At 36.3% G+C, this 144179-nt stretch overlaps 1 protein-coding gene and 1 long non-coding RNA gene across 4 annotated transcripts; one reads left to right on the top strand and one right to left on the bottom strand.

The window, feature by feature from the left end:
- The first annotated feature begins 28649 nt into the window (after positions 1 to 28649).
- On the top strand, positions 28650 to 129795 carry LOC131051800 (uncharacterized). The gene is made up of 3 exons (XR_009107209.2): positions 28650 to 28771; positions 69036 to 69186; positions 129543 to 129795. It is a non-coding gene; the product is annotated as an uncharacterized LOC131051800 (long non-coding RNA).
- On the bottom strand, positions 31364 to 133011 carry LOC131051799 (putative uncharacterized protein YDL057W). 3 transcript variants are annotated; one of them, XM_057986408.2, is made up of 8 exons: positions 132759 to 133011; positions 110162 to 110280; positions 93015 to 93097; positions 86875 to 86996; positions 77332 to 77499; positions 59443 to 59536; positions 54974 to 55109; positions 31506 to 31726 (listed from the first exon to the last, which is right to left on the bottom strand). In XM_057986408.2, exons 1-7 carry the CDS (start codon positions 132946 to 132948, stop codon positions 54989 to 54991), a joined length of 897 nt encoding a protein of 298 aa, XP_057842391.1. In that variant the 5' UTR covers positions 132949 to 133011; the 3' UTR covers positions 31506 to 31726; positions 54974 to 54988. The 3 variants fall into 3 exon arrangements, with proteins under 3 accessions (XP_057842390.2, XP_057842391.1, XP_057842392.1); XM_057986407.2 differs by lacking the exon at positions 54974 to 55109 and having other exon boundaries at positions 31364 to 31726; positions 132759 to 133007; XM_057986409.2 differs by lacking the exons at positions 31506 to 31726; positions 54974 to 55109 and adding an exon at positions 48231 to 48363 and having other exon boundaries at positions 132759 to 133008.
- Positions 133012 to 144179: the final 11168 nt, after the last annotated feature.

The raw sequence follows: 144179 nt of genomic DNA, 5'->3' as shown, positions 1-144179 counted from the left end.
GACCCGAGACCCCATAGGAGACCGGGCCCAAAATAGGGCCAGGGACCAGGGCGCTGGGCGCTCTGGTCCCACCTCCCAGGACAACAGGGTGCAAAGGAGGTTCAGGCCAGGGTGCTTGAAAAATGCAGTTTTTGGTGTCAAAAACAGGTTTCGGGGTCTCCATTCAGGTTGTGTGTTGCGTCGCCATCGTGAAGACCGAAATGCAGTCGAAATTGCAAGTGTCACAATTTTAGGACGCTACAGGTTGTTAAGGTATAACATATACCGGTTGGCACCAATTGTTAATATGCACTGTTTTTTATTAATATAATTAGCAAAGGGGCACGGTCAAGTAATGTCTTGATCGGTCATGACCAATCAAGGCATTGCTTGATCATACCCAACTTTCTATATATATATCAAATGGCATTTGTGAGAAAGGACATCGAAATTCATAAATGCTCCTCTCACCTGCCATACAAAAGAAGATAGTCAGATTTATATTTTAAATCAGTAATATATAAAACAAGATAATATCAAATAGAATATAACTTGTATATTGAATGTAAATTGAACATCATTTACATGGTATCAGAGCTATAGTTAAATTGAACCTGAGGCTATTCAATTTTATGTAAAATTCAAATCAAACATATATTCAACATCACAATCCTATCAATGGCTAGCGCTATCAGATTTGAAGACAAACTCGGAGGAGGTGATGACTTCTCCGCATGGAAATTCAGAATTTAAATGATTCTAAAAGAAAATAAAGTCGAATCATTTGTAAAGATTGAAACTGAAGAACCTGAGACTGAACCTGACAAAGCAATTTGGAGAGAAGGAAATGATAAGGCTATCAAAATAATAGTTGATGGGGTAAGGAACAACATTATGCCCATTATAAGGAAACATGAAACAACCTTCAACATGTTCAAAGCACTTGAAGATGCTTTTGAGATATCTAATGCCAATAGAACCTTGGCTCTAAAAAGAGCAATAAATCACATAGTCATGATAAAAGGAGAATCAGTCAATGCCTACTTCATGTGAATATCTACCCTAAGGGATGAACTGGAAACCCTTGGATATGAGATCCAAAGAAAAGAATTAACCCTCATTGCTCTAGATGGGTTGCCTAGCATCTAGGAAACATTCATCTAAGGCATCAATGCAAGGGATAACTTCCCAAAATTCGATAGGCTAAAGGTTCACTATCTCCAAGAGGAATCAAGGAAATATAAGAAAGGGATCAAACAAAAGAATATAGATGAAGATCTTCAAGTTCTAAATACGAACTCAAACAAGAAAGGAAAGCATAAGAAATTCAGGAAGAGAAAAGGTCATCATGGCAAGAACTCCTTCAAGAATGACCTCTCTCAGATTTAGTGTTACAAATGTGACAAATTTGGGCACTATGTTGCCAAATGTCCAAAAAAATCCACATTTGCCAAAACAGGAAAATCCAAAAGGGAAGAGGACTCTGAGAAGTATGTACTCTATTCAGCACTCACAAATCAAGCTTCAAACAAAGTGAACTCCTGGGTGATCGACAGTGGCTCATCCAGATACATCACAAGATTCAAAGAAGTACTAGAAACCATGAAACAGGAGAATGATGAGGAAGTAACTATCGGAGATGATTGTACACACCCTGTCAAAGGAGTTGGAACCTGCACCATCAAAGTAAAATCGGGTGTATCATTACAACTTAGAGGAGTGTTATATGTTCCACACATCAAGAGAAATCTAGTCTCAATATCAGTACTGTAGGATAATGGATACAGAGTAACCTTCATGGACAACAAAGTATTGGTTTGGCCAAAGAACTCATCCATCAAGAAAGCTAAAACAATTGGTCAAAGACAAGGCTATTTGTATGAGCTATGTACAGAGCCCAACTTAGCCCTAATTCATGAGACTACAGATGCCAATGAAATCTAGCATAGAAGACTAGGCCACCTAAATTTTAGAGCTTTATCATCAATGGGAGACCTTGTCACAGGTCTACCCAAGTTAAACCAATATCATTTAGGGGAATACAGGTAAAAATACTAAGGGTGCTTTTCAGAATAGTACTAGGAAAACAACTAAAATTTTAGAGTTAATTCATTCTGATATATGTGGATCTATGTTCGTACCTTCATTGGGGGGATTTATGTATTATGTAATATTGTTGATGACTACTCTAGGAAAAATTGGATCTACTTTCTGAAAAGTAAAGAATCAGAAGAGATCCTTAATAGGTTTAAAGAATTTAAATCACTAACAGAGAACTACTTAGGAAATAAAATTAAAACCCTAAGAACTGACAATGGGGGGGAATACAAATCAGAATTATTTAAAGAGTTTTGAAAAAATTCAGGGATTAAGAGGGAGTTAACAATACCTTATAACCCTCAAAAAAATGGGATAGCTAAAAGGAAAAATAGGACAATCGTTGAAGCTACCAAAGCTATGATTCTTGATCAAAATATAAATATCAATCTTTAGGTAGAAGCAACTAGCACTGTTGTATATATTCAAAACAAATGTCCCCACTCTCATCTTGAAGATAAGACCCCTGAGGAATTCTTTACTAAATCAAAACCTGATATTATCCACCTTACGATATTTGGATGCCCTATCTATATTCATGTACCTAAGGAGAAAAGATTAAAACTAGAGCCTTCTCGAAAAAGGGGAATTTTTGTAGGATATAGTGAAACCTCCAAGGCTTATAGCATCTATATACCTGGTCAAAAGAATATTGAACTAAGCAGGGATGTGATCTTTGAAGAAGACTTAGCTTCCAAAAGAGCTCAAATCTCTCTAGACCCTAAATTCTATATCCCCACCCCTAGCATAGATAGAGATCCTACTCGTGAGCTTTAGAGGGAGAATCTTGAGGAAACTATAAGTGAAACTCAAAGTCCACCTAGAGAAAACCTCAAGAAAAGACCACTATGAGCCACCAACACTGTAGCAGAAGCTCAGAAGTTTGTTGCTCCTCCAGGAACCTTCAGGGAAAGCAAGAGGCCTAACAAATTCACTAGCTATGTTGCCCTTATGAATGATCTCTCTAAAGCCAAACCAAACAATGTATCGGAGGCTCTTGAACATCAAGTATGGAAGGATGCCATGTCTAAAGAATATCAGTCCATTATGAAAAATGATGTTTGGGAGATTGTTCCTAGGCCAACTAAGAAATCTATTGTTTCATCTAAATAGCTTTTTAAGATCAAACATGCTGCAGACAGGAGTATTGAAAAACACAAGGCTAGATTTGTAGCTAGAGGGTTCTCTCAAACAGAAGGAATAGATTATGAAGAAAATTTTGCACCTGTTGCTAAATATACATCAGTAAGAGTTGTATTAGCCATTCCAGCAGCTAAGGGGTGGAAGGTACACCAGATGGATGTTAAGACAACATTTCTAAATGGTGAGATCTCAGAAGAAGTCTACCTAGAGCAACCTGAAGGGTTTGAGATTTATGATGTAGAGTCTAATGTGTGCAGACTCAAGAAAGCTCTCTATGGGCTTAAAAGGCTCCCAGGGCCTGGTATGAAAGAATTGACACCTATCTCTCAAGACTAGGCTTCTCTAAAAATGATGTAGATCCTAATTTCTACTACAAAATAAATAAAGGTGATATGCTAATGTTGATTTTATATATTGATGACTTATTAATCATAAGAAATGATCATCTTATAGATCAATGCAAGAAAGATATATCCAAAAAAATTGATATGAAGGACTTAGGACTCCTTTATTACTTCCTAGGATTGGAAGTATGGAAAAATTCTAACAACATTATACTAAACCAAGGAAAGCATACCTTGGATATATTGAAGAGATTCAGAATGCTAAACTATAGGCCCATGACCTCTCCTATGGAAACCAATTTACATAAACTTAAATAAGTAGCAACAGAGTCACAAACCACTGACTCTACTCAATACAGACAGATGATTGGGTCCATGATGTACCTAGTGAATACAAGGCCAGATATTTGTTATGCAGTTAATGCCTTAAGTCAGTTCATGTGTGAACCTAAGAAGATACACCTGGTTGTAGTAAAGCACATCATGAGATACCTACAAGGTACTCTAAACCTTGGTCTCAAATATGAGAAAGTTGACATAAAACTACATGGATTTACAGATTCAGATTGGGCTGGAAGTGTAACTGACAGAAAAAGTACCTCAGGGTGTTGCTTTAGTCTGGGTTCAGCCATGATATCTTGGATCAGCAAGAAACAGTCCTTTGTAGCTCAAAGCTCCACCAAGGCAGAATAAATTACAACTTCTATGGCTGCTCGAGAGGCAATATGGCTTACAAATTTTCTTGTGGGGTTGTTTGGAGAACCTATGAAACCCACCATTATACACTGTGACAATCAGAGCTACATAAAACTTTCAGTTAACCCAGTGTTCCATGACAGATCCAAGCATATTGAGATCCCATATCACTATGTGTGAGATATGGTAGACAAAAATGTAATTCAATTAGAATATGTTTGTACAGGAGATCAAATGATAGATATTCTGACCAAACCTCTTTCCAGGGTGAAGGTTGGTCACTTCAGAAAAGGTTTAGGTATGATGGAAAGGTAATTTGCTTTGTAATCTGTATTTACATATCAATAAGATGTTTAATGTGTAAACTTCTTTGTCATGATAGGACATTTTGGATTTTTATCCCCTGAGTTCTTATCTAAGAGGTGACGATCTCTCAAGATAATGAACACTTGTATGGAGACATTATAAGGTGAAGATCTTATAATGTCCAAACCAGTTATCATGTTGGATCTCTAGTGTGTCATGGATGTGCCATGATTGTGTTGTGATAAAACATTTGTATAAAGTGTTAGTGCACATATCACAACTTGGATAAGATGAGAAGTTAATCCTTCTCATATGATTATCCTTAAGTATTGTGTGTTTAGGCAATACTGATATCACATGCTTAAGTGATATCTTGTCATCACAAGATTGACGTGATGGACATTTTTATCATGTTTTTAGTTGATATTCATATCATGTGACTAGGTGATATGATCTTCTAGAGTGTCAGATTGAGTAAAGAATGCTAACTATCATTTGAATTGTGATGCTTGAATATATTGTTTGCATTTATCTTACCTAGCTAAGAGGGAGTGTTAATGCATGATAGCTTCGGTAAGATAAATGATTGAATGAGAGATAAATGAAGTCTCTCATTCAATCATTTATCATATCGATAATTATGATGAAAACCTTCAAACAATTAATCCTTCATTTGATAACCATTCTTCAATTTGCATATAATTAATCTATTCAGTTCGATCAAATGCTTAATATCGATAATCATCCTATACCATTATTTATGTTCACCAATTACTAAATCACGCTAATGCATTTTGATTTTATCTCGGTTAACATAATTAATAGTAAGCAAATGATTAATTGAATTAACCAAACATCGATTAGTATCGGGTGTTAATATAAATTGACACCGATTGATATTGGGTGGCATGATAAAGAAGCACCAATTACCGTCGGGTTGTTAAGGTTAATCATACACTGATAGTTATCGGTTGTTAAGGTATAACATATACCGATTGGCAACAATTGTTAATACACACTATTTGTTATTAATATAATTAGCAAAGGGGCACGATCAAGTATGTCTTGATTGGTCATGGCCGATCAAGGCATTTATTGATCATACCCAACTTGCTATATATATATATATATATCAAATGACATTTGTGAGAAAGGACATCGAAATTCATAAATGCTCCTCTCACCTGCCATACAAAAGAAGATAGTTAGATTTATATTTTAAATCAGTAATACATAAAACAAGATAATATCAAATAGAATATAACTTGCATATTGAATGTAAATTTAACATCATTTACATGATGTAGATCACCGCCAAACCCAAAATCATTACGGGTTAAGAGAATTCTTTACCGGTCCTTAAACCCTGGCAAAACTTCATCAAAAATTCAAAAAATGCCTTCCAGTAGCCATCATAGGATGCGGTTCCGGTTACATACTTAAATCCATCATAAAAGCTTATGTATCAAACCACAAGTCACCAAACATTGCCAATCACTCGATTCCATCAAAACTTATCTGCTTTACCGGTTAAGGTTCTAATTTGCAGTCTTGCCGGTAAACTCTCTCAAACTGTCAAATTGTTGCTTCGGTAGACCAAATCACTTAGCCAACAAGTCAATCACTGAAAACCAAATTGTAAACATCATTAAGCATTAGTTGACCCAGGTTTCCATCAATGACAACACAAATAACTTATCATGTCATCTTTCCTCTACCGATACAGTCATCCATCATCATCTCATCCTCATCAGTTATGCCAAACATGTCAATAATAGAAATCATTGTATTTCCACTAGGATGGTTTGAAAGGTATCCATTCATAATATTTTACTTTTTGAAGTTGGATAATATTGGATTGAATGAGATTCTTCAAAGCTAATTCAATTGGTTCCCTTAGGAGTGCATATTTTTGTCTTGGATTATTATTAGTCTTTGGAGGACCATGTTGTGTGTTGGTTTAAAATATATTTTTTGATTGTTTGTGATTTTGAGACTGGTTTCTATTTGTTGTTTGCATATTTTATGTGAAAGGTCCTTTGAGACTAATAATAGGTTGAGCCTTGTTGACTATTTTCATGTCTGCTATGTCATCATTTGTTACATTTTTATTTTGTGACCAAAATTTGGATTTATCTTTTAATGTACTTGGGTTGTAGTTGGTTTCTTGAATAATTTTATAAGTTCTTTTGCAATAAGGTCCTTCTCAATGGTGATACCCTTATTAATGACTGTATCCAATATGTTGGAACACTGGACTTGGAGATAAAACATCATCTTTGGATTTAGGTTCTGTATGAAAATTTGAACCAACTGTTGTTTTTGGCACATGGCAATGACATTTACTTCCAAGATTTTTCCATCTCTATGGGAATGAAGTGAAAGATTCTCCATTTTTATGTTTGTATTACATTTAAGTCTATCATAGATGTCTCGTGTTTAATATTGTAGGAGAAATGTGTGATTAATTTCTTGGCTAGTTCATTCCAATTCCTTATGCCATGAAGTAAATAAGTGAACCATTCCATAGCTTGTCCTCCAAGACTACGTGGGAAGAGGCACATTAGATATGTATCATTATATGTAAGCTCACAACAAGCTATATAAAATTCCCTGATATGATCTCTCAGATATTCTTTCCCCTTATATTTGTCAAATTTGGGCATTTCAAAATTTTGAGGAAAGGGTGGCATGTATAAGCTCCTTTCGAGGGGTAAGGACATATGTCCTCCATTGTGTATATATTTTAAGTGCACTAACTTCCAGGTTTCTCATTTGTATGTCTGTTGGTGATGGTTTAGCATGGAAGGTGTTTGTTTGAGGATTGCAAGTTTGGTTTTGTGTAGGATCTGTGATTGGGTTTGTGTTTTGATAGTTTAGTATTTAGTTGAAAGGGTAGTAGTATTTTATCATGGGTTATGTCATTTGGTTAAAATTGGATACAAATTTTTGGTTTGGATTAGATGTGAGTGTGTATGTAAATTGTTGGTTAGGTAGTATGTTGTGCTGAGGAATGTATGTGTTTATAGAAAAGGCATTTCATTGATGAGGTGGAGGATGGTTCAAGTTTCGGTTTTGTCTAGTGACTGCATGAGTTTGGGTCATAGGTATGTGGGTGTTTTGTTGTGAGACTAGCAAGTTTTGGAATCAAAAATTTTGGTTCTAATGTTGAAATTCTTGATTTTATTCATTTTGTGGAACAATATTATATCCTTGGGTTGTAGGTTGAAATATTGCCCCAGGATGTTGGTTACTAGACATATTGCGTAATGGTTGGGACATGATGTACTCTTGAGGATCCATTTGTTGTTTTCACTAAGATTATTTTTCTATCGACATGCAAAAGTTTGGTAAACTAAAAGCAATATATGAACACTTAATCTAATGTTTTTGGCATTTTTTTTGGTTTTAAAGAATGCTTGAAAATGACACTATGCTAAATTCTATGTTTTTGGATTTTTTATTTTTTGGTTTTAAAGGATGTTAAATATTGCTTCTTTAATGGCAGACCAAATCGATTTCAAAGAAATTCTAGACCTCAAAAGGAAAATGTTCAAGATGATGGTCGATGAGAGTTAAACCTAAATTAGACTGATGAATTTTTGGCCCAACTATTGATAGGATGAAGAAATAATGTGAGGTTAAGACAAACAAGAAATAATTAAGGTCTAATCAAGATCAGATTGGTTTCCTATTTTTCAACATGTTGAGGTTGCTAGCTATGATGCTAGATAAATATTTGAATGCAAGTTTAATCTAGGGGTGCAAAAATCTAAGAATGGGAAAAGTACAATTATTAACAAAGGAATCGGGTAAATCTCGTGTCTCTGTCTCAAGGAAATTCACATATAAAGTACAAAATGTCTCGGTTGCACTATTCTTTTTATGTTTCTACAAATTTGGTGTTTGAAATGATTGTGGTATCTCAGTTTTCAAGCAAGAATGCACTCATAAAATAGTATAAAATAGAATGGTTGTGTTGACTCTTGACTTCAAGGAACAAGGCTAAGGCTAAAAAGGCCAATGGAATCACTAGTATAACACAAAAGAAAACACTCTTAAGAAAGTGTTGGATATTGGTTGATATGTTGTCATTGATGTCAACATATGTAGACATTGTTCATGAGGATATTGTTGGAAAGTTTTATGTGTATTTCAATGTTGCATTTTGATTGGATGAGTTGGTTTATCCTGTGTATTGCAGATGAGCTAATACAGTTTAAAGGGTTGCTAGTATGTTGTCTGTAGATCATTCATTCCCATTTACAGAGGTTTGCATGTTGATTTGATTGAGTTATGAGATCCGGTATTGAGGATGTTATGTAGTTGTTCGGTATTCTGGTTTGTGTTTTATATTGCTATGCATTTTCTATATCTTTGGTTGCGGATGTGTAGAATGCATTCTAGATGTTAATATGTGTCCTCGGTTAGTTTGGTTCATGATTTGGATATCCACAAGTGAATCTTTCAGGTTGATAGTCAGTTATGTTGATGTTATTGAGCTCCGGTAGAGAGACGATGATGATTTTGGGTATCCGAGTTATTGCAGTTGTTGTGATGCAATTCACATTGCGTATGAATTTCTTTAGATCATGCTTTATGCATATTGGTGGTCTACATTGATTATTGTGTGCGCTATTTAATATTTTCCTTATTTGGTGATGTTATTCATGTTATATGATGTTCTTGGTGGTTGTAGCGTGTTGCAGATGATCGAGGCATAATTGTTAGAGGTGTTTCTTGATGAACACAAATAATCACTGAGAGGGGGGTGAATCAGTGATAATTAAAGATTTAAAACTTTAAATCTGATTGTTCCAACGAAAATAAGAAAATAAATTAAAGCACTTACAAACAAGAGGCAAACACATAACACAAGGATATATAGGAAAACCCACGATGGGGAAAACCCTTAGTGAGAAGTGTTGTTGGAGTCTACTGCTCCAATCCAACCTCACAATGTAAAATTGATTACAATATGTTTTAGAGCACCAACCCCTATAGTTTATGAGCACCTACCCCTACTCTGAGCACCCACTCAAAGATTTACAATTATTCAATAAACAATTTGATACTATAGAGATCTTGTTACAAATGAGTTTTGTAATACCTTACTAATTTCCAGCTGTCTACTCACATAATGTTATGCACATTCTGCTACTGTGTTATGTTGCTGCTCTTATTTATCTTCTCTTATATACCTCTTCCCTTTTCTAGTTTTGTCTTCTTCACCTATTTTCTATATTTTATGCCTTGTCTACTCTGCCTTCTTAATCCTCTATTTTTTTTCTCTCTACATCAACCTTTGGCTACCACTTATCTTATTATTTACCTTCTCAGTATCGTGCTAGTAATATTTTTTGCGATGTTATTGACTTCTCAGGTGTCATGTTATTGACACTTGCAGAATACACTTTTATGCTACCTTCTTTTTCCACTCTTTGTTCTCACCTTATTTGTTTTTGTATAGCTTCTCTATCTACTCACTTCTCACTCTCTAGCACACAATATCTTCAACTATTCACAAAATTTGTTAGGATTGATGATAGTCCCAAAAATACTGAGAGGGGGGGGGTTGTGAATCAATATCTAACCGGTTAACAGAATCTTTAACCTTATTAAGTATTTTGCATTCCAAAATAGTGTACCGGTAAACAAGAATTAATGCAGTAAATAAGAACAGTAAAGACAACATAGAAAGCACACCATAACACAAGATGTTTAACGAGGAAACCCGGTGTGGGAAAAACCTTGGTGGGATTTGTGACCCACAATATTCATTCACTGGCCAATGAATGGATATTACCTACAAGAGGGGCCTGCACATGCAGGAAGGCTAACTGCTTAGAGCTCACTGCTCAATTACAAAAGGAAGTCTCACTGACTTACAAAATGGATTATGAGAATCCAATATAATGTACTGCTACAAAACAACATCTGCTATGCCAGGTTCAGTATCGGTTTAAGCTCATACAATAACCATAAACCCTTCTACAAAATCTGCCTTCATATTCACTCTACATATCTATCCTCTATCATGTATATCAAAATGATCTACAAGATCTCATACTTATATAAGAGTCTTATTACAATATGCCATGTCGGCTTACAAAAAGATATTACAATTAAATACAATAAACAAAACTTTATTCCTGTCAGTTGGGATGTCGGTAAACATTATTGTCCCTACCGATGAATTGTCTGTCGATGTAGAGTCTGTCGGTACCATAAGATTGCAAGGTTGCCATCAATGACAACACCTTCAATCACCTTCAATTCTCATTGGAGTGTGCAATGCCAACAAACTTCACTAAGAAGCAATCTACATCCAACTAGATTTTTCCCACCAAGGATGAATTAAAAAATTAATCTTCTTGACATCTGATAAATCCAATCTACTTGTTGATTTGATCCTCTGAACACTCTGTCCAGACAACTAGCCATCAATAATAAATGATCCCCTTGGAATCCTTCTTAAATCGGATTGTATCTCTGAGCATAGATTACTATATTTAGTAATCTTGGATTTTGTATCCCACTTGAAGATCTTCAAATCATTTTGAAGATACTCCACCTTCTACAGTGTATGTCAGTTCATCTCTGTTTGTAGCTGCCCATATTAAATTGCACATTCCTTCTATTCTCAACAATCTCAAATATCAAATTTTATCTTTTACACAATTCTCATTTCAAGAATATATTTTTAACTGCACCTCTGCCCAACATTTACTTATGTTTCTATGTGCTATCGAGATTGGAATATCTTATCTGATACATATGCTCTTGCTTCATCGACCAATCAAAAATATTTTATTGTCCAACTAACATTTACCTATCACTCGGCCACTTGGTGAATGGTGGGACCCATTAACAAAAACCTCATCTAACAAAGGGTCCATGTGTGGAAGAAAAGTCCACGTTGGATTCATAAGTTGTGTAAATGTGTTCCACATATCATATAACGTGTGAGTTATACGCATCGTGAATCAACAAGTCTTCCTTCATGCGAGCTGGCGGGATAATGTGCTTTCTACCAATTTCCTTATCTTGTGTCATTTTCTCTCAGGCCTTCTTACCATGTGGGCTAACAGGATCCATCTAATCCCTTTGGTATTTTAACCCCGCATGACCATCTCTCTCCAAGTTTGCATGGTGCGGGATAACAAGATGCCTTATTTACCTTTGTTTATTGTTATCCTACAAGGTTTCTTACATGTGAATAACATGTCGAGGGATAACGAGATGCACAGTTTGCTTCACTTAATTGTTATCCCGCAAGGTTATTTGACAGCAAATAACATGTCACGGAATAAGACGAGCTGCATAACCTGTATGATATTGACATCTTCATCACACTTTAGTGTTATCATGTAGGATCGCATTCCTCAATCGTTTCTGTCGCGAGATAGCGAAATAGCATAACCTATCATGTTATTGACTTCATCTGCCACACTGTGACGTTATCCTGCATGGTCACTATCTTCAATCATTCATGTTGCAAGATAGTAGGGGTCACATAACCATCATGTTATTGACATCCCTGTTGCATTTTCACAGCAACCTTTGGTCAATGTAGAGAGTTGACCCAAGATAGCAATAGTGATAGCGATAACCTGCATGTTATGCGCTCCACTTGTAACTTGTGTGTAGTTAACATGACATGTTATTGACACAACAACCATACTTTTTCTGAGTCAGAGCAACTCACCCAAAGCATTGCCAACTTAATTTCTTTAGTCTTTCTTGTTCAATAACACATCTCAATGTCTTTATCTCCTAGTGTGACTAAAACAATGTGTTATATGATGTTGCAGCAACACTTTTTCCAACCTAGGACAATACCATCTTTGTCAATCTGATCTCTCCACTGCATCTTCTCGGTTGTTGATATTAATGACAATCTAATTTCAACAATCTCCCCCTTTGGCATTGATGTCAACACACTTTCTTCTCTCCCCCTTTGACAACAATTGCAAAGGGTTGAAATGACAACACATGCAAACTTATTCTTGTCCCCTATGACCATCTCTACGTGCATAGATCTGGACTACTAGTTTCAAAACTCCCCCTAAGACAAGCATGAGGTTCAAGGACAAGATAGTAAAAACAATATACTTCCGCTGAACCAGAGACTACATAAAAATGGTTTAAGTGTTGAAGGAATGTGGAAAAACATCCAATTTTTGTCTCAAATATTCATAGTTGTCTTTTGGAAGTGTCTTAGTGAATATGTCAGCTACTTGTTCACCAATGCACACATATTCAACTTTTACCTCTTGTTTGCAACCTTTTCCCTGAGAAAATGATACTTGATGGCAATGTGCTTTGTCTTGAATTCATGACATGGTTATTTGATATATTTATAGCACTTGAATTGTCACACATGATAGGAATGGGGTTTGAAAATTCTACCTAAATTTCCTTGAATGTCTACTTCATCCATAACACTTGAGAGAAACATGTGGCAGCTGCAATGTATTTAGCTTCAGAAGTTGATAATGATACTGACTCTTGTTTCTTGTTGTGCCATGAAACCAATCTATCACCCAAGAAGAAAGCTCTACCACTAGTGCTCTTCCTATCATCTACACAACCTGCCCAATCACCATCAGTATAGGCTTGTAAAGTCAAGTCACCTTTCTCTAGATACCATAAGCCAAAATTGAGTATCCCCTGCAGATACTTGAATATCCTTCAAACTGCATTGGCATGTGATTGCTTAGGAGCTGATTGAAATCTTGCCACTATGCACATTGCTTGAACTATATCCAACATTGATGATGTTAGATATAAAAAACTCCCAATCATTGATCTATACAAAGTATGATCTACACTGGGTGACTCATCATCCTTGCTTATCTTGCATCCAGTCACTATGGGAGTAATAGTCAACTTGTTGTCCTCCATCTGAAATTTCTTTAACATATCTTTAGCATACTTGGTTTGAGATATAAATATACCCTTATCTAACTTTGAAATCTGCAAACCAAGGAAATAAGACAACTCTCCAAGTAAAGACATCTCAAACTCAAACTGCATTTGATCAGAAAATTCCTTACATAGGACATCTTTATTTCCTGAAAAAATAATATCATGTACATATACAACTACTATGATCATAGGATTACCATCTACCTTGATATACAGGTTGCTATCAGCACACCCCTTTTTAAATCTTTGTTGATGTAAGTACTTATCTAACCTAGAATACCATGCTCTAGGTGCCTACTTTAGGCCATACAAAGATTTTCTTGATTTGCATACAAAGTTCTCCTCTTCATATGTTGAAATCCTTCAGGTTGTCATATGTACATTTCTTTTTCAATATTTGCGTTCAAGAATGCAAATTTCACATCTGTTTGATATACTTTGTATCCTTTATAGGCTGAGAATGCTAAGAACATTTTTATAGCTTCAAGCCTTGCAACTGGTGCAAATGTTTCTTCAAAATCTATGCCCTCTACCTGAGCATATCCCTTGCCTTGTTCCTTACTAACTTTCCTTCTTCATTCATCTTGTTCCTGTAGACCCATTTGGTGCCAATAATATTCTTGTATGTTGGCCTAGGAACCAAATCCCAAGTTGTATTGTTCTCTATTTGCTACAATTCTTCTTCCATGGCCTTCATCCACTTCTCACTCCTGTTGGCCTCATCGTATGTCTTGGGTTCCATCTCTATCATAAGGTAGAAATTTACTTGTTCATTGTTTCTTGTTCTCCTTCTTGTTTGCACACCATCATTCTTGTTGCCTATAATCTGATCCTCAGGGTGATTTCTTTGAACATACTTATTTGGAGCTTTGCTTGGTGCTTCTTCCTCTTGTTCACTTTCAAATTATGCTTTTTCTTCCACATATGATTCCTCACTCTAATTTATGATATTTCACCTTTCTTTGAGCATATCCTCATCAACTCTAACATTCACACTCTCAACCACTCTCCTCAATCTTTTGTTGTAACATTTATAAGCCTTTCTATGAGTAGAGTACCCCAAGAAGATCGCGTCTTGATTTAAAGTTGCCTAATCCATCCTCATCTCTTTTGATAAAGCATTTGCTACCAAACACCTTGAAGTACTTGATTCAAGGTTTTCTATCATACCATAACACATAAGGTGTCATTCTAATTTTCACTCTTAGTTGTACTTTGTTTAATGTGTATACAACAGTATGTACTGCCTCTTTCCAATATACATAAGGCATATTTGCTTCATTTAACATTGTTCTTTCCATCTCTTTGGTTGTCCCGTTTTTCCTTTCCACAACACCATTTTGTTGTGATGTCCTAGGGGCAGAGTATTGTCTTCTTTTTCCATGTCTCTTTAGTCTTCAAATTCATTAGATGTGAACTCACCTCCATGGTATGATCTTAGATATTTCAGCTTGTAACCACTTTAATTTCCTTTTCAACCATATTCCTAAAGATTTTGAATCTTTCAAAGGCTTGAGACTTGTCTTGCTGGAAAGTGAGCCATGTCATTCTTGATAAGTCATCAATCAACATCATAGAGTATTTCTCACCATTTAGTGTTCTTGTCCTTGTAGGCCCACACAAATCAGTATGCACAAGCTCTAAAGGCCTTGTAGTTGAGTACTCCTTTGTCTTGAAACTTTCTTTAGTTTGTTTTCCTCTTTGATACTCATCACAAAAAGTGCTTTCTAGTTTGACAATTTAAGTTGTGTGCCTAACATATCCTCTCTTGCTCACCTTAACAAGATTATCAAAATTAATGTGACCAAGCCTTCTATGCCATATCCAACTTTCATCAACTTGTCCTATCATGCATTGCGACTCAAAGCATTCTTTCAAGTTGTACACATTCTTATCTGTCCTTTTGCCTTCAGCAACAAGTTTTCTTATGCTTTCCTTTCTGATTTTACATCCTCTTGAGTCAAAAGTGAACATGTATCCTTTGTCACACATTTGACTTACACTCAACAAATTGTGTTTTAGAACTTCCACATAATATACATCATGAGCTTTTAATTTTCCATCAATATTTAGTGCACCCTTGCCTTTTATCTTGATTGAAGAGTTGTCTCCAAACCTCACTGAGACACCATTCCAGTCTTTTAATTTGATAAATTTTTCTTATCACCAGTCATGTGATTGGAGCAACCACTGTCTACTACCCATAAGTTTTTCCTTTCAGCATGTAGGGCGGTTTGAATGATCAAACTTGACTCGGCTTTGTCCTTTTATTTTTCTACCCAAACTTGTTTTGATTCTTGCTTCTTCTTTAATATCACATTCTGATCTGATTCTATCTTTGGTTCCAAAGGTGACATTTTCTTCTTTTGTTTGGCAACTCTAAGCTTAAAATGTTTTGCAATGTGGCCCAAGTTTTAACAATAGTAGCATTTTACATTTACATTGAATGATGACTTTGAAAAGCTATAGGATTGAGATGCATTCATCCTACATTCATAACTCCCATGAACAACACCATTGCAGTGAAAGAAAATGGCATTTACATCTCTAAGAGAATCAAAAGGATTTCTACTTTCATAACTAGGAGGGGACCTCCACATAAGTCTACATTCTGCAATTCTATGACCATAATTATTGCATTTATAATAGTAGTCATGGAACTAAGCTACATATCAATCATTAGTGAAGTTATTTCTCATTGGTCTCCTTGGATCAGCATAACTCGGTCTTCTTGAGCTCTTCCTCATATCCTTGACTCTTGTGAAACCTCCATCATCCATCTTGTCTTTTCCTTTTGGATCAACATGACTATTCTTTGTAACAACAGCATGTGTTTTCTTCTCAATGGGCTTACTAACAACAAAAGTTTGTTCATTTTCATTCTTACTCAAAGTGACAAAATGTATCTCTTTATTTGTTGAGTCCTTACTAGTAGAATATTTACCAACATCAAATCCAACTCCTTCTATATCATTTGAGTGCTTTTGCTTGTTCAACATTTTGTCCAATGCATTAGTGTTGCCCTCATACTTGATTCTCACCCTGAGTTCATCTTTGCACTTTTCAAGTTCCTTTCTGAGATTCACAATTTCTTCCTCCATCTTTTGATACACCTCTTTTTTTTCTAAATCTAATTTTTTCAATTCATACATTCTTTTGGTTTCTTCCAACTGAGTAGTTATGGTAGCAAGATTTCTATTTGATTCTTCAATATTCTTCTTTAGTAAGTCATGCTCTTTTATGACAAACTTCTTGTATTTATTGAACTCTTTTCTTACTTTGTCAAGCTATTCAAGAGCACAAACCAATTATCCTTCAAGGTCAACCACAACATCTACATCTTCTTCCTCACTATCACCTAAATTTCCAGATTGATCACCACTATGTTTCTCAATAAGGTTCTCTTGAGCCATGAAGACACTAGTTTATTTTTCATCTTCACTGTATTCCTCAACTGACTCACTTTCATCATCAGATACATCACTATCAATTGAATAAATAAATTTCTTCTTCTTGGTTTATAAAACCTTTTACCCTTATCCTTGACACCTTCCACATTATAATCTTCCTTCTTCTTATAGGGACACTTAGCAGCAAAATATCCTATTTTGCCAAAGTCAAAGCATTTGAAAGGTAGCTTTCCTCTATACTTGCCTGATCTTTTCTTAAGCTTTCTAACAAAGTTAGCTTCAACAACATTTGATTCATTTTCTTCCCCATTGGTAGGTTGTTCTTTCCCTTTCTTTGTGGAAGTAAATGCAACCTCTCTTTTTGAAGATTCAATAACTATTGTCCTCATTTCATATGTTGATAAGGAACCAAATAATTCATCCATAAATAAGGTTTTTAAATCTTTAGCTTCCTCAATAGCAAAGACCTTTGTGTCATGCTTTGGATTGAGAGATCTGAGTACCTTTTTGACAATAACTTCATCTTTGACTTCCTCTCCAAGTCCTCTTATGGTATTAATAGTCTCATCTACCCTTTCCAAATAATCTGCAATCTTATCTTCTTCCTTCATTTTCAGACCTTCAAACTGAGCTCTAAGATTTTGGAGCTTAGCTTCCTTCACTTTGACATCTCCTTCATATATTTTTTGCAGCTTGTCCCAAGTTTCTTTGGCAAATTTGCAGTGCATAACTTTGATAAATGTTGTTTCAGATAAACCACTAAGAATAGCATTCTTTTCTTTGGTGTTGTATTCATATTCCTTCTTGGCATCTACATCGATAGGAGGAGTTGTTAGTACAGTGTATCCATTCACCACGGAAATCCAGGCATCAAATCCAAGGGAAGACAAGTAGGTCTCCATTCTTCTACTCTAGAAGGCATAGTTGGTTCCATCAAACTTTGGTGCATTAGCAAAGGAATCATTCCTAGCCATTGTGTTTACAAAGCAGGATCTACCCAAGCTAGAGAAAGCTTTTACTATAAGGGAACCTAGGGCTCTGATACCAATTGAAGAACACAAATGATCACTAAGAGGGGGGTGAATCATTGATAATCAAAAATTTAAAACTTTAAATATGATTGTGCCAACACAAATAAGAAAATAAATTAAAGCACTTGCAAACAAGAGGCAGGCACATAACACAAGGATATATAAGGAAAACCCATGATGGGGAAAAACCTCGGTGAGAAATACTGCAAGAGTCTACTGCTCCAATCCAGCCTCACAATGGAAAACTGATTACAATATGTTTTAGGACACCAACCCAAGGAGCACCAACCCCTAATTTTATGAGCACCTACTCAAAGGAGAACCTACCCCTGCTCTGAGTACCCACTTAGATATTTACAATGATTCAATAAATAATTTGATACTATAGAGATCTTGTTACAAATGAGTTTTGTAATACCAAGTACTAATTTCCAAATGCCTGCTCACAGAATATTATACACATTCTACTACTGTGTTATGTTGTTTCTCTTATTTCTCTTCTCTTTTATACCTCTTCCCTTTTCTGGTTTTGTCTTCTTCACCTCTTTTCTATATATTTTTGCCTTGTCTACTCTACCTTCTTAATCCTCTATTTTTTTCTCTCTACATCAACCTTTGACTGCCACTTACTTTCTCTTTTACCTTCTCAGTATTTTGCTAGAAATATTTTCTACGATGTTATTGATTGCTCAGGCATTGTATTATTGACATATACATAATACGCTTTTCTGCTACTTTCTTTTTCCACTCTTTGTTCTCACCTTCTCTATTTTTGCAAAGCTTCTCTATCTACTCACTTCCCACTCTCTAGCACACAATATCTTCAACTACTCACAAACTTCACTAAGAAGTAATCTACATCCAACTAGATTTTTCCCACCAAGGATGAATTAAAAAATTAATCTTCTCGACATCTAAGAAATCCAATCTGCTTGTTGATTTGATCCTTTGAACACTCTGTCCAGACAACTAGTCGTCAATAATAAATGATCCCCTTGGAATCCTTCTTAAATCGGATTGTATCTCTAAGCATAGATTGCTATATTTAGTAATCTTGGATTTTTGATCCCACTTGAAGATCTTCATATGATTATGGAGCTACTCCACCTTCTACAGTGTATGTCACTTTATCTCTATATGTAGTTGTCCATATTAAATTGCACATTCCTTCTATTCCCAACAATCTCATATATCAAATTTTATCTTATACACAATTCTCATTTCGAGAATATATTTTTAACTGCAACTCTGCCCAACATTTACTTATGTTTGTGTGTGCTTCTCAAACTGGAAAATCTTATCTGATACATATGCTCTTGCTTCATCGACCAATCAAAAAGATTTTATTGTCCACCTAACATTTACCTATCACTCGGCCACTTGGTGAATGGTGGGACCCATTAACAAAAACCTCATCTAACAAAGGGTCCACGTGTGGAAGAAAAGTCCACGTTAGATTCACAGGTTGTGCAAATGTGTTCCACAGATCATATAACACGTGATTTATACACGTCACTAATCATCAACTCTTCCTTCATGCGAGCTGGCGAGATAATGCACTTTCTACCGATTTCCTTATCCCACGTCATTTCCTCTCAAGCCTTCTTATCACACGAGCTAACATGATCCATCTATTCCCTTTGGTATTTATACCCTTCACAACCATCTCTCTCCAAGTTTACATGGCGTGGGATAACAGAGTGCCTTATTTGCCTTTGTGTATTGTTATCCCGCAAGGTTTATTACATGCGAATAACATGTCGCAGGATAACGGGATGCACAGGTTGCTTTGCTTAAGTGTTATCCCAAAAGGTTATCTGACAGCAAATAACATGTCGCGGGATAAGCCAGGTAGCATAACCTATGTGATATTGACATCACTGACACACTTTAGCATTACCCTGCAAGGTCACATTCCTCAACCATTTCTGTCATGAAATAGCAGAATAGCATAACTTGTCATGTTATTGACTTCATCTGCCACACTACAAAGTTATCCTGCATGGTCACTATCTTAAACTATTCATGTTGTGGGATAGCAGGGGTCACATAACCATCGTGTAATTGACATCCCTATCGCATTTTCACAGCAGCCTTTAGTCAATGTAGAGAGTTGATCCAAGATAGCGATAGTGATAACCTGTGTGTTATGTGCTCCACTAGTAACATGTGTGTAGTTAACATGATGTGTTATTGACACAACAACCATACTTTTTCTGAGTCAGAGCAGCTTGCCCAAAGCATTGCCAACTTAATTGTCTGGGCCTTTCTTGTTCAATAAGACATCTCAATGTTTGTATCTCCTAGTGTAATTAACACGATGTGTTATATGATGTTGCATCAACACTTTTTCCAACCTAGGACAATACCATCTCTGTCAATCTGATCTCTCCACTGCATCTTCTCAGCTGTTCACATCAATGACAATCTAATGCCGATATTTCTTATTTGTGGTATTGATTTGGGTCCAAACTATGTCTTAGCCAATATTATTTTGGTCTTCATGCATTTTTATAGCGTGTAATTTGTATTGAGGGTTTAGTTGACCTTGAAATAGAATTTGAAGGGTTTGTATAAATATATCTAATAATCATGTAAGATGTATGTCTGCAAGTATCTGCATTGTATATGCGAGTGAATGATCGAGTTGGATGTGCGAACAAGTGATTTGATCTTTCAAAAGTGTGGAGAAGAGAAGTGTTGCAAAGCAAATTGTGTGCTTAACTAAAACTGTACTCAAGCATATGGAGATGTTATTTACTTAGTTCATATGATCTTGATTATAGTCTAAATATGTTTGAAGTCAGTGAGACTTCATGTAAGGCAATGAGCCTTCCCTTAAGGTTGTAGCCTTTCTAGGTTTCTTATTTTGAGCAGTGAGCTCTAGGTAGTGTGCTTGAATGCATGTGCATTCTCATTGTAATATTCACGTTTACTCCTAACAGGGTATTATCTCATTGTGGGTATGTTCCCACCATGGTTTTTCCCTTAACCGGATTTTCCACATCAAAAATCTTGGTGTTATGTGTGTTATTGATGTGGTGTTGTTTCATGCTTTAACTGTTAATTATCATATCAATTTTGTGGTTTAAGTTGCAGTATATTTTGTGCAAATTGATTCACCCCCCCCCCCCCTCTCAATTTGTTGCATTGTTGGCAATAGAAAGTACAGCCTAATTATTTAAAAATGAGTGTATACTTAGTGTAGGTCCACAATTTAAGTATTAATACTCCAAGATTGGTGTGACACCTCTCTTTTCAGAACAAATAGCCAGAGGTCCAATAGCACTGTAAGGAAGTTAAGTTGTAGAACAACTTCCTACACTAACCTTGAGAGGAGGATAATGCAAAAAAATGTATAGATCATTACAACCATTACATAAACTTAACAAAAAAAAACATAATAACATTCACACCACAACACAATGATCTGTGTGGGGAAAACCCTTTTGAGAGAAAAACCCCACACTCCAAAAGTCGCCCAATATATTATTCAGCAATCAATAACATATTACAATATACTTGTAGAGAAAGCTATTTGTAGGAGTACCACTAATCAGAGATTCATAGGTAACTCAATAGCCATAAGACTCTTACACACAACCTCTATCTCATGCACCTCATATATAGGAGATAAAATACAAGAAACCGTCAAATGGTATTACCAAACCATGTGCTAAAACCACCCAATAAAGTATAGCCGACCTTATCTCCAATCTAGATGCCTTGTGACATGTCAAAACACACATCAACATGTGTCCCTCCCTTTTACAACTCATTTACGAGTCTGATGCATTTTATATTTCCCATTTCAGGAGTCCAAACTTCTGGAAGTCGTAACTTATGAGTCGTGTGTCCGATTGACGAACCATTTGAAACATCAAAAAGCTCGCAAAGTTCTCTATCACCTCGTAAATTGCTATGCCATTTACACCCACTTTTTAGGGCATTACAGAGGGTCTAAAGTCCTCAAAATTAGAATTTAAACCTTTCATCACACCCTCCAAAAATGGAAAAAACTTTAATATCTTCAAAAGTAGTTGTGGTCTTGCAACGAAACTTTACTGATATGATTATCTAGCCAACAAGAAGCTTTGGGGAGAATTTTGTACCATTTCATGCTCAAATAAAAACTTACTATAAATACTAACCTCGTGTAAATGCAAGGTTGAGACACCATTTTCCCAACAAGCACAAGTGTTCACTGTACCTCTCTCCTTGGAAAGCTAGAGAAGCCAAACTCAAGAATTTCTATGTCACCTCAATAAAGTACATCTAAGTAACTTTGAGATACAATCTACATGCTCTATACCACACTAAAGTAATAATTGATGGTTCCCAGGCCTCCAAAAACAAAGGTTAGTGGTGGACGAATCATTGTGAACACCAATCCATCTAGGACATGAGACCTAAGCACAAGTAGAGGACACTTCACCTTGTGTCCCAATTACTAGGGTCCCTAAGGATGGAATAGACATGATGATAATTGGATTGAGGTACAACTTTTGTTCTCCCTACTTTATATAGCCTACTAGAAAATGTACTTGAGGTCAAAGCAATGGGTGATGAGGTCCCAAAGAAAGCTTCTTTACTAAAAAAAATGTATTGTGTGTTTCTCTTACACCCAAGGTTGCACAAAAACGTGGTGGGAGAGGATACACACACAATAACTTGGGTTAAACAGAAATGTGCAAGCACACAAAACATAATAGAAAGTGATCTTTAACCTTAGAAATGAAATGTGAGCTATCTAACAAATGAAAACGCACAATTTTTTGATAAAGTATTTTTTCAATGTGCTACAACAAACATATAAGTAGTTTCAAGTCTTCTCCCATCGTTCACCAACATAGTTGCACAGATATATCAATATCATGAAACCTCTATCTAGTTGAACTATAATGCATGAAATAACAAAAAACCTCAAGTTTATACATTTTTCATTTCACTAGTCAATTGCGCTAGAGAATTTGGCAATTACATTACTTTAACTAGTGATCCAAAAACAACCAGAAAATGAAACAAGATAGAGACCTAGAAAGTAACAAAGATCTAACAACATTCAATGAGAAATAACAAAGATCTAACAACATGCAATGTTAATTAAAAAAGATCTAACATGATGCAATGAGAAATGGAAAAGGTCTAACAACATGCAATATGAATTAGCAAATATATAATGACATGCAATGAGAATTAACAAAGATCTAATAACATAAAATGAGAAATAGGAAAGGTCTAACAACATGTAATAAGAATTAACAAAATTCAATGAGAATGAGCAAAGATCTAACAATATGCAATGACGATTAATAAAGACAACCACATGCAATGAGAGTTAACACCATGCAATGAGAATTAACAAAGATCTAACAACATGCAATGTGAATTAACAAAGGTCTAACAACATGCAATGAGAAATCTAAAAACATGCAATGAGAATTAAAAATAATTGCTATATGAGAATTTAAAATATTTTAAAATCATAAAATTTCAATGTTATTTTAGTATCAAAAACTCCAAAATTCTTCACAAAATTTATCAGTATGAAGGATGTGTTTCATATCGGGTTCACTAGAAAATGAGGACAAAAATTAGAATCCTAGAATAAATCCTCAAAAAGGCAACCACAAACCTTAGATTTAAATGCTAAAATTTAATCCAGTGCAATGAAGAATGAAATAGCATGCAACCAATTATGACACTAAACACAACATTATACCCATACTGCATCCTTTCGAATCACCTACATTGTTCCTCTTCACTACACAAATTAGCATAAAAAAGATCAAAATAGCGATGGATGGTGGAGGTTTTTGAGTGTGGTCAACTTCGAAATCAGGAAGAAGGGTCAAATTTATAGAGGATTCGTCGTTGATCAATGGATGAGATTTAGATAAGGAATATCTACATATGAGATTTGAGGAGGGAAATTGCATGCTAAACCTGCCATTATGGAACTCCAGGAAAGAGGAGTTCAAATTAGCAAGTAAAGAGGGACAATTGAAGATGAATTTAACAAGTGAAGGGTGGCAAGTGAAGAAGAATTTAGCAAGTAAAGGGTGGAATATGACAACTAGTAAATGGTGATTGAAGATGAAATTAGTAAGTAGGAAATAAGTAAATGAAATTTATTTATTTGCAATCAAGAATGAGTAACTAAATAAATAATCTCATTTATTTAATTATAGTAGAAAAAAAATATTTAATTCTAGAAGAAATAGAAGAAAGAAAATGAATTTTAATTGTTTTGACAGGAAATAATGAAGAAGATTAATTAGATTAGGAAAGTTAAAATCATTAAATTATTTAGAAGAAGAGGGAAAATGAAATTCAAATTAGAAAGACAGAGTTAGCCTAATTAATAATAAAAATTAGTTAATTAGTTTATAAAAAAAATAGTAAAAATGTTATTGTGGGCATAGGACAATTTTGAGTGTTTAGAAGGGGAATTAGTTCTTTAATTAAGAATAATAAAATATTTCATGAATTTTATTAAAGAGATAAAATTAAAATTAAAAATAAAATAGATATTAAATTAAAAATGGAATTAAGAACAAAAATAGTGAGAACTTCACAAAGATATTAAAATAATATCCAATTTGAAAAACCCTTTCAATATAAATATAACATTAAAGAGAGGTCAAATGTCGTATTTTCCTAACAATTAAGTAGTAAATATGTTTGAAATTGACCTAAAAAAATTTATGCATCATTAGCAACCTCCTTCAAGAGGCTTTCAAGCAACCCAACCACTCTCTCTAACCTAATACTAACAAAAAGAGTTACATAAGAATTCAATTTATAGAATTTTAATTATTTTAGTTGATGATCAGTGCTTCCACGTGTATCATTCTCTTAAAGAAGCTGAATAAATATTTTATTCTTGTATTACTATATTTCAGAAATTTTTCCCAAGTTATTTATGATACTAGTAAAAAGGTAATTAGTGTAGTATTGTATCAAGAGATTGGAATCACATAGGAAGAAATTTAGTAATAAGAGGAAAAATATCCTTACTATGACCCATAATTTTAGGCATTTATTCAATACTAGTAAAGGTGGAGTTGATAGTTGTTGTTCGATCAATTCATGTTATACATTAACCATTAGCATTAAATTTTATCAATACAAGTAATATTGAATTGTAGACACATGACACAAGTAAACTATCTATAAAATTTAAATTTTTGTGGTCAAGCATAGATTTGGTGAAATAAATAATATTACAAGAACCTTGATCATGACATCAACATTATTATCCATAATGATAGTTAAACTAATCACCATGGATATAATTAAAGATTTATATGACATAGATCTAGATTTTGTAGATGCATCCCACACATGCATAGAACTAGGTACACTGCATGCAAAGACCCATATATGAATTCTTTTATGTAGGTACTTGTCTTGTAAATGAAAATTGGGTATTTTGGTCAATTCAATGAGAGATAATTTCATTCATGATATGTATAGTTACACTCCCGCATATGATTTTGACATAAATATGATGAAATCCTTGATGGAAGGGAGGTCTTATAGGATGAGTTTTGACTAAGATGTATACTTTTGATAATTAAATCATTTTAAATAGCAAAACTTGTAACGCATAATATGAGGTTGTACAAGTCACTACACACAAATCGTATTCCTTGGGAATAACATTCGATTCATGATATCTTTGGGTTATTTTGCACTTAGAGAAGTGATAATTCTATCTTAATATTTATCATGTTTTCAAATATAACATCTTTCAACGTTGTTCATAAGTTGAATGATGTGTCTAGGGTTGTCTATTTATTTATTAGGTAGGTATTAATATGACATAGGTTGATGTATAGTATCACTTTAGCTATAGATACAAAGTTCCTTAGTCATTTTTAGTACACTCTATTGAAATTTTGGGAACATAGATTAATTTTGGTTTTGCATAACATTTGTATTTAATAAATTTTCAAGATAATACTACTAATTAGAGTCATGGAGATGTCCTCAATTTTTTAATTGGAGAAAATTTGAAAAACCCTTATAGAGGGTCTCTTTCTACAAATGTTGAGTTTGCTTACAACAATTAAGTGAAAAGTTTTACTAGAGGGACATCATTCTAATTAGCTTATGGGACATCTCCAAAAGCTGTCACAAATCTATTAAAGATTGAAGTTGAGGGATTTATATAGAAAATCAAAATATTAATATGCAAATAATGAAATTTTGGGAAGAAAGTGATCCTACATTCAAATTGTACAAAAATAAGCATATAAATAAATAATTCTTACTCATACGAGGATTAAATCATGGTGCACTTGAGGAAAGAAATGTTCTCTAAAGTAATATATAATAAATTAAAACCCTTGAAAATTGGTCCTTGCGAAGTTTCACATTAGAAATCATAAAATATGCACGAAATCAAGCTATCTCAAGGAATGTATATCTCATTAATTATTAGTTCTCTCAATCTCAAGGAATGCACGTCTCATTAATTATTAGTTCTCCTTTAGTAGATAATCATTTTCGTGGGTATGTGAATTGTTTATTATTCATTGTAACTTGATATAATTATTAAATTTAATAATATACTATTAAATATTAAATATTCTTATTATACAATATTAAATCTATATAATATAGCAATATAATTATGTTAGATTATGATTAAACATATTAATAAAAATATAAAATAAAATAATTAAAAATCTATATAATTATTATTAATAATAAACTATTGGATTAGGATTATCTATTAATTATAAAAGATACTAAATATAATAAATAAATTATTTATATATTAAATATTACAATAAATATATAATATATATTAAAAATATATATTTATTATTTACTAAATAATATACAAATAATAAATATATATTAATGTACAACCTGAGTTGGTCTAATGGTGGAGAACTTGTGCTCTTGAAAGAGAGGTCACAAGTTCAAATCCCACAAAGCGGGTAAGGTATGTATGCCTCATCGGCTTCGGCTTCGGGCCCATTATCGATCAAATAAATATATATATATTTTAAACATATTTTAAACAAATATATGCATTATTTATTGAATTAATGTTATCTATTAATTATAAAAATATATAATATGATAAGTAATAGTATGTATGTATGTATGTATATGTGTGTGTGTGTATACATATATGTATGTATGTATGTATGTATGTATGTATAGTTTTGTGTGCACACGGTGGTTGGGAATGATAGGGGGAGGGCCCCTAAAATTTTATGGCCCTACAATAATCTATCTCCACTTTTGCTATCTTATGTAGGGTTGGATTAGTTTTTTTTGGTGTTCTCGTTGAAACACGCACATATATATATATATATATGTATATGTGTGTGTGTGTGTGTGTGTGTGTGTGTGTGTGTGTGTGTATCTATATATATATACATATATACATATATGTATACATATATACATACATATATGTATATATGTATGTATATATGTATACATATATGTATATATGTATGTATATATGTATATATATATGATATATATACATATATGTATATACTATACATATATACATATATGTATACATATATGTATATATATATATATATATGTGTGTGTGTGTGTGTGTGTGTGTGTGTGTGTGTGTGTGTGTGTGTGTGTGTGTGTGTGTGTGTGTATATATATATATATATATATATATATATATATACACACACACACACACACACACACACACACACACACATATATATATAGTGTGTGTGTGTACACGATGGTTGGGAACGATAGGGGGAGGGCCCCTAAAATTCTATGGCCCTACAATAATCTATCTCCACTTTTGCTATCTTACATGGGGTTGGATTAGTTTTTTTTGGTGTGCTCATTGAAACACGCAGGCATACTCCTACCAAGATTACATATCCAATCGTAGGTGCCTCTACATGAGCTTTGGATGAATAAATATGAACTAGTACCATAGGCGAAGTGACTAGTAGGTGTGGATTGATCATTCAATGAATGTGAAGGAAGAAGGCACAAATATGATCTTTTAGCTGATAGTTATCTAGATCATATGAAAGAAGATAATCACAAGCCCCCAATTCTATATATATGTGTGTGCGCGCACACATGCATATATATTAAAATACCATAATAAACTTACAGAATTATTATTAAAATAATAAATATTAGTTTAAGTTTATTATCAAATTTTTGGGATTATTCATCTAGATAGAAGTTATAAGTTATGAGTCAATTAGATCAAGGAAAATCATTTTTTGAATAATATTTTGTTAAAAAATTGCATTCATAATCAAGACAAATAATAATATAAAAAAATCTCGTTTGTGATTTATTAAATAAATTATTTTTTAATAATCGATTGTAAAAATTTCCTTGCCTATTATAATAATCATATGATAAAAACCAATAATAAATTAAATCTTAAGTGAATAAACCATTTTGGTTGTCTTAGATATATCATTATCATGACTGACACTGTGCTTCTTCTTTTTTCAAAGCTTGGTATGACTGACACCACGCTTTTGTAACTACATTTAGTCAAATTAATTCATTACCAAAAGAAAAACGAATAAATCTACCAAAATAATAAAACCATAATTTAAAGTCGAACATTCAAAACATCAACTCCAACATTAGACCGCGCCCTCTCACAAAATTTAAAATCTTGTACTTTATCCCTATCCGTTATTAAAAATTTCGGAAACTCCAAATGTTTTCGAAATGGCTGCAAATTGAATCCAATAGACTGAATTAATCTGCTTTTTTTTTCTAGTCTTCGCTTTTCCATCCGTTGCCTAACGGTAGGAGCGATTTTGAGAGGTGTATTTTACTGCAGCGAATTGTGAGTTGTTTGATTGCTTGTTTAATTTGTTTTGCTGTGAAGGGCTCAGTACAGAGCATTGTTTTTAGAATTGTTTTTAGCCGAAATTTTGGAATCGTCGCATTGATGAAGATGCCTTGCCATCATTTCTAACAGGTTTTCGTGTTTGTTTTGGAATTTTTTAGGATTTTAGGGTTGATTTAATTCTGTGCTGTTTTCTTTTATTCTGAATACAAGCAATCCCTTACCTCTATACAATTTCCTCTGCACGGTTTTTTTGGGTTTTTACAGTATGCAAGTATGAATATCTATCACTATTTTATTGTAAAATTGCCCAGAAAGTATTTAGAATTACACAGATGAGGGCATGGCTGAATGTAAGGGTCAATATTATCATTTTCAATACATTACTTTAGGTACCTGTCAATTTGCCTTTTTTCCCTGCAAAGTTTGTTTCATTTTTATATTGCAAGTATGAATTTCTGTCACCACTTCATTGTAAAATTGTTTTGAGAGTATTTAGAACTAAACAGATAAGGTCATCGCTGAATGTAAGGGTTAAGATTATCATTTTTAATGCTGTGATCTTAGGTATCTGTCCATTTCATGTAAACCTTATTAAGTTTATGGTTCTATGAAGGTGGATTGGCTAAATTTTTTTGGTAGGGGCTGCTGACTTCATTTAGATTTTTAAGTTCTTTTTTGTCAAGAAATTTTAAATGTGGCTTTTTACATATATTTTTTGATATAAAATATATCAATATATGCAAGTAGAAATTAGACTTAAAGAATATGTCATGCAAATTGCCATAAATACATAAATGGTCTTAAATTGGTGGGGGGAAATTTTCTGCCCCACTTCCCCTTGGGTGGAGGAAACTTTTAATCCCCCCTTCCAGGACCAATTTAAAGTTTATATATAACTACTATTTTATAGAGAGAAAAATCAGTTAATCATATTTTTCAATTCCGTGGAATTCTACTAGGAGTAAAACATAGGAGTCTAAGTCCCTTTCATAGGACCACATTATAAGTGTCGATTTTATATCGTTGGCTCACAAATTCTTTTATAAGATACTGTTGCCCATTTATTTATGGGCTAATTCCAATTTTGTAGTGGCATATGAAATTTTGAAAATTCTGGGCTGAAAATATGGTATGCATGTTACCTGCACTTAAGAAACATAAAGTTATGCATTGACAATTTTTCCTTGACCCATAAAGTCTTTTTTAGTGGCATTTAGTTTTTTTTAATATTCTAGCCTACAGTTTAAGTTGTAGTTTTTTCTTATTTCCAAATTACCCAACACTCAGAAAACATGGAGTAATGTGTTGACAATATTTGTAAAGTCCTCTTCTCTCTGCAAATGAGCTTCTGGTATGACATCATTAACAAATTAGGTCTATTGATAGTTATATTAGCAATTTTTAATCCAAGTGACACATATGCATGCAAAGTTTGCATATAAGAATTTGGTAAATACAAGTGCATAGAAAACCTCATTTGCAAATAGCATGTGGCAAGAATCCAAAAATATATCAACATTGTAGGATATCAAAAATGAGTGTGTGTAGAAGCAGAAGAAATTATAGAGCATATTAATGAAGTACACATGGAAGTAAGATGTCACTTGGAAAGGATGGGCAAATATAAGCACAAGTCTAATGAAAAAAGAAGTCATAAAGAGTTTATAATTAGAGTTAAAGTAATGGTTTATCTCAAAAGAGAACGATTTCCAGTTGAGACATTAACAAATTGAAGATGAAGAAGTTTCGTCCTTATAGGATTGTCAAAAGGTTTGATAAGAAATGCATATGAAGTGAAGCTCCCATGAAGTTTAAGGTTATCACTAGTATTCAATATTGCAGATTTACATCAACACCATGAAAGGAGAGATGAAAGATGACATCGCATAAACACAATGGAAGAATCACATACCACAACAAAGAATTAGATAGTGTGAGGAATATTTGGTGAAATGTAAGGGAAGGTCTATGAAAGTCTCATCTTGGATTCCTAAGGCTTAAGATAAACTGTTTTGGTTTTCTTTTGGCCACCAAACAGGCGACTCATTTATCAAATTACCCGAGCGTCTGATGTTGGGGCAGCATGAGTGGCATCACCTAAAAATATTTTTCTTTTATGTTGTTTATTATAGGTTTTCAATAACATTCCAGTCATCATCCATGCACTGCTACTATGCTTTGTATAGACTATTTTTAGTAATATTGGTAGTCCCATAGAGTTCTATCTTTCTAAGAACTCAGTTTCCCCTGAACTGACCCCTCCCTTTGTTCATCAGTTTGCCTTTGAACTCCTTTTTCATTTGAACTCCCTTTGCTATTTTTTTTAATTGAATTTCCAAATCCAATTAACCTATTTTTGTCACTTATGAATATTATTATAATTTTTTTTATTTTTTTTCCATCAGCCAAACTAAAGTATTTTTTAAGCACCTACATTTGACTGCTTAAATGCATGCTTAACAAAGACATCAATGTATTAAATTCTATGATAAAAAAAAAATGCTATTTGCAGTGACCAGTTGAATAAATCCCCACAAGGAAAGATCAAGTAAAGGTGGCAATAATTGTTCTTTACTAACATCTGAATTTCATAGCAACATATATTCTTCATTTATTAAAGATAAAAAATAAATTATAGGAGATATCATTTGATTATAAAATCAATAATCTTTCCCGTAAAAATCCAAATATTTGAGAAGAAAGCATTTGAAAGGAATGAAACATAGAATTCTCGAACAAGGCGCTGCTTGGTCTACATTGCCTTTGAAAGTATATCAAACAGCCTTTATGAAGTTCAGGACAACAGATGCCAAATCATTTCGATGGAAAGTATAACTATGATTGGCCTCATCTATAACATGAAGAGAGTGATTTGGAATAAGCTTATCAAATTCGAAGGCATCTGTAATAGGAATAATCTCATCCTTAGAGCCATGAATGGTCAAAACCCTGTAAAAAGTTAAATAATTCATCAAATTCTCCAAACAAGAAAACAACCTGTGCAAACACAGACTAATTCCATCAGTTATCTTGGGCAAATATTATATGAAAAAGACTCCAAAATTTCCAGGATCAACTTAATCAATATCTTTGGATATAACTTAAAGCTGGGAAAGCATTTCAAACAATGGAAGATATTCTTGAAACTTAGAACCCATATAAAGTTTTAATATGTGATGCACAATTGTAGCTGAATTTCAAACTCAATGCCAACCCAAATGGAAATCTTAAAATAATGTAGTATATAAAAAACATTAGTGATTTTTAGACCAAGTTTGCGAATCTCAGCTACAGAATCAGAGACTAACTCAGACACAAAATCCACAAATCCTCGCCAACTGTCAACACTGGTTTACATGTCATGTTATACATTATCTTACAGTACATTAACATTTTTTTTTTAAAATAGCATTTCTTCGTATTCATGTTAGATCATCTTCAAATTCCATAGCAACTTAATCTTAGGCTCCATTAGGTCAAAAACGGTGGCAACAGATTGAGAGGACTAACCCTATACAAAATCAATATTTCTCTTAGTTATTCTTGGTTTTCTCAACTTTGTTGCTACCTTGACATCAGCCACTCAATTGTTACCAGACTCTTGTTCCCATTCATTTGAAATTTTAAAATCTATAGCCTGCATCTATACTTTAAGATATTAAATGATCTAGAGTTTCTAGTATGCATCTCAGTTCTATTGTTTTCCTCAAAAAGAACATTCACAGCCAAGATCTCCTACATTTGAAAACTGAGTTTCAGCACTATATTCAATAATGATTTCAATCCTATTAAAGCAAAGTGTCTCTAGAAATTGCCTCTGCAAATTGAGCAAAGCATACTTCCACCCTATGTATGCTGATGAGCAACTATTGTTAGATCATATTGTGTACATACAAATTGGAGTATACAAGAACCAGTTAACCTAAACTAACCTATCCTGCTCACAATATATGCAACACTCCGATTAAGCGTTAGAGTTTATTAAAATATTAATGAAAATACCATATTCTCACCAATACCAACTCGTGTTGCACCAACTATGGTGGTTGTGCTCCAAGATGGTGATATGTGAATGCTCTTACCAAAAGAATAACATTGCATTCCAAGGCAAGATGAAAATGGCTTGGTTTGAGGGCAATTTATGAAGTTTTGGATGACGGACTGGATAGCTAGGATCAATTTGAGAGATCAAGAGCTCAAATTGGTTGAGGATTAGGAGGATGAGGACAAATGTCTCCACATGGTTGTTGGGATGAAGGGTTCCAAGATTAAATGTGAGTCACTATTGACGATTCCCTTGAAGAAAGTAGATGGATGAGATGAAAAAGGGTACTCTGGAATACCTTGAGTATGGGTTAAGTCCTTGACCCATATGACATGTTCCAAGGCCCATGTCACATGTACAAAGATTCATACCTTGTCTACAAAGGCCCATGCCTATGTACACTTTTGGAGGACGTGAATGATTTGAGGGGATCTAACCAAGGTTAGGAATGTGCAAGTGAGCGATTAGTGAGCTAATTGGTTTTAGTCCACTTATTGAACAGTGAATGGAAAGGGGTAATTAAATAAATACAAATATTTATTTAATTTTTGGAATGAGGATAGGGGACTTGGATAAATAAATATTTTGCAATTAAATAAATAGAGATATTTATTTAATTTTTGGAATGAGGATAGGGGGCTCCAATAAATAAATATTTTAGATTTATTTACCTAAAGTGGACTTTAGAATGTCATGTCCCCTCCTTGATCATTATATATAACCGAAATGAAATAATCATTTTTTATTAATACAATAATTATTAATGAGTGGTTTTTTGGAATCATTAAATTATTTATAAAATATTATTATTTAATTAATATTTATTATGATTACTGTTATTATTATTAATAATATTAATATTTGTAATTTAATTTATTAATATTAATAATTATTATTAATTTATGGGAAAAGACTTAATGTATTGCACAAAACATACACCCTATTAATCTTTAGTAACCAATCCAATATCATTGCCCACCATAAGAGTTGAGACCCACTTACGTCACCTAGGCAGGAGGATAGAGATAAAAATATGATGCTAAGAGTAAATGGACACCTAATATCATTGTTATGTAATAATAAGAATTGTTCCCAAAAGGATCGAAGAATGAAGAAATCGACCAAGTCAGAGATGAGTAATCAAAGTATTACAAATGCCAATATCCTTCGAAACCCAGGCATATATTTCCAAAAGATCGAATGAAGCATTTGTTGTACGTTGCACACACTCCTTGTCGTCGACAAGGTCCCCCCTTCCCTTTTTTGAGCCTTTCATCTTCGCCCTGTTGAGTTTCGCACAGAGTGTCTCACGTCCTTTCGAGCGAGCCCGCGACTGGTCTGTGAAGTGATGATGTTGAAAGAAGAGAAGCCAGTGATTCCATTAGGCTAGTCTAGCCCTCGGGCACGAATTCCAAGAGATTGTTCAAAATTGTGAAATCGCCTTGAATTAGCGTAAGATGATAGAGGTTGGCGAAGCCCGCCAAGCAAAGGACAGCACGTCTGAAGGTCACATGAGGACCCAAAGTTGCCTTTTTGCGTAAGAGTGATGAGATAGATTGCATGAGGTTTTGTTTTTACGGAGTTTACGAGATTTGAGTGAATAACGATTTTCGCCAGCAAGAGTAGAAAGAGGGGCGAATTTCTTTGCAAAATGCCAAGGTCGACAAAATCGCCCAAATGCCCAAGAGGGGCGAATTTCGGACTTTCAGGCCAAAATGAGAGAAAAGTTAAAAGTTGAAAAAATTGGCCTAAGGCCCGAAAATGCTAAAAATTGGCAAAATCGCCCAAAGGGCTGAATTTCGGACCCTGGGGTGAAAATTTCAAAAGTTTAAAAATTGGCAAAATCGCCCAGAGGGCCGAATTTCAGACCCTGGGGTGAAAATTTCAAAAAGTTTAAAAGTTGTCAAAATGCCAAAAGGGCTGAATTTCGGACCTTAAGGCCGAAATGCCAAAAAAAAAAAGTTTGCAAAAACCCCAAAAGGTCTGAAAAATGCTTTAAGTTTGCAAAAATGTTAAAAGGTCTGAAAAATGCTTTAAGTTGCCAAAAACATTAAAAGGTCCGAAAATGCCTTAGATTTGCAAAAACTCCAAAAGGTTCGAAATTTGCTTAAAATTAAGAGAGTATTTCTGGATTCAATTGTGTGAAAGATTTTTGCATCAACGTTTCGGATCACACTCTGTGATCCATCATCAGGATGAAGAGATCCATCATTTTTTACTCTCTTCATCCTGATGATGGATCACAGAGTGTGATCCGAAACGTTGATGCAAAAATCTTTCACACAATCGAACCCAGAAATACTCTCTTAATTATATGATGGATTGTGGAAATCTCTTAGAACTGATTTGCTTAAAAATCACTAAAATTGCCAAAATCGCCCAGAGGGCCGAATTTCAGACCCTGGGGTTAAAATTTCAAAAGTTTAAAAGGTCACCAAAATGCCTTATGGGCCGAATTTCGGACCCTAAGGGCAAAATGAGAAATTCGCAAAGTTGACAAAAGCTTCTAGAGGTCCGAAGTTTGTTCGAAATTGCCAAAGTGTTTAAAAAGTCCGAAGAAGATAAAAACGCCGAAATTCCCCAAGGTAAAAACGCAGTTTAAGTTTCAAAGGGCCTCCATATCACCGAAGTTCGCGGGAGAGCGGATCGAGTAGGGTTTAAAAGGTGGAGCCAATTTCGCGCGATTTGCATCAAAGTAAAACGCTGGCATAAACCCTTCCAAGCATCCAAGTTCAGATTGCCATTTCATCTAAGGTGAAAATCGCTTAGTCTAAAACCCAAAATTGCAAATTCTTTTCCAACCGCAGCCACGAAAATTTGAATTAGAAAGATAACCGTTGGAATTCAAAATTTGCAGAACTATCCATTCGTTTTTGCACAGCAAGTCGGGCAATTGCTCACCGTCCATTTTCACCAAGTAAGTATGCTTTGTCTCTCTTGATCGTCTAAAATATTTACAAATTGGATGCATGTCTGTGCAAAATTGATCCTGAAAATGCTTAAATATAAGCCTGCAGTCGAAAGCTTCATAAATATTTTGCTTTAAATCAATAAAGCTCTCAGCTAGCAATATTTCGCTGTTTCCAATCCAAATTTTGAATTAATCCTTGAATGCTAGCATATTCTCTATCTAACCCGCCTTACTTCTTTTATATCGCCTCGTAATCTGCGTTCGACTGTGTAGGATAAATGCCTAAATCGGCGACAGAGTCATCAAAGACGCCTGCTACAGCCGAGACATCGCGAGCATCTAAGCCAGATATTCCTTGCAAGGTCGAAAGGATGAAGTACCGGTATCAAAGAGGGGGATTGAGGGAGTCAAAAGTTCAGAGTGTCTAGGACAATGTCGATGATACTGACCTAGGCCATAGCGATACCCAAGATTTCAGGAGCCGAGTCTTCTCCCCTAATGCCTACGGCAGGCCTAGGCAGATGATGGAAAGTGGCATCGCCCAAGCTGCGAGATTTCCTCCAGCAGTGCAGAACTATGAGTTAGTGGTAGAGGTTGCCCGACATTATCAGCGAGGTTCCAGATTGGAGCTCCTCGAGAATATGACCCTCGCCAACTTCACTCCTGAGGCCATTGGCGACGCATTCGACATTCCCTTCTCGAACAATCCCACGGCCACGACTATAGATGAAGCGTAGGGGGTGTATGATATGAATCCCATCAGATGCAAAACACTGATCAACGAAGAGTGGTACAAGGAGAGAAGGCCTCCAAGCATCAGAATTGGGAAAAAGACCCCAAGAAGTGACTTTCACAATGAGCATGGGGATATGGTCACATTGCTCAGCAGGGTTATGGGACTTCCTAAATCCAACTACTTTGAGGAGTGGATGTTTTATTTCACAGAGCAAGTCTTTGCCGGGAAGTCCAAGTTTGACTGGGCCCAGATTATAAGCGACAACATCCACACTCAGCTAATTGAACTCGAAATAAAATACTTCAGTATGACCTCCTACTTGGTCTACATGTTTGCCAAGAACCAACCACTGTCCGGTTTAATAATGAAAGGAGAAATCGGGAATGGGCGTGGTCAGGTGAAGGTATATGATTGTTACCCACAGCTTCACTATCAGGATATAGCTCAGAGGGAAAAGAACAGCCCGACTTATGCAGTTGGCCAATATGAGCGCGTTAATGACGCCTTCACAATGCGCCTGGTCAAGCTTATGCAAGGAGGGTTACACATAAGGCTCTCAGAGCAAGCTACTATTCTAGTACAGAGATACGAGGCCTGGTTCATCCAGTTCCCAAGGTTCTCCTATATCAGGATAGCTGGCTTTGATGGTGCCCCCCTTTGACTTCCACGGTACCCAACCGACAAGATAGACCTTATGGAGGTCGCAAGGCAGTCACGTCTAGTCGGCATCTTACTCAAAGACAGCAAGCAAGCTGGATTCGCGTTCCCAATGATGATAGGCAACCAAGATGTCCATCTGAAGACCCCCACCCTAGCAGAGGAATCCTTCGCAGAGCTGGCCTCCTATGGCCTACAAGAGCATTTTCCAAGGAAATGCTTTGATCACGATAATCTTGCAAAGAGAGCCTATGGCAGGCGGTACAGAGCAAAGGAATCAGTTGAAGATTATTGAAAAAATTGCTTTGATGACTATGAGGTCCGAAGGCGTGAATATTCTAGGCTGAGTGTGCAACAGATGCGACTCTTTGAATATCGTTGGGTCCCAGATCAACTCACAGATTCAGGGAATTGCCTACAGGTCTGGGAATTTGAGGCTGTAAGGCATCTTTTGCCAGGCGTTGATTGGTCGCAGGACCCTATCACTGATTTTGAGGCAGTCATGGCAGCCCCAGCAAGATATACAGACCTATGGTTGCATCAGCAGATTGAGAGACTAATTCATGAAGGAGTCCAATTCACCTACCACTTAATGGGTAGCCTCGATTCTCAGTCTTCCAAAGATGAGGGAACTTCCAGTGCACCCAGAGAAGAAATTGAGAAACCTGAGAAGAGAAAGAAGGCTAAGGCTTGCAGAGGGACTCGGACGTCCAAGAGAACAAGAAGGGAAAAGATTCCCATTAGGAGGCCAGAGGTCACTTCATCGTCAAAGGACCACAGTTCGTCTGACGATGTAGTAGAATTGGATTATATACCTGCACCTCCTTCCCAGAGTGACATTGATGCATTTGGAGTTGATGATCCTCCCGCACCTGACATGCTAGAAGCCGAGCTAAGAGCTATTGAATCAGCCGAGCCGGGTAACCAAATTGAGGAAGGAGAAATTCCATCGATCCAGGGGATCAAAGTGCATGAACCCACCCAACAGAGTCGCCATGAACTGCTGCTCCATAACATTGCCAAAGATGACTCTACCGTTGAAGGAGAGCAAAAGACAGAGGAGACCCGCGAGCTTGAAAAGATTGAAGAGCAACCATCATGTGAAGGCACCAGACAATTGTTCAGTGAAGTGGGAGAAAACTCTGCTTCAAGCAAAGAGCTTGACACCTCCTCCACTCCTCCGGTAACGGAATAGCTGCAAATTTGTGGTGAGACGGCTGAGAATATCAAAGAGCAGAGTGAAAATTTAACCATAGCATCAACCCAGACTGTACCTCAAGAATGGTTGATTGTCCGAGCTCAGGGCAAGGCTGCCACAAAGCCACCCATTGACTTGGAAGACATCTTCTCATGTATAGATCAAGCTAAAGCCAAGGGGAAGAAAAAGCCCAAGGCATATTCCAGGGTGACCAAAGATGAGCAAAGGAACCGCACTCTTCACATCGCCACCCTGCCTGTAGACAAGCCAGCAAATCAGATTACACTGGCAGATTATAACATCACAACAGTCCCCATTGGACGAGCCACTAAGGAACATGAAAAGGAGGAATTGAAGGATTCAGTATAGAACATGCTCAGGCAACTTGAAGAGATAACAGTGGAAAAGGACATGTATCGAGCTTGTGCTGAGCAGGCCGAGGGATACATCGATCAACTCCTGAGACCATTACACAATGCTTCCGAATCCCACATTCCCCTGACAGCATTGGCACAAAGGACCACAACAGAATTTGAAGGAGTACGGGACACCGCAAGGGCCGTCAAAGAATGGATACAAAGCATCAAAGGGAAGAGAGAACGAATCCTCGAAGAAGTAAAAGAGATGGCTCACCATCAAGAGACCACCCTGGTCCGGCTATTAGAGCTAAAAGAGGGAATCCCTTAGAATGCATGAAGTGGCTGCCACTACCCTTCCCCTCATGAGAGCTCTCTTCTGGACCCATGCACAGATTCCTACATTACCCACCATCCTAGATCCTCATAACATCAGCACTCTTAAGGAATGGTACTGGACTATCACCATGAAGAATGACACAAGAGAAATCATTGATAAAGAACACGATGCGTGCGAGACAATTCTGAACACCATGCAAGAACTCGGCAAAATGATCCTCCGGTCAATGGTCTCGGGATGGCAAAATGCCCTGTCCGATAAAGTGATACGGCCAAACTAGGAAGAAAGACTAGGGACGGATAGGATCACCTATACCGTTAAGGACCTAAGTTTTGTTGGTCAATTCTAGTTAGACATGTTGTGCTTCAAGCATAATCGTTCCAGCTGGAATGATGGTTTGAAGCACATGGACCAATATCTCGAGGGCATGCAATATAAAATTCATCATCCTCCTATGCCTCCATTCAGTCTGCTATTTCAATTATGCATCAGGTTCTAGGAGTATGTTCCTGATGAGCGTGCGACAGGTCGTGATCTTTGGCAGGAATATTTGCATAGTGAAGATGAGTTCTTGGAAAAGGAATCTACAAATGGAAAAGAGAAAGTGCTTTCCTAGAAAGTGTTTTTCCCTTTTAAATCTTGAAAATACACTTTTTGGCCAAAAGGTCATGTTTGACTTCCAAGTCAACTAAAATGTAAAACTTTATGTATGCACCTTTTTGGATTATTTCTGGATATGTTCTAATTACCTTTTTGGGTAGTTATTACTCCCTTTGGGGTGGTTGTTGATATTTGCCTCCCATTTATGGTTATGGGCAGCCATGTTTTATGGATGAATTTAGGCCCCTTATTTAAATTAAATCTTGGCCATTCATCCATTTTTTAAGCCTATTTAAGGGACTGGTTTTCCCTCATTTTGTAAGAAGTTCTTGGATTGTTGTTGAAGCTCTGGCGAAATTTACAGAATTTAATGCAAAGTTAAGACTATTTTAAGTTTCCTTGTGAGTGCATGGTCTCCTTCATTAATTTAGAATTTTTAGTTATGCTTCTTTCCTTTATATAGCATATTCTAAGTAAACATCTGATAGAATCCTCGCTGTTCATACCATTAGGGAATGGCTGAGTGTCTTTCCCTCTACATGGTTAATTTGAACCTTTCATATGCTTAGTTCGGTTGTTGAATGCTCACTGAATGAATGTCAAAATTCTAATGTTGTATTTGATAACATGAAAATCCAATTTTCCTTTGAAGATCGCACTAGATTGATGCAAGTATTGTGCTTAAATCGCTAGTAATGCTTAATTTAGTTATTTGGAGGTGTTCGTCTATTTACTAAATCTGCTATATTAGTTGAAATTTATATTTCATGTATCTCTCTCTCCCTATCCTTCCCTTTTTTCCCCTTTTTTACCAAGAGAATTCGTAGTCCTATTGAAGACAGTATCAACCCAACTTAAACCATTTGATAAGCAACACCATTAAAGTTTTGGGGAACTCATCCAACAATCGCCTATCTCACCGTAAGTCCCCTTGTGTTTCCAGCAAAAACACATCAAACCACTGAGCAATCCTGCAGTCAAGACCTGACAAACGAAACCTTGAGGTTGTCCCCTTTGATCAAACAAAAAACAGCATTAGGGATTTCCTTATCTCAAGAGAGGATAGGATACTCAGCGAGTTTATTCTATTATGTGTTGGCCGTATGAAGTTTGCAGCAATGTGACTTCAGACACGTCAACAACATTAAGATATGATCCAAGGTGAGACTATTGATCAGTCCGAACCATTAGTCAATGCACTTCGATACATAATGGTAATTGTAATAATAAAAAACCAAACAATTATTTGCCATCCGTTAACAAAGGAATATTAAGAAGTTATTATCGATTTGGTAATTTTAAGAAGGAATTCGCTCCAGTTATAAATCGGTATTAATAATACTACAGCCTCATCACAAATTACGTATTAACTATTTGTTACTCTGTCAGTGAATAATCCGCATTATAATATTCAGCATTACTTCAATACATCAACAAATATGAACCACAATCTAAAACCGACAGTGTCATATTAGAGCAATATTATTACACTGCTTTAAAAATAAGAAATAATCCACAAGTAAGACGTAAGGTATAAACTGGTTAATTACTAATAGAGTGAATATAAAATCTGAATTAAACCATTGGAAATGTTCTATATTAATTAACAGTAAAGTAAGTTATACACTATAATACATAAGGCAGTCATACTTGGTCACATTCACAGTGGCAGACCAGATCTGATGCATGTCAGATCTGTCTGCTGTTGCAGCTACTAGATAACTAATAATTAGAGATTTAGCAATTGGCAGTGCTAATAATATTGTAGAGAATATAATTCGATTTTACTTATTAATTTATGTATATATATATATATATATATATATATATATATATATATATGGGTTGATCAGTCCAATAACGATATTAAATGGTATAATCAGAAAAAATTTAATAATAATATAATTATAGAAAATAATATAATATAATGATTATAATTATTATAATACTTTATAAGAACTGTTTTGTAGTAAAATGTATATTAAAATATTATCTGAAAATAAAAACAAATAGTAATTTGAATGAACATGTAAATGCAAGATTATAAACCAAATTGAATTATTAATTCAATATTAGAAATAAGATTATGTTTCTCTGTTATGACTATCGATATCTAAGAAGTTGGAAAATGCCATATTTAAGATAGTTTGTCTCCTAATCAATTTAGTTTAAGTCATAAGTATGTTGAGATGGATTAATTATGGGGAAAACAAGGCTAGACCTAGTAGGGGACAATACATAGAATAAAGATGGTGTATTATTACATGCGAGGAAATGGGTGGGGTGAGTAATGATGAATAGTTAATTAATAGAGATTTTATTAATTAATTAATAAAGATATAACAATGGATGATTAATCAAATAAATAGGAATTCATTCAAACAATTATAGAGGAAATGGTCAAGTAATGGGGTGATATGATGATGTGTCAATTTCAACGGTCTACATTTTGCCCCTCTTTGAAATGCCATTATGAAGTAGCATCATTTCAAAGAAGAATAAAATCGGTTGTATTAGAAGAAAATGGTAAGAATATGGAAAATGCCTCAATCATTCGAAGGAATGATTAGGAGGAACGATGATAGGGATGATGATGTCCCCTCAAGAGGACAAGAAAGTTTGGAGAACATGGATGGGCTCTCAAAATAGATAAAAATATGTAAGAGAAATAGGATAGAAGAGGCAAGAAGTCGTTAAGGGATACATGATAAATGGATAATGGATTTTGGATGAAGGGGTTGGTTAGGAGATGGAGGAAATGGGGATGCAAGGGAGTGTGTTATGTTGTGGTGGCTTGAACACTCTTTATTTGATATTGCACTAGATGTTATGCCATTATGAAGTAGCATCATTTCAAAGAAGAATAAAATCGGTTGGATTAGAAGAAAATGGTAAGAATATGGAAATGCCTCAATCATTCGAAGGAATGATTAGGAGGAAAGATGATAGGGATGATGATGTCCCCTCAAGAGGACAAGAAAGTTTGGAGAACATGGATGGGCTCTCAAAATAGATAAAAAGATGTAAGAGAAATAGGATAGAAGAGGCAAGAAGTCGTTAAGGGATACATGATAAATGGATAATGGATTTTGGATGAAGGGGTTGGTTAGGAGATGGAGGAAATAGGGATGCAAGGGAATGTGTTATGTTGTGGTGGCTTGAACACACTTTATTTGATATTGCACTAGATGTTATGCACCAAGGTCTAAGAGTCCAAGGTGATAATGTTTCCAGAGCATAGAAAACAAAGTCGCAAGCAACCTTATGCCTACAATATCATGATATGGAAGACCATGATATCGTTGTGGTAGTGTTGATGTGTATTTTGTACACGACCAAACACAGAATAAAATACCTAAAGGTACCTTATCCTCTCTTAAGCAAAGTTTCCTGATTGCTGAAGATCTCATCGAAGGATCAGTCGAAGCAACTCCAAGGTTCTTGTATGTAGGTTCTCTACTCGTGGATAAGCTCTTTGTGGTATGATGTGATTTTGCTGGAATCACAAGGGGACTTGCACTCAATGACCTAAACACCTGATTTGCTGGAATCACAAATCCTATTAACTAACTGGAAGACAAACAAATGACAAAAGATGCAGGGTTCAGGACATCTACTCTACTACCTAGAATGCGAGAAAATGGATGAATGACTAGGTGGAGTCCTACTGCGCTGGGTCTCACCATCAGGTTGAACAATTCAACACCAACTCAGTGCGATCTTCTAAGGGATGCTTACAATATGTTCAAATCGTACACCATTTGACAATGATCACCATTCAAGATACTGCATGAACAATAGACATGTAACGATTTAAGATTAAGCTCATTTTATGCCAGTTGACCACGCAGGGCGCACTTACCTTCAGTAAGAGACTAGTGGTATGGACTAGACAGATTCCACACAGGTGCATTCAAAAATTTTCTTCACTCAATCTAATCATCTATCATCAAAAATGAAGATTCAACAAGAGACCATGCACATTGCAAAGAAACAACATATTCCACCATATCTTCAATGAAAATAAGTCTTTACAATTAAGGCAACAATGTCTTGCCTTCTCTTCTTAATCTACTCTAATTGCTATTCTACTATTCTGGCCTCTATTACTAACTATTAACTATTAGCTATTATTGACTAACTATTCTCTGACTATTGACTAACTATTATTAGCCTTTACAAAATGAGGAGCCAGGGCTTATATAGCACCCTTAATACAATTCGATGGCTCAAATCAACTTGAGATCAATGGCCGAGATTTTACAATGAAAACCCTAATTAGGGTTTGTTACAACAAACTCAATTTTGGCCAATGAAATAATTGCATTATTTGGACACATGTCTTCTCTGGAATATTCGACCAATGGATAGCTGGGGTAGGTACATCGAAGTTAGTGCCATCTTTGATGAGTCAGGTACATTGAATCTAGACATGCTGAAGTGGACCAACCCGACTGGAGGAGTGATGACTAGGATGCCACCTTGTCTTTCCTTCAAATGTTGGACTGGAAGAGGTCATCCTTGATGAGGCTGGGCTGGAGAAGGTCGTCCTTGTTGATGCTGGGCTAGAGAAGGTTGTCCTTGTGCTGGCCTGGTCTTCTTTCATCTGCCAAAACAAACCAAAAGATGATTAAGAACACATGATAAATTCATTTCAACATAGCATTTTCAACTTAAATCATCAACAAAAAGATATTAACATGAAACTTGCCCAAGATTTTCTCCAGGAACAGACCCTATAAGAATTTCGCCCTGGACCCTTTGGAAGGGTCAGGAGCGAAATTCCAACTTTAGCTCAAAATTCACATTTTTGAAGGTCAAACATCTTTCCAAGGCATTCCAAATAGCTTTTCTTACCCTAGTCCAGGTCTGACTTAGCACAAAATTTGGAGAAAAGAATGGTTTAGAGAAAATTCGCTCTGGACCCTTTGGAAGGGTCAGGAGCGAATTTCTTAATTTAGGCTTATTCCTCCATCATTTCAAGTTGAATTCACCTCAAAAGGCTAGAAAACACTTCTCCTCTCACATCCAACCCAAGTTTGATATGATTTTGCAAGGCAAAATAGGTGATTGAAGGATTTTCACCCTGGACCCTTTGGAAGGGTCAAGAGCGATTTTCCTCCTCTGGCCTAAAATCATCATTTTTGGAGACAACCATCAACTCAAGGGCAATCTCAAGGGCATCTTTTACCTTGGTCTAGGTATAGCTTAGCATAAATTTGAAAGGAATAGGTAGATTTTGGGATTTTCGCTCTGGACCCTTTGGAAGGGTCAGGAGCGAAAATCTCATTCTTGACTTGATCCTTCATCTTTTCAACTCCAATCTTCTCTAGAAGGTAACTAAACATCATTCTCATGCAAGGAACAAAGTCTTAAGCCCAAGCAAGGTCAAAAAGGTAGACTTGTAAGGAATTTCGCTCTGGACCCTTCGAAAGGGTCAAGAGCGAAATTCACCTTCTTGGCTAGAATCCTTCATTTTTTCAAGGCTTTCAAACATTTCCAACATCCAAACATGTCTACTCTTCCCTTCGAAATGCCTTGCAAATCAAAATTTGGTCAAATAAGGCAAGAAATGAGTCTTAGGTTGATTTTCGCTCTGGACCCTTTGGAAGGGTCAGGAGCAAAAATCTTGATTTAGGCTTTAATTGCTCATTTTTCAAACTTCAATCTTCTCCTGGAGGCAAATATAGATTGTTTTCCACTTGAGGAACCAGGTTTTAAGCCCATTCAAGGTAGCAAATGAGGATTATAGTGAATTTCGCTCTGGACCCTTTGGAAGGGTCAGGAACGAAATTCCTATTCTTGGCTAAAATCTTCATCTCATCTACCTTTACTCACCTCCTAAGGTCAGAACATGTCAAAAATCCCCCAAACATGCCTAAGGAACTATGAAATTGGTCTTGACAAGTGATAAATTGAGGTGCATAAGGATTTTCGCTTTGGACCCTTTGGAAGGGTCAGGAGCGAAATTCCTAATCTTGGCCAAAATCCTTCATATTTCTACATTCCATCACCTCAAAAGGTAGAGACATGTTATTTCCTTCCCAAATTCGCCCATGGAACAAGGTTGGTATCCAAAACAAGGGAGCAAATGAGGCTTATGAAGAATTTCGCTCTGGACCCTTTGGAAGGGTCAGGAGCGAAATTCCTATTTTTGGACAAGATCCTCACTTTTCAAAACACTTCTCAAGGCAAGAACACATCAAGACTCCCACACAATGCCTAATAAACCAACGCCCATCCAAAACAAGGAAAGAAAATGAGGGTTATAAGGATTTTCGCTCTAGACCCTTTGGAAGGGTCAGGAGCGAAATTCCTCTCCCAGGCTAGAATTTATCATCCCAAAGTCTAAAATCTCGTCTCCAAGGCAAAGTTGCATCAAACCTTCTCAATTATGCCTCAAAAGTCTACAAACTTGGTCAAGCTAAGGAGAAAAATAGAGGAAATATGAATTTCGCTCAGAAGCGAAATTCACCTTAGGCCATGATCCTGACTTCATTTTTTCGCATTTCTTCATTCAAACAAGTGCTTTTGCCTTCATTCAAGCCTAGGAATGCATTAGTTCTAGGTTTTGGTCAAAGTAGAATGTCTTATTGAGAATTTCGCTTTGGACCCTTTGGAAGGGTCAGGAGCGAAATTTGACTTTTTGAATTCTCCGTCAGGATCATTTTATGGAATATAACATTTAAGTATAAGTTCTTATACTTTAAGTTATATTCCATATATACTTTCAGGATGTTTGAGAGTGGTTTCGGACCTCCAGGAGTTATATTGCAAAATCTAGTTTTTGGAGGATTCTTCAGTTTTCCAGACTTAGCCAAATTTTAGGATCAGGGCATTCCAGACTTAGCCAAATTTCAGGGCATTTGAAGATCAAGATGACATTCCAGACTTAATCACTCACCAACTCGACCTAACTCAAACCTTCAAGGATGATACCCACTCACAAAGCAAGACACAATTAGCAACAAGAGCAAAACCAGGCCCTAAAGAAGACTCTCAAAGAAACCCTAATTTTGGGGCCCCTACTAACTCCCCTGGCTCAAACAAAGCCTACCATCCTATTGATCCCCTGGCGACACTCCAAAATGCAAAGGCTAACAGACAAACCCTAAACACCAAGAAAGCAAACCCCAGAAAGCAAAAAAAAGTAGGGGTCCCCATTTGCAATGGGGCGATGTGTAAATACGTCACAACAGGTAGGTAGGTTGAAAGGACCGATATGTAAGAAAAAAGATAAGCAGACAAAAAAGCAAGCAAGCATGCACAAAATGATACAAAAGCAAACATGATGTTTCCTTGGTCAAGTAGAAAAGCCAAGATTGATAGACTGGTGAGGGAGGTTGTTGTTGATTTGGGAACAATATATCCCAAACAATATAAGGATTGGGAACGAAATACTTCAATAATGATGAGTGAACTATGATAAAGGTTTGCAACAACGCTAGCAACGAGGCCAAGGATACAATTGGATGATATGTGTATCTTATGTAACTGTTTTGAATGGATTATGACCTGCATGCGATATTCAAATTGGATTGCATGGAGGTGGCCTTTAGCTAGGAACCAATGACAAGGAAAAAGGGATTATGGGATTAGAGGACAAGGGAAGATAAAGGGGTAGTCAATAGTGAGTGGAAATGGATGGGGAACTCATGATGGATGGCAGTGATCTCCAAGGACTATGTTGTGGGGAAAGAACATGCCCAACTCAATATATGTTGTGTTTGACGAGACACTATGATACTAAGTTAGATGATGGCAGATGGAAGATAGGGAACAAAACGATGTTGGATAGTTGGATGAAGTGTGAGTATAGAGAGTATCTATATTAGAGGGGATGGAGGATGGAGGAATGCCCCCAATGTTTAGTGAGGCTAGGTATTGAAGTCATTGTGGGAAAGTTTACCAAATTTATGGGAAACAATAGGGGAGGGTGTAGGCAATTGAGAGGATAGCTTGATAGTTGAAGGTAGTAAAAGATTTATAGAGAGAATATGAAGGATGTGATGTCCCCATCTAAACAGTCAGAAAATGGATGCCCGCTTTAAAATAGAATTTAATAATGCATAATAATACAAATTAAAATATAAAATATATAGATATAATCAAATAAAATGTACTAAATAAAATCTTAATAATAATAATAAACAAGATTTAATATATGATTTATATTTATATTAAGATTAATTTCATATTTATCAAATAATAATATATAAATAAAATCAATAAATAACTAATAATAGATATAATTTTCGAGACAACTACAATTCCTAAAATAAAGATTATCAAAATAAATCGGATCGTATATATCAGTATATTATAATTAGGGAAATATGAATATCTTCATATTCACGTGCTAGACTTAGGCACATTAATCTTCCGCCACTATGAAGGTCGTCCTGAGTACAGGAGGACAAATAGAAGTTTGGAGGCTCCAAGATAGGAATCAACTGAAGAGAGAAGACCATTTAGCGGGATACACGATAATGTCCAAACAGTAATTTTATTAATCGATAAGTGGAGATTAATCATAAAAGCCGCCAAAGCATACAAGGAATCTAATCGTATGTTGGGAAAAGGAAAAATTAACGGAAACACAAATACTTACGGAGATATGATAATCGGTAAAGGTATGATCATTCATTGGGCAGCGATTAAGAAGCCTAATTGATAAATCATAATCATCTTCAAAGAGGTGCGATTAGTATGAGGAATGAACATGACGGTGAAGGGTCACGACCTGTCATTCCAATTGCAAACATATAAGAAGACTTTAGAAATCACTTCAGTAGGCATGAATAAATTTATCCTCTATTTCATCTCCAGTTTGGATCGCTCAGACTGAGTATTGCATTTGACACACATAGCTGTTGCATAAGGAAAGATTCAAAATCAGGGAGAGCACCAAATCGTTGCATGTTTCTACAGCTATATCAGGAACAGCATCTTTATACATTGTTGCAAGCATATAAATACCAGACACAACAGCGTATGACAGCAAGTTAATACCAATAACTACATCTGCACATTCCCATAGATGCATCAGACACAGTAATCTGCATAGCTTTATAAGGAACTAAACCAAACATAGCATCATAAAGATACTGCAGATTTATATACTATGGAAAGATTTATACCAGTAAACCCAGTGAGACATTAAGATTCTTTGCATGTTTACACCTCTTCCAATCTGAAACAGCGAGTAATCTTATTCTAAAAAACTAAATAGTTGTGCCTATATTTTATAGTTAAATCAGAGATGTCATCTGTATCAGTTATATTTTATATTTAACACCATTTGCAAAGTAATACCAGCATATAGTCAAGATCATTAAAGAAATAAACCTCTTGCAATTTATTATTACAAGTTATATGTCCCTATTTCGCGAGTTATTATATCAGGGGACATTACAAAGAATGAGGGGCCGAGGAGGTGGGAAGGGGGATAGCTTGATGGTTGAATGTAGTAAAAGATTTGTGGATGGTGGATACTAGGGATAAGGGGATGAGGCCGAAGAGGCAAGATGGATGATAGCTTGATGGTTGAATCGGTATAAGATTTATGGAGGGAGGATATGAAGGGTGAGAGGATGAGGTCAAAGAGGTTGGATGGGGGCTAGCTTGAAGGTTGAATGTAGTAAAAGGTTTATGGATGGAGGATATGACAAAGGATGGACTGTAGAGAAAGTAAGGTTTGTATTGTCCAAAGTATGTGTGGATACTTTGCCCCTATCCTTATCAAGATTGAAAGGAAGGTGGATGGATTAGAAAGGATGGGAGACAATGGGTACACATCGATATAGTTGATAGGTAAATGAAGCTTGCCCCCAAGTGTCAAGTGCAACTGGATTTAGGAGATTAATGTATGACACTTGTTTGCCAAGTTTTCATCATGGCACTTTCCCAAGGCACCTGTTTGCAAGGTTTTTATCATTGAATGAATTTTATTTTTTTTACATTTTTACAATTTTTCAATGTTTTTCTTTTTCTTTTTGGGATAGGATGAAAGAAGGTAGATGAGGAGGGCACATAAGGAGTTAGATAAAGGATAGGGGGATTGGGAAGATAGTAGATGGGAGATGCAAGTGGGCAAAGGATTCAAGCATTTGTCTTCATGGGAGGGGGAGCACATCCAAGATAACTGTTGGATGTTAGTAGGAACCTAGAGGATTGGAAGGTGAGCTTCTTTAAAGGAGAGAGCTGTGTAGTTTGGGATGAGAAAGAATGCTGCCGATGGGAATGAAGTGGAAGGTAGGTTGGATAGAGGATAGGTGGATTACGCAAAGGCATGGATTAGAGGGATGTGATCATAGATGGAGGTTAGATGGAAAACATGTGGATGAAAGGATGTGATAGTGGCATTATGGGGAAATGTTGTTACGACCAAAATTGGCACACGTTGTGGTGGGTATTTAGGTGAGGGTGTTGTGATGATGGATTTTGGGGCATAAGGATGTAAAATGGATGTTGGAGATAATGGAGGACTTATGAGAGTGGATTGTTTGGTATATGGACCCAAATTGGATGCAGAAGATGGAAGATGCTTGGATGGAGGATGTGGGGATTTAGGACTAGAGGAAGCTTTTGGAGCAAAAGATTTGATGTTGATTCAAGTTTTGTGTTTGGATGCATTGCTTCTTTGTTCTTTGGGATCCACGTGGTTTTTCCATTTGCTTTTTGCTTGGTAGGCCTCATGGCCTTTTGGATTTATTTGGATTTGAGATTGTATTTTTCTATGCTTTTGCGTGTCATTTTATTGTGGCATGATGATCCTTGGACTTTTGTGGATTTCCTACTATGGCATCCAAATTGTTTCCAAAGGTAATAGTATGGTGAGTGAGGACGAATCATTTGGATAGTGCATAGGAGGGATGGAGAAAATGTGTTGGAAATGGAAAAGGATTTGTGCATTGGTTGATCCTAATTGGGGATTGCAAGGGATGGATGGGTAAAATGTGGGAGGATGAATTTTGGGACCTAAAATGGATGGGGGAGATGAAGGAATGGGTTTTGAAACATAAGGGCCTAAAATGGATTTAGTAGATGGAGGACATGTACAATGGGGTGGTGGAATAATGACAATTGTTTTGAATCAATAGAATGGAGGAGGGGAGAAAGTAATGAACATTTTGGAGTGATGGGAGGCACCTATTGTGGGCTTTGAAGAAGCTTCGTTTGGATGGACAAAGGTTGTACTAACATTTTTGGATTGTGCGCCTTGAGTAAGCAAGGTCCTTGCAATCGTGGATTTTCTTGGACATGGACGAGCTCCAATATCCCTTGCTTATGAAGGCCTAGACATTTGCCTTAATAGTTCATGTTCTTGAGCATGCAGATGGAAACAAGATATTGGTTGGTTTGGAAACAAGACACAAATCCGTTTTGAGATGGAGGGGGATTGGTTGTAAATAGTTTCTATTCCTTTATAGTGAGAAGACCACCATAGGTAAAGTAAATGGGACCTTGATAGGATGATTAAGGGATTGTTTGCATAAGTGGTGGTAAGGGATCGTGGAAGGGATTAGATGGCATATTAGGATCTTGATTTGGAAGGGGAGATGTTTTGACATGCTTTGGACATAGCTCGACTTTGGTTGGAGTGCAATGGGGGAGAAGGGTTTATTGGACTCCTTGGATTGAGTAGATGGAGAAATGGGGGATTTAGATTAGGTAGATGAAGAAATGGTGGTTTCATGTTGGGATTGGGAGGAAACAATTTTTATGGGTTAGACGGTATTAATATTTTGGAAGGTAATGACAAGTGTTGGGTAGGGAATGGCCTCGTTAATAACATATGTAGATGGTGCGAGATTGGTGGGGTGGCATGACTCCACATCTTCATGGTTTTGGACTAGTAACTAGAGGTACTTTGAAAAGAATGATTTGGATGGTTTAGGATTAAATAGAGGATTAGATGTATGTATGGGTGGATAATGGGATAAGGAATTTGGATAAGGATTGGAGGTGATTAGGACTTCACAGAAAGAATGATTTGAATGGTTTAGGATTAAATAGAGAATTAGATGTATGTATGGGTGGATAATGGGATAAGGAATTTGGATAAGGATTGGAGACGATTGGGACTTCATAGAAAGATGAGTGTTGGGATATGGATAGGAGATAGAAAGAATTTTCCTTGTCATAGGTGTCATAAGGATGACCAATAGTTATGCATGTAAGCACATTCAGGTAGCTTATGTTAGCTAATTCTTGGTCAAAGGGCATTTGATCATGGATGGGAGAGTGGAAGCTTGACAAAAGATTGCTAGCAATGATGTAATCAAGAGGATTAATTTTGTACTCGTCTTGATTGATTGTGATATGTTGCTTGGTGTGTCTTTTGTTTGTTAAGTTCTCTTTGGATGACCCTTGATGCTCCATTGGCATAAGGATACAAAGACTAATCTTCTTGTGGCATTCTTCTATTTGGATCTTCATTCTTCTATCTATCGTATTTATGTTATGTTGTAAATGTGCTTTTGCATTGTCTTTTGGGAATGATGCAAGTGTTGAGGCATTTTTGGTCTCTTCCATGTTGACCCAAAAGCCCTTTGTTACTTCCTATGTGCTCTTCCTCTTTTGTACTCGTAATTCCATTGCATTTGGGGGATGACGTTAACTCAAAACAATCATATTGATATACATTATTTATCTTATGTGCATACTGACCCCAGATCTTTGGAATCCTTATGTGCTCTTGCATTCTTGTGTTTGTATGTGATATTGCCTCGACTTGCCTATGTTGGGGGCGTTTCGCTATTGCGTTGGCTTGTCTTTGAATGTATACTACCTTAAAGGAAATTACTCCCAGTTGGTGTACGCAATTACTTTAAGGTGGGGGCATATATTCCTCTATGTGTTTCACTTTGTGCAGAAGTCATGAGATTGATTGTACACTTTGACCATACACCATGAACTTGGTTGTGCTATTGCAACACCCTTTTGTAGCATTCTATCAAGACTTTACTAGTCTTAGAGGCAATGCTTTGTGTGTTTGTAACATTACTCCTAGTATCTAAGGATCTTACTAGTCATAGATGTCATGCCTTCTCTTTGTGGATATGACTCCTAATGAGAAGCCGCAAATCTTACTAGTCCTAGATGCCATACTTTATGTTGTGTATGCTCCATGTGTGACACCAATGTTAATCATATTCCTCACTTTGTACATGCCTTTTATCTTGATATTGCAGATTGATAAGATCCTAAGTCTTGGGGGCTACACCTTGCCAAGCTTAGAGGCATCTTGTCTCTTCAATGTCTTGATGAAAGAATTTTTGATTTCTCCATACTTTATCAAGAGTATGAGTGTAAGTTCATACTCCCGCTAAAATGGGAGCTAAATGTAGTATCGTAAAGTTTATAGCTTTACAATTTCACACTAAGTTTGGACCCACTTTGGTGGTTGTGCCTAATTTATGCCTAATTGTGCTTAGTTTCAGGACTGTGTCCATAAACTTGGTGCATTCCAGTATTCGCAACCTTTTTTGTGGCTTGTTTTGCCAAGACTAGGGCGTTGGGCACCTCTATCCAAGTAATTAGAGCTCAACTTTTGAAGAATGAAAGTTGGCTTTGCAAATAGCAAGAATTTACCTACCCTTTCAGCCTTCATTGAAAATTAAATCCCTTTCAGCCTTCAGTGAAAATTAAATTTGAAAAGGTGCAAGTTGCATATAAATACAACTTACTCTCTCATTTCATACTTCTATCCTCTAAGTCTTCTTAATGGATTCCAAGCACAATCAATTATAGGTCTACATTCAAGGAGCAAGACATTAAAGCATACAATGTAGTTATAGCTATCATGATCAACCACATTGTGTTTCTCCATGATGACAGCATGCACCAACATGTTGCAAGACTTCAATCTATCAACATCAAGCCTTGCGTGAGACTTCATGCCAAGGGTTTCATACTTGAGGTAACGTTTGTCATTCAACATTTCCATCATTGTTTGGTCTCTATCCTACCTAGGACACTCTTTTTCATCATCATAGCTATTGTGGAGGTGGGAAAACTAATATGGGGTTTCACTTAGGCAAGCCCCTGTACAACACAACCCTTCTTCCCTATTTTTGTGCATGCAAGCTTACATTCAACAATGAAAGTGGTACAAGAGCGTAGAGAAAATTGTTATAGGCTGCGACAAATTTCAAACAAGGAAAAAACCCTGGACTATATCACTAGGCGCCCTTGTCCCACTGTTCTAGACTGAACTTCTGGGAGGTAGCATTTCAGAGCCTCCTGACTACATTCTTGCTCACCTCTATTAGTTTCGAACACTTTCAGACTAGGGTTCCCAAAACTCATGTTTGATGCTTTTTGCTCCAATTTTCAGATCCAGGTTTCTCTCCGTATCTCTCCTATAGATCTAGCCTACTATATTTGTCATCTTTTTTGTAATTTACTATTATTAACCCTAGATCTCTTACACACACACTTCACAATCTCAATTGAATTGCAACAAAGGAACATAATTCAAGCGCTTAGCTCTCCTTTCAGGACTATAGCTAAGCCTATTTGTGTTCCAATGCTATGACATGGAAACTTGAGATCTTAGTTTGCATCTGTAGGCCTAGTATCTCATTTCCATCCTTATCAGTAACATATTCCATAAAGGAGATGCTTGATCAATTTTAAATTTTTTGTTTGCATCAATATCCATTGAACTTGAAGTTGTGCACATTTCAAATAGACTGCAATTTGATTTTGCTATTAACTTGGTTCAAGGTTTTGGAAATATAAGTCGTCGACTTTGGCTTTACACTTATACACATACTAAGTGTAGCATGTTTATTGTGAGGTTGGATTAGAGCAATAGACTCCAGCTAAATGTCCTAAAAACCCCAGCCCTAGTTTTCCTTAGACTTTGAGAAGGTACCCTTGTTTATTTTATAATGGTGGATGATGTGAAGAAGGATTTAGATGAGAGTGATTTGAGTAATTGTATGAGAAGGCCAAGTGCCTAGAGCTCACTACTTGGTTACAAAAGAAGTCTCACTGACTTACAAAAATGGATTATACAAATCCAATGTATAATCACCCAATATTGCAGCTTTTAATATTGTATAATCACCCAATATTGTAATAAGACTCATATAAGTATGAGGTCATGTAGATCATTTAGGAAGTAACTACATGATTAAAAGCTGCAATATTGGGTGATTATACATTTCTTAAATGCAACCTTACAATATGTATAAACTAATGAAAGTTCAAAAAAAGCACCAAAAAACATTATAACAAACATTGAAACTTGCTTCTTTTTACTAAAAAAATAAACTTCAAAAAATTCATCAAAAACTTGAATTTTTTTGTTAAAAAACTAAAGAATCGGTTAAAATGCTTACCTTAGATGATTAGATCTACTTTGTGCAAGTTATAATCATTGCAAGATGTTTGAAGCAAAATGAAAATAGAGATAAAATGAACAATGTGCTGAATATTGTATAGGAAATTATTATCAGCGCCAAGACTTCTAATTGTCTGATGGGCAATAAACAAAAGAAATGTTATAATTAGCACATTTAAAATGACAAAAAAGGAAAACTAACAAAAAATTCATAAACCACATGAACTAGTAAAGCTCTCACAGCATTTTCAATTTCAATTAAAAAGTTCACTTGAGTTATGGAGGTTGAGGTTATCGAAAAGATGAAACCTCTTTTAAGAAAATTTTAAACTAGGTTCTCAATATGGATGGAGAGGATTAAGGTTAATGTTTTAGCAACACAGAAATCTGAAACAAAATACACAGAATTTATCCTGGGAAAACCCTCCACTTGAAGGTGAAAAACCCAGCCTGCTCAAAAATGAACTTTATTATATCTCTGAAAATGAATACAACTGTTGATAGTTTCAGATTACTATCAATCTCAATAAGATAAGTTTGATTCTCCACAAATCAATCTTGACAATGAAGTCAAATGATACATCTCTTGTACATTCTATAAACCTTCGTAAGTCTGAAAATTCAGAACACAGAAAACATATAATATATCTGATTTGACAGACTACATACACAATATTCTCAACTTGCTGCTAGACAAACGAGAGAAGCCAGCAATATATATCTATCCATCTGCCGAAGAAGAAAAGCAAAGAATATAAAGAATCGGAATTGCAAGTGAAGAGACACCACGAAGGAATAAGAAAAGACACCAACAATTACATCTTCACTGACAGCCATATGGACATGAAGAGTCACCAACAGCCACAACTACACCGACAGCCACATAGACATGAAGAGTCACCAGCAGAGAAGTGAAGAGACTCCATGGTGGAGAGGAAGAGTCACCAATAAGGAAGTGAAGAGACTCCACGGTGGAGAGGAATTAGATATTATCTTAGATCTCTATCGCAGCTATAAATCTTCAACAATTAGGACTATTTTTCAGTAGATAGATTGAATAACTCGTTGATATGAATGTTATATGTCGGATCAACCTCCAACTATGCCTTTGAACCCCTCACATTAGCACAGCGGTGGAAAGAGTACCCAGTTGTGCTTGGACTTCAAGTAGTTTAGCTTTAACCATTCTAAAGATTTTCTCTTGTTGGTTGGGATTTGTAAGAAAATTTCCCAATCAATTACGAAATGCTATAGTTCTTCCATATTTTTTTTCCACTTTTAGAACTCAGTCGTTGAGACCATGCACTTTTTTATCTACAAAGTGCAGTTGGTTGGACTTTATGTTCATAAAAATGTTATGCTCGCTTTTGGTACTCCAAAAAAGCAAATCTTGATTGAACCCATATTTGCTCAATGGATACAATCTGCTCATGGTAAGACCTTATATGGTTTTGAAGTACTCTTATCTTCAGCAAATGATCCAGCATTCAATGCTAGCAAAATCTTATGGTTACCCGGTTGGTTGAGTGCTATTAACAATAATAAAAATTCACTGTTCTTAACAATTGGTGCCAGAGACTTTTTGGTTCATCATGCTATTGCTCTAGGTTTGCATACAACTACATTGATTTAAGTAAGATTCGGATTTGTTTTGATCTGCATTGAAAATGGTTCTAAAGGATCCTCCACGATTTCCAAAGAAAATTGACTATTCGATGTAGGGTTGGTCCGAATCATTACAGGAGGCTCGTCATTCATTTGAATATTTTATGTCCCAGTATCTAGCCGAATGTTGATCTTTATCCTTACTCTTTCTGAGCAAAGGAGTTCTATCCATTGGCAGATAGGTTTCATCCATTCGATAATAGGATGTATCCTTTCGATAATAGCTTTTGCCCAATCAGATGTAGAATTCAAAATCCATTCGCCAATAGGTCTCCAAAAAGAAGAAACTTTTGTTGGATTACCAAGAGGTAATTCATTTTTTGTTCCATACATCAATAAAAAAACTAGTTGTTTTGTTGTCAGTGTCAGTAGATTGTGAGGTAGATTCATACCAAGGTCTCAAGCGAAAAGGATATACAATCTTGATTTGAATGCCTTCTTTTAGGTAGTCTTTAATCCAATCTTTGGGCACATTGATGTCTATCAATTCATATCCATCGTAATTGCATTTTATATAAAATTCCCTATTCAAATTGGACCAGGGTTTCTAAGACAACTCTAGTTCCAAAATTAGTAGAGACCTCGTTTGGGCTGTTAGGTAAAGAGGGGGAAGGGGTGATGCGATGTCCACAATCATTGGATGATGAGGCCCTAATGATTGGTGAGATTCCAAGACCAACTTGGATATGGGGATTGGTGGGAGAGCTATGTTGGATGAAACCAAGTTAGCAACTTTGGAAGACAAGCAAAAAAGAAGGGAGTGGTTCTGGTTGGATAAAAGATTAGAGAGAATGAGAAGGACATAGGGCCCTGGCTTGAGAAGCACTGTGATTAGACAAACCATTAACATTTGGAGGCATATCTTGGTTTTCATTCTTTCTTCTTTACACTATATCAATGATTTCTTGCAATGGTGCAATAGCTGGACAAGGATCCCTTGCACAAGGGAGAACAGGAGAGCTATAATGAGCAGGAATGGACAAATTTGGAGAATTGTTTGACGATGTGGCAATAGCCAATCCCATGTACATCAAAGAGCTGTTCCTTGTTGTTGGATTCCCAAAACATGAAAAACAAGATTGTACGTGGGAGTAGTTTTAGGAGAATTCAAAGAAAACATATCAAGACAAAAACACAACCATAGAGATGGGATGGAAGGTCACCAACCCAGATTTAGCTTCAAGAGTGGTTCATGCAAGAAGGCTAGGAACTGGTTAGAGGTAGATGAATGCACGCTAACATTATTTCTACTCAATACAAGATCAAGAATGCCTTGGCAAAGATTTAAGGCACACGGGGAATAGTGTGGCTACAAATGGCAAGGCACTTAGAAGTAAATTAAACATTTCCAATGCATTTACAAATGCAATGGGTGAAGCACAAGTTATAATACGTTTCCTTATAAAGACTATGATGGGTTATGATGGTTGCAAAAGCCACTTGTATACATAAAGAAAACAGAATATAATTGAATTAAATATTTATGTTAGCCAATCCTATCTAAACTCTTACAAAAAGTTATAAAAAAATTGCTTAGTTTGAAAATATATAAATTAGCATATCAATCATCATTGCAAAAAATTATCTAACCACTATAAGGTCAGAAATGCCTCCTCTGCAATCTCCAATGTACAATTTTCCACTCACTTTAGTGACCATTATGGAGAACTTTAGGACTCATTTTCTCTATTTCCTGACTCTTCCCTATCACTAAACTGATTTACAATCATCCCTAGGCCTCTATAGATCCCTTTTAACTACCCTAGAAGTATAGGATTAAAATTCAAAAAAGTACACTAAGAAAACCTCATGTCTTGGAAACCTATGCAATTCAAAAACCAGTCTCCTTTCACATTTGGAATTTGAAATTTTACTAATGAATATAACCTTAATTCTCAAATGCTCTAATACATTTTCTAATGGTCATCTTGATCAATTAGATCCTTTATGACATCCATTTCCCTTTGCCCTACATCACTTGCACACACCAATCTAGATAAAATTCAATCTAGGATTTTAATTCCTCTTATATGCAAATCTCTGTAGACATAACTGCCACAACACATAGGGTTACACACACCCAAATTTATCAAAGGCTACAATTGAAGGTTGCAACATGCCACCGAAGGGACTAACTAATGCAGTCTCCTAAATAGCCAAACCCTTTTGTCTGTCCCATGCAACATCAAAGAAATATAACAGATGATCAAGTACATTTTTGGGTAGGATACAGGTGGAACAGAAATCAGGACATTGAAGCAAGCAAACCCTGAAAATTGGACACTAGACCTAAGATAGGAACACCCCAATTGCACAAGTGACCTACGGGAGTGTTTGCAAAACTTCTGGTCAGGAGCACTCCAGCAGCACAAATGTCAATCTGAAGTGCCCATCTTGAGCATTAATGTCCCTTATGATTCCAAATAGATGAAAATTTCCAACATCCATCTTCTAGTCTACCTTAGTTCATTCCCACAATTAGATCTAAGCTTCAGTCACTTCCAAGGATGCATTAGGCTAGTTCATGTCCCAGTTCTTGTATTGGTTTAGTTTGAATCGAACAGTCTAAGTGTATTTGTGTTTAATGTTACAATATCAAAGTACATTTGAGATTGTTTGTTAAATTTAGACTAATACATTAAAAGAAAAACCTAGTTGATAGTTTACTTTGTTAGTGCACATTATTTAAACTGGGGTTTCAAAATTGTTTTTCAACCACTACTAAACTTCAATCATATGCATGTTTGCATACATAATTAAAAAAGATTCATTTAGTACAAATAGTTTTCTGAAATTGCCAACCTGCAACTTTTGGGAATAGAAAGTGCTGCTGATTTCATATCTGTTTGCAGTCGATCCATCAAACTCTCTTTTGTTATGCGATATATCACATTCCCTGGGAAAGAAAGGAAGATAAGATAAGGCGGCAGCACTTAGTCATTAAGTAAACATTTTTTAAAGTTGAAAGCCTTATCTTTAGCACTTTCTAAGAACAAATCATGCAACAATAGGATGACATCTCAACACCAGTACTTAATCCCCTTTATCTGGAAGCAATTAGGGAGCCAAATCCAAATGCAGAAAACATTAACTAAAAGACAGGTTTCTGGTTTATTTGTTTACAACCACAAAGAACCAAAAGGTTATTCTATTTGTTCATTAGATAATTGAACAATGAATTTCATTCTCATTTTAGGTTACCAATGTAGGCTTGAACAATAGATGACTCTCATCTGTTCATGGTTTTTAGAATAAGAATGCTCCCTAAGATTCAGTGGGGGCACCAGAAGATAAGTTAGACCCAACAAATCACAATCATATTTCACATTTTTTTTATATATATTCTAGAATGATTATGTCATATTCACATGTTCATGCAATGGACTAATATACTGAAGTTGTTCAGCTATAAATCTAACCATGAATTTGACCAAAAAACCCCTGTCAAAGTAAGATTATCAGTCTAATTTGTAAATCTCACGACTTACACATTAGCACATGTTCCCATGAAACCAACCAGGCTAGCATTCTTGGATAAGTGCGTATTATTATGATCATAGTAATATTAACCTAGAAAACTCCACAGTTAGCTGCAGCTCTTAGATAGGGTTGTTCAGATTTGAACAAGGAAAGCCTATTTTGGGGGAAAAAAGTTCAGGAAAACTGCAGATTATTGATTAACCCATAAGTTTTTCCTAGTTTCTTCAAAAAAATTGTCCCCCTTTGCCTATAAAGCCTGGGCTTTTCATTTACATCTCAGTTTTTCAAATTTTTACTCCAGAATCAAACCCGTTTCAAATCATAAGTGAACAGTTGAGTAGGTGATTAGGGTTGTTAGCAAATTAAGGTACACCTTAGGCATCGTTCTTTTTAGTTTTTTACATTCTTGTAAATCTTCAAACTGCTACAGAAAGTAGGTAAGGCTTGCAAAGGATATTTGTAGTGACCCTCTTGTTTGCATCCTTGATATGTGGATCAAGGCATTGTTTCTCCGACTATGTGTCAATGGATGCATAGGTCATCTTTGTGTATGTGCTTCTTGTTGTGAATGGCTAACGGTTGTTCAGCTTCACCATTTTCTTTATGACTTATGTTCTTGCTCTGCTTGGTATGTTGGATCACCCGCATGTTCGAGATGTTCCTCGACATGTCAGTTGTCGGTGTTCTGCAAGAAGATGCATGGTTTAATTTAATGCTTCAGTTCATTGATATGTGAAATATTAGTCAAATGTGGATTAAATACAATTATGTTTTATGGCATTTAATCCATTCAGTTATATGTTTATATGATGATGTACCTCGTTGGGTATTTATGATATGATGTGCTCTGGCTATATATATACATTGAGTAGGTACCCTTGACATGTGCTTTAAGTGGTTATTGTTGGAGTACAATGAACACTGAGACGGGGAGGGGGGGAGAGGAAGGGTAAATCAGTGTTCATACACAATTTCTCACTTTTAAATGTTTTTCAAACTTTGACAAACTTTGAGCAATATGAAACAAATAGAATAGACAGCAGAATAAACAAAACATGCACAAGAATATGAAATGATAATATGTCCTGAGTGGAAACCCTCCTAGGGAATAAAACCACTCAAAATTGCCTCACTGGCTATTTTGTATGTCTCACTAACAATGTTATCTCACTGATAGAATTTTCAATGCTTCACTGGCTTTACAACATTTTCACAATTACTTTGTTTCATTCACAAAGTATCATCTATGGTTCATTCAAGTCCATTCTCTGATCTGGCATCACCTAAGATTTAGAGAAATAAGTCCAAATAAGACACAATAGTGTGTATATTTTGTATACACAATACTGTGAAATATTTCTACAATTGCAATTTGTCAAAGCACAGAATGTGCTATCAAGATACAGAATAAAGATCAATACAATGCCTCACAATCTGAGAATGATATATCTTTTTCTGTTCAATACACTGAAGAATGAATTCAAGAAAGTACATATAGTGTTTTGCATTTTCAAACTGAAACAAAAGTTCCATCCTTAACCGCTCTCTTTAACAAGTACTAGAACGATAATGATACTGCTCAATGCCTTAACAACATAATGTTTTGCTGTTATACACCATGAGATATGAATGGTAAGTGAAACAATGTTAACAAACCCTAAAGTAGTCTCAACAAGGTTCACTGTTACATTGACATAAAACAAAAACAGAAAATGATAACCATAGTCTAGGGTTCCAAAAACTGCCAAAGGATAATGATGCTGTAATAACCTATTTACACAAACTTCTGAAGATTAACAAATGTATGACTCAAAACCCTGACTAAGATTTTTACTCAACAAGACCAATACAGATGCTTTGGTTACTGCTATAAACAGAAAGATTTGTATAAGCAGATAATACAGTAAACCAAGGACTTTACACTTTAACAGTGAACGATATTGTACAATGAACAAACTGTATAACAATGAACCAAAAATAAACGCTTGGTATACACACTAACCATTATGCATTCTATTCTTAACAGCAATACCAGACATTTGACTAACAAAATATATTAATGGTAAAACAAATCTTTTTCTCAAATAGATGAAGAACAAACAGAGGTTAAAGGAACAAAAACACCTTGTTGAATATGAAAGTCGATATAACTGTCCATGCTGCCTGCTTCACTCTGTCAAGAAACCTAAATGTCCATGCCGCCTGCTTCACATTGCTGAAAAACCTCATAGCTGAAAGTGGGTTCAAACCCTAACTACTGTGCCCTAGCCCAAGCTTGAGGGCTTTCAAAAAGAAATACAAAATGACTTTTATTACACTTCATTTCATTGCCTTTGATATTATAAAATGCCAGTAATATGTCATGTCCCACTCACCAAATATTTCGGTGGGAAATAATAAACCAATATTATTAGAATATTTAATTATATTTTAGTCACCTATATTTAGTTCCTTGTTTAATGGTCATTTAGCTTTTTAGTTAATTAGCTTTTAAGCTTTATTTAGCATTTAGCTTTTTCTTTTTAATTATTAGCTTTTAAGCTTAATTTAGCTTTTAGCTCTTTAATCTTTTACTTTAACGTTATGTTCTAATTATAGAACATCGTCTTGTAACCTCTATATATACGTGTGTATATTGTTCAATGTAATCATCCGATTATTGAATCATTCATTCAATTTATTTTTCATGGTATCAGAGCATGGAAATTAAAAATTTCGAAAATTTTTATTATTAAAATTTTTCGAAGTTTTTTTTTTTTAAGAGATTTTTTTAGCTTCCTGGGCAGTTTTTTTTTTTGCAAGTTGACAATTTTCCTAGGGTTTTTGCAATTTTCGACTAGAGTTTTGACCCTTATGTTCAAGTCGAAATTTTATTTTGGTTGCAGATTCTTGGTGGGTTTTTCGAGAGCTCAACTGGGTCATTGTCAGATTTTTCTGGGTGCATCGTTTTCCGTGCCTCAATTTTTGAGCCATCAAATCTGTATTCTGTTTTCAGATTCTTGGTGGGTTTTTCGAGAGCTTTTTTGGGTTGGTCTCAGATTTTTTTGGGTGCCTCGTTTTCCGTGCCTCGATTTTTGTGCCAGCAAATTTGCCTTGGAATTCAAAAACAGTTCACAATTTCTGCTACTTTTGTAGACGTTGGGATTTTTGCTGTTTTTTTTGGCACCATTTATGCTGTTTTAAGTGTGCAGAAAATTTTAATTTTTTGGGTTTCTTCCAAACCTCGAAATTCATGCCTCGGAATTCGTGCCAAAATTCTCCTATAGGATTTCAGTTTTTTCAGCAGCTGTTTCTATTCTGATTTTTTTTAAACTCAAATTCTTTTGTCTCTTGCTTTCACTTAGTTGACCTCGATTTCCGTGATGGCATCATTAACCAACATCATGTTGGAACACAGTCGGAAGTTAAACGGCCGCAACTACAACACCTGGAAACAGCGTATGCTTACCATCTTTGAGTACCGTTGCTTTGATCAGCTTGTTTTGGGCAAGGAATCTCGTCCTACAACAGCAGGTGATGATCAAGACAAACATGATGTGAAGAATCGAGAGGCTCTCATGCTTATCAAACTCTTCGTCACAGATGATCAACTCCCACAGGTGCCTTCAGGTAAAACAGCAAAAGAGATCTGGGATCTTTTGAAGGATCTTCATGAAACATCCGACAAGAGCCGAGTTTTCTTTCTGAAGAATATGTTGTTTTCTATCATGATGGATGAGAAGTCATCTATCTAGGCACATCTTACGAAGATCAAGGACATTCGTGATCAATTAGAAGCTATAGGCCGAACCATGGTGGAAGAGGATATGGTAGTGATCACGCTGAAAAGCCTTCCCAGATCCTACAAGCATTTCATTGATACGCTCAATATCTCCTCTACTAGTGTTGATTTGAAGTTTCTTGATCTTTGCAACAAGCTGCTCCAACAGGATTGATGGAAGCAGTAGTTTGGAAGCGGCGCTAGTTCATCCACTGAACAGGCTTTCATAGCCTCAGCTTCACACAAGTACAAGGGTAAAGCTCCGTCCTTCCAGTAGAAAGGACAAGGTCAAGGTCAACCTCAGCAGTCTTCCAAAAAGAAGAGCTTACAGTGTTCCTACTGTCATATATATGGCCATTTGGTGAAAGATTGTCAAAAATTGATAGCATCCCAGCAATCCAAACAGGGAGGGTCCAAGCAGAAAGCCAATTCTGCCACGCATCTTGATCAGAAGGAATCTGCCTTCTATGCGTTCATGGCCCAAACCTCCTCTGATGATGTTCAATCATCAACCTAGTACATTGACTCTGGAGCCTCTTGACATTTCACACATCGTCGGGATTGGTTTACAAAGTACATCCCTTTCATTGATTCAATGATCTTTGGTGGAGGTGAAGAGTATACTGTTGTCGGCAAGGGCAACGTTCAGATTTCATCTGGTGGGAGGGATTTAATATTCCTCAATGTATACTTTGTACCTGGTATGAAGCTCAATTTACTGTCAATCATTCAGATTATGCAACATTCACCACAGCTGGATGTCGTCTTCGAGTTGCACAAGTGCAACATTGTTGACAGGGAGACTCGCACTACAGTTGCAGTTGGTATTGAGGATCATGGTCTTTATAGACTTGTTGATTCTACTAGTTCTCAGGAGCTCGCCATGGCAACTAGGAGTACTTCCATCAGCACTCTTTGGCATCAGCAATATGGGCATCTCAATGTCCACTATCTCTCTCAGTTGGTTCGAGAGGATCTAGTCATAGGATTACCTAAGATTCAAACTTAGAATCATGGAGTTTGCGGAGCGTGTCAAGCTGGAAAGCAACATAGGACTCCATTTTCAGATGGAGATGCTTGGAGAGCATCCAAGGTCTTGCAACTCGTTCATGCAGACATTTGTGGTCCCATGAACACTCCATCAGTTACTGGATGCAAGTATTTTCTATTATTTGTTGATGATTTCAGCAGACACATGTGGGTTTATTTTCTTAAGCAAAAATCAGAGGTGTTCATCATGTTTCAAATGTTTAAGGCCTTAGTGGAAAAAGAGTCTAGCTGTTAGATAGTCACTCTTTGGTCCGACAATGGAGGGGAATTTTGTTCTACAGAGTTCACCAACTTTTGTGCATCACATGGCATTAAGCATCAGCTTACCACACCTTACACCCCACAGCAGAACGGTGTTGTTGAGCGCAGGAACCGTACAGTCACTGAGATGGCTCGGTCTATGTTGGAGCATAGAAATGTTCCAAAACACTTTTGGGCGGAAGCGGTCTTCACTGCAGTCTACCTTCTGAACCGGTCTCCCACAAAGGTCGTTAAGAAGATGACTCCAGAGGAAGCTTGGTCTGGCAAGAAGCCCAAAATCAGTCATTTGAAAGTTTTTGGCTCTACAACTTACGTTTGGATTCCAGATGCCACGCGCACCAAACTGGATCCAAAGAGTCAAAAATTGATGTTCATCGGCTACAGTGACAACCACAAGGCATATCGGCTGGTTGATATAGACACTAATCACCTCATATTCAGTCGAGATGTAGTATTTGATGAAGAAAGAAGGCCTTTTCAGCCTTCCTCTCCTGATTTGAGCATTGAGGATCACCCTCCAAAGGCTGTAAGTATGGGTGTTCGTCTTCCCTTAGCTCCACTTGATGGGAGGGATTTAGTTGACTCTAAAGTTGTGGGGTCTCCCAGGCATGACATTGCACCCCCTGACTTTCCTCAAGATCTTCTCGATCTACATCCAGAGGAGCTTGCTCCAGATATTCCAAGTACTCTTCATCCTGCAGCAGATGTTGGTACTTCTACTCTCCAGCCTAAGTGGTGGGCCAAGACCATTGGTGATCTTCATAATGATGAGCTCATTGAGGGTAGATCCGTTAGAGATAAGAGCCAACAACGCACAGTTAATTTTGCTCTTATGGCCAACATTCACGGTATTTATGAGCCTCAAACATATACAGAGGCTAAAGGTGTACCTGAATGGGAAAAGGCTATGGCAGCAGAGCAACATAGTCTTCTGAAAAACAACACTTGGGTATTGTCTGATCATCCTCCAGGAAAGAAGCCCATTGGCTGCAAATGGGTGTTTAAAGTCAAGTATAAAGATGATGGAAGTCTTGATAAGTACAAGGCTCGGTTGGTGGCAAAAGGGTTTTCACAGAAGGAGGGCATCGACTATGAAGAGACATTTGCTCCCACAGCCAAGATGAGTACCATTAGGCTTGTCCTCGCTCTCTCAACTCAATTTGGATGGAAAGTCCATCAAATGGACGTCAAGAGTGCCTTTCTCAATGGTGATTTGCAGGAAGAAGTCTACATGACGCAGCCTCCAGGTTTCAAGGTTGCCAGTAAGGAACACCAGGTATGTAGACTAGTCAAAGCACTCTATGGCCTCAAACAGGCTCCTCGTGCATGGTACATCAAAATTGATAAGTACTTGATTGATCAAGGCTTTCAGAGGAGTCCTTCAGATCCCAATTTGTATGTCAAACATACTAGTGATGATATTCTATTTCTAGTAGTCTATGTTGATGATCTCATCATTACTGGCAATGCAGCACATCTGATCATGCAGGTCAAACAGAATTTGTATCAACATTTTGATATGACAGATTTGGGACTTCTCCATTATTGTCTCGGTGTAGAGGTTTGGTAGATTGATAGCCACACATTCATTTCTCAGTCAAAGTATGCCAAGAGCCTACTAGATAAGTTTCGAATGCAAGATTGTAAACTTGCATCTACACCTATGGAGATAGGGCTCAAATTATCAGCCAAATCAGATTCACCTGTAGTGGATGAGTCTTCATTCAGGCAACTCATGGGCAGCCTCATCTATCTCACCGCCACTAGACCTGACATCGGTTATGCTGTGAGCTATATTTCTCGCTTCATGTCAGCTCCAAAAGTTGAACATTGGGTTGCAGCGAAGCATGTGCTTAGATATGTGAAGGGCACTCCTGATTTTGGCATTCTATACAGTAGAAGCAAAGATCCTAGGCTGGTTGGTTTTACAGACTCAGATTGGGTAGGTTGTGTTGATGACAGAAAGTCAACTTCTGGGTATGTTTTCAGCTTGGGTACAGGTGCAATCACATGGACCAGCAAGAAGCAACAGGCAATAGCTCTTTCCTCGACCGAAGCAAAGTATCAGGGAACTGTTAAGGCAGCATGTGAGGCAATTTGGCTACGTAGGATGCTTGCAGACATGCAAATGTCTCAACCAGGACCTACTCCCTTGTTTTGTGATAATCAAGGGGTTCTAAAATTAGCCAAAAATCCAGTCTTCCATGAGCGGACAAAGCATGTGGAGCTTCATTGTCATTTCATCCGCCAGCATGTTGAAGATGGATCAGTGATACTGTAGTACATTCCTACAAAAGATCAAACTGCAGATATCCTCACCAAGTCCTTGAGCCTGGCAAAGTTTCTCAAATTTTAGAGGGCAGCTTGGTGTGATAGATAGCATGACCATTAAGGGAGGGTATTAGAATATTTAATTATATTTTAGTCACCTATATTTAGTTCCTTGTTTAATGGTCATTTAGCTTTTTAGTTAATTAGCTTTTAAGCTTTATTTAGCATTTAGCTTTTTCTTTTTAATTAATTAGCTTTTAAGCTTAATTTAGCTTTTAGCTCTTTAATCTTTTACTTTAACGTTATGTTCTAATTATAGAACATCGTCTTGTAACCTCTATATATACGTGTGTATATCGTTCAATGTAATCATCCGATTATTGAATCATTCATTCAATTTATTTTTCAAATATGCCCGCTAAGTCCTTGTCAGTGGGGATAAATATTATAACATGTTACCTAGTCACTTAGGTGACTTAACCACTTAACCATCACCACTTAACCATCACCTAGTGACTTAGTCACAACCATATATGCACAATTTTGCCAAGGACACATGAAACCAAAAGTGATATTTAAGTGCATAAGTAGAAAGTGCACCATACTAACATGAAACTTTGACTGAGATGCTAAACAATGTCCAAGAGGGGCAACAGTTATAGCCTTATAGGTATAAGGTTATTAACTTATTTCTCCACCTAGCTCCACATGTCTAAGTTATTCCCCAACAATGGTTATTTTGAAGATGTCACATTAGCCTGCCTATTATATTATCCAATTGTACTCAAATTGAGTATGGTATTTGTCATACTTGACTAGAAGTTAACCCAGATCCGAATAGGTGGCAATTTCAGAGTCTGTTTCTGTTGTGAATACACATAAATGTCTGACTTACTATTTTCGTTTAATTTTATGTTTTCCGTAAAATAATTGGAAAAGCATGCTTTATGGGATTAAATCGTAAATTTAAATGTTAGATATTAATTTCAGTTATATTTTAATGTCTTATGTGACTTGGGTGAAAATCAGGGTAAAATTCAATTAAATGAAATGGAAATAAATTATATTATTTTATTTCCGAAGGTTGGGAATGCCTATTTATATTCAATTTAGTCGTATTTGATAGAAGATTTAAATTGATTTTTGCAGAATGTCGTATATGTACTCAAATTGTATTTTGAAAAGAAATGGAAAATAAAATAAATGAAAATAGAAAATAAAAATGGAAGAAAGGGGTCAAAAGACAAATAGAAGGCTTTTATTTTTCATTATTTATTGTTTTGGGAAATTCTCTCCAAACCTTCCTCCAAGCAAAATTTGAAAATTGAATTGTGTTAGCAAATGTGAATGGAATTGGATGGGATTCAAAATGGATGGGATAGGAATTGGATCGTGCTTGCGTGTGTGGGATGTTGACTCCCCTAGATTGGTAAATTGCAGGTTTACATGTGTTTTTGTGTGCATTCAAATTGAGGTTATATGTTTGTACGTGGGCACCATATAGTCAAACCTAGGAAGGATTTTGAATATTGTTAAGTGAATTGACTGTTGGCTATCATATGTTCTATGTCAGCCAAGTACCTTGAAAGCTGCTGAAAAATATTCTTTGTTAACTTGGTCATCATTCCAATCTTGGAGGACCTTTAAAAACTTCGAAGTTTCAGCATCCAATTGCGTGAGTGGCACTATGGCCAAACTTGCACCTAGCAAATATCTTTGATCTTGTAAGTGGCTTTAATCATATCTGATTTTTAATATTGTTTAAATAATCAAAGTGAATTTTGATAGCTGCAATATATTTAAGAAATTATATTTTGTCATCGGCATTTGAGGGTTTCATCCGTTATTCTAGTTTTACTTAAAGAGTTTATGTTATCAGAATTGAATGTTGTTAAGTCTTCTACTGTTATTCCAATATTGTAAAAAAAATACAAAACAAAAATTACAAAATTGTTAAAAAGTATCAGAAAGGTCATTATAATGGTCTAGAGTCTAGACAACTTTTGAATATTTAATTTATACTTATAGTTCTCAATTAAGAATTGTGCAACAAGGAAGAGTAATAAAAAATGGTGTAGGATGGTTGCAACCCCTTGTTTTCTTCATATTAACAACAAAGTACATAAAAAAAAAAATTTAAATTTAAAATTTTAGTATCAAAATTAGACTTTCCATTATTTGAAAATTTGCAAATTTATATGGTCTGAAATGTAAATTGTTGTTCACATCCCTCTATGGACTCTCACGCTACTCAATAGCTAAGTACCACCCCTTGAAAATTAGAAATTTAAATTATTTTCAATATCTCAACTCTCAAGGACTTTAACATTCTCTTCTTTTTTGTTTGGATGATTATTTTATGTAAGCCATTGTTGTGAACATCTTACAGAAATTTCACTATATCACTCACCCCACCCATAGATGTATCTGTAGTTTATGCCTCTCAGTCTAAATTACTAATAAAGAATAGAAACTCTATATTCATCGTAGTGATTAATGCATTTGATCAATGTCCCATGGATCAGAATAGAAACTCTATATGCAATTATTGTAATGATCAATACATTTGATCAATCTCTTATAGACATTACTAAAATTCGAATCGTGTCTTCCATTTAGATTTCTTCTCGGAAGTTGTTAGAATATTTAATCTTTACTTAGCTTAGGTTTATTTTTATTTAATTTAGGATATTCCTTTGGAATTCCTACATGTAATTTGTCCTCTAGTACATGTGTGAGGACAAGTCATTTCTTTTATTTTCCTTTATTAAGGAATATTAGATTTCCTCCATAAGAGGATGTGAACACATGGCACACACATTTTATGAATGGTGGCATTCATAGATTTGGAGTTACTTTGTAACTCCTCTCCTCATCTCTATTTAAGAGATGCCTCCTCTCTCATTTCTTCTTAATGACAATATTGTAAAGAGCTTCTTGCTCTCTCTCTCTCTCTTTCATTTCCTTTCATGGTATCAGAGCAGGTTTCTAATCCTTGTTTTAAGTTAACATTGATGAAGGTTACCATTCAGTGGAGTTCACCTTGTTGGAGGCATTCTTGAGAGGAGAAGAAGTTCTTTTACTAATATTTTCTATTGTGCAGGTTTTGGTTTCAAATTTTAACTTTTTTTTCAAACTTGTTAACAAGTTTGCCTACAGGTTTAATCTCCTATTCTAGTTAGTTTTTTATTAAAAAGGGCTTTGGAAGGCTTGCCGCCAAAGTTCCTTCTTTCTAGTTCAAATTTAATTATTTTAAAGTTTTGGAAGGCTTGCCGCCAAAACTCCGGTGCTAACTTCTTTTCCTGCATATTTTAGATTTCATATTCATTTAGTTTGGAAGCTTTACCGCCAAACTTAGTCTTCTAAATTAATGCAGATATAATCTATTCTTTATCAGTTTATTCCAAACCTTCTCTGTATTTAAGCATATTGAAAATTTAAAATCTAAAATCATTTTCAAAGTAAAATCTAAATCTCCATCCATCAACTCTAAAATCAAAATTTTTTTTTAACTGTTAAAAGCGGCATTTGAATAGCTGAATAATTCCACTTTTTAGATTTCCTCAAGTTATCTTCAATTCTGTTTATCTGTATCAGCTTAAGCAGAGGTCTGCTAAAGAATTTACAGTTTTTTTTAAACACTGTATTCATTTTTTGAATCTCATCATCAAGAATTATTTCAATATATTTGTAGGTTGAGTCCTGATTTATCCAGTAAGAGTTCAAAACTCTTAGTCCGCCAAAGCTTACGACCAGCTCGCTCCTCTACCACAGATCTCAAGTTGCGCTGGAATTTGAGCTGTGTAATACCTTGGTTGGTTGGTTTACCATAAACAATACCTTTAGGAACAGGCCTTTTCCTACCGCCACGTCTGACTCTCACACGGTAAATGACTTTCACTGTATTCATATTCCCAGCACCTAAACTCCAAATCTATTGGTAATTCTCAAAAATTCCTAATATATCAATACGAGTTCGAATCCACTTGCCGGGACCGATAACTTGTAACGGTACTTTCCAGCACCTCATCCTCTGCAAACTTTGGAATCTCTTGGCCACGGAAAAGCCACAGTCCCTTCACCTTGAATGGAGGATCTTGGCCAATGATAAGCATCTTCCCAAATGCATACTTGCGTGCAAGATCCATACGTTGCAAGAATCCTGTAACTTTGTTCAATGTAACAAATGAAACAGTATTCTCGTCATTGTATTTGTATTCACAAAACCACAAGGAGTATCCTTCTGGATCATACATATCCCAAAAACCTTTGATAGCAATCTCACGGAAGTTGGTTTTTGTGTTTGAGTAAAGTTGGTTTTTGTGTTTGAATCACCACAGTGGTGGAGCGCAAAAATAAACAGATATCAACTAACCCCTTGTCATAAGTTCTCTCCTTGCAATCTCGAGCTGTTTTCATTGACACTGTGCGCTGCAAAATTATCATAACTGTAACGTTGCTTATTCCCTGCAAACTTATTATTCCCTGCAAACTTATCATAACGTTTCTGTCACCTGTGCCTCTGCATTTTCTACAAATCAGTAACGCCTCTGCCTTTCATTTGAGGCGTTTCTTCATATTAATAAGTTCTTTTCTTATTAATCCATACATTAAAACGTTTATACATATTTTTAATATATATAAAAAGTTTTTTTCAAAAGTTTTTAAAACAAAAAAAAAAACAATTTTTTTAATTATATAAACCTTGTTTATATAAATAGTTTTTCTAATTAAAAATTTAAAGTTGTTTTAATATAGTTTGTTTAACTAAAATTTAAGTTTTTAAAATTTATTATTACAAATTTTTATTTTATTCTTCTTTCATAAATATTTTTAAATATTTTGTTATTTAAAAAAAAATAAAATAAAATAAAATAACAAAATTTTGTTAATCAAATTTGATTAGTTTTTTAATCAAGGAGGTTAAATTTTTTTTTATTTTTTATCCAAGAGGGCATTTTTTTCAATATTAAGCATAATTTGTTCATTATTTTGCTATCATGTCTACATTAATTCCAGAAATTAAATTAAATAGTTCCAATTATCATTCTTGGAAAACTCATATCTCGTTTATTTTTCGTTTCAAACACCTTTTGGATGTTGCGACTGATAAGACATTTGAACCCGCTACATCTGCTCCTCAAGCCGACCTAGATAGATGGAAGGCTCAAAATGAGGAAGCACTTGGTTTAATTGGTATTTCAATGGTTCCTGATTTGTATGTTTTAATTGGAAATTGTACAAAAGCGCATGAAGCTTGGGAAATTTTAAAAACTACTTATGATAGCTCAAATGAATCCCGAAAAATTCAACTTCAAGATCAACTTGAAGATCTAAGGTATACGGATTTTAAAACTATGGATGAATTCTTATTAAAATTTGATTCTGTTAATAGTCAATTAACTGGTTTAGGAGTTACTCTTGCTGATTTACGTTTAATTCATCTCATTCTCAAAAAATGTCTTCCTCGTCAATTTCAACAATTTATTACGAATATTCATGCTCAACTTGCTATTCCTAGCTTAGCTACTCAATTAACATATGATATTTTTCGTAATTTATTGCGTCAAGAGGAAGCTAAATTAATTCAATTTGGTACTCTTAAAAGTAGTGAACATGCTTTTATGTCTAAAAATCAAAATCATAATAATACTTTTAGATCCAATAATAATAAACATAATCATAATTATAATAATAATCATAATAATAATCACAAATCTTCTAATTATCAATCTCATTCTAAATCCTATCATAATAATAATCATAATAATAATCACAATAATCAAAGGAATAATTCTCAAACAAGACCCCATTGCACATATTGTGGGAAAGATGGACATATTACTAATAATTGTTTTAAGAAACAAAATGGTAAAAAGCCCATGAATCAAAATAATCAAAATAATCAACATAAATCTCATTATAAGAAGGGTAATAATAATAATGGTAATTCATCTCGTCATGCATTTACATGTACTTATAATGTTTCTCAACCACTTGAGTGGATTATTGATTCTGGTGCATCTCAACATGTTACTTCTCATAAAGAATGTTTTGAATCTTTGCATCCTGATACTTCTAATATTCCTGTTCAATTAGCTAATAATCATAGTTGTAAAGTTGAAGCTATTGGTGATGTGAATGTTCCTAATGGGAAATTACATGATGTTCTTTATGTTCCTGAATTAAAATCAAATTTGATTTCAGTTCCTAAACTTTGTCAAGATTATAAGATTAACTTTTATAGGGGCGTATGTTATATCATTGATCCAAACACTAATCATGTTATTGCTACTGCTAAAATGGATAGTGATAACTTATTCAAGTTCTATGAATTTGCTCCTCCAAAGTATTCTTTGCTTACTACTGTTGATTTTACTATATGGCATGAAAGACTTGGCCATCTCAATTCTGATTATATTTCATTAATGCAAAAAGCAAATATGGTTGATGGATTGCCTACTATTGTTCCTTCTCAAATTGTTTGCAATGGTTGCATGAGTGGTAAGATGCATAGGGAACCCTTTCCTCATGGTCAATCTTGGAGGGCATACACTAAATTGCACCTCGTTCATAGTGATCTCTTGGGTCCCATGGAGAATCCCTCCATCCAAGGTTCAAGGTATGCACTTACCTTTGTTGATGATTTTTCCAGGAGAACATGGATATATTTCCTTCATAGTAAGGATCAAGTGCTTGATGTTTTTACTGAATTTCATATGTTTGTAGAAAGGCAATCTGGTTCTAAAATTAAGATTCTCCGTACTGACAATGGAAGAGAATATGTCAATAATGCATTTAATGCTTATTTAAAATCTTTTGGAATTAAACATGAGCTTACCGTTCCTTATACACCACAACAAAATGGTGTGGCAGAACGGAAGCATAGGACAATTGTTGAAATGGCTAGATGTTTATTGCATGCTAAAAATATGGATTACAAGTTTTGGGCTGAAGCTATGGCTTGTGCAACATATTTAATTAATAGAACACCTACCAAAGCCTTAAAGGATAAAACTCCTGAAGAAGCTTGGTCTGGTAGAAAGCCTAATTTGCAGAATTTAAGAATTTTTGGTTCCATAGCTTATGTTCACAAACCTAAGGAGAAAAGAAAAAAATTAGATGCTAAATCTTCTCCTTTTATTTTTGTTGGTTATGATGAAAATACTAAAGGTTATAGAGTTTACAATCCTATTACTAACAAGGTAAAAGTTGCAAGAGATGTTTGTATTGCAGAAAAAGGCATTCATGATTGTTCTAAAGTGAAGGATGATGAACTTGGTCAAACCAAAGTTGTGCTTGTGGAGGACCAACCTCCTTCTCTTAACCCTACTCCTAATGCATCTCTTTCTATTCCTTCTAGTGATAGTGATGATGATAATAATAACTCTACTCCTCATGACTCTTCTTCTAGTGATGAATCCATTACTTCTAAAAGAGTACCTAAATGGTTTAAATCTTTAATTCAAGATAGTGATGAATACTTAGCTAGAATGGATAAACTTCAAGCTAGGAGAGTTAATTATTGTAATTATGCTTTAATGACTACTATTATGAATTCTAATGATCCTAAAACATTTGATCAAGCTAACAATCAACCACATTGGCAAAAAGCAATGAAGGAAGAATATGATACTCTAATTTCTAACAAAACTTGGGATTTAGTTCCCTTGCCTCATGGAAAAAATCTTGTTTCTTGCAAGTGGCTTTATAAAACTAAATTGAATGCTAATAATCAAGTTAGTAAATTTAAAGCTAGATTAGTTGCTAGAGGTTTTTCTCAAATTGAAGGCTTAGATTATAATGAAACTTTTGCTCCTGTTGCTAAAATGCCTACAATTAAACTTGTGCTTGCATTAGCTTCTAGAATGAATTGGCCTATTCACCAAATGGATGTTAAAAGTGCTTTTCTTAATGGTGATTTACATGAGGAAATTTATATGTCTCAACCTCCTGGTTTTATTAAAGAAGGTAATGCACACTTAGTTTGTAAATTAAAGAAATCAATTTATGGATTAAAGCAATCTCCTAGGGAGTGGTATTCAAAGATTAATGAATTCTTTCTTTCTCAAGGCTTTATTAGAAGTAAAAATGATCCTAACTTGTATATTAAACATAGTGAAGATGATATTATAATTATTATCTTGTATGTGGATGATTTGATTCTTACTTCAAGTTCCAATACTTTGATTTCTGATATTAAGTTTCAACTTAATCAAAAATTTCAAATGACTGATTTAGGTCTTTTACATTATTTCTTAGGAATGCAAATTTGGCAAACCTCTAAAGGACTTTTCTTATCTCAAAGTAAATATGCTAAAGATCTTATAGATAAGTTTAAAATGAATGATGCTCATCATGTTTCAATTCCTATTGAATTAGGCACTAAGTTAATGCTTGATATGCAAACTCCTCTTGTTGATGCTACTTTGTATAGACAATTAGTTGGAAGTTTAAATTATTTAACTCTTACTAGGCCCGATATTGCTTATAGTGTTGGTTTGGTTTCAAGATTTATGTCTAAACCTCAACAAACACACTTTAAAGTTGCTAAAAGAATTTTAAGATATATTAAAGGAACAATTAATGTAGGTTTGTTTTATGATGCAAATTCTGATTTTACTTTAAAAGGTTTTACTGATTCCGATCTAGGTGGAGATCCCAATGATGGGAAATCTACTTGTGGTTATTGTTTCTTTGTTGGTTCAGGAGCAATTTCTTGGAATAGTAAAAAGCAACAATCTACCTCTCTTGGATCCACTGAAGCTGAGTACAAAGGATGCACTAATGCTTCCAAAGAAGTCTTGTGGCTTAGAAGATTACTTGAAGATTTGGGTCTACCTCAACACGAACCAACTCCCTTGTATTGTGACAACCAAAGTGCCATTGCCTTAGCTAAAAATCCAGTTTTCCATGCAAGGACAAAACACATTGCTCTCCAACACCACTTTATTAGAGAACAAATTGAAGACAAGCAAGTTTCACTCCTCTATTGCAAGGGGGAAGACCAAGTTGCAGATATTTTGACCAAGCCACTTTGTAAAGAAAAATTCCAATTTCATTGTAAAAATCTTGGATTACAACCCATTGCAGGGTTTGATGTAAGCTCCCCAAGTAAAGCTTAAGGGGGGGTGTTAGAATATTTAATCTTTACTTAGCTTAGGTTTATTTTTATTTAATTTAGGATATTCCTTTGGAATTCCTACATGTAATTTGTCCTCTAGTACATGTGTGAGGACAAGTCATTTCTTTTATTTTCCTTTATTAAGGAATATTAGATTTCCTCCATAAGAGGATGTGAACACATGGCACACACATTTTATGAATGGTGGCATTCATAGATTTGGAGTTACTTTGTAACTCCTCTCCTCATCTCTATTTAAGAGATGCCTCCTCTCTCATTTCTTCTTAATGACAATATTGTAAAGAGCTTCTTGCTCTCTCTCTCTCTCTTTCATTTTTAGGCATTGCCTCATTCATAATATCACAAGGGGTTTTTCTTTGCTTTTCCCCTTTCAAAAGTTCTTGTGCCTCCTTCTTCACATTTGGGTGATGCTCCAAGTTTATTGCTTTTCTCATGGTAACAATTACTTCATCATAAACTTTCTTGGATTAATTTTCCTTTCCTTGCTCTTTCATTTCCTTTCAGAAGTCCCACTATTTCCAAGTAAGAAATGGATGTAACTATGTATAACCATCAAAATAAAGGTATTTGCTTGGTCAATGTTCCATGGGCTCTAGTAAAATTTCAATTTTATAATCCTTTTACGGTCTTCTTGAAATATCATTTATTCAGCATCTGATCACAGGCTGAGGAAATTATTAAAAATGCTTTTACTATATTAACAAAAAATTTAGCAATTGCTTACCATCCTTATTTGTAACATCAATAAATCCATCTTCATTGATCCTACGTTCAAAATCTTTACCCAAGCGATCTTCTATGCCTTTTGTCAAGTCATATCGTCCACTAATATTGATAATAGTCCCAACAATATCATGATGCTTGGAACCGTAAAGTAACACAGCATTGCCTCCTATAAAGCAACATATTGAAAAAATTGTCTCAGTAGTCAGGTTTACAAAGCATTCATAAACACTGTTTTCAGTGGTTGAAGTTAAACCATAAGTATGCCCAAATAAATGAGAGATCTAGTTTCAAGTATTAAATAAAACAAACATAAATTCTACATAAAATGAATTCAAAGACATTAATAGACTGTAAAATCATGCATGATATGAAGAGTGAGGCAAAGTCTTTTTTCATATAATGTTATAAACCTGCAATAAATCTGCCATATTTGCAAACCAGTGAGAAAGTCAGAGAACAGGTGTTACAAAGTATTCTTGGAATAAGTGATATAAATGAGAAGGAAGGTCATGACCAGCCCAATGCAGACCAGTATTCCATTAGGAATGAGGGGGTGATTAGGATGTCCCAACCAAAAAACATTAAGCATCTTGAAGATGCAAGGCTGAAGTAGGAAAGAAAAGCTTTAAAAATTGCTTGCCTGCACTGAACTTTCAATGGAGCCAAAAGGCGAAATAATGCATCCATGGAAGCCAAGAGATTGGGATACCCAGAAAACAATCTTGTTGATCTCTCCATAAATGTTCTACAACAATTTGTAAACATAAAAAAAATGGCTTGCAACCTAAGCTATGACCACGAAAATTTTTAAACTAGATGGGGTTTCCCAGAAGCACCTAGAAGTAGCATCTGTTTCCAACAGATGTTTTGTTCTTAGTGGTTCCATAGAGGGGGCAATCTGGCATTGCACAACACTTGCTGCTGAGAAAATTCAGAAGCACTTTCCCTGTGAAATGGTCCCATGGAAGATTAAATTTTCCACTCTGCTACAGCACTTCCAGGATTCAGATTAAATACAAGTTAATAGTTTGAGAGAAAATTATCAAAATGATTAAACTCCGCTGCTATTTGGCACAATTTTCCTGAAACTATCTCTTGTGTTTAGCACCTCACTACTATGCATATCTTATTTTCTCCTTCATGAAAGGCTGCTGCTCCATATTTCAGTGAAAGATTCAATTTTTTGTGTGTTTCTACTTTACACACATTAAATTGGCCCACCTGCAGCAAAAGAATCGCTGTGGTAGTAGTCCCACTAATAAATGCTTAAATAGATAGAACACATTCAAATTCAGAAAGAAGAGTGAGAAAAAGCAGAAAACTTCATCAAATAAATTAGAAACTGCAATTGGTGAATACATCTGTGTGAGAGGCATGACCAACTAATTGTCATCTAATCATTAACTACAAAGCTAACTACTAATTTTAATAGAACACAATGTTATGTTTTAAAGTCATAAATGTATTCCTATGTCAATGTACCTTTACAAGTATATATGAATTACTAGCTACATCTAAGATCATTACATGGACTAGTCTAACAACCCATACATGGCAACATGATTTGGGGATTCAATATTTTAAGTGAACAAACCCTCATGCATTAAGTAATAGTATGTCTATAAATAATTACGAACCCTGATAGAGAATGTGACTACAAAGACAATTTTCATTCTCTTCAAGCAGTAATTCCTCATGCAAACCAATATCCCTGTCTCTCTTTTTGGATGATGGAAACAGATCTGCAAATGATCACAAGTGCTCAAGAATAGTCAGAGGTACGGAGCTATTCTCCTCAGATCCAACACCATGAGAATGTTTTACCAACAGTTTATTTTAGGATCAACACAAATCCCATTGAAATATGCAATAAAAGAAAGAGATATGTTGAATAGTTAGTGGGGTTACCACACATCCAAAATAAATAAGCCCACTGAATGAGCAAGATAAAACAGTAAAGTGCAATGTCACAGGATAAGCACAATGGTAGCAACTGACCACACATATATACACATCATACTGGGATAAACCATAGTTAGCAAACTCAGCGAGTTGCCGAGTACTAACCAACAAAAAAGTTTCATGGTGAGTTTTAGACAATCTTCACTTGATTTGTTGGTGGGTACACAGCAAGTTTGGGCCCTTGACACACACCATGCAAGAAAAATGTGGATTGAACACTCCAAAAATGTTGCTTTTTTGGCTTTATAATTAAAAAATTATTTAATAGCATTTCGTAGTTGTATTTTGCATAAAATTTATGTATTTTTTAAGTTGCCAAGCTTTTTGCTAAGTTGGAATTTTTTGGTCTGTCAAGTCCAAGCTTGCAAACTTTGGTTTAAACCATAATTGAAAAAGAATGTATCACTTAAAGTAATTGCCTAAAACTAGAAGGTACTATCGCTCTTTGGGAATGCATGTTGCACAATAAAGGTGCTTACAAGTATATATTGCAGCATTATCACAAACTAGAAGTGAATCACATGCATGATTTTTCATAGAAACTAGTTGTTGGTGATTATTAATTCCACCTATTATATTAAATTTACATAAGTAAATTCTTTTTATTACTTAGGTAGGGTAGGATAATGAGCTCATATATTCTCCTTACATGAGATTCATCTTTTTCTTTATTCTCTTGGATTTGGACATTTTGACACCAAATCCCTATTTTTTGGTTTTCTTCTTTTTGCACATCCTTATCAAATTTGGAAACTGTGTGGCTATATGATATAGCTCCTTTCTTCCATTTGGATAGCTAATAGAATTCAAATACTGGAATGTTAAAATTGTACCTTATTCATATTAAATTTTGTGTCATTATAATGTTGTTTTGTTCCAATGTGATTTATATTGCACACCTTTATAAAATCTAGAATGGTATCAAAGGAAGGCAGATTAGGTGACATTTATCTTTTTATTTGTTGAATAGTCTTTCTAATTTTTTCCTTAATTCACACTCTTGCAGTTTGTGCAATTTTCTCATCGCCTAATGTAGGAGGCCTTTTAAGGAACAAAATAGTTGTTTCATTGTGATCAAAAGTCTGTGTGAGATTTTGCCAAGATCAAGGGCACAATGAAAAGTATAAAAATAGAGACAAAAGAATGACAAGAACAAACTGTATTCTCATCAATATGAAAATGATCAACTAGATTCCCCAATACAATGAATATAGGCCTTCTTATATAGGCAAGGCCATATGGATGTACGAGCACACAATCATGACATGTGGCTCAATGAGAAACAAGGGTAGGTAAAAAATACTAGGGGTAGGTAGGAGAAATAATATAATATTCCACAAGAGGTGGATGACCCACCGAATGTGGAGTGTAACAGCAAAATAAGACCACAAAAGGTGAAATTTCTCCTACAAGCTCTATCCCTATGTGCACACTTCCCTAAGTGTCTCAAATCCAAACTACGAAGAAATGCATTATCCTAAGTTAACTTAAGTAAAGTGTAATAATATCCATAATAAATATTTATTCACACCAACACCCCCCCTTAAGTGCAACTTAGGGGAATGAAGACTTAAGTCAACAATGCAAGATGGGTCCCGGCTACTAGGCCATGATAGGTACCCATGTACAATATGCAAATGCGAGAAAAACTATGCAATGCAATCTCTCACAAACGGAGAAAGGGAGAAAACCCAGTGGGAAAAAACTCCCCCCCAAAAAAGAGATGAATGTACAAAAGACTCTCAAGGAGAAGGACAAAACCTCAAAGAGGAAAAAGTCCCCCCCATAAGAGAGGAAGGAGAAGTCAGCTGACCCCCCCTAATGACACATCCTACACCCCCAAGAGAGCTCGCAACTGCTGGAACTTCCTCTCAGTGAAAGGTTTGGTGAATATGTCAGCAACCTGCTCCGTTGTAGGACAATACTACAAATCAATGACCTGCTCCTAAATGAGCTCTCGGATATAGTGCATATGAATCTCGATGTGTTTGGTCCGCTGGTGCTGGACCGAGTTCTTCGAAATTGCAATAGCACTCTGATTGTCACAATGTAGAACTGTCGGTCGTGGAGTGGTGAACCCAAACTCTATGAGAATCTGCTGGAGCCAAATGGTCTCAGTCGCTGCGTTAACAGCACCTCGATACTCAACCTCAATCGAAGAGAGAGCAATAGCATGTTGCTTCTTGCTCTGCCAACAAATGGGGCCTGAACCAAGGTGAAAATTGTAACCGGAAGTAGACTTACGATCATCAAGATCGCTAGCCCAATCGGAGTCTGTGTAACCAACCAAGCGAAGTCCTGTGCCTGCTGCATAGTGAATCCCATAGTGATGTGTACCCTGGATGTAATGAAGGATGTGTTTGGCGGCTTTCCAATGAAGCTCATGTGGTTCCTGCATGAAGCGAGAAACCATGCCAACTGCAAATGAAATATCAGGGCATGTACGGGTCAAGTAGATGAGACTACCCACAAGCTGACGATACAAAGTGGCATCAACTGGTGGAGAAGAACACTGAGCCTCAAGCTTGACTCCGGAAAGAAAGGGAGTCGGTGCAAGCTTACAATCAGCCATATGAAAGCGTGCAAGTAGATCAAGAGCATACTTAGGCTGCGATAGTGTAATCCCGGAAGGTGACTGTGAAATCTCTATCCCGAGAAAGTAGTGCAAAAGTCAGTCATAGCAAATCTGTCATGCAAAGCAGATTTGACCCTGCTAATGATGGATGCGGTACTCCCTGTAATGATCAAATCATCAACATAGAGCACAAGGATCAAGTGAGAGTCATCCTGTCGCAAAATATAGACATTCGGATTGGAATGACACCTGGTGAACCTTGCTGAGAGAATAAAGGAATCCATCTTGGCATAGCAAGCCCTGGGGGCCTGCTTAAAGCCATAGAGAGATTTCCTTAGTCTGCAAACCAAGGAAGTATCCTGGATGAAACCCTACAGCTGCTCCATATAAATCTCCTCATCAAGGTCACCATGAAGAAAACCACTCTTCACATCAATCTGATGTACAACCCAACCATGAGCTGCAACAATAGCAAGTGTCAAGCGAATGGAGTTCATCTTGGCTACGGGTGCAAAGGTCTCAATATAGTCAACACCTGCAACCTGAGAGAAACCTTTCGCAACAAGTCGAGCCTTATACTTATCCACACTACCATCCACAGCATACTTGATCCGATAGATCCACTTACATCGAACCATCTTTCTCCCCTTAGGGAGATGGACTAAATCCCATGTGTTGTTCCTCATGAAAGAACTATACTTTTCCTCCATAGCTTGGTCCCACTCAGGAACCCCTGATGCTTCCCGAAATGTCTGTGGATCGGAAGCAGTAGCAATGAATGCATGTGGAAGATCCTGATGTTGTGATCGAGTTCTCCGTGTATCTGAAGGATCCCCAACAAGAGAACCCGCGGACTCAAGTGTCTGTCGAGCCCAACGAGGTCTAGGTGGAGATGGAGAACGAGGCTCCTCAACTGCAAGTGGACCCTGCGGAGGTGTAACCCTGCGAGTCGGAGTTGAAGGAGTCTCATCATCTGAATCACTAGCATCACTATCCACAATGGAGGAAGGTGGAGGAGGTAGAGAGGCTAAGCTAGGAGAGCTTTCCTCAAAGTGAACACTCCTCTCAATGAACACCTCATGTGTCTCAGGATCCATCAATCTATATGCCTTAACACCCTCAGGATATCCAACAAATATGCAAGGCCGACTCTGAGGTTCCAATGCCTTGCGTTTCTGTGGAGGTATGCGAGCCCATGCTGGACACCCAAAGACTCTGAAATGTCTCACAATCGGTTTCCTACCAGCCCAAGCCTCAAAAGGAGTAATACCTTGCAAAGCTTTGTGAGGAACCCGATTCTGGATGTGTGTGGCACAACTGATAGCCTCTGCCCAAAAGGCGGGATCAAGAGAACGTGCATGTATCATACAGCTAGCCATTTCTTTGAGAGTTCTATTCTTGCGTTCTGCAACTCTGTTATGCTGTGGAGTGTATGCGACAGAATGCTGAAGATCAATCCCCTCAAATATACAAAAATCCTCAAGTCTTTTGTTCACATATTCCCTTCCATTATCTATGTGAAGAATCTTCACCACTTTCCTGGATTGCTTCTCCACATGAGTCTTGAAGTCTTGAAATCTGTCAAATACTTCACTTTTATGAATAAGAAAGTAGACCCAAGTGAAGCGGGAGTAGTCATCAATGAAGGTGAGGGCATAGCAGGCCTTGCTAAATGAAGGTGCTGGAAATGGACCTACTACATCGCTGTGAACAAGTTGAAGAACTTCCAAAGCTCTCCAAGCTTTCCCCTTATCAAACTTCTCCTCAGGATGCTTGCCCATGGAACAACTTGAACATACACCCTCTGAAAAACTGATTCAAGGTAGACCTATGACCATGTCTTTAGTGCTGAGCTGCTGAAGATAGCGGTAGTTGAGGTGACCAAACCGCTCATGCCATAGCTTACTTTCGGAATTTGAATGAGTAAGCAAGGCCCTAGAAGGTGAACTTGGCACAAAGTGGGAGAATGAATAAAGCCTTGAGTTGTCATTGACTTGTCCCACTACTACCAAGGCATCATCATCATTTTCCTTTACCACAACTAAATCTGGTGTAAACTCAACCTTTTTCCCATTCCCATAGTGAGTGATTTGGTAGATAGAGAGAAGGTTGGTAGACAAGTTAGGAACATAGAGAACATTCTCAAATGTTCCATCATCCATGTCAACTGAACCTTTCCCTTCAACCTCTACTTGTGTATCATCACCTATGTAAATGTGAGATACCTTAGATGGCTCCAATGAAGAAAACTGCTCCTTTGTAGAACCCATGTGATATAAGGCACCTGAGTCAAGTATCCACTGTTGTGAAGAACTTGTTGTAGCCACAAATGCTTGCCCTTTTCCCTTAGACTGTGAGGAAGAGGAAGGAGACGAATCCTTCTTTGTGTAGGCGGATGGCCAGTTGATGTTGTTTTTCTTAAGAAGATTAGTTAACTCATCAACTTGCTTTGTGTGGCATCGATGCTCATCATGACCATACTTCTTGCAATATGCACAAGTTGGCTTATCCTTCTTAGGTGGTGTCCCCTTCTTGGAAGAGGATGAAAAATCGCCTTGTGATGGAGAGGATGATTGTCCTTTTTCCTGCTGTGGTTGTGACTTAGATTGCTTCTTCTTGTTGGAATCTTTGCCTTGACTTCCTTAATTCCCTTGATTAGCCACCAAAGCCTTGGACTTTGAAGACTTGAGAAGCCCCACGTTCAACAACTTAGATTGTTCCAATATCAACATTTCTGTGAAAGCATCAAATGAAGGCATAACATAGGAACTCCCCACTGTCAAACGATGAGTTTGGAAGCTAGACACAAATGCTGCATATTCTAGTGCAAGCTTGTCCAACAAGTTGAATATCAACTGAGCATCCTTTTTGTCAATTCCACAATCCTTAAGCTTTGCTCTTAGCTCATTTGCTTTGGTGACATAATCTTGGATTGTATCAAAACTCTTGGGATCCAAGTTGGTGAGCTCATTGTCAATCTTAAAACCTCTGATCTCATCAACTTGACCATACAATTTCTGAAACATATCCCAAGCATCTTTGATTGTAATACACTTCTCAATATGAAAGATGAGGTCATCTGATACATACTTGCGCAAAGTTCCAAGAGCCATGCAATTCTTAGTGAGCCATTCTAACTGAGCATTAGGATCAGCCTTAGGATCAGATGGTGCTGCTATTGTTCCATCTATGTAATGCGTGAGACCTTTTTCCATTAATTTGCTCCATACTTTAATTTTCCATGATGCATAATTATGTGGAGTTAAAGGTGGAAATTTATGAGGACTCATTGCAAAAAAAATGAAAGAGCACAAGGAAAGAGAGGTACAATCACACAAGACACCCCCCTAAATTCACTCAATCAAAGAACCCCCCCAAAAGTGATGATTTGGCACTTTATACTTAGTGCATGTACAATGGGCCACTTGCAAAAAATGGCAAAGTGGACTTCTGATTTCAATTTTACAACTGCCTCAATAAGGCCAAAAGAGATTCAAACTAATAATGCAAGAGATCTAAACTAAGATCCAAGCAATTTACAAGTACCAAATAGGCCAAATAAGACCAATATCTGAAAGTACAATTTCTACTTAAAATCTCTGAAATCTGATCATAGATTATGAAAGTAGATGAAAAACCATGCACTTTCAAAAAAACAGCACCTGAAAAGGAAGCCATATGAGCTCAAACGAGGCCTTTGAAATTGCAGAATTGAGGATTGGACAGGTACAGCTGAGAGAATCTAAAAATTTCGAAAACCCTGTGCACCAAAACCAGAAAATAACCACACCACTGCGAAGAGCACGAAAAATTAGCCCAAATCAAAAAACATTGCACCCAAAAAGGAGCAAAATTGAGCAAGTTATGGGCCTCCAAAGTTGACCCAAAAATCCAAACTGCTCAACGGAGAGGGGTCTAAAAATTTCCAAAGAAAATGTTGACTGGGCACTGACTGGGTGCTACTGACTGTGCGCTGCTGACTGGGCAGAAGGTATGGATCCCAAAAATAATTTTCAATTTTCAAATTGTATATCATCCTTCAGCATATCGAATAGCAGCAGTTCATATTCATTCACGACAGTTTGAGAATTTATCAAGGAAGATCGAGTTCATTGCAGATCATACATTCTATATTGCAGATTGGATTTTCTCTATAGCAAACTGTTGTAATACATATATAGCTTCAAGTGTGAAGCAAATTTCTTGAAAAATCACTTGACATAACTAAGACAATAAAGACACATGAAAAATCACTTGACATAACTAAGACAATAAAGACACATTTCGTTGCTGGGTTTTTTCACCTTCGAGAGGAAAGGTTTTCCCAGGGTAACTCTGTGCATTTGTGTTTGATTCACTGTCTATCTAATCTGATCATTAAAACTTAACACCATCGCTGCTAGAGTGCTCTACCACTGAGCTACTGGCCCCTCTTGGACCAATCCATCGTCGGTCCAGGTGTGGCTTATTTCCAACACCAACAGGAACAAGTTATATACTTATGAATCATAACACATATTGATGCCAATTACTAACAAGCTCTTACCTTCTTCTAATTCAGAAAAGTGGCATTGACTGGACAACATTAATTTAATATTTAAACAAACGTATTGGTTTTGAGTTGAAAATTATTATCTACAAATTTTATAGCTGAATTCATGATGTCTGAAATTGATTATCAACAGTAAATTCCCATATTTCACTAGATTCTGCTGGAACTAATGTTTCTACTAACCAGGAATAGCTTTTAAACATGATTTATTTTCGTCCTATTATCTTTAGTAGACCTCTTCAACATGTGCTCCTAATTTTTCACTAGGTTTCCACTAAGTTACTATTTTCATAAAAGTTTCAACAAAAGAAACAAACTATGACTTCTGGGACCTTATGCAGTTCAGACTATTTACTATAATCAAATGAATGACATTCAAGTTTTCCCAAAACTGGCATTACCAGCACTGAAAGATATGCATAATTGATAATACAATGGCTGGAAGGAATCACCTTTACTGTGTCCAATAATGGTGTTTACTTTACGCTCTTTTCCTGAGAAATACAGCACAACAGCTCGAAGATCTTCAACTTCATTCCAATAGTTTCCAAACAGAAACTCGCCTCCACTTTCCCTGTTATGTATTCTTGCTTAGACATCCATTTCTTCGTACAGAGAAAAAAATCAAGACAATACAGACAAGAAAAATAAAATTGAGAGAAGTAAAACCTTAAAGGAATTGGTACTTCAACATTCAGATTATCAAGATAAATCCACACAGGAAGCACAACAGCAACATTGGGTTTAAAGCATTTCTAAATGTGCTACCTAATTCTTAAAGCAAAACTGTTAAATTTTTTAGGCAGATGTGGATTTAAGTTTGAGCAACAGATTGTAAATAGGTCCGAAGTTTAGGCATACAGTATACCAATTGTGGATTTATGTTTCTACATTTTGCATGGTTTTTTGTTACTTCTCAAAGTCAATTGATACATGTGAAGATATTTGATGAATTCCTCAGTTCATACCATTGGTGATTTGTTGATTGCAAGTTACTTTGCATGGTTAGTTTGAAGCTCATAATTGGTTATAGTTTGATTGTGAATGTTTTATTTGTATTGTGCCAGTATTGGGTATTTGAATGGATTGTTCATAGTATGAAAATCTTTCACTACCTTAGGAGATTGCACTCTTTCTATGGCATTGTGAGCTATCTCTGGTCAAGTAGAAAGTAGTTCCATGAGGAATTCCTCCATCTGAGCATCATCTATTATTATCATTGTCCTTAGGATTAGCATAAATTTCCTAAACCCTTTTCCTTTTGATATTTCTTTGTTTAAGTTAGTGTAGGAGGAAGTTATAGCTACAACTCAAAAGTGTAAGTCCCTTTGTGATATGAGCATATCACATCGTATTCACTAAGTCTATCCATTGCATTGTCAAGACCTAACTAAAGAAACCTTGGGGTTACCTTACTTGATCACATTATTTGGCATATAAGGTTTCCTTTTTCAAGAGAGGATAGAATACTTAGTATTTTATTCTGTGTTCGAGGTGCCATAAAAGACACATCAACAGGTGCCACTCTTTGAAATCTGCTCCACAAGGTATGAAATGAATGTATTCTGATTTCTACACCCTAGACGCATCTTTTCAGCACCAAGAAGCTCCCAAACTCCAAGTGTCTATCTTTCCCAAGTTCCCACATCCCCATTGGCTTGGGCAGCTAGCTAGAAATTGTATGGCCAGCTTGAGGACGAGAAAAAAGTCTGATATAAAACTTCAAATCTGCTTCCAGTCTCCGTCAATGAATTTCTTTATTTGCAAAAGATGCCAAACTGAAAATACAAACTGTAATCCTCTCCAATGAAGCCCAGCTTTGATTCCTGAATGAAACCACCAATAAATCCTCTAGGTTAGATCTTTCACTAATGAAGATGTTCTCGGCAAGGGTTTTTGTCCTCACCTAGCCATAGGATGAACAAGTTCAATCCAGCCAAATTCTGAGTTCAATAGTGAATCCATACATAATAAAATATGAGCTAATACAGTCAATATATACTCCTCCAAAAGCTCATGCCCCTCTCTAGGGATAGCACTTTTAATTTAATTTAATTTGATTTACTCCTTATGTCTCTCCAAGGATAGCATGTTTAATTACATGTTAATAAAATAAATAATGCTAAAGTTAAATCTTTAATTTAACTTTAATAATTTAACATTATTTATATTAATTGCTCTAGACAACATTAATTGCCAAGATATCAACATCAAATGCATTTACCGATGTTCCCAAAATAGAAATACTGCCAATCGACCAAGTCAGTGTCCAAACTGTGATTTACTAAAAACAGTAAAAATAGACAAATTGCCCGAATTCACTCTAGAAAAGGTCATGATGCAAATCTCAATTGATTGAGCTCAATGGAACACCTCACTGCCAAATAACTAGACTGAATGGTCATCTTGAGTTCCCTAACACAAATTCATTAGCCTACGAGACCCGCTGAATATCCTCCCCTTTATATCCTCCAATGTGAGGGAGAGTCACACCTTTTCATAATGGTTACAACCTTTCACAATTACCACCCTTCAAAAGGGTCACAACCCTTCATCATTGCTGCCCCTTTGGAAGAGTCACTTCCTTGTCTTCTTCCCATTCATGCTTCCTTAATTCCTTGGTTCCCTTCTTTCTTCCCTAATCTCTTTTCTCCCCAAATGAAGTTCTCTTCTCTCCCTTTAATATCCCACGTTTGAGGGAGTCACGACTTTTCATTTTATGCCCTCTGACCATTCATTAAACTTAACTAAATTTTAATTATATTAAATATTATTTTTATTCTTTCATATTTTAATTTATTATTACTATTTATTAATAAATCCTATTTCAACAAGGGGACATTACAAGTAGTGGATTATGAAGGGCAGGTGAAAGACAGTCCATTTATTGCTAATATTCTTTTCCAAGCCATTGAGGAAATTGGCCCAAAAGTACACATATACCGAAAACATGTCCCGTTGTCCCCTATCATCCCTATCTTCAAAACTCCATAAAGCATAGGATAAAATAGTTATTAAAAGATGTATACTATGAGAATTACAAATGACAATTTGGAAAACTAGTAAAACTTAAAAACTACTAAACTTTGAAGTGAACATCATCAATTTAACATTGTACAATGAAAATGTCAAGTTTGAAATTTATATTATAATTTATATTCAAGATTTTATAATGATGAATACAATGATGATTACAAATATTCACAATAACAAAATGGAGTGAAGTGAGGCCTCTAATCATCCCCAAACTCTTCTTCTTGCTCCTCCTCAACCTTGTTGCACTTCACTCACTATTTTACCTAGCACTTGTTGATTTGTTTTTGTGAGTTGAAATGAGGATTTGAGGGTATTTTATAGGGTTAGTGGGGTTTAGTTGGGGCCCATAGGCATTTAGGGTTCAGCCTTGGGCACAAGGATCAAAAAAAATTGGGGCTTTTTAAAAAAAGGCCTTTTTGGTCGCCCAGTTGTGGGAGATTCTTGGGCATCCCCAAGACGGTCGGGAGACTCCTACAAGTGCCCTAGTCTTGGGGAAATCCTCAATATTCAAATGGCATCTTCGAAGCAGGACTTTTTGGGGGGGAATGCATCACCATGGAACACTATATCTATCAATCTGCACATGTAAATATGTATTAAAAGTATCCGTTAACCTGGCCACTTTTAAAGAGATAACACAAGAATAAAGGATACGAAGCCCTTTCCCTTAGTAGATGCAGCAGCAACAATAATTAAGAATAACTTTGAGTTGTACGATTGCTCCTCATTACTCATATGGTGACGAAGAAAGGATTTAACGCCTCCTCTTCAAGTAATATGGTTTCCTCATTATGTACAACAGGCCCAAAATAATATCTCCAAAGTCAAGGCTAGGAAATAAGTTGACCAATGTAAGGTTTTGTTGAATATTGACTTTCACTTGAAGACCATATGTCAACCACTTTTAATTCATAAACTTTCAATATATTCAATACAAATCTACTACGATTCAAAAATAGGTATAGCTAGAAGGTCCAAAACAAGTACGACCACCATAAAATAATATAAATAACATCCCACAAATTAAGTATAAATATTCAACTTTTCAACAATGACAAAATATAGCATGACCAGCATAGGACAAATCTACAAAATATTATATAAATATTTTCAACCAATTTATATAGAAATAATATTCTGATATCACCCACAAATGAAATAAATATAACTGTTAATAACAATTTGGAAAATATTCTATAAAATCCACAAACAACCAAAATGATCAAAATTGGAAAACCACAAACCAATTACAAATTAGAATATCGTCAATCTTCGGCACAACTCCTAAAATCTTCACTATGCTCCTCAAACCAAATTTACAAAACTCAAACTCAGCTATCACTTGGTAGACCAAGATTTAAAAAACTTGAGACTCAACTAAAACTTGGGAAAGAACTTGGCAAAAAATTCAGCAAATCTATCGAACATTTGAAAATATGTAAAGCTCTAAAAATATTCTTTAAAAACACACATATTACTGAATTTGTAGAACTTATTACTCATCTCCATCATATATAAATCAAAATTAGATTTTAATGCATATCATAAACCAAAAAACGAGTTTAACCTCTGGATAAATATCAACTTCAAGTTTCAATATCAATGAAAATTATAAATCATAAATTTTATCTACGACTAAAGCCCCAAAAAGCTTGGTGCCTCTATGTGGGTATTGCAAAAGTGGGTGGTATAGCTGCAATATCCTCAACAAGAGTCTCATCCATAGTGATAGGAACAAGTTGTGTATGTGATGAACCAAACCCTAATAGCTCACCAAGCTCTCCTTCTACCTCCTCATATACCACATCGACTTTCCATTCAGCTGCCTCCCTCATCACCTAACTCATCATCAATTACCAATAGATCCACATCAACATCATCAAGCTCAACAATCCAATCTAATTATAGGTCAAATGTCAAAAAGGTCAAGTCCTTCATGTGCGCCCTGCCCTTGTACGTTCTTTTCCTACAACCAAAGGTTGTGCCACACACAGACAAGGTCATTCAAGTGCTTTTAAGTCAACCTGTTACACTTCTTTATGTGGATGGCCTCAAAAATACTCCAATTGTGCTCACGACCAGAAGCAATACTACTGGAAAATGCAGATGGCAAGATTTAAAAATTAGACATTGTGGCACCATAATCTTCCCATCACAAATCTGCAAGGATAACATCTGCCATTTATAACTTAATAAGGATCATAGTTGGCAAACTCGGCAAGTACTTGCTATTTTTTTGGCAAGTACTCACTATTTTTTTTGGCGAGTACTTGCCAAAAACTTGGCAAATTTTACAAAAAAAACTCACCAGACACGTTAAAAACGCAGAACACAAGAAAAAAAGACAAAAGGCATGATTTTGCCATATAAATACATGAACACCCCTCACACTTCTTCACACAGTACTTGGAGAGAAATTATTCTTCACACAAATGTGTCAAACACCTAATTTCTCCCTTAAATGATAAAATTTGAAAATGGTGTGCACATGAATTTTTTTGTGTTTTGAAAGGGCTTCATTTGGAAGCGGTGGCAAGAACTCTGCCTCTCTGCCCCATCTTATATTGCAACAAGGAATGCACCAAGAGCATTGTCCCCAAACAAATTTTCGCTATAAATGCATGAACGCCCCTCACACTTCCTCACAAAGCAATTGGAAAGCAAATATTCTTCACAAAAATGTGCCAAATACCTAATTTCTCCCTTAAGTGAAAAAATTGTGAAAATGGTATGCGACATGAAGTTTTGTGTGGTTTCAAAGGCCTTAATTTAGGTTTGGTGGTAGAGGCTCTGCCCCTCGACCCCACCATATATCACAATAGAAAATGTGCCAAGGGCATTACCTCTAGACCTTGTTGGGTGCACTGCCCCCAAACCTCGCTAGGGGCATTGACAATATACCTCCATGAGGGATGGTACCCCTCGACCCCGTTGGGGGCGTTGCCCCAAACCCCCATGAGGGGTGTTGCCTCTCAACCCCATTTAGGTCTCCACTCCCAAACTTGGACTACAGAGCATGCCATTTACCTAGAGCAAAAAAAAAGTGGGGTTTCATATAAGTATCATGTAAATAATAAAAGTATATTTGAAACTTGCATTTCACACAGGCAAAGTCTTTGTATGTCTAACAATTGCTGGTATGAATCCAAGAGTAGAAAAGTTGATCCCTCTAGCATGTCATGACTCATTAATTCTTTGAAGAGTTTATATTTTATAATAGTCAATTACCTTTCCTAGGTTACATATGTAGCCTCTTCATCATGAAAATTATATTACGGTCAAAACAAATAATAATATGAATATGAAAGTGCCAAAGTGCCATCTTCAAGAGAACATTCTTAAAGAGGATTTATCTTACCAAAGTGCCATCTTCATACCCTGAAACATTTTAATAGTTAACAAATAATCATGTGGAGCAAGTTCCCATAGTGGCTAACAAAGAAATTAGCTATGATTTCCACAGGTAAAGGTGATATGGCATGCATATTACAACGAAATGTCAGTAAAAAGAGAAATCTGAATTAGATAAAAAATTATGACTAGTTTTGAAGCTTACCCATTTCCAGAAAAATCGAAGCGGAAGGCACTAATCCCATTGCTAGTTAATGCAGTTGCCAGATTAGCCAAAGTCCCACTCTCCTGAGATGATTAATTTGAAGATCCTATCAGAAACTTAACTTTACACCTACACTTGCAAATGCAGATAGAAAGGAAAGCTTGGAAACTCTTCTTGTGTGTTGCAAACTCAGTTTTTTTAATTTAAGTTAAAGAAAATATATATCAATAGCAGTAAAGTTTAAAAAATCTGAGCCTGTAAGAAGGTTGTAGAATGCATAAAGAGAAGTTGCTGTAGTAAAAATGATACCAGGACAGAAGAAGAGCTAAAAAAAGAAACCGGATTACAGCACATAAGATCTGCAGGAACACAAGCCTAAACATTTCTGTAACAGTTGATGCAAAAGGAGCATAAAAACTGAATTTTGTTATAAACTGTGACAGAACTAAGATAACTCCAAGTTCAAAACCTAATAGCTAAAAGCAAAAGTATTCTAGAGATATTCCTCCTATGTTTCCTATTGATGTTTAAATGCACTCAAGACAGCTCCTGTTTCAAGTGGATGGTCTGGCAGTAGCAGGCGGGGTGCTCTCCTTGAGCAAAAGGGCCTCATTTTTCTTCACGATAATAATATTGGCAACAGCAACATTTCATAAGGGTGGGGGTTGCAGTGGCTGCAGATTGTGTGGAAAAGTATGACCACAACTATTTTCCATTTCATTAAATATTGTGCGTCCATATCAGCATAGACACTTTAGAGTTGGCTGGTAGTAGAATTGTGTCCATATCAGCACAGACATCATTCTCAAGCATCTCAATTCATCGATTTCAATACTGAAGAGTAGCACAAAGTAAGGTGATCACCTTTCCATAGGGATATCAGCTTTGACCATGATTGGGTTTTAGAGTTCCATGCTCTAAAATATTTTAATTGAGGAATGCACTGTTGCGGATTGTGTGGGGCATAGCAGCAAAAATAATTTTGGGGAAATTACTGGCAAAGAAAAAAAGATTCATTGAAAAACTCTGGAATTGGGAAAAATCAGATTCTTCAAAAATGCAGAATAAAAATGAGAAATCCTGCTGCTTTTAAATTTTGAAGGCATTTTAATAGCACAGAGATATAGAGAGCAAATAAAAGTCATAGTTTACCCCATGAATTTTTGAGTATAAAATTTTCCAGTTATGTTCAGATCGTTGATTACATTGCATTATGCATAAATGATAACTAGATAATAATAGTTTTCAAATGTTCAATTACAATCGTTGAAAGTCCGCACTTTCCCTTCTACAGTCCCAAAAATCTCCCAACACTGCTCAAAAAATGATCTGCTCCAACAAAAAACAACCCATACAAATGTGTAATGCTCAATAAAAAAGATGTCTGAAGGATGAATTTTAATGACTTTGACATTCACGTTGGTTGGATGTAAACAAACACATGAGTGTGAAGGAGAACTTCTAACAACTTTTTCCTTTCCTAAAAGAATGACAAGAGGCAAGTGAACAGAGACCAAGGTGGAAAGAAAAGCAGAGGTTTTAGAGAATCAGGAGGTGCTGCCTAGAACACCTTGAGCAAATCATTCTTTGGACAACGAACAAACCAAACAACTTGTCCATAAAGGCAGGGTTGTGCTGTCCTGTGAAGTATTAGTGTTGAAATAGCTACTGTGCAAACAAATGCAAAAAACGCACATGTGCAAACAAATGAACAAATTGAAAACCTTTTTTATGACAAAAAACATCACCCAAAATGGATCAAAATCAGTAAAGTTCACGATAAACCACAAAAAAAAGATTATTTACAAGTATATTTCTTTCAAAAGTTGCAAGTACTGCAGGTTAAAAATGGCCAACAATAGCAATTTGCAATTTGTTGCAATATTCTCATGATTTATGCTTCTACGGTATGAAAAACTGCTACAATGGTATTCTCTTTTGCTGATTTTTCTCCAGGTCGGATTTCATTCTGATTGTTTATACTTTGTTAAGGAGTGTGACCACAAACACAAAAAATTGAGTGACCTTGAGGACTAAAGAAGATTTACTAACATTACCCTAGGACAGAATCGTGTGGCATGGGGAGACAGAGAGAATTATCTCCATTAGGCAATAGAGAAATTAGTAAAAACTCTTTGGTGACTCCAAGAATCCATAAACGAGACACTTATGAAATACACTATTTATCACATACACATTTTAACTAAAGGATTAATGAGCTACACTTTCTAGGTAAGCAATTTAACAATGAATATGAGGGAAATTAAGAGCAACAACACCACAAATAAAAGACAAAAAGGATTAACATTGAGAACCCACATTCCAAGAGATAACTCCAACAAAAGTCAGAGTAGCTGAATACACCTCTGCCCCTCTCCAAGCGTGCATATCCCCGTATCCAATATGGATACAAATATAATATGGCATGGATACCATATCCACGCATGCCCAAAAACCTTTGAAATGCCAAAGAGGCTGAACAACGCAGTCTCCAAGATCTATGGAGTCCCCTAACCAAACCACATTAGCCTATGGGGAAGTTGGAACTCAAAGTATAGGCCAACTGTCTCCAACGGTCAACTGCTTAGGAAGAGTACATTACAGCACCTTCTATGTAGTGCAAGATCATTTAGAATCAACCTCTAAACTATGTTGGTATAAGTACAAGAATGAGAGGAGAGAAAATGCTTGTCAATCTCAAGTGAAGATGGTAGCATTATACTATTGAGAAACATCTACTAATAAACAACAGTTACAAACTTACAAATGTCATAAAGATAGCAGTTACAAAAGAGTAGAAACAAAGGGACAAGTGCAATATAATGATGATGAATCTTAACATGTTTGGTGTAAGCATGATACACAATATCCTTCATCAAATTTAATAAACTGATTATTTAATTAACTTTCGTTTGTTTTAGATATATTTTCTCCATTACCTCACCTATTGTGCGGGTCATAAGATATGTTTATACATACTCTCCTAGCATTGGAAAGATTTATGAGACATTTAATAGCATATTTGGACATATGAAGCAAGCAATTCATAGCATGGACCCTAATTTGGGATTTTATGAGGAGCACATTAGGCCCACTATGACACGGATAAAGGGACACTATGAACACCCCACTTCGTATGACTACCTACACTCTAAATACCAAATGGTATTCAGCAAGACCTAGGAGAGTAATTCCATCTGATGATGAAGAGATGAAAGAAGGCTTGATGAGGGCCTTTGCAAAAATTTATACTGAGGAGTCTAGCAAACTTGAGCATAGTTGCTAGACTTGTGAGTCTTTGTGGCCCAACATTCAGTAAACCAAGGCGAGGATGTATAGAGCTACATTAGCTCAAACATGGCATGGCATGGCAAGGATGTGCCAAAGTTGAGGATGTTTGCCACTAGTCTCCTTTCACAAGTTGCTAGTTCCTGTATTGCAGAGAGGAATTGGTCTACATATAAATTCATCCAGCCAGTCGAGAGGAATAGGCTTACCTCTAGATGATTGGAGAAGCTAGTGGCTGTGCATAGTGCCTTGTAGCTTCACGAACGACAGACAACTGAGTATCATCAAACTCCAACTGCACATTGTAAAATCCCTAGTTGATTTTGAACCAAAAAATTTGCCCTTCCAGTAATTTGTTTAATAATTTGAAGATATGGTTTCAGTTTTGCAAATGAGTGATAAAGTTATTGCTCAAAATTAAAGATGAACATCTACTAATTGAATAAATAAGATGTGAAGTCCCCTCCTATTTTGAGTATCATCAATCTATCATCTTTGTGTGAAGATTGAATCTAGTGAATTATCCCTTATCTTCCTAATGTAATGGTGAAAAGTGCTTGAAGGATAATCAATAGTGAAACTCTCATCTCTCTTTAAGGGAAAGGGTTAGTTTTCCTCTTGATCTATCACTCATCATTTTCCCACCATTACAACCACCATGCTATATTCTTGGTTGCGGTTTAGCTAAGTTCCACATTTTCTGTGGATTAACTTCTTCTCTTAGTAGTCATAAATGTTTTCCGCCTCATTTCATTGGCGCGATCTAGATTGTAGGAAGTTTGTTATAGTTTTCTTTTAAATAAAGACCTGCACCTCTTCTCAGAGGTTAGACAGCATTTTCCAGTTTTTGAAGCATTTCTTTCATTTCATGTGTCGTATCGACTTTTGAAAACAATGAATAAAAGCTAGGTTATTCTGAGTATATAAAATCATCTTTGAAGTCTAGATACACTCATCCAAGGGGGCCCACTTGGTGAGTATTCCTGTGCGTTTGTTAGATTAAGTTTTCCCTTTGCTGCAGTAGATGTTCTAGCGGCTGACTGTTCCTGCAGCCACTGGAACCAGATCTTGTGACTGTTCCTGTAGCCAAAGCAAACAGAGTAATTCCTGTTTGTCAGCTTTGAACTTAGTTAAAAGTTATCTAATTAGAATCTTTTGTTAATGTTAAGATTTCCTGTAGCCATTCAGTTGTTATTTTTTCACTTGTTTATTTCGAATAGATTTAGTTGCTGCAATAGTGCAAAATGACCATCACAGGAACTTAGTGCATATACAATGCAGACCCATTTCAAGTAATATGTCCTTGGGTTGACAAGTAAATGAACTTCAGTCGTGGAGATAATAGCTACACAGAATGAATGACCAATCTTTGGGTTGAGACTTTAGCTCTAGTTATTGTTCCTATTGGCGAGGCAAACATTTTTGGCATTGTTGTCAGGGATGGTGTCAAACTAAAAACCTGTTACAGTTATGAATTTTTAAATTTTTAGTATAGTTGTTTTTGATAACTCAGTTTGTTTTAAGTAATTCTTATGAATCTGCATGCATATACGAAGAAGAGATGCTCAAGGTAGATTCCTTCCTAACCGTCCTAATCATACAAGACTCAATCCATATGAAGCACCAGATGTAAATCCTTTTGCTGCACTTTACCAAGCCCCAGATAATTTGAACTTTCTGACTTTGGACCTCTTGAAGAGGAACCTTGTCCAGTAGCTCCTCCTCAAATACCAATGCAAGGAAATCCACCCCCTGGTGGGAATAACCCACCTCCACTTGTGAACCCAACATTTGAGTTCCCCATTTCTGATTTGCATGATAATGCTGATCTCAAGAACATTCCAGCTTCTTCTCTTCCTAAATTCTATGGACTAGTGACAGAGGATCCCGACACTTTCTTGTTTGAATTTGATGTTCTCTGTAGAAGTTATGATTACACTACAGATGCCCATAGACTCAAAATATTTCTTGTCACTTTAAAAGAATCAGCTTTGAGATGGTTTATGAGTCTAGGGAGTAGTACAATCACTGCATGGAATGAGATGAAACAGTTGTTTCTTGTCAAATATAAATATTATTGTAGAGGGACTGACCGCCATGGGGATGATATTTTTAGAATGACACAAAAGGAAGATGAGAGTCTAGAAGATTATCTGGAGAGATTTCTATTCAATGTCAAGAAGTCCAAGCATAGTACTCTAAATGAAGATTCTCTTAAGTTAATATTTTTAAAGGGAATCAGCGATGAATGCACAGATGCTTTGGACCTTATGGGAGGTGGTGATATAACACAAGCAACATGGAATGACATTGGTCAAATTTGTCAAAAGTATTCCAGATCTTCTTCTAAGAAGAGTAGGCGCTTCAAGCCGGGAATTTCTTCATCAACATCCAGTAATGGAGTTTCTCGAATGGAGCTTAGCCACCTTTTGAAGGATTTTAAGGAGGATATCATAAACAATATAGCTACTCAGTTAGACACACTTCAAGCTAAGAAGAAGCATGAGGAAGCTGATCCAATCCTTGCAGAATTATGTCCACATTGTAGACAGAATAAAAGAGACTGTAGATGTAAGATGGTTGCAAATCTTGAAGTTCTTGATTTCAAGACAGTACAAGGGGATGATGAACAAGTTTTCTATGTTGCTCAAAGAACACCAAATTTTCCAAGACAAGGTATGTCTCCTGATCCACTATCTTTTTCTGGTTATAGTGGAAATTCCTATGCACAAAATAATCAATGGCAATCTCCATATGATCAAAATTTTGGAAATTATCAAAATTGGTATAATCCTCAAGGCCAAGGGCAAAATTTTGCCAATCAAACTCCACAGTGGCAGTAGCCACAAGGAAATTGGTCTCAACCTCAGGGACCATGGCAATCATTCCAAGGGAATTGACAACCTACCCCTCAATGGAGAGGAGGTCAGCAATGGACAAATCAGTCTTCTGGTTATTAGCAACAGCAGCCACAGCAGCCTACTATAATGCCTCCTCATGTTGCCAATACCGTTCCACCTAAACCTATATAGCTGCCCACTCAACCCATGCCAAATCCTAATAGCAAGCCTCAGCAGCAACAACAAGTTTATTCAGTTGATCCTAATCAATACCCAACTCATTCTCTTTCTATAAGTGATATTCACCTTAGATCCGGGACAACTTTACCTAACCCGTCCCCTTCAGTTATAACTGAGATACAAAAGGAAAAGGAAAAGGAAATATCTAGCCTAGCAACCCAAATACCTCAGAATCAGTAAATACCCCCATTTCCTCAAAGGTTGCAAGCTGAAGAGATTCCTCAACAAGAGAATATAAATTTTGATATCATAGATCAGCTGAAACACGTGTTAAAATTCCATTATTTCAAGCTATCAAGGATGTCCCTATCTATGGTAAAGCAATTAAAAAGGCATGTTTAAAGAAACCTGACAAAAATAAAAAGGATCCGCAAACAGTGCATGTAATGGGTCAACTGGCCGATATTATGTTGGGAAAAGTTTCAATTCCTAAATATTCTAACCTTGGTAGTCCTATGGTGAAAATAGTCATCAATGGCACTCAAATAAAGAATGTTTTAATAGATTTGGGAGCAGCCATCAATGTAATGACAAGAGATATTATGCAAAAACTTAACACAACCAGTCTCAATCCTACTCCTACAGTCCTGCAGCTTGCTGACAGTTCCACAGTTCGGCCTGATGGTATGATTTAAGATGTTGTCATTACTTTAGACTCCTCAGAATATCCAACAGATTTTATGATCCTGTCTCCTAAAGCTACATTGGGGGGATATTCGGTTATTTTAGGGAGACCTTGGCTTGCTACAGCCAATGCATATATTGGATGTCGATCAAGGGACTTGACTATTTCTGATGGAAATACTACTAAAACTTTGGCTCTGTATTCACCTGCTCATCCCCAACTTGATAAAGAACAAGTTGTTTGGCTTAACGTGGGAGAAGAATTAGAGGAGGAAGTCAACTCTGTCAATCATCTTGACAGAGAATCATTCATACAACTCCAGGATGACGATTCGATCCTCTATAAAATTCTAGCAAATTAGTTTGATCTGGAGCAGCAGTGGCAGGAGTTAACATCAAATATTGTAGAATCAAATTTTCCTGCAGCCACTGATATATTGCATACCCTGTTGCCGCAGGAAGTCTGCACTTCTCATATTTTTGAGGCGTCTCAGGTTGATCTTACTGTCAAAGTGGAAGTTGATCAAAATAAATATTTGAATATCAACAATCAACTCACAAAGACTCAAAGGTTAACACTGGTTGAATTGCTCAAATGTCATCAACACACTTTTGCGTGGGATTACAAAGATATGCAAGGAATTGATCCTACAATTTGTACCCATTGTATTTATATCAAGGAGGACTGTAGACCGCTTAGACAACCACAAAGAAGAATTAATCCTGCATTAAGGGAGATAGTTAAAGAGGAACTGCAGAAATTATTAAATGCTGGATTTATCTATCCTATATCAGATAGTCAGTGGGTGTCGCGTCTAGTCATAGTTCCAAAGAAAGGAGGTAAATGGCAGGTATGTGTAGATTACAGAGCTTTGAACTCAACAACTAGGAAGGATCATTTTCCATTACCATTTGTGGATCAGGTGTTAGATTCCTTGGCAGGGAAGTGGTACTTTTCATTCTTGGATGGATTCAATGGTTACAACCAGATTCAAATTGCTCCCAAGGATCAAGAAAAGACTACATTTACTTGCCCTTAGGGAACATATGCATATTTTGTTCTTCCTTTTGGGTTGTGTAATGCTCCAGCCACTTTTCAAAGAGCAGTAATAAGCATATTTTCAGATATTTCCTAGGACAGAATGGAGATCTATATGGATGATTTTACCACTTATGGTTCAGAATTTGAAGCGGCATTGAAGAATTTGAAGAAAGTTTTGCAGAGGTGTGAAGACTACAATTTATCATTGAATAGTGAAAAGTGCTTTATGATGATGCAGGAAGGCATAGTTCTTGGTCATCATATCTCTATAAATGGAATACAGGTTGACCCAGCCAAAATTGAAGTCATTCAAAACCTCCCTGCACCCACAAAGCAAAAGGATGTCAAAAGTTTCCTTGGTCATGCTGGATATTATAGAAAGTTTATTAAGGATTTTAGTAAAATTGCAGGGCCTTTATATTGTCTTTTGACTAAGAATATGGAGTTTGATTGGACCTCTGCATGCCATGAAGCCTTCTTGAAGCTCAAACATGCCTTGACTCAAGCACCAGTGCTCGAGGGACCGAACTGGTCATTGCCTTTTCATATTCATACAGATGCATCAAACTATGCAATAGGAGTAGTTTTGAGGCAAAAGATGGACAATTTGGAGAATGCAATTTATTTCATCAGCAAAAACATGCAGGGACCTGAGCTTAATTATACTATCACCGAAAAGGAGATGTTGTCAGTCATATATGACATAACAAATTCAGGCATTATATACACGATATCAAATATATGTGCACATTGATCACACAGCAGTCAGCTATCTCATGAACAAACCTTCAATTACAGGAAGATTGGCTCAATGGTTACTATTGATGCAGGAATTTGCTATTACAATTGTTGATAAACCAGGTAAAGCTAATGTAGTTGTAGATTATCTTTCTAGGCTTCAATTGCAGGATGATCCTGCAGCCATAGATGATGCTTTCTCAGATGAACATTTGTTCTTGATAAAAGCTCACACTCCCTGGTATGCTGATATTGCAAATTATTTAGCTGCTAATAAGATGCCTTCTCATTTTTCTCCTAAAGCAAGAAGACTGCTAGTTGAGAAAAGCTTAAATTTCTCATGGATTGTTGATTGTTTATTTTATACTGGACCTGACCAAGTCATAAGAAGGTGTCTGAGAGGATGAAACATATGATATCCTTCATGCATGTCATGATGAGCCATGTGGAGGACATTTTGCTACTAAAAGAACAACATTTAAAATCCTTACCACAGGATATCATTGGCCAGCTTTATATAAAGATGCAGCACAATATACTAGAAAATGTAATAGATGCCAACGAATGGGTAGGTCTACCAGATTTGATGAAATGCAATTATATCCCCAAATATTGGTTGCACCATTTGACAAATGGGGATTGGATTTTGTTGGACCAATTGATCCTCCTTCCAATGGAAAATCTTATATTCTAGTATGCACTAGTTATGTTACAAAATGGGTGGAAGCAAGGGCCATGACACATGCAAGAGATAATAAGGTAGTTGAATTTCTCTATGAGGAAATATTTACCAGATATGGTGTACCAAGAGAGATTGTTTCAAATCAAGGACCACAATTTACTTCCACATTAAATGCAACATTGGTTAATGATATATATCAGACACAGGAAGTCTACTCCATACCATCCTCAAGCAAATGGTCAAGTAGAAGTTACAAACAGGGATTTAGAACCTATTCTTACCAAGACAGAAGCTCTTCATAAGAAAGATTGGTCAAATAGACTTCCTAAAGCCATTTGGGCATACTGAACAACATGGAAGACAACAACTGGTTTTACACCTTTTGAAATGGTGTATGGAAAAACAGCCATGATGCCCATTGAGTTTGAGCATAAAACTCTTAGGACAGCTCTGCAGTTGAACATGACTCTCTCCAAAGCACAAAAAGACCGCATCATGCAATTGAATGCTCTAGATGAGCTGAGAAAGATGGTTGTCCAGCATACAAAGATTATTCAACATCAACGAGCTAAATGGCATGATAAGTATATCAAGGAGAGAAAATTTAAATTTGGAGATTGGGCATTGTTGTATGATTCCAGATATAAGGATGCTATGGGGAAGTTGCAGACATGATGGTTGGGCCCATATGAAATAGATGAAGTTTTTCCAAATGGAGCAGTTCAGTTGACAATAATAGACTCAGTCAGATTCAAACTGCTGATCAATGGTCATCGACTACGCCTTTACCATATCCTGCAACAAAAGAACAGTTCTTGCAGCAATTTGCCAACCAAGTGCAGACCACAGTTCCTGCAGCATCTGAAGAAAACCCTCTTGCAACAGTTCCTGTAGCATCTAAAGAGGATATTATGGACGCAGTTCCTATAGCTTCTACAGGGGACCTTCTTAGGCCTCAGTCTTAAAAAATTTCATGCATGCCTTCATAATAACCATTTCCATACTTTATGGAAATACCATTCTCCGCTCATAATTTTCTCATCCACCTCATCCCATTTCATATCTATTTCTGTCACATCATTCACTTCACGTCATCTCATATCATATTGTGAATAGCTAATCATTTAATTGCAGCATTAATTAGTACGACTGCAGGTATGTGTATTATTTATTTTTCCCTTAATTATGCATTTATTCTTTCATTATGATTATTACCTGTTATGATTCACATACCCTTCCCTATGTCCTTTTTCACATGTGTGGACACGTGTCATCTTAAGTTGGGGGGTGCAAGGGGGGAGAGGGTGTTTTATGGTCTGATTTATGGGTTGCGTAATTATGTGTCCTTGTCAATAATGTGTTTTAATTTGTCTGATATCATTTTTGAATGAGAAATCTTTTGGCACGAGTGAGTAGTTCATCCTGCCACCATAATCGATGAAAGGTACTGAAAAAGAAGTAAAGGATTTCGGAGCATGAATTTTCAATTTTGTAGGATATTTCAGTCTTTCATTTTGTTGTGGTAATTGTTTTTGAAAGCCAAGTTAGCCATGGGAGGAGCCCCTATCCATCATGAGCCTGTAGTTCATGATGCTTTGCTGCAGGACAACCAGTGTGAACATTACTTCTATACCTATGGGTGGATTGACTATATTTTAAAATTGACGGATTTTAATGAGGAAATTGCTCATGAATTCATGCGCAAATATAGTGAAGGAGAGGCCTCCGTCAAAGGGTTAAGGGTCATTGCCACAGAGCAACAATTAGCCAAAGTCATTGGGTTGCCACAGGAGGGAGAACTATTTCCTTAGGCGAAAGATGCAAGAAGTGCTAGGGCAGAGTTTACTCACCTAGCTGACAGCCCTCTGAGTGTGGACAAGCAAGGAACCAAACAGACATCTCTTCAAGCAAAATGGCCCCAGGTTGCATTTTATGTGAGGAAATATATTACATGTGATGGTAGGTATTCCAATTTGCATTCAGTTCATTTTAAATTACTGAGTCATCTACGGCATGGCCGAAGGATGAATGTTCTGAATTTCTTGTATCATCTTATCTCCATAAGTGCAAAGGAAACACAAAGGGGTAGCAACCGTTTTGTTAGTCATCATTGCTTGATCAAATTGTTGGTAGAACAATCTCTCAAAGATTTCTCGCAGATGTCATGGGGAGAGTTCGAGGATATCCTGCAATTTGGGGAGGAAAATATTCCTGTTGCAGAAGAAATTGCAGCTCAAGAGGAAGATATCGGAGAACCCTCATCTCCTAGGGTTTTTGCAACAAACGAACCTCCCGTTGTCGAAGAGGCCTTGCCTGGTGCAGAAGAAACGGTAATTGAACCAAATATTGAGCAGCCCTCCACTCAATTTCAAAGTGGAGCGGCGTCATCTAGAAGGAAAGGATAAGAAAAAGAAAAAATTGATGCAGAGGAAGATACCGTAAAACTGCCTCAAGCAGCGCAGGTTTCTCCTGCAGCTAAAAAGCACAAGGTAAAGGGAAATTCTCCTACAGCAACACCTCCTGCAGCAACATCTCCTGCAACCACTCAAGAAATGCAATTAAGGAGTCGACGGGGTAAACGAAGAACTCAAGCAACAGGGGATGTGAGTGAAGTCATTTATGTGTAAATGTCGGAATTAGGTCACGGAAGTCAAACAGAGGTTCAACCACAGGAAGGACATGGAGCCAACGGACTGTCAAATTTGGCACATGTAGCAGAGCAGTTGGAAGAACCGGTTGATGAGATCTCAAGCCCTCAGGTAACAACTCACAGGCTCCCTTCATGTTTCACTAGTTTATCCATTGCACTTACATTCTATAGACAGTGGGAGATAGAAAGGGCTAGGCTACAAGGAATAATTGATAAGCAACAGAAAGAGATTGAAAAGAGGAACAATAAAATTGTTGAATTACAAACCAAAGTAGACACCGTTGCAAACATGGTTCCTGAGTTGATGCAGTGTAGGGCTCCTCCGAGAGTTTATGCTTTATATTTGAAGGAACAGTATTTATGTTTCAAGCTAAATCGCATTGTTAGAGATCTTAGTCCTTCTTTAGATACTCCGCAGGAATTGTATAATGTTTATCAAAACTCTCCTACAGCTGTTAAGAATTTGTTATGTGAATTTTATTTGCATAATTATGTTGTCTCTTCTAACAACGAATGGAATCTCTTACTGTATATTGGTGACATTCAACTAAAAGCATTGATGTCATGGATACAAAATGAAACCAGTATGGGAACACAGGCTAGAACATACAGGAATTTGGAGTTTGATTGCCCACTACCACTCAGAGCTGAAGCCAAAAATCCACGACATATGTACTATGACTGGCAAAAGTTGTTAACTGGACCTGATGTCGGAAGCCGGGTTTTACCGTTGAGAGAGGAAGCATTTCAGGAATATGAGCATTTGGTTAGAAATGAAAATCAAGCTGCAGTTGAATGTTTGGTTCAGCGTTGGAACAATCTTCCAGAAGACCTAAAGCAGGGTGAACCTCATTCACTGCCTAATTATCATGCATCCACGCAAAGAACTCCCAAGTATATCCACTTGGGTAGGACAAAAAGCAATAACTGCCTACCCTTGATATTTCAGCCACCTATCCTTATGTGGCCATTGATGGGATGCAGGCCTACAGACAAACCATATGAATAGGCCACAAAGGAAGCCAGGTGGACTAGGCTGGAAAAAATGAAAGGATTTTATTGGAACTTGGCTACATGAGGTACTAGACAGGGAACCATAGGCGATTTACGAGTCAGTGCCCAAATAAGAAATTTTCCTCTTGTTGGAGGATCAGCAAGACATTAAGTTGGGGGGCATGATGAGCTGAAATAATAGCTCTTTTATTTCTATAACTGATAAGTTTTTGCCATGTTTTAAGTTGCATATTGGGATAGTGTTTGAGTCATGTGATGTATTAAAGTTTGACTATGTGCAATCTGGATGATAACTAAACCCATTAAACCCTATATTGTTTTGACCTATTATTCTTGTTGCCATGCGGATTATTATAGGTAATATCTGTTAATGTTTGATCAGATTTAGAGGTTATGGTATTTTAATTTTTCTATATAAGATATTGATCACAAAGTCTTTATAATTTCTTCTTGAATATTAACATATATATATGTCAATCTGCAGAAATTATAATATCAATACTGATGATATGGAGAAGTAAACAATATGACGAGATTGCAATATAATGTCGATCTTATTCACTGTTGTATTTATCAGAATTTCTCAATGCTGATTACACAATATATCGAACTATCCAAGTTCATATATGACAGACTTCTCACACTACAGATCGCTCTATCTTCTCTCACAATATTCTCCGCTTTAATCACTAATCTTGACTGTACTTAATATTAACTTCCATATGTCGACTGCTCTCTATACTGTTTGTTGTGTATATCTTTGGCTTGCACTTATTGATTTCTGTACTTACAATTAGAATCGAATTCATCCATGTTATATATGTTTATGATTAGACATATCTATGAATAGACATGCTCTACTAAACAGCAATGAACAATTACATAATCGTTGATATTAAACAGCATAGTAATACCGATCTGTTTAGCAGGATGATCGATTCATTATATTGATCATTCCATTGATCAATATATTCGATGTTCATAACCAATTATAAATAATTCGATTCTCATAATCGAATCAGCATGATACAATTTATACATAGTAGTTTAATGTATAATCGATTTCCATAATCGATATTGGTTAGACTTCTAATCGATATATAATCAGATTAGTCGATTCACATAATCGACTTCATTAATGATTAAGTACATAACATTGTTCTTTAATCGATCCAAAGTATGATCGATTCACTTTATCATTCAATCACAGGCAGATCGGTGATTTGCAATGATGGCTTCTCTAGTGATCAGTCCAAAGATTATGATTCATGGGATGAAGTCCCATGTAGACTGGAAGGCCCTTTATGCTGACTCCTAAGTCATGATATTTCTGGATAGATGAATACTTGATGAGCCAAAAATACTTTTATTATTTTATAAAGGCGTCGGGTGTTATAAAGTATAAGAAAGGAAAAAGACATATTGAAATTTCACTTATACTTAAATGTTATATTTCATGTGTATATTCTGATGAAGAGAATGAAATTGACCTGAAAAAACAAAAATTGATAATTTTATGACACGTTTGGGCCTTTTTTTTTTAAGTCTAGCCGAGTTTTTGCAAGAAACTCGTCGAGTTTTTGCTGCGAGTTAAAGTCATAAAAACTCGCAGAGCTCAGAAACTCAAAAACTCACCGAGTACTCTGTGAGTGTTCCATCTATGGTTCCTGCAGCCAAAGCAGACAGAGTAATTCTTGTTTGTCAACTGTAATGGACACCCCCTGTTCGGCACTAAATTTATGTCCTTTTTACTTAGTGTAATTTTGTCAAACAATTGGCTTGCAAGCTGACTACTGGACTTTTTGGTTCTTGATTTGCAATAGGATAAATTGGATAAATTGATATTTATTGTAAAGCTTTCAAAGTTTATTCAATATAAAAAACAACCAGACATATCAAATACCAAAAAACAAGAAGATTAATGCTGATGGTATTTATTTAATTCCAACCCCAAGCATACAAATCAGATCTGAAGAATATTACAGACCATATGATAATAAACAAATTCAAACCTGAACTCCACAAGTATAGAACCTACTGAAAACACTATTCACACACTGTAGCTGCACTATTCACGACACTGTTCACATTACCGTTCACATTACTGTTCACGGCACTGTTCACAGCACTGTTCACCTTCAAACTACTCCAAAATCTTCTTAAATCTGCCCTGTGAAAATCTAATGAACCCAGTGTGTTTCCTAAATGAAAACACCATAAATTCTCCTGACTGTATCTCACAACAGCGAGAAGAATGTTGGCCAAGAGGGATTTCGTCCTCCAAGCCCAACGAATCAGATTTCTCATGAAATCCAACAACAAGATATTAAATCTTCTCCAAGCATACGCCAAAAGAGAGCTCTCAACCTCAATTTATATCTTCTTCCTGGATGCAAACACTTCATTTCCTCAATGTGGGATAATACATTTTAGAATAAAATATTATTTCCCACAATGTACACATTAAAGGGAACTTTTAATATTTTAAACATTACTTTATATTCCCAACCTTATAATATAACGATAAAGTTAAATATTTAATTTAACTTTACACTTTATCGTTAAATATTAAAACATTGTTGATAATCCCTTTAAATCATTGTCGCCTTCAAATATATTTTTTACTGATAATTATACCAACCAAGGAAACACTAAAAATTTCAAGTCACTGCTTGGAGACTAACTTACTATAAATAGTAAGTGTCTAGAAACCCTGTCAGAGCAGCACTGATTGGCCTAAAACTGAAAACACCTAGGCCAAAACACCTCAGGATCCCACCAATGTCCTTGTTAGCCTTCGGGACCGTGTCAGAATAGGCTAACGACACCCCATATCATGTTGCGCTAAAAAGGGGACATTACATCAACTCTGAACTTAGTTAACAGTTATCTAATTAGAATCTTCTGTTAATGTTAAGATTTCCTGTAGCCATTCAGTTGTTATCTTTTCACTTGTTTATTTCGAATAGATTTAGTTACTGCAGTAGTGCAGAATGACTATCACAAGAACTTAATGCATATACAATGCAAACCCATTTCAAGGAATAGGTCCCTAGGTTGACAAGTAAATGAACTTCAGTCATGGAGATAATAGCTACACAGAATGAATGACCAATCTTTGGGTTGAGACTTTAGCTCTAGTTATTGTTCCTATTGGTTGACTTGCCGAATCTGTGCAAGTCTCATTTCTCTGCTTTGACTTTATTATAACAATTGATAGATCTAGCTTTATTTTTTTCACCTGTCTTAATAAAGCCTTGTAACATTCTGCCATATCTTTTAGATCTATTCTACTAAAAAATAAAGAAATGGAGAAAGAAACAAAAAATAAAAAATTCAAAAAATACAAGAAATGGGAATTAGACCATAATAGTAGGCTAGCACTATGTAATTTTCATAAAAATGGAAAGAGGCACAAAATAGAAAATGTGATGGCAACAGTAAATGGATGTGTCAGCAACATTTTAAATACAAGGTAAAGGATCTGACATGCCAAAACTCATTTTCTCTACAAGCATTCCAATGGTGATGTAGAAATTTGGTAACTAATTTTCGGACATGATTAAGATATGCGTGAATCTTAATTTTTTTTGACAAGTCCAGTCCTTTGCAGTTAAACAGAAAAAACAAGAATAAAAGAACTCGGTAGAAAATAAATACTCAAGTTGAATAATTATGCAATTGTATGATTAAGATTCCAGACATCTGTAACTATCATGTGCAGAATTGATGCAATTATTGACCCTAACCTTAAGTCATTCTTGTTTAATATCACTTGGTTAATTGTTAACATGTCTCCTACCATGAAAACAACATACATGACTTTGTGTTGCAATTTGGGCTCACAAGAGAAGCCCATTAACTGTAAGAGTTTAAACATAAAGCTCATTTTGATCCTTCCAAAATAACAGTAAAATATCATTTTTCTCTATAAGAAAAGCAAAAGAGTTAACATTAAGATGAGACTGTATGCAGGACCTAAGAAAAAGTTATCGGTAAAACGCTTATTCAAGAATCTCCGAATAGTACCTTAGATGATCGAAATCCATGGCAAATGATAACAAGGTCTTTTGAGCCAGTATCATCCAGCAGCCCCACTAATTTTACTCCATCCTTGTTTGGAATTGTGATTCTCTCCTGCACAATCACTTTAGAAACAGCATTGATCAGATTAAATGTTAAAGTTTTACATTTTTAACATCCAAACAAGCATATTTCTTCCATTCAATCTCTTATCTAGTATTAAAAATTAAATGTTGACACACAGCAAAGTTCAGAACATCCTCTCCAAAGTTCTCATTGAGAAAGATCTTTCAGCAACTAGAGTAAAGAAATCATCTAAGGTTCCCTGTGCACATTGAGATTACTTCTATTTTTCTTTGTATTTATCATTTATGGCTATGAATTGATTTATCTTGGATCAATCTCTTATCTAACCTCAATGATAAAATGTAATCAATATTAAAGTTAGGAACAATGACTCCAAATATCTCATTGAAAGCAATCTTTAAGAAACTATGGTCTAGACATTTTCTATCCTTACCAACCCACATTGAGATAATTCTATTTCCCTCTCTATTTATAGCTAGAAGGTGTTGTGACCTTTTTCACACATCGCCCCATTGCAAATGGGGACCCTCTCTTTTCCTGCTTTCAAGGGTTTTGTTAGTGTCCTATGACCTTTTGCTGCAATTTCACCAAGCCTTATCCAATTCAGAGCATTTCAAGCCCTAGCGATTGAAAGTTAGTTTTTGCAAGTTATGTGATTCCGAAATGCGAACACCACCAGAGTGCTTAGAGAGGCCAAAGGACGAAGATCGCAATTGATTTGGACGAATTTGGACAACTTTCTATTTTTAGAAAGTTTGTTTTTTTGCTTTTTCCTATTTTTTAGGAAGTTTCGTTTTTGGCATTTTTAGCCCAATCCCCAGTATGGCTATTTTTAGAAAGTTTTTCCTATTTTTTTAGGGATGTCTACTTTTGCTTTTTCGGAATGGGAACCTAGGGTTTGCACTTGCACCATTGACCAGCTTCGACTGGAACTCGAAAACTCCAAGTTTCGACCTAAAAGGCTAAACCCCTAGATTTTAAGCTTTTTGCTTTTTCGAGATGCAAACCTAGGGTTTACACTTGCACCACTGACTAGCTTCAACTGGGACTCAAAAATTCCAAGTTTTGACCTAAAAAGCTAAATCCCTAGATTTTAGGCTTTTTGCTTTTTCGGAATGGGAACCTAGGGTTTGCACTGATACCACTGACCAGCTTCGACCACAACTCAAAAATTCCAAGTTTTGACCTAAAAAGCCAAATCCCTAGATTTTAGGGGGCGTGATCCCTGTTGTGATGTTTTCACACATCGCCCCATTGCAAATGGGGACCCATGTTTTTTGCTCGTTTTGTTCGTTTTCGCTTTGTTTTTTTTAGGGTTTTGTTAGTTTGTTAGTTGTCTGGATTTAGGGTCAAGCCTTAGGGTTTTAATTACCGTCTTTTCAGGCCAGAATCCGGTCGGTTTTGAGAGCTTTTTGAATTACCTTTTGTAGGACGTAATTTTGAATGAAATGAATTCGCCAGAATGGTCTATTTTCAATTGGAATTTTGAACGCAGAATCTAAATTTGTCTAAGTGTTGATGATGAAACATGAATTTTGTCCAATTGAGTAATTTTGACCAAATTTTGACTTTTTTGATATTTGATCCTAGGCATTGGAAATGATTTGTTTTTGCCTTGTGAAGTGATAAAATGTGTAAAATCATGATATTTTGGCCTGTATGAGCAAAATCGCTCCTGTCCCTCAGTGAAGGACGGGAGCTCGTTTTCAAATATTTTACTATTCCTGCAGGGTCAAGATGAATTACGAATTGGAAGTGATGGAGAAAGGCGAGATCTTTCCATTGAATATAAATTGAAGATTTTCATGAGCACAGAAATGCCTCCAGGGAAAAAATCGCTCCTGTCCCTCAATGAAGGACCGGAGCTACAAATCCAATTTTGCTTTGTCCTTGCAGGATTTTAACATCTTGACGATGTGAAAAGGTCCAAAGAGGTGCATTTTATCAAATGAATATAACTTGAAGCGTCGCCCAGGGGATCACATAGGATAGCAAGTCCGGCTTGAGCGAAGTCCTGATCCTGAAATTTGGCTAAGTCTGGAATGCCCTGATCCTGAATTTGACTAAGTCTGGAAACTGAAAAAACCTCAAAAAACTAGATTTTGCAATATAACTCCTGGAGGTCTGAAACCACTCTCAAACATCCTGAAAGTATATATGGAATATAACTTAAAGTATAAGAAAGAAGAAACATAGAAGGAAATGTCACTTATACTTAAATGTTATATTCCATTAAAATTGTCCTGATTGAGAGTGCGAAAAGTCAAATTTCGCTCCTGTCCTTCTCCAAGGGTCCAGAGCGAAAAGCGCTCCTGCCCCTCTCCAAGGGACCAAGGCGAATCGCTCGTGTCCCTCACCAAGGGACCAGAGCGAAAATGCTTAGTTGAGCCATTCCTGACCTTGTTTGGACGAATCGAGACATCAAAGGCATGGTGAAGGACGAAATGAGCATGATAGAACATCCAGACTTGATCAAAAACAATGAGATGATGAGGTTTTTGCCTAGAGGGTCAAATTCGCTCCTGTCCCTCACTGAAGGACCAGAGCGAAATTCTTCATAAGGTACGATCTGGGCAAAAATCAAGCAAATTTTATGTTCGAAGGCAAGAAAGGAGGTCAATCGAACCCGTTGAAGACAAATTGAAGATTATCAAACGTCAACAAAGGACCAAAATGCTTAAGTTCGCTCCTGTCCCTCAGGAAGGGACCAGAGCGATTTTTGTTGTAGATGATTTTCTCGCCAAATTTCAACCGATCTCAAGGCATGAATGAATAAAAGGAGGCATTGCGAATCCGTTGAATATAATTTTCGAAGATGATGAAGTGAAATGAGGCCCACAAGAGCAAAATCGCTCCTGTCCCTCTCCAAGGGACCAGGGCGAGGTACCTTGTAGCTCTCGTCCCTCTCCCAGGGACCAGAGCGATTTCCTTCATTAGACAGAATCCAGGCAAATGTCAAGACAAGTGTACGTTCAAAAGCAAGGAAGAACATGAGATGGACGCATTGAATACAAAATGAAGATTTTTTGGACGTCCACAAAGGTCCTAAATGTCTAGTTCGCTCCTGTCCCTCAGGAAGGGACCAGAGCGATTTTTGATATAATTGATTTTCTTGCAAAGTTACAAACAATGTCAAGGCATGAACGAATGGAGTGAAGAAAGACGAATCCGTTGAATATAGACTTGGAACCTGACAAAGTGAGATAAAGGCTACAAAAGGAGGATCGCTCCTGTCCCTCTCCAAGGGACCAGGGCGATACAATGGTGATGTTACTTCCTATGCAAGTTCAAGGCCGATCCAAGTCAAGACAAGGTGGCGAGGGACATTTCAAGGCGTCTTTAGCAAGCACAAACATTAAAAGGTCGTCACAATGATGAAATTCGCATCCTAGGACATAGATCGCTCCTGTCCCTCTCCAAGGGACCAGGGCGATGTTAGATGCATTGGTCATTTTGTGCAAGATTTACGTAAGAACAAGATTTCATAAGGTAATGCAAGGTCTAAGGCATCGTTTGAAGATAACATACAAGAGTTTTGAACGTCCAAACATTGCTAATCAAGGTAAAAAGCTCAGATCGCTCCTGTCCTTTGGACAAGGACCAGGGCGATGAACATCCAAAGACACTCATGAACGCATGCAAGGCAATCAAATTCGAAGAGCTCATCATGATGATTAATGTTGAACGTGGAGATGAAGGAGTTGAACGTAAAAAATGCAAAAATCAAGACAAAATCATGGATCGCTCCTGTCCCTCAGTCAGGGACCAGGGCGATGAGGTACGTATCTTCTCACTTTTTCATTTTGGCGCTTAAAACACATTTTTTAAATTTATTTAAATGCTAGAAAAAAAATCGATATTTAATTAAAAGCATTTAAATAGCGCATGGTATGTATTTATTAATTATTTTTTTTGCCTTTGTAAAAAAATCGAAATTTATTAATTAAAAATAAAGGCATTTAATAATTAATTATTAATTTAATAAAAATCAAAAGGGAGCGCTTGGGTTTATTTTGTCAAGGTCGGCCTTTATTATTTATTTAAAAATCGTTTTAATTGCTATATTTTGCAAAAAGTCGGCCTAAGGTGGTAATTGTGAGATGAGCGCTATAAAGGAAGGTGTTTATTTCATTTTCACATCGTCATTTATCATCTCTCATATGCAACTTGGAGAAGGCAAAAGAGGAGCGAATTTCATACAAAGGAAGGGCGAAATTATCGTTCAAGAGGAGGAGCGAATTCAATCAAAGGTGGTGCGAAACTACTATCCAAAGGAGAGGTGAACTTGAAGTTTCAAGTTAGGCGAACTTGCCAAGGACATTGGAGATCACGTCCAAGACTTGAAGGGTGGCGAAGTTGATAAGAGGAACGTTCTTTTGAAGATCACATCAAGACCATCTTATTTCAAATTTTGCCTAGGCAATTTTTATTCATTTTGCATTCTAGAGTTAGCTCTCTAGTGAGGTATGGCGATATGGATTTATTGTTTTGATTTTGATTGTTGATCGTCATAGCTTAGATTTTGAAATTTTGAAATTTTGTTTTGCCTTAGCTCAATCGTTTTTAGGAAATGATTAATAAAGGACTTATCATTAAGTTTCCTAAAATTTGCTCTCTAATTTATGTTATATATTGCAAAATCATGGTATTAATTTTGAAATGTTGTGTAGGCATCGAATGGAGGTCTCTTCAAGGAAAATCAAGCCGGATCCAGGACGGTCTTCGCCAGGACGGTCTTCGCCAGGACGGTCTTAGCCAGGACATGGGCGACCTCTTTCAATCCAGCGTTCCAAGGCGAGGTACATCATCTTCCTGCACATCAAGGACACAAGGAGTTAGAACAAGGGCTCGTTGAAGAAGCAAAATAGTTCCAGATGAATTAATTAAAGCAAGCTTCTCAACAACATCAAGTTGAATATCTACCAAGTTCCAAGTGTCAAATGAGGTGGCGTCCTAGTCATCATTTCTCCAATCAGTGAAGTCCATCTCAGCATGTCCAGATTCAATGTACTTAACTCATGGAAGGTGGCACAAACTCCGATGTACCTACCCCGGCTATCCATTGGTCGATTTTTCTAAAAGGGACATGTGTCCAAGCAATACAATTTTATCATTGGTCAAACATTAAATGTTATGTAATGGTTGTAACAAACCCTAATTAGGGTTTTTCATTGTAAAATCTTGGCCATTGATCTTGAATTGATCTAAGCCATCAAATTGTATTGTGGGCACTATATAAGCCCAGGCATTTCATTTTGTAAAGGTTAATTTTGGAGGATTAGAAAGAGTTGTAAATAGTTGGAAGAGTTAGAATATAGTTGATAGAATAGCAATTAGAGTAGAATAGGAGGACAAGGCAAGAAATTGTTGCCATTGATTGTAAACAAACTCCATTTTCATTGAAGTAATGGTGAAATATGTCGTTTTTCTTGCAATTTGCATGGTTTCTTGTTGAGTCTTCAATCTTAGATGGTAGATGATTAGATGAATGGAGGAAATGTGATTGATTGATGGTGGAATTCGTACATCCATACTACTAGCAGTTTGTTGATTGCAGATTTGCCTTGCGTAGTCAACTGGATCATTCAGCCTAAGCTCAATTTCAAATTGTCGCCCCTTCATTGATATGCATCAACTTGGATGGTATCTATTCCTGTGGTGATGATTTGAACATCATAAAGCTTCCCTAGAAGATTGCACTAGTCTTGTGTAGATGTTCCATTGATGTCAAAACAAGATCTAGTTAGAGTTTCATCAAAAAATCAAGTCATTGCTCCTACATTCTTAGTATTAGGATTAGATCCTTTCTTCGTCCTTATCCTTTTTCCATTTTTTAATCTAAGTTAGTAAGAGCCTGTGTCCAGCAAAGCAGATCGGAAGTTCAATGTAAGTCCCCTTGTGATTCCAGCAAATCACATCATACCACTGGAGCTTGTCCACACGTGGAAACCCCACTAAAAGAACCTTGGAGTCTACCTAACTGATCCTTTACGCGAATCTTCAGCAGTTAGAGACTATTTTCTCAAGAGAGGATAAGATGCCTTTAGGTATTTTATTCTGTGTATGATGGTGTACAAAATACACGTCAACAATGCCTCAGATGATCCACCTAGGCATGGATTTCAAATTTCAAGTTAATCGGGTTAAGCTGTGAAATTTTGAATTTTTTCTAAGAAATTTGGCTGTCTGGAATGTCATCCTGATCCTGAAATTTGACTAAGTCTGGAAAATTGGAGAATCCTCCAAAAACTAGATTTTGCATTATAAGTCCTAGAGACCTGAAACCACTCTCAAACATCCTAACAATATATATGAAATATAACTTAAAGTATACTCTTATACTTAAATGTTATATTTCATATATAGTCCGCCCTCTTGAGAGCCTCCAAAAGTCCGCCTTGAAGAGCAAAGGTCTAGAAGTCCGCCATGTTGGGAGGTAGACCAAAAGTCCGCCATGTTGAGAGGTGTCTGAAGTCCGCCATGCATGTTGGAGAGGCTATGAAGAGGGAGCATAGAACCCCGCCCTCAAGGAGACCTTCCTAAAGTCCGCCTTGAGAGGCTTCAAAACTCCGCCAAGTCTTGTGGACTCTCCAAAGTCCGCCCAAACTTGTTGGTGAAGATGGTAAGGACATCAAAACTCCGCCCAAGCATGTCAATTGGTGGTCATGCCTCTTAAACTCCGCCCTATGCCTTGTGGAATGAGAAAAGAAGATGTGGGAGCCTTGTCCAAACTCCGCCCTCCATGGGGAATGAGAAAAGAAGATGTGGGAGCCTTGTCCAAACTCCGCCCTCCAAGCATTGAGAGTCCTTAGAAGTCCGCCCTACCCTAGCAACATGATGGAGAGGTCTAGAAGTCTGCCTATGAGGAGCAACCTCCAAAGTCCGCCATAGGTTGGGAAGATTTTTGAAGAGCAACCTCCAAAGTCCGCCCAAGGTCTTCAAAGTGGTGGGAGCCTAGCCTAAAGTCCACCACACATGTTAGGGAGAGCCATGAGGAGAGGCCTCCAAAGTCCGCCATGCCTAAGGGGACTCACCAAAACTCCACCCATGGTGCTAATCATCCAAAACTCCGCCCAAGGTGCTGCTGAGTGAATGGTCTTGAAACTCCGTCCTATCCTACCATGTTGGTGGCCAACCCTTCAAAGTCCGCCATGTTTTGGAAGAGGCCATGATGGCCAACACTCTAAAGTCCGCCATGTGTGTGGGGTGCCCAAGGGGTGAAGTCCAAAGTCCGCCCTATGTTGGAGACCCATCAAAACTCCGCCCTACCCTAGCAAAATGATGCAAAGGTCCAGAAGTCTGCCCATGTTGGAGATGTCTTAGAAGTCTGCCCATGTTGGAGATGTCTTAGAAGTCCGCCTAGGGGGTGTGTTCCAAAGTCCGCCCTATGCCTTAGCCAAAAATTCGCCTTGATTGAGCTTTGCTCCAAAGTCCGCCCTCCATGTTGAAGGGACCCTTCAAAACTCCGCCCAAGGAAGTAGATGCTAAGTATGATGTTGAAGAGCCTTCTCAAACTCCGCCATGCCTTGGAGAGGTAAGGAAAGTCCGCCCAAGTTTGAGGAAGATGAAGGTAAGCCTCCAAAAGTCCGCCTACACATGAAAGTCAAACAGAATCAACGAAAATACAAAGTGATGTCATGAAAATCCTTCAAGATTTCGAACTTAAATCCAAAATAGAAAGTTTTCAAAAGGAGAATATTGGAAGATTGATGAGGATTTCGAACTTAAATCCAAAATGGAAAGTTTTTTTAAAGAGAATATTGGAAGATTAATAAATATTTCGAACTTATAGCCAAATTGGAAACTTTTGGAAGATATTTTCTTCGAATTTGGAAACATGACAACACTTTCCAAAAGAATGAAGTTAAAATTGGAAACATGATTTGGAAGATTTTAAGGGTTTCTGATTGAGGATTTAACTTTATTTAAAAATACTTCGTTGTAAACTTCATTCTACACCAAGAAGTTCGAAAATATTAAGGAGAGCATAGTAAAATACTTTCAATTTGGAGTTCATCTAGAGAAAGTTTTGGATATTGCTGGAAGTTGGATAAACTTTTTTGACAAAAGTTTCATAGATTTTTGGAGAAAGACAACCAGTATAAGGATGAATTATTGAATCTCTCCTGAATTTTTGAGTATTTTTGAAGGTGAAATTAAATTCATGATGTAGATTTATGTATTTTCTGAGTTTTTCCAGAGTTTGAGAAATGATTTTTAGTGAATTTGTTCGAATTTCTAAGGGAGGAAAATCATTTTTTTGGCTACGTATAAGAAATTTTCGGAGTTATAACACTTGGTGTTGGATTGTGATCACAGTTATCTTGAAGGTTGGAGAATTTACATGTGAAAATCCCATTCTCATGGCTAAGTATGAAAATGAAGTGAAATTTTCCAAACACTTAGCCGTTTGCAGCCTCGATTTTCTTTAATCCAAGATAGATTTCTAACTTATTTTCCTCTGGTTTTACAGGTCGTAGGAGGAAATAGAAGCGGGATCATCATAGAGATCGCAGTTGGGGTTTCAAGCCAAACGAAAGATTGAGGACAAGTTCACAGGCAAGGTTCATTCAGGCATGAAGATAGTCAAAATTTGGCTAAGTATGGGAAATGTTTCACAAAGAAAATTCCAATTTCCTCAATTATGATGAAGGCATGTCAGGGTATCGAGAAGAAGGACATGATCACAGCGAATGCCTGAACAACTTGATCCCATCATTTCATATTTGCAAGGGGTTATCTAGAGCTTTTACCCTCCTCCCATGCAACATAAATTGGCAACTGAAGGCAGGATCATCACAAAAAACACAAATGGAGTTTTGAGCCAAATTCAGAATTGAAGACGGGACCACGAGCAAGGTTCGTCCGAGTATAGAGGGCCAAAATTTGGCTAAGTATGAGAAAAACTTCACGAGGGGATTTCTTCTACAAAGTCGAGGCACTTGAAAGAATCTCAAGGCATCAAGAAAGAAAAGTTCTCAGACTTGGTGAAAATATGGAAAAGTTAGATAAACTTCCAACTTCTTGAAGGATTTCATCTCCTGAAGGAATTAAAAAGACAAGCTCCCAAGCAGAATCAAATGGTGACAAGAAGGAATCAAATTTCCATACTTAGACAATTTCTTGACACAAATTGTAGAATTCAAGGAAGACATCCAACACGTTGAGGTGGCGCCTCGTCATTTTCCAACCGATCAGATCGCTCCAAGTCAGCATGTCCAGGTTCGATGAACCTGACTTATCCAGAAGCTTCTAGAAGGGCACACTTCACAATGCAACAACCTTCTATTTTCATTGATGGTTCATATTTAGCAAGAAGGACAAGTGTCCCAAATGTAATTGGTCGAGGGTAGTTAATTTTGGGAAACCCTAATTAGGGTTTATAGCTTTCAATCTAGGCCCTTGATCACTGTTTGATCTCGGCCGTTCATTTATTCTTGAAAACTATATAAGGCTACCTCCTCTCATTTGGAGGGGTGAGGTTTTTTGATGTATTGTTGCTTAAGGTCATTTCCAGATGATATATTGCATGTGCGCTGCTTTGTAATCTCTATTATTTGAATGATTTGCATGGTTTCAATTGCATCAACACTTAGTTAAAATTAATCTAGATTTGCTTTCATTGTTGTTAATATGAATGAAGGATTTGATAAGTGTCAATTGATGGTGTATCTCCACTCATACTTTTGGTAAATGGATGATTTCCATTCTACCGTGCAAAGTTAGTATGAGCCCATCCCCTGTGCATCCCAACATCTCGATCATAAGCACAACCCATTGAAGATTGCACCGGCCTTGTGTAGTTGTCCCTAGTGTGGCGAAGCAAGGTTTGGTTTCTCGAGAGCACCCAGTTGATACCGTCTCCGAAATTCGTAGGATTAGATTAGCCTTCCTAAACCCTGTCTCTTTTTCCCTTTCTTTTTAAAGTCTAAATCCCAGAAAATTCCCCAAAAAAAGAAGAGCCTAAAATTGCTAAATCCATCTAAGTCCAGCAGTTCAAGATACTTGTCAAATGTAAGTCCCCCTTGAAATTTCAGCATACACTACCCAAGAAGCTATTCCACTAAAGTCGCTTGTTCGCACATATAGACCTTGGAATCAGTAGTGATTTTTCAGGAGAGGATAGAATACCTTCGGGTATCCTATCCTAATGTTTGGTAGATGATAAAACAGACACCAACAGAAGGTAGTGTCTTTATGAGTTGTTTTGATCTCATTACAATTTAAATCAAGACTGAATTCTTTTTACTACTTCATATATTTCTATTCTATGCAGAGATAAGTGTGACTTCTTCATAAGCATGGACATTGCACCAAATTCGATAAACTAATGATAGCAAATTAGAAGTTGCCAAGCCAGTAGTGGCATGTTGTGATGGTTAAGTTGTGGTGTTGTTCTTGCCATCAAGGTTCAAACCCACTGGGGTGGTATTGTTGAATGTTTAAATGGGGGTGAGGTCTCCCATTTGTGACCTCACAATGCACATTGACCTAAAAACTGTATAACCTTAAATAGTTGTGAGAGCTGTGCCCAGGCAGGCAGGGTTGCCAAATTCTGCAAGACCAGATTAATGTTCATGAAATATTTTGGATTTATAAATAGCACACTTCTGATCATATTTACAGAACGCAAAGCTTGCACTCATCTCTTTCTAACTAAACCTCTACTACTCTTTAGACAGGATCTTTTCCTGTTTTACTAAGTGATTTTAGAGTTCTTTGGCTGCTACAAAATTGCTCCAAAAGCTTGTTTTTGAAGTCTTGACTCTTTGATTGTGCCTCTTGGATAGGGTCTATGTCTTCTTCCTTCAATAAGAACTTAGATCTCCAATCCATATTCTTTCTCCTAGGTTCATGTTTACTCATGTGTCCATTGTAGATCTGCACTCAGATGTTAGCTTTTGACCCTGCAGGTTGGCAAGATCAGGGCTCTGATAACAATTGTAATGTCCCATTCTAGAACATTTCTTATTTTCTTTTAATATGATAACCTTAACTCACAATCATAATTGAAATATTAATCATAAATATTATTTTATTCAGAAACTGTAATTTTGGTAATATAATTCAGCTTGGAAACTAATAATTTATCTCTTGAAAAATATAACATTTATCCTTTATTCTGCTATTCTATCTTCTTCAAACTGTAATGATTTCCTCTGGTATATCTGTTTTTAAAGTGCTTTCAGATCTGCCTGAATCAGGGTTTTTGTCCCTAATTCAGCAATGGCAATTAAAGGTTTCCATCCTTAATTGTATAATCATGAGGGGAAATGTCTTTCCAGTAAACTAAAACACAGATCATATGAAGGAGACACTTAGCCATTTTTTTGAAAACTCCCCTTTATGAGTTGTGTTTTAGTTGGCTGGATAGCCACAGGTATCATCCTCAGGCTGTAAGAGAATTGGTTTATACAACACAAAGAAGTAAGAGAATTGGTTTATAGTTTATACAATACAAAGAAGTAATAAATAGATATGCAAAAACTTTTTCCAAAATTGATATTTCCTCTCTTTGTTTGATCCTCCTTTTATACCTTAAATCCTTCAACAGTCATAGCTCTTCCTTCCACAACCTTTGACTTTTCATTAAACATTATTGAATTTAAAATATTGATTATTATTTCTTGAGTGCTCTTTTTTTATTATCTTTTTAAATTTTAAGCACTGGTTTAAGGAAAACTTGTCTAAGTACTATCTGCCAACAAGCAAATGGCCAACACTATTATTACGGATCATAGAGGTGAAATATTCAGTCTCTCTCTCTCTCTCTCTCTCTCTCTCTCTCTCTCTCTCTCTCTGATCTTGTTCATTGATTATTAAGCACTCTGTTGAAACTTAGTAGCTTCGGTAAGATAAATGATTGAATGAGACATTTATCTCTCATTCAATCATCTACCTTATCGATATAACTACAATTTAAGTATAGACCTCATGATTAAATAAATGAACTTATTATAACCATCTTATATGCATAATCGGTAATATTACTCATGCTGTGATCAAACCAGAATTATAACTACCATAGCTATCATATGATAGCATCGATTAATGCTATCATATGATAACTATAATAGTTATCATTCTAAAATGCATGTTAATACCGATCATTTATCTGTTGACTATGATTAACTTATCCCGATCATTTATCGGGTAATTATATTACTTCACGTTGCCCCGATTATTAATAGTTATCGGCATGTTAAATAACGTGACCGATAGCTATCGGTATAACTCACGATAAAGAGAAATGACGTGACTGATAGTTATCGGCATTAACATATGATAAGTGGTAATATTAATTGAAACGGTGTCTATGCACCGATCAAGACATGTCTTGATCGAGCATGTCTAAAAGACATGACCGATCAAGGCATAGAACTATAAGTATATGCAAAAGAAGTGCTGAGGATGCATCGAAATAATTAATGTAATCTTCAGAAATCTATGACATAAGAAACAGAAAATATTAGTAAAGAAATAATAATATATATAAATTCACACTTGAACATAAATTTGAATATCATTTACATGGTATCAGAGCCACGCTGATCGAACCTGAGGCATTCAAATTTGAGAAGTTCAAACCGAAGATATAAACATCATATTTCCCATGGCTAACGCTATCAGATTTGAGGACAGACTTGAAGGAGGCGACAATTTCTCAGCATGGAAGTTCAGAATTAAAATGATTCTAAAAGAAAACAAGTTTGAATCATTTATTAAAGTTGAATCTGAAGAACTAGAGGATGAACTTGACAAATCAACATGGGTCGAGGGAAATGAAAAAGCTATGAAGATCATAGTCGATGGAGTAAGAAATCACATCATGCCAATAATAACAAAACATGAAACTGCCTATCATATGTTCAAATCACTCAAAATTGCATTTGAAATAAATAATGCAAGTAGAACCCTGGCTCTAAAAAGAGAAATAAATCATATAAGTATGAACAAAGGGGAGTCAATCAATGCATACTTTATGCAGATATCAGCCCTAAGGGATGAACTGGCAACGCTTGGATATGAGATCCAGAGCAAAGAGCTAACGCTCATTGCTCTAGATGGGTTGCCTGGTACATGGGAGACATTCATCCAAGGCATCAGTGTAAGAGATAAATATCCAAAATTTGATAGGCTAAGAGCAAATTGTCTTCAAGAAGAGTCAAGGCTAAATAAGAAGGGGATCAAACAAAAGAATATAGATGATCTCCATGTTTTAAATACCAACTCCAACAAGAAAAATGAGACGAAACACTTCAAGAAGAGAAAGAACTGACATGACAAAAGGTCATCTAAAAGAGACAACTCTCACATTCAATGCTTTAGGTGTGATCAATATGGACACTATGCAGCAAGATGTCCAGATAGAATCAAACAACAAGCTACATTTGCAAAAGTTAAAGGGTAAGAATATGACTCCGAGAAGCATGTATTCTACTCTGCTCTCTCCAGTCAAGTGTCCAATAAATCTAACACCTGGATCATTGACAGTGGGTCTTCAAGACACATCATTGGGTATAGAGAATTACTGGATTCCATGGCAGAAGAAACTGATGAGGAAGTAACCATTGGTGATGACTCTGCACATCCAGTGAAAGGCGTCGGTACCTGCACCATTAAGCTGAAGACAGGCATGTCTCTTCAACTCACTGGAGTCCTATATGTTCCTAACATCAAGAGGAACTTAATCTCCATATCCGCACTTGAAGATGATGGGTACAGAATAACATTCATGAATGGTAAAGTTCTAATATAGCCACAAAACTCTTCCATCAAGAAGGCTACAACCCTAGGACATAGAAAAGGCTATTTATACGAGGTATGTACTGAATCTAACCTAGCCCTACTTCATGAGATTACATATTCAAATGAAATTTGGCATAGAAGATTAGGTCATTTAAACTTCCGTGCTTTATGTTCAATGGAAAAATTAGTAACTGGTTTGCCTAAGTTAAAACAATACCATTCTGGTACATGTAAGGGGTGTGCCCTAGGCAAAAATACTAAGAGTTCCTTTCAGAATAGTTCTAGGAAAACAAGCAATGTTTTAGAGCTAGTTCACTCTGACCTATATGGGCCAATGTCTATACCATCATTAGGGGGGTTCCTTTGCTATGTAATATTCATTGATGACTTCTCCAGGAAGACTTGGATCTATTTTCTTAAACGTAAAGAATTGAAAGAGATTCTCAAGAGATTTAAGGAATTCAAATCCCTCTCTGAAAACTCTTCCAAAAGGAAAATAAAAACCTTGAGGATTGATAATGGGAGGGAATACACCTTAGACATCTTTAGAGAATTTTGTAAAGATGTTGGGATTAAGAGAGAGTTCACTGTCCCCTACAACCCTCAACAAAATGGGGTTGCTGAGAGAAAAAATAGAACCATTGTAGAGGCAGCCAAAGCCATGCTTCTTGACCAAAACTTAGAAACTCATCTTTGGGCAGAAGCCTCCAACACTGTTGTAAACATACAAAATAGATGCCCTCACTCCCACATTGAAGATAAAACCCTTGAAGAAGTTTTCACAGGTATAAACCCTGATATCACTCACTTTAGGATATTCGGATGCCCTATTTATATTCATATACCTAAAGAGAAAAGAACAAAACTAGAACCTTCTGGAAGAAAAGGAATCTTTGTTGGGTATAGTGAAACTTCTAAAGCCGATAGAATATTTGTACCTAGACATAGTAATATTGAACTCAATAGAGATGTAATATTTGAAGAAGACATAGCCTTCAAAAGGGCTAGATACTCTATTGAGTCAGAGACTTATGTTCCATCTTCAGACCTAGAAAAGGACCCTGTTCCTGAGGTTCAGAGGGAGTATTCAGAAGAGAATGAGAATGAAGTTCAGATTCCACACCAGGAAAACCCTAAGAAAAGACCACTATGGGTTCACAAAACAATGGAAGATGCAAGGAATTTCGTAGCTCCTTCAGGGACCTTTAGAGAAAGTAAGAGGCCCCAAAGATTCACTAGCTATGTAGCCCTAATGAATGATCTCTCCAAATCAGAACCTTCTAATGTATCAGAAGCACTCAAACACCAAGTATGGAAAGATGCCATGTCAAAGGAATATTAATCCAACTTAAACAATGATGTTTGGGAAATTGTTCCTAGACCAAAAAGAAAATCTGTTGTTTCATCCAAGTGGCTATTCAAAATCAAACATGTTGCAGATGGTAGGATAGAAAAACATAAAGCTAGATTTGTAGCCAGAGGGTTCTCACAAAAGGAGGGAATTGACTATGATGAGACTTTTGCTCCAGTTGCTAGATACACCTCAGTCAGAGCAGTACTAGCCATTGCAGCAGCCAAAGGATGGAAAGTCCATCAGATGGATGTAAAAACTACTTTCCTAAATGGGAAAATTGAGGAGGAAGTCTACTTAGAGCAACCAGAAGGGTTTGAGATTCACAATGCAAAATCACATGTGTGCAAATTAAAGAAAGCACTATATGGACTAAAACAAGCCCCCAAGGCCTGGTATGAAAGAATTGACAGCTACCTCATGGGATTAGGATTCTCAAAGAATGACGCAAATCCAAATCTATACTTCAAACAAATCAAAGATGAGATGTTGATATTGATCTTGTGTGTTGATGATCTTTTGATTACAAGAGAAAATCACCTTATTGATCAATGTAAGAAAGACCCTGAGAAGGAGTTTGATATGAAGGATTTAGGCCTTCTACATTACTTCCTTGGATTGTAAGTTTGGCAAAACTCTGACCATATTGTGCTTAATCAAGGGAAGTACACCTTAGACATATTGAAGAGATTTGGCATGATGAACTGTAGACCAATGACTTCTCCCATGGAAACTAATCTTCACAAACTGAAGGAGGCAGCAACAGATTCCCCATTGGTAGATCCTACACTCTACAGACAAATGATTGGATCATTAATGTATCTAGTCCATACTAGACCTAATATCTGTTATCCAGTAAATGCCTTGAGTCAATTCATGTGTGAACCTAAGGAGATTCATCTTATGGCAGTAAAACATATAATGAGATACCTTCAAGGCACTCTCAACTATGGACTCAAGTATGAGAATATTGATTTGAATCTACTCAGGTTCACTGATTCAAATTGGGTTGGAAGTGTGACTGACAGGAAAAGCACCTCAAGGTGCTACTTGAACTTGGGTTCAGCCATGATATCTTGGATTAGCAGAAAACAGTCTTTAGTAGCTCAGAGCTCTACAGAGGCTGAATATATCGCAGCTTCCATGGCTGCACGAGAAGCTGTATGGCTACGGAAGTTACTTGTGGGATTATTCCGAGGACCAATGAAGCCTACTATAATTCATTGTTACAATCAAAGTTGTATAAAACTCTCCGTAAACCCTGTATTTCATGATAGATCCAAACACATTGAGTTCCCTTATCACTATGTGAGAGATATGGTGGATAGAAATGTGATTCAGTTACAATACATCAATACAGGAGACCAGACAGCAGACATACTGACCAAACCTCTAGCCACAGTAAAAGTTGAACACTTCAGAAAAGGTCTTGGTATGATTGAGTTATAATCAGTTTTTGTAATCTGTACTAATATATGAGGTGTTTAATGTGTAAACTTCTTTTGTCGTGTTATGACCTTATGGGCTCCACCCCCTGTGTACAATTCTAAAAGGTGACGATCTTTTAGACTATGAACACTTGTATTAAACATTATGAGGTGACGATCTTGTAATGTTGATATCATGCTGACTTGATATCACTTTGACTCATGGATGTGCCATGATATGTTATGGTAGACATTATGTGACGTAATGTCAATGCACATGCCATAACCTCGATATAAGGGAATTCAACATTCTTAAGTATTTTATATCCAAGGTATCACGTGTTATGTGATACTGATATCGCGTGTTATGTGATATCTATATCACGAGATGATGTTATATATTCCTATGTCACTCATTATGTGATGCTTCATGTTACAAGCATATGTGATATGATCCTTTGTATTATGTAGTCGTATAATACATTTTATTATGAAAAATATGATGCTTATTTCATGGGTCTATAATTATCTTCCCTAGCTAAGAGGGAGTGTTGAAACTTAGTAGCTTCGGTAAGATAAATGATTGAATGAGAGACTTCATTTATCTCTCATTCAATCATCTACCTCATCGATATAACTACAATTTAAGTATAGACCTCATGATTAAATAAATGAACTTGTTATAACCATCTTATATGCATAATCGATAATATTACTCATGCTGTGATCAGACCAGAATTATAACTACCATAGCTATCATATGATAGCATTGATTTATGCTATCATATGATAACTAAATAGTTGTCATTCTAAAATGCATGTTAATACCGATCAGTTATCTGTTGACTATGATTAACTTATCCCGATCATTTATCGGGTAACTCTATTACTTCACGTTGCCCCAATTATTAATAGTTATTGGCATGTTAAATAACATGACCGATAGCTATCGGTATAACTCACGATAAAGAGAAATGACGTGACCGATAGTTATCGGCATTAACATATGATAAGTGGTAATATTAATTGAAACGGTGTCTATGCACCGATCAAGACATGTCTTGATTGGGCATGTCTAAAAGACATGACCGATCAAGGCATGCCTTGATCGGTGAAGCATAGAACTATAAGCATATGTAAAAGAAGTGCTGAGGATGCATCGAAATAATTAATGTAATCTTCAGAAATCTATGACATAAGAAACAGAAAATATTAGTAAAGAAATAATTATATATAAATTCACACTTGAACATAAATTTGAATATCATTTACACACTCACTGTTACTTCATTCAATTACATTCATAAGCCTCATAAACTGTATCAATGGACATCGCATCTCTCTGGTTTACATTTGTTATATTGGGAACTCTTATTTCTACTGTATATTCAATGACCTGAAACAATAAGAGACCAATCTTAAATTCTAGATTGAATGATCCTTCATTCTTAACATCCACAATTTCCTTCTTTGTGGACTTCTTCAGCGGACTTCTTATGCCACCAATGAAAGAATTCACTCCAAAATATTGATCAGCGAATGCAGATCATGCTACCGTCTGTGACCTCACGCTCAATCTTGTATCCTAAATTTTCATACAAGTAATGTCATTGATGCCAAGAACATTTCTCTCTGATGATCATCCTTATCTTTATCTTTAGGATCACCAGAACCACCACAATCACCATACCATCAGTCATACACACAACCTCCATGTCCACGATGATGATCTTTACAATAACGATGTTTGTCACCATCCCTATAACTCTGCTTCAAATCCAACTATAGCTATGCCTTCTATATCTTCCAAATAATATTCTTCACGACTCATGACTCGTTTTATAAGGCGCATGGAATAATAATACTCGCCACAGTTACAAATATTTTCCTCATATTGTCTGCAATTAAATGGCTTAATTTGTAGGTGGGGCATTACATTTGTGGTGGGAAGATTTTGATGCAAGAACACCTAATCTTAAAAATATTGCCATCCATGTTTTGTCTCAATCTAGTAGCACTTCAGGTTATGAGCACAATTGGAGTGTCTTTTCGACCATTCACACAAGGAAGCGGAACAAGTTGACTCAAAAGCACTTCAATCACATTGTCTTTGTCCAATACAACTCCTCCTTGGACTATGGCACGAGAAAACACATTCTCCTGAAACTAGGGCAAAACTCATGAACTCAACATGAACCCGTGATGCTTGCTTATTCTACCCCAGTTTATGGTTTAGAATAAACTCTACTTGGGTTGAGTGAGGCATTAAAAATATCCCTCCAAGCTGAAATCTTTTGAAACCACTTTATTTTGCATGGAGTCACGTAAAAGTGCCTTTTGCTCTAAAGATTTTACAACATAATCATCACAAAAAATACTTCTCTTTTCACTTATGAGAAAACTTGAAACCATTTGTGTAATGTCCCCTTCTGGACAGTCTAAGGAGTATGGGACAATTAATGACTAATTCTCCACTAATTTTCAGATATTCAGAAATGAGTGCAGATATGCAAAGACAGTATTGGCGGAACCCCTGGCTGTCTACTATTTATACAGTTAATTTTATGCAAAAATGACTTGCTGACAATTTGTATTATATTTAGTATTATTTGGTGATCAGATAAGGCAATATAGACGTATATACTGAATCCAGTCGATGACACCAATGGCAATATGGTAGATATTTACTACTTGGAATATATGTCTAGGATAATCGATTCCGGCTGTTTGGGTATGACAATAATATTGACCTGTGCATATGATACTATGACAGGTGTGATTAGAAGCTGGGTTATCCTATGCACGTTATTGGGCCTTTAGCCTATCTTCCTTTTCCTTTCATCTAAACTGCGATTTCCCCCAGCATCCATTTGTCTGTCAGCACATTCACGGGCCCTCAAATGTTCATCAAATGTCTGTCCTACACCTGTCGGCAACAGTAACCCAATATTGGGTTCAAAATGACTTCAGCTAATTGAGTGCTGCTCTCGATGCCTTCAGGAAATATTATCAAGAGTGCTGAGCGGAAATGGACACACGCATCGTGTAAACTCTGCTACAAACACCAAATGCGACTCTTGGCATTTATGAATTCCTCCACGCATACTGTCAGCCTGGGCGAAATGATTGTTCTGTGTGTCAAGCGTTCAATAAGTTCCTTATTCAAAACAGGATAACAGTATACTGTTGGGTGCCCCCAAGTTTTTTGTGCGTTGATAACTAACATACCTAATTCTGACTGCTCTAGTTTGTGAAGTAATATCCTATTTAAGATTCAACATTGCAAACTTCAAATAAGTATCTCAAAGGTATATCTGTGTCTAATTTTTTATTATTTGTTTTTTTTGGTTGTATGTGAGCTTTTTCTGCATGTTAAGTTTTTATGCTTTCATACACAAGAAAAACATGACTAAAGCAATATGTGTTTGAAGTTTGAACCTTATGCATGAATGAATGAAAAAAATTTAATGACGTCCATGAGACCTAATGGTCTAAGGGACCAAGATGCACGAAGCTAGCCCACTTTCAGGTTCTTTTCCATGCTGGTTCTTCTCTTATGAATCTTGAGTAATAAACTCGCTGTTTTGTGAAGCCTTTGACTTTTCAAAAAGCTCATTCAGACTGTCCACCTTCAATTCATTATCAAATTGACTGCGAATATCTTCGTAAGCTGCACATTCCTTAATAAAATGTCATTCTGTCTCTACTGTCCTCTTGTTGCAAAAAGTGCACGTCCTTTCTTCCCAATCTTCTTTGGGTACCTTTCATCTATCCGTTTCGCATCTCAAATGGTGAGATCTTGTCCTTAGCTGTGCAATTAGAATTTTGGCCTTTGCATTAATCGTAGATCTTATGTAAGCTTTTTCCCCATGTTCCCAAGTAGGATTAAATTCTTTAATATAGAAGGATTTTTTTCTCCCTAGCCGTCTTGTCCACATGGCGCTCCTAAATTTCTCTAACACCCACTTTTTTATCTCCTCCTTGCTGCTAGGACAGTCATGTAAATTTATGTCCCACTTGTTCATCCACTTGTTATTTTGTTTCTTCCAAGTCTTTTTCCTACGGTTTAAGTCCTCTTCAACAACCAAATTGGGCCACCGATGTTTATCCATATTTTCTATCTTTTTTAAGTAGCATAACAGTCGAATGATTGTCGAAGCCTCAATTGGGAACATACCCGCTTCCGCTAAAAGAACTTCATAAGGTGTCGTCGATTTGACTTTGAGGTTGCTAGTGATAAGATGCTTTTGAATTCTTTCTATTTGCCTCCATTTGAGATTAGACATGCTATTCCCCCAAACTTCACATCCGTAAAGAATAACTGGCACCACTAACAAACCAAAAAGAGTTTTCTTAGTCTTTCAATCCCACAGCTCTGCTTTCCTACATTTGTTTTGAAGAAGGTATAAAGCTCTCCAACCCCCTTGGATCTTCTTTGATCTACATGTCTCCCAATTGAGCCCATTGTGAAAGTCAATTCCTAAGTAATTGTACTCTTCCACTACCTCAGACTTCAGATACATTGACACCCATTAAACCTCTGTTAGTATGACTTCAAATTTTCGAGCATCAATGTGATTTATTATTTTTTGTTGGATTGTTACAATGAATACATGCCAAGCACACTAACAACCTATAACAAGAGGTTTTGGAGAAATATAAACACAATTTCAAAATCAAAGGTCCTTTGAAGTTTGTATTAGAAACTATCTACTCAAGTGATGCTTGAAAAAGTTTATGTGATATATACATGTGAACATGCAGACCTTGTAATGATTATGCATAAATAATAATTGTCATAATTTGGAAAAACATACAGAGTGCTTTATTCCAAGTGAAAAAGAGGCCAAACCTTATATTTTTGATGCATTAAACCTTGATGATTGGTCCATGATCTTTCGTTGACCATTGGTTGGTTGCTTGGTTGATGGATTCAACGTTACATCCCGTAGACACAAATGATGCCCTGGCGATAGAAAGGGCTATACAATGTAAACATTTTTTCTCTGTTATAAGCTTAAGGGGTGCATCCTTGTGTGCAATATTGTCATTTCCTGTTGTTCAAAATGTCATGTGCCATGTGCTTGCATGGTACTGACCACTGCAGAAGAGGCTATACAGGAGGTTTATGCTGAGATAAAGCATGAATATAGAGAAGATAAGCACCACAAATAATGTCAGTAGAAATGATCGATGCTCCCACATTCCAATTATTCTTGAATAAGTGTTCATCCATACTAATTCCATAACCATTCCTGGCATCGTCTACATTACAGGAATCCCCTGTTACGTACCTTTCAAAACTTGTTTGATTACTTGTCACAAAAATATGGCTATAAACCTCGCTATATCCATCTCCAACAATACTTGGAAGAGAACCCCCGTATCTAAAATTTGGTGACGTGCCTTTGATGGGCCAAAAAAGGCATGATTTCAAATAACTGAACTAAACTGATTTGATCATTATTATCAGTGCAAATGAAGCGATGCAACCCTTTAATAATACATGGCTTGGTGAATTTCCCTGACATTTGATAATACCGTGAAACAATCCAACTTGTTTTGGCTCATCACGCGGAGATTAAATTCGATTTGCGCCAAAATGGAGTTTATTTGTATGTTATCCTAAGCTTTGTAAAATATGGTATTGTCTCCAATTCAATTTCCTCCATTTTCAAGCGATTTAGCGATTCCCCTAGTTTGATTGGATTAACAAACCACGGGTAAAACTCGCGTTAATTATTATTTTAGTAATAAAACCCTAAAGCAAAACCCAAAAAAAATTGAAAACTGCCCGTTCCAACGATGGGACCTCGAGAAAGTATGCTAAACTTTAAAGGGAACAGAAATCATATTAATCTTCACAGAAACACCAAGCAACTTCATTTTAGTTAAAATGTAGGTAAGCGTGCCTTATAAATACCCATGGCTCTAATATTTTGTTTCAATTCAGAACTGAGTAACTTGTGACAGAGAAGTATAAGCTAACCAGGAAAGGGTTTTTGTCCATTGGATGAATTGCCTTCCGCCATCGTAATTAGGAGATTCGGCCAAGCTATGCTCCTCCTCCTGAGTTTTCTATTCGGAAAAGGGCTGAGTTTTGGAATCTGAATTACATTATGGGGATTATATTTCGCGGGAATGAGATTTGCAGTTACTGTCGAAGTGACCATTTTCATTTTGCGGTTGCACCATGTAGTTGTTTAGTTTATTTAGTTTATTGGTCGCAGGGAATGGCAGAATTAGTATTATATTAATCTGGTTTGGAATCTGTGTAAATGTAACTACCAATTGCATCCGGTATGGGTATGTAGACAGAGGTGTGGAAGGTCAATTAGGGTAAATTATGGTCTATTTTTGCATATTTTTGTATAATACACTAAATCAATTGGTAAGGTCTTCAAACATAATAAAAATAAAACTTTTAATTCACAAAGATAATCAAGTTCTAGAAAGAGACGAAGAGAAAAAAAGAGAGAGATATGCAAGAAAAAATATAACGAATAGAGATAATGAGACAAAAAGATATAAATAAATAGGTTTAGGAAGAGAGAGAGAGATGGAGATATATACAAGAAGAGAGAGAAGGGGATTGGGGGAGAGGAGGGGGTGAGGGAATACACAAGGAAATAGATAGATAGATAGGGAGAGAGGTGGGGAGATAGGGTAGCAAAGGCAGAGAAAGATATGTTTAGAAACAAATAGAGAGAAAAGTAAGAGGGAGATCAAGAGAGAGAAAAATGGATATATAATGTAGGAGAGATGGAGGGAGAGATGGATTGAATAAGATAGGTAGAGATGAGATATAGATAGAAAGGGTGAGGGAGAGATAGAGGAGGCAAGAGTGTGAGAGACAAAGATGATAGAGACAAGTAATAGAGAGAGGGGGAGAGAGATGTAGAAAGGCAAGATAAAGAGTTGGAAACATGGAGGGAGAAACAAGGAGTGTGTTTATGTATATGAGAGAGATATATATATGAAGGTAGAGATAGAGAGAGATAGATAAAGAGGGAGGGAGAGGGATGGTGAGGAGTAGAGAAGGGATGGAAGAGAAGTATATAGAAAGAGGGAGTGATAGAGAGAGAGGGTAAGGGAGGGAGATACGGATATATGGAGGGAGAGATAGGGAGAGAGGAAGAGGGGGATGGAGAAATGGAGATAGAGGGGGGCAATGAGAAAGGGGGAGATCAATAGATAGAAAGATAAAGATATAGGAAGTGATATATAGAGAGGAGTAGATAGGGATATAGAGAGAAAGATAGCATAGGAGAGATGAAATTAATAAGAGAGAGAGGGGGGGAGGGGAAGAGATAGATATAGAGATGAGGGAGAAATAAGGAGTTTATGTGTGGGAGAGAGAGAAATTAAAATAAAAAACTCAAAATATGATTATTCTATAACTATTAAAAATTTAATAAGATAAATAATTATAGATTAAATTGTCCTAATAAATTTTAATTATTATTTGTTATTTCGTAAGAAGACAAATAATTAAAATAAATTTCAAACTTAAATCTAAATTAAGAATTCAAAATAGAATAAACTAAATGCAAAGTCAAAATATATCAAAATCTAAATAGTAACAAAAATGATTAAAAAATTAAACTAAAGTAGCCAACTTAGTAAGTTAATAATTAAATAATTAAAAAGTAAAGCTATTTTTTTAATTTATTAAAATTGAGGTATTAATAAAACATGTACCTAAAAAATATATTAAATATATTACGACAATATTAGCATCAATTAAAAAATAAAACTCAATATTAACAAATAAAAAATTATAATAAAATTCAGTGTAAATATAGATAAATTCTTAAATGAATTAAATTTTTAAAAATAAAATTATACGTCAAATAAAAATAAACTATATTAAAATTATTATAGTTAAAATTTTAACATTTTTACTAAAAGTTACAAGTAAAACCAAACTTAAAAAATTAAAAGTAAATGAAATCTATTTAAAAAAGTAAAATGTGAATTTATTTCTTATTTATTTTAAATTATATATATAAATAATAATAATTAATATTTGTATAAAGAGAATGTTGTTTCTATTCAATTGTGTTCAAGATTTTTGCATCAACGTTTGGGATCATACTTAAATCTAGAATTAACATTCTCTTTAAATGATAGATTGTGGAAATCTTTGTTGAATATTTTGTCATTGATGTCAAAAGTTAATGATCAAGGTCGTATAAATTTTGGAGGATCTTACTCACAGTAATAGGGAACTATGATACATTATTTTTTTACGCTTAGCTTTCTAAAATTAGAATTGGAATGAAATACTAATCAAGTTGTTGATTATTCATCAATTTTTCACCATTTGCTTGGTTACTTGCTTGAGTTGGTTGCTTGCTTGCTTACTTGAGCTAGTTGGTTACATGTTTGAGCTACTTGGTTGTGTTCTTGAGCTACTTGGTTGTGTACTTGAGCTATTTGGACATCTGCTTGAGCTAGTTGCTTGTCCACTTCACCCCCTTGCCTGTCTACTTCATTGTGCGAAGTCAGATTATCTGTCATGTCATTGTTTAAAGGTTGATTCTTCAAAACAAGCTGATGAAAAGAGGCACGATTGCCATATTTATGGACTATGATAGTCTTTTGAAAATGGCAATCAAATTTAGTTTTCTTTCATCCCATGCATTCTCAATGTTTTTTGGACGACATCAGAAATTTATGGTAGGCAGTTTTATTGGAACCGATTCTTTAATTTATTCATTTTATTTTGGTGCAATGCTTGATTTTGAGGACAATAGATTTGTAACCATTTTTGTGTGAGTGGGGCGACTTATTTTTGTCATCTTTGTAACATTTTTCGATATTAATCAATCGTTCCATTCTTGAAATAAAGATGTCATTTTCTTATTTTGAATGAATCGGCTTTTTGAAATAAGATATTATCAGGGTGATTATTTATGCTCACATGGCATGGCTCTAGAAGAAAAAGTAAATTCATTATTATTTTTTGGCGTGATGCTTCTCAGGCATGGGGGATGGCAATTTATTACTATTTTTATATTGGTGTGAAAACTCTAAAGTAATTAATTTATGAAGTTTGATGATTGTATCTAGCAAAGGTATTGTGTTAAATAACATTAATTTTGTGTTGGAAGTGTTATTACATAGTGGGTGTGGTGTGAATTTTATTGGTGACACTACTCTTTTTTTTTGTAAGGAATGATTTGTAGGAGACAAAAATATGTTATATTGTGTATAAGACCATCGTTTTTCTGTCATCGTAGTGATAATACAAGTTATTTTTAGACTATCGTGTTTCTCTTATAAGACTACATTGGAGGATATGTTGTAGTGTAGTGATAATACAAGTTGATTGGTACATGTGATTATATCATTCTATGTGTGTTGGTCAATATTCTGCTAGGATAAAGTTGATTGAATGTGTGTGGAATACAATGAAGTATGTTCGACAGTGCTGAGAATTCGCAAGCTATAATTATGGTGCATGGTTTTCAAGTCATATAGCTAATGACATTTGGGAGAAACTTTAGAAAGTATATGAAGGAGATGACAAGGTTAAGAAAGAAAAACTTCTGACATAAAAGAATTTTTTAGTCTCGGGATGCAAGAAGAGGAAAGCATTGCTACTTATTTTTTGTGAGTAGATGAAGTTGTTAACTCTATTAGTGTTTAGGAGAAAAATTTGAGGAGCCCATTGTAGTTCAAAAAATTGTAAGGTCTCTCCTTTGCGATTTGATGCAAAGGTTTCAGAGATTGAAGAGATGAAGGAACTTGATGAGTTGGTTATTGATGAGCTTCATGGCATTCTAACAGCCTATGAGACGAGAACAAAGTCTAATTATTCATTCAAAAGGGAGGTGTTGATGACTGTTTTGACACACTCGCCAATCGTCAGGTAGTCAATGTGAACACTCACCACCTCTCCTGAAAAAGCAATAAGTTCTAGGGAATTGATCACTCCAAGGTCTCTATAGTCGGGTCTCGACGGTGATGGGCAGCTCAATGGTTGATGTGGTTGTACCTGTTAAGGGGCTTGTTGGTTGAAACTAAATCCCAATAATTTTTAATAACTTAACTTCTTTTTTTGTATTTTATGATTTAAGATTCTTCTGAAAATAAATTGCAAGAGATAGGGAAACAAGAAAACTACAATTAAATCAATTCAATAACAACTTAATGAACTACTTAATTAGTACCCTACAATCCAAAAAATCATTAAATATTATCCAAATCATCATTCAATAATGGACCTCTAGTAAACCTGCAAAGTCAACAACCTCACAGACTCATGAAAAGAATATCACCATAATATTGCATATCCCAGTAATTCTCATACACCACTTGCATGCACAGTATGATTCATAAAGCAATAAATAGAAGATCAAAACAAGTTGTTGATTTCAAACAATAGACATTATCATATTACAAAGAACGAACTCGTAGAACATATGCATAGATCAGGCAATCTATAACCCGCTTCTTGTATTAATTTCAAAGAATGTGTCACAAAAATAACTCAAGATCATAACAATCTGCAAAAATAATCTAAAATTTCTAAGTGGGCCTCAAATCATCACTTTGTTGACCCTTACAAATGAATCAAACTCCTCAATTTATAGAGTTTTATACCCTACTTTCTAGGAAATAAACCTAATCTAAATTAAGAACTCAAAAGCTAGGAGTCGCAGTTGACTTGCAAGTCGCTGCCTCTATACTCCAGTTAACTACTACGAAACGGTGGTTGGGTGAGCACTACGAAGACCATGTTGTATGAGCCAAGCTTTCGTAGTCATGCAAAATTTTGCTCAAAACTAAAACATGATTTGGAGGCACAGTTGAAGTCCCAGTGGGTTGATCATGCAAAAACTCCTTTTAAAAGTCATGCTATCATTAGCAACTACACGTTCATCCTTCACTTCTTTTTATAGGATTTATAATTGTTGATGATGCATGCAACCACCTCGGCAGGAGGATCAACAATATGCTCGATTCTGAATTTGTACTTTTTCAAAACTTCCTCTGCATTCTTTCTTTCCCTTTCTAACTCCTCTATTGTCTCTGCAGCTTGTTGACACTGGGTTATCAAATATGTATATCTATCCATCAATGCAACACTAAACTGAGCCAAAGGTGCAAAATGTTGGGCCTCATATGCATCCCACTGGCGGAGTAGCTGATCTTCATCCATAGCTCGTGCATTGGTTATTCCAAACTCAAAAACTCCTAGTAATTGTCCTACAAAATTCTCATACTTTTCCACTATTCTAAGGAGGGGAGACCAGATATCTGTTATATCCTTCACATACTGTTGAAGCATTTCCATCTTCAACTCCAAAATGTATTTGTAAGATTGCAAATTTTGTATAGTTGTCTCCACCCAAGAGGTCCTCCTTTATTATCTTTTCTTCTCCCAGATGCAAAACTTTATTCAAAACCCATAACTACTTGCTAAATTTGTTGAGCTTTTGCTCCCACTATTGAGAGCAAGAAGCTAACGCTGCTCCCACTTGCATAGCCTTCTTACATTCCCTCATGCTATTCTGCAAAAATAGTCTAATTTTAAATGCATTTATTTGTGCTCATGACTTTGTCGTAGCGGCGACCTATCTTACCTCAACCAATGATTTTACATCTCCCTCTGGGAGTGACGAGGTTGAAGGTAAATTATCATTTATACAAGTATCCAAAGGCTTACCCATCTCTACCAATAGCTACTTGTACTGCTCTAGTTGGGCTTTGACCTCTGAATGGGAGGTGTATTATTTCTCCATTCGCCACCTAATGACGCTAGTAGCCAATTCCAAGGTATCTAATTCCCCCCACCTAGTCTACTTACCTAGTTTCACCTGTGACACTTGATACTTTGGAGAGCTCTGACCTTTTGCCTGCATAGGAATTGTTATATCTGCAATCACCTCACCAGAACCTATTCTTGACAAATGATGTACATTCTTGGCCTTCTTAGTTTGTATTGGTTCTTTAGTGATTGCCTGTTGTAGTGTAACTTTTTGTAGGACTACTTTCCTTTTCTTTTTCTCGAAGGTGAATTCTAACCATTGTGACACATCCTTATCTTTATCACTTTCGTGGGGCACAATATCAGCGGTCACTATGTGCACGTCTGACTTCTCTTCTGCTTCATCTTTCTCCTTGTCTTTTGTATGCTTAGGGCCTTGAGGTGAAGCAATTTGATGGGCCAAACTAGCTTGGAAAGCAATATCAACATTCAACTGTTGTTGCTTATGTAACTCTCCTAACTTATCATTGACCTCTTCTTCAAATGTCCTGCCATCTTTATCCATTTTATCCATACCTTGCTCGACGGCTATCTCTTTCAGCAAATCTTCTTGGTCCTGTGGAGTTAAGATTAACCTTTCGTCTTGTGAATCTTCAACCTCATTTCGTTCCTTCTCTCCTCCAAGTGGCTATTGTTCCATGGGTTGTTCATCCTCTTGGTCAGAGTCTGATTTGATGTTATGGATACTTATTGTTTTTGTGGTAGATCTTAACACCTGTGTCATGGGAGGTACTATTGTTGTATCAGTTGGTGGTGGCATAGGGGCAGTAGTAGTTGATGTCAAAATTGGAGCTTGTGTTGCGACAGTAGACAGAGGCTGAGTGGGTACACTTGTCGTATCAGGAGGAGGAGGTTGTGCACTTTCATTTGCTTTCCCTTGCTCATCTTCCTCCTAAGTCCCCTCTCCTGGCGTTTCTCCAATTGTTGTCCTCACAAGAAGTACCTCTGCTAGTGGCATGGTTCCCAACTCTTCTCTTACTCCAAAATCTGCAGCCTTTTTCAAAAGTTCAAATTTCCTCATTTGTTCTTTGACTTTCTTCAACAATTCCTTAGTACTCTCCTTGGGTTCAGCAGCTTCATCTGGGTCAGTTGATGTGTTCTTTTGAGAGCTAGACCTCATCTTATGGGCATATTCCTTATAACCCCTTGATTGGGGAACACCTGAAGTAGATTCCTTTTGCTTCCCTTTTGAAGCGCTTGGCCTAACCCTCAAGCTTAGCCATTGTCTAGTTCTATCTACAATAGTCTGAGTTATTTTGTCTATATCTGTATCTTCCTGTGCTAACCACCTTATGGGAGAGAGAGGCTTCTTGTCAATTTATTACTCTTTATATACAGAATCTAATAATTCACCATCATCCCTTAGTTCTTTGGGGAGATTGGTCTCTATTTCAAAACTCCTAATCTGAGGTAGTGACAACTTACAATAATTCTTTTCTCTAACTTCAAAACTATCCTGGAGGTTTGCCCAAAAATCCTCCAATCTAGACTTATGCCCCTCATACGCTTTTGGCATGATTTATTTTAGCTTGTCGTAGGGATCATAGTACTCCCTTGCATAATTAAATTCATTAAGATTCAAATCCTAAAGCTCCCGCTTTGCTGTCTTTGCTACCTGAATCTTTGAACAAGAGAAATAACCAATAGAAACTGAGAAATCTGTACCCAACTTGTGTTTTGAAGATAATAGGGTTTGAAGGCCGAGCATCTGCCTAACATATTCTAACAAAATAATATGATCATTACTGTATCGCGGCAACAACATAGGATTCCTTGTGAACCCACTAACCCTGATATATGTAGAGTGTTGGTTCTGAATGAACCAACATGCCCATTCTCCGATGATTGCCATTTCTTATGGGCCTATCTTGTAACTTGTATCACCTGTGAGTTTAATGATAACAGGGAAAAGGAAGGCATCATTTATTCTTTTAAAATGTGCCTTTTCGTTGTTTAGAGGAAGTTGTGACTAATACTCCCACGCCTGTTTCTACCCTTCCTCATCACCTAGCTATCTACAATCTTGGGAACTTACCTGTCCATGCAGCCACCCAGATAACATAGGAGGTAAAGAAGAATTTCTTTGTTTGATGCACCTCCTTCATATGCTTCCCTATTTGTATGGTTGTCATAAAATGGAACATCCAAGGGTGGAAGTGCCAACAATCTGGCTTGCCAAAGACCTTACTCAACATGATGATTAAGTCTCGTTGTGGCTCCTTGAAGTCTACCCTCAAAATATTTGTGGCCTTTAGCCCTGTCTTCCTCTCCTCTTCCAACCAGTTCTCATTCATATGCCTCTTGTTTGAAGCAATATTGTTACTCCATACTCTGACGGCTTCTTCCTCTATTTTCAGGAGTACTTCATCCCTCGCAGGGATGCCAAACACAAATCCCAGCATATCTGCTGATAAATCAATTACAGTTCTACCCTGATCATCTGTGCACTTTCTTGTATTTGCATTGTAGAATTGTGCAACAGTCATAATGAATTCAAGGGCTTGGACTAATTGTGGGAAAATGGTTGCCTCCACCAAACCTGATCTCTTAATTCTCCTCAGAGGAGCCTCTGGCCTTGGTCGGTCCAATTGTGTTTTGATATCTTCTAACTCTATATGCCCCACCTTTGTATCTGTCACCCATTTAATTTGGTCATCCAACTTTGAAACATGGACCTTCCCTTGATATTGATATTTCATGGTTATAGGGAGCTTGTCCAACTCCTTGCCTCTCTTGCTGGAGGTTGAGTCCATCTAAATGCTCTAATCTGCAAGAAAGAATCATAAATTAGTCCATTGCATACTAAAAAATATCAATAATATCATCCACCTTGGGACTCCGAGGTTCCAGGGTGAATAACTTCCTTTTAAAACAACTAACTTCAGAACTCTGGGGTTCCGAGGTTAGCATAGGCTTGAAAAACCAAGTCCGGAACTTCAGGGCTCTGAGGTAGATAAAACAAATGGAGTCTGGAACTTTGGGGTTCTGGGGTAAATAGAAAAAGTTGACTTCAGGACTTCGGGGTTCCGAAGTCCCAGGGTAGTTCAATAGGGCACCAAGAAGATGCTTCGGAACTCTGGGGCTCCGGGGTTCCGAGGTTAAAACAATGGCCAAATAAGAAAGGACCTTGGGACTCCAGGGTTTCAGGGTTTTGAGATTAGGGGTTGTTCACTCGTAGGTTTTGAGATGATCTGGAACTCCGAGGTTCCAGGGTGAATACACGACCCAAAAGCAATCAACCTCAGGACTCCGGGGTTCCGAGGTGAAGAAAACTAGGGCACGCGGGAAGAACAAGACATGCAAAACTAGGAATGCAAAAAAAATGGAAAAATCTAAACTAAAAACAAAGAAACTAAAAGATCTAAACATGAAAACACAAGGAAGGAGAAAAAATCTACCAACTTGATGGGAGAAAACACACAAAAACCTAGCAACACGAAGGTGCGAAGTTGGGAGGTCACAACTAGAAGGTTTGAAAAAATTGAGTGCACAAATGAACTTAGAAAAGTCCATTCCTCCTATTTATACCCCTCGAACTTCGTATGTATGATCACCTTAAACAAGACCTTGGGAGTCCAGGGTTCCGAACTTTTGAGGTGGCAAACAAAAAAGAAGACAAGACACCTCGGGACTCCATGGTTCTGAGGTCAAAAGACAAAAAGAAAGCAAAACTCACTTCGGGACTCCAGGGTTCCGGGGTGAAAGCTAAAAACACCAACAGACCTCAGGACTCCGGGGTTTTGAGGTTCAAGGTAAAAAAGGAAAGCAAACAAAAAAACCTTGGGACTTCGGGGGTCCGGGGTTCCGAAGTTGCTAACAACAAAACATGAAGAACTCAGGATTTCGGGACTTCGAAGTCTTGAGGCTTCAACAACAGAAAAGAGACAAGGCATGACTTCGGGACTCCAGGGATCTCTGGTTTTGAGGTCAAAACATAACTAAAACAAATGCCTACTTCGGGACTCCAAGGTTCCGGGGTAGGACTTCAAAAACAAACAAAGGACTCCTTAGGACTTCGGGGTTCCGGGGTGTCCAGGCAAAAATTTTAAAAAACAAAGCCACAAAAAGCAAAAAGAGGGACCCATATTTTCAAGACAAGGATACTAGAAGGTTGAGAAAGAGAACAAAGCAAAGGAGGTTACTAAGGTTTGGAGGAAGAAGGAGAAATAAGTTCCACTAGAATCCTTGATTGTGCAAATAACGTTTCTTGCACAAAATGAAAAGACATATGGTATATTGACAATAGTTGTTCTAGGCATATGACTAGAGACGAGCAAGTTTCTCACTCTTGAAAGCACTAATGGAGGTAAGGTAAGATTTGGTGGTAATACATTTGCAAAAATCAAAGTTAAAGGAGCACTTATTTTGGATGGTGATGAGACCAAAGTTGAGAATGTTTAATATGTAGAAGGTTTAAAACACAATCTATTAGATGTGAGTCAACTGTGTATGATCAAGGACATAGTTTAGTTTTCAATTCATATTGTTGTGAAATTAGTGAACATGGTAAACATATTGTTGATGGAAGTAGGGTTCTAACAATCTGTACATTCTTGATGATATCAAAACTGAGAAGTGTTGTATGAGTTAGGTGGATGAAAGTTGGCTATGGCATAAGAGGATGGGATGCATGAACTTCGATAGTCTTGTTCATATCGGTAGAAAGGAAGTTGTTAGAGACATGCCAAAGCTCACTAAAACTTCAAACATTGTTTGCAGAGAATGTTAGTTGGGAAAGCAAACAAGGAAGAGTTTCAAATAAAAAGAGTATTCTAGCACAAAGCCTCTTCAGTTGATCCATATTGATTTATGTCAGCCTACAAAAACTAGGAGTATGCAAGGTGAGAAGTATTTTATGGTTTTTATTGATGATTTTTAAAGAATGACTTGGGTTACATTTTTCAAGGAAAAATCATAAGCACTTGAGAATTTCAAGGCCTTCAAATCCTTAGTGGAGAATGAGAATGGTCTAAAAATTAAATGCTTATGTTTAGAAAATGTAGGAGAGTTCACATCAAATGAGTTTGTTAATTTTTATGAAAATATGTTGTAAAAAGACAATACTCAGCTACAAGGACACCCAAACAAAATGGTCTTGTTGAGAAGAAGAATAGATCAATCCAAAAAATGACTCGTAGTATGATGAATGAGTCTAAAGTGAATGATTCCTTTTGGAGAGAGGTGGTCCATGCTATTGTTTGCATCCATAATAGGGGGTTGATTAGAGAAAAGAACAACAAAACTCCATGTGAAGTTTTGAAAGGTAAGACCACTTTAGTTAAATAATTCAAAATATTTGATGGTCTTTGTTATATTAAGAGGGATGAAGACAATCTTGGAAAATTTGATCCCAGGGTTGATGAAGAGATTTTCTTAGGATACTCTTCTAAAATTAAAGTTTATAGATGTTTTAATAAAAGATTATTCAAGATTTTTTAAAGTGTTAATATGAAGTTTCATGAAGATGCTAAAATTCATGACAAGATGCAAGATGATGATGGTAGTTGTCAAGTAGATGAAGAAGAAAGTATTATTCAACAAACACCTTAAAATATAGAACATGGGACAACAAATGTAAATTTTGGAAATACACCTTCAAATGTACAACATGGGACAACATATGTAAATTAT

The sequence above is a fragment of the Cryptomeria japonica genome, chromosome 1 (assembly GCF_030272615.1).
Source record: "Cryptomeria japonica chromosome 1, Sugi_1.0, whole genome shotgun sequence".
NCBI classification, from domain to species: domain Eukaryota; kingdom Viridiplantae; phylum Streptophyta; class Pinopsida; order Cupressales; family Cupressaceae; genus Cryptomeria; species Cryptomeria japonica.
The sequence above is the reverse complement of the archived record's forward strand: the minus strand, read 5'-3'. Positions and strand labels throughout refer to the sequence as shown.

What these genes read in the sequence shown, in the direction of transcription:
- LOC131051799 (XM_057986407.2), bottom strand. Translation starts at nt 132,948, where the DNA reads ATGAAAATGGTCACTTCGACAGTAACTGCAAATCTCATTCCCGCGAAA. An exon ending in TGGACAAAAACCCTTTCCTG is followed by an intron (nt 110,281 to 132,758) that starts GTTAGCTTATAC and finishes CTGTTTCTAAAG; the next exon opens with TGATTGTGCAGGAGAGAATC. An exon ending in ATGGATTTCGATCATCTAAG is followed by an intron (nt 93,098 to 110,161) that starts GTACTATTCGGA and finishes TAATCATCTCAG; the next exon opens with GAGAGTGGGACTTTGGCTAA.